Source organism: Atractosteus spatula, chromosome 19 (genome assembly GCF_055471065.1).
Source record: "Atractosteus spatula isolate fAtrSpa1 chromosome 19, fAtrSpa1.hap1, whole genome shotgun sequence".
In the NCBI taxonomy this organism is placed as follows: Eukaryota; Metazoa; Chordata; class Actinopteri; order Semionotiformes; family Lepisosteidae; genus Atractosteus; species Atractosteus spatula.
The window spans coordinates 12599833-12744011 of record NC_142724.1 but is presented as its reverse complement, the minus strand read 5'-3'; the positions used below and the strand labels follow the sequence as shown (position 1 = coordinate 12744011).

General features: G+C 40.7%; 4 protein-coding genes across 4 annotated transcripts; 2 read left to right on the top strand and 2 right to left on the bottom strand.

Moving 5' to 3' along the window:
* Positions 1 to 7321: 7321 nt before the first annotated feature.
* On the bottom strand, positions 7322 to 12426 carry r3hdml (R3H domain containing-like). The gene is made up of 6 exons (XM_088937249.1): positions 12421 to 12426; positions 11354 to 11668; positions 10020 to 10138; positions 8943 to 9075; positions 8096 to 8211; positions 7322 to 7454 (listed from the first exon to the last, which is right to left on the bottom strand). Exons 1-6 carry the CDS (start codon positions 12424 to 12426, stop codon positions 7322 to 7324), a joined length of 822 nt encoding a protein of 273 aa, XP_088793375.1.
* A 20263-nt stretch (positions 12427 to 32689) lies between these two features.
* Positions 32690 to 36646, top strand: fitm2 (fat storage inducing transmembrane protein 2). The gene is made up of 2 exons (XM_088937832.1): positions 32690 to 32866; positions 35254 to 36646. The coding sequence occupies exons 1-2, from the start codon at positions 32700 to 32702 to the stop codon at positions 35870 to 35872; spliced, it is 786 nt and encodes a 261-aa protein (XP_088793958.1). The 5' UTR covers positions 32690 to 32699; the 3' UTR covers positions 35873 to 36646.
* Positions 36647 to 41715: 5069 nt separating this feature from the next.
* On the bottom strand, positions 41716 to 64191 carry gdap1l1 (ganglioside induced differentiation associated protein 1-like 1). Its single transcript, XM_088937490.1, has 6 exons — positions 63672 to 64191; positions 53373 to 53565; positions 46609 to 46782; positions 43834 to 43928; positions 42864 to 42978; positions 41716 to 42169 (listed from the first exon to the last, which is right to left on the bottom strand). The coding sequence occupies exons 1-6, from the start codon at positions 63849 to 63851 to the stop codon at positions 41826 to 41828; spliced, it is 1101 nt and encodes a 366-aa protein (XP_088793616.1). The 5' UTR covers positions 63852 to 64191; the 3' UTR covers positions 41716 to 41825.
* A 3273-nt stretch (positions 64192 to 67464) lies between these two features.
* On the top strand, positions 67465 to 112345 carry jph2 (junctophilin 2). The gene is made up of 6 exons (XM_088937556.1): positions 67465 to 68483; positions 78311 to 79121; positions 95772 to 95890; positions 100446 to 101443; positions 106795 to 106890; positions 108989 to 112345. Exons 1-5 carry the CDS (start codon positions 68105 to 68107, stop codon positions 106873 to 106875), a joined length of 2388 nt encoding a protein of 795 aa, XP_088793682.1. The 5' UTR covers positions 67465 to 68104; the 3' UTR covers positions 106876 to 106890; positions 108989 to 112345.
* The last annotated feature ends 31834 nt before the right edge of the window (positions 112346 to 144179 follow it).

Below are 144179 nucleotides of genomic sequence, written 5' to 3'. Positions count from 1 at the left end.
GAAGTGGAACTGTAAGGGAAAATATGTCTTTCCGTTCCAGATCCAGTCCATTCCAGTTCTAGCTGAGCACAGGGGGAGCATGACCGTCTGGATGACCCCTGTCATCAATCAGCACAAAGAGCTAAGGTCCCCCACTTCCCCCACCAGCCTCTCTTATCAGGTAAGCAGCACTGACTGGCTCCAGGAATGCCAATTGTCTCTCTTGATTGAGGACAGTGAGTTTAAATTATAGTGAAGTAGTGTTAACAAACAGAATAATACCAAAATATACTACAGTACAGTAATGGGTAACTGAAAATAAGAATGAAAATGAAATATATTATAGGACAGATTTTATCCTTAATATGTGATAAAAATGTATTCTTATGATACAGTTGAGTACCTAAGTAACAATATAAATTTACTAACGTCTTCATGGACTTTTTACATGTTGCAGCTTTAAAATGTCATCACATCTGGGTATCACATGTTCAGAGGGCAGTCCTTTGGTCAGTGAATGTTATTAAGTGCTGGGGATTTTCTCTTTTTGTGGAATCTCCAATACAGTAACAAATAACCACAAAGAATAACAAACCTGTAAATACCAGAGTACCGTTTTAAAACTTAGTGGTGATCGTTTTGTAAGAAATCATCACAGAGTCTCATCTTAATGAAGACCACACAACGAAAGCATTTTTTGTATTCTACACATGAAAAAAAACACTGCAGACTGTGCACTGTAAATCTCAGATGAGTTTAACACAGTGCTATTATACGTTAACAAAGCAGAATTTGGGGTGAAGCCACTTGATTTCTGCAAAAGATCATTTTCACTGAAATAAAGTGGTTTTGCCCCAAATTCTCCTTTATTTGTTTAGCTTTGTTTAGCTGTCTTCATGTATGCACATTAAAGTGAGCTTGATATTAAAACACAAAAAATCTGATTTTCTTTAAAAAATAAACCAAAAAACTGTAATGATCAAGCTGTACACTATTACTGTGTATGTGAAGGAAGCTGAATGTCATCAAAACCTACAAATGTACAGTACAAAGTGAAATTTACCTGTTGCACAAGTACTCATCCCCTCGGTTTGTATCTGGTGAAAAATATCGTCAGAAATGTGGTGGAAGCGCTGCTCTTAGAATTAAGACTATTCCTGGACAGGTTTCTACCAGCTTTACACAGTGGGATGCTCTAATAATGTCCATTCTTACTGTCAGACGTGCTTTAGTTCTGACCCGCTCATTGGGGACAGCTGATGGACTGCAATTTTCAAGTATTGTCATAAATGTTCTATTGGATTCAAGACAGGACTCCGACTGGTCCACTTGTCTCTTCTCCCGGTCACTGTCCTGCTAAAACGTGAGTTTTAGGATGGCTCAGGCAGGTTGGCCTCCTGGATACGCCTGTCCTTTGCACCTCTCGTTTTTCTCTCAAGCCTGACGAGCCGCAGGCGAAGCTCGCAGACACGATGCTGCCGCCACCGTGCTCGGCAGTTAGGAATGTTTCATCTGATGATGGGATTTGCACCTGACGCGGGGCTTTGGATGTCGACTAAAAAAGTTCAATTTGTGCCTCGTCTGACTATAAAACCTTCTGGGTCTTTGTCTGTTTTCTCCCCCCATTATTCCATACAGGTCAGCTTTGTGTGGGATCAGAATATTGTCAATATATGAACAATTACTCCAGTCTCAGACACAGAATATTGCAAAGCTTTCAACCTCACTGTTGGAAAGGCTGTGGCATCCCTAACCAGTTCTTTGCCTTCCCTGCTGCTCAATTTGGAGGGACAGTCTGATTTAAGGATGGTCTGAGTTGTTGGATGCATTTTCTGTTTCTTAATGACAGTCTTTACGGCACTTAGAAGGAAAGTAAGCATCTGATCTGTTTGTCTCTTAGTCTTCAAGGTCCATTTCCTGTATGACTATGTGACCCGACATTATTGTGGCTTGAAATTCAATATCTGTCGGAGGGAAATTACAAAGCAAAAGTATGTACTCTACAGTCAAGGAAAACCTCTTTGACAGTTACACTCATTTTGAAACCTTTTAATCTATTCTTTTGTAGCTAAACTGATTTAAAGTTGTATCAGCAAAGAGGCTGAATTCTTTAGAATTAATCATCTTCTAATGTTCGATCTTATTTACATACCATCAGCATTTTTATCTTTATCAGTCCGGAATAGATTGTAGATGAACTATTACAATCATATTTCAGAATGTCACGATTTCAGGACTGAACAGGAACAAACTGTGATCACGTTTCAAAGGGGTCAATACTTCTATAAGGCTCTGCATTTGCACATTTATACTGAATGTGTGTGCATGCATGTCTGACCTGCAACACTAAAAAAGGCTCTTAAACAGCAGTAGTCAGAGCAACTATTTTGTTACATTTTCAGAAAACACATCTGTGCTTGGCTTCACGTATAGAGAAAACAGGTCAGCTGTGTATGTGTCATAAGTTTGTGCAGTGGTGTCATAAATCTAAACTGATTTTGAATGTGAAATTAACTAAAGAAATGGTGTTCAATCCCAAAGCTGCTGGTGACTAATGTAGTGATTTACAAGGAACTTATCACCCGGTTAATTAATATAAATATTTAGGAATATACAAAGAAAGCAACCAGAGCTGGACAACTCAGGTTGAGAGTTTTTATTTCAGATTTTTAGCAGTGTTTGTATTTATTTATGAAGATAAAGGCTGTTTAAAATAAAAAAAAGAATACTTTTACCATGCTGTAAATGAGAGCGTTCTGAGAAATGGTGTCAGTGTAGTGTCAGTAAATTATCGGTCCAATTATGATCAGATATCACCCGTTCTTGTCCAAACAGCAGTGGTTATGGGAGCGAAACAGCGCTCCTCACTGCAGACAATCCTTGAACAATACATGATCAGACAGGTGGGAAAAAATATATCAGATCCTTTTCATATTCTTAATTATGAATATCAACTTCTTTTCTCTGGCAAAAAAAATTTAGGGTTCCAAAATGTAGATCAAATAGATATAAATATTCATTTATTACCTTATTTCTTAAAGTAATTAATACAAATAAATGGAAAAGGTAAATGTAATTGTAAAGAGATTATGCCGTAACAAACTACATTATGTGGAATATGTCCTGAATATGTTGTAATGAGTAATGAGTGTGATGTGTAACGTTTTTCCGATGGATTCATACAGTATGTACATAAGCGCTGTGTCTCCATCAAAAAAAGTCAGCTAGGGAACAATAAAGTTGATCTTATCCTCAATCTTAACATTAACATAATATTCTTATAGCCAAGCACGGCATTAAAAGAGTTACAGCCCACATTTTAATCTTCCAGAAATATAAAAAATAAAAATAATTTTGATAAGATGTGTTATTTCCAAGTGACTTATTTCCCAGAATCAAGAATTCTCTCCCCTGAAAAACACAATATATTTTCATGGAAATTGATGTGTATACATATACTGTATGCAAGTTATAAAGCATTTAGAAACCGAACACACAGCAATAAAGTCCATTGGCAGACTGAGAAAACAACATAGTTTGATTTGCTGCAAACACTGCTCTCTCTGTTCTTTATCACTTTAAAAGCCATTTGGTAAGAGATGGGTTTATGAGACAAATGTCCTGGTGAGCACCACACAGATTGGAGACTCCAGAATATTGGTGAGGTGGCTAAAGACATCCAGCTTGCCATCAAGTTACCATCTAGTCCTTCAAGCACAAAGTAAGCTCGGTGGCAGCCCAGGTTAATACATTTGTTTTAATAGAACTATCTTGCGATCAGGAAAAACATCATGCACACTGACCGAAGCTCATTTTCTGTCTTCAAAGAATTTTTCAAATACAAAGAGCTTCGCAGCTATCATTTATTTTGTGCTTTCCTGCTGCTGTTTTAGCGCTCTTCCGTTTTAGTGTTTCTGGCCAGGTTAGAGCAAGTGTTCTTGATTCAAGTTGTCTGGGGCATTGTCACAAAGCAAAAGACTACAGACATCTTTTATTGCTTTTTTCTGCGTCTCTGCTCAGTAGCTGACGAAGTGCCTCTCTGGGCCATTTTTCAACTGCAGACCAGCTGGCAGCCAGCACATTGTTATCGCAAAGCTATTCTATGCTTCCTCCACAGGCTGGGACTTGAAGAAATCACACTGAGAGAAAGCACCACCAACAAAAAGTAGCAACCCAAGTCACAGTCACAATAAAGAGCAAAATGGAAGGAAAATGAAAATGAAATAATTGCTGAACGACTCCGTTTATTCTATTGTTGCCAGACAGTGCCTGAGGATTGTTGGCCACACAGCTCATATATCCGTTTGTGTACTGTATATGGTGGGAAATTAACGTACTCTTCTATGCAACCCAAATAAATCATTGTCAGATATAACAAAAAAGAGCAAAGCGTGAATTCGTGGACTTCAAGGAACGAATCAGACAGGTTCTTTAGCCTTGAACACTGAGAGCAACAGGGAACTTGGGGCAACAGGGAAACATTTAAAACCCTGAAAGGGATTAACAAGGGAGTAACAAGACTATCTCAGCACCAACAGTGAAACTAGGACTAGGATAAGATATTGAAGGTAAATCAGGTGCACTTAGGCTCCTGGAGGGGTTGGGAACAAATGTACAAGCATGTTCTTGGAACAGATTCACTGGAATCCTTCAAGAAACAGCTGGATATAAAAGGGCCTCATCTTTATTGTAAAATGTCTAATGTTTACCACTGTCTCACATTAACCAGGCATTCTCTCTTGAAAGCTTTTGTAGCCCTGCTCTTTTGTACTGATTATCTCACATCTGCCTGGCAGATGGAAGAGGGGCAGGACTAATTGGCAGGACTAGTTACAGTCGCAGTGAGGGAGTAATTCTGTGATTCTTGAACCAATGTGAATGGAGGACAGTGAGAATTCAGAATAAGGGCTCCGTCGTGGCTAAAACACCAGTGGCTAAGCCCAGGGATCATCGCTTTGCCATGCAACAGAGCATCATGGGATCGGAAGTCTGTTTGTGAGCACGGAATGAGTTGGCTGGAAGAGCCTCTCTACTCTTCCACTTGATGTTCTCTCCACGGGTAGGGTGGAATGAGGTGCTTTACAACTGACAATTCCTGATTGTGATATTATCAAAGAACCAGAGACAAGAAATCTACACATCTAAAACAAATACAAATATATAAATAAGAATTTATTAACTTTTCCCTCTTCTATCCATCAGTGTTCAAAGACATTCGCAGAACGACAGCTCGACAGCTCGACACTTTGTGCACCCTCCATAGAAGCTATCCACATCTCAGTGAGAACCTATCATCTGTTGAAGCTGGGCATAGTGAGTACTTCCACTATACGAAAACAGTAAATTGCACTTAAAAAGTATGAAAGAATGATCCTTTTGTGCGGGTTTCTTCCAAGAACACTCTGGTTTCCTCCCATAGTCCAAAAACATACTGGTAGGTTAACAGGCTTCTTCGAATAGGAAAACTTTGCCCTGGTGTGTGTGCGTGCGTGCGTGCGTGTGTGTATCTTTTTGGTCTGTGATGGACTGGCGTCCCGTGCCTGTAACCTGTTGCATGCTGGGATAGACTCTGGCTCCCCCTCAACCCAGAACTGGATAAAGCAGTTAGAAAATGGATAGATGATCCTTTTACACTATCAAATATACTGCGTGTTCTTTCAACAATTATGACAAGTGAAATCTGGCTGGAAAATGAAGAAAATATGTTTTATTTTTAAAAAGAATACCAATTAAAAAACCTAAACAGTGCAACTTTTAACAACTGGTTAACCAGTTATATAACGGCATTAAGATACAAAACAACACATACACTTCAAATTGAAATACAAACATAATAAAACAAAACTATGCATTTCTGACAACTAGCAATAAATAGCAATGACTAAGAAGTTACTGAAAATCAAAGAAGCACAGACCAAAATCCTGATTTTCCATCTAAATCTGTTTTTCTAGATATATTGGATATTCTCACCTGCAAAAAATATAAATCAGAATAATTCGTTTTCTGCGTTATATACTCTACACCAGTAGCGGTGCAATGTAAGGAATTCTCTATTGTAGTACAGCTACTTTTCACATGGTGAAAAGGATAGTTTATATTACTTGTGCAGTTTTACTGAATTTCTGCACATTTGGCGTTTATTTACAGTGATATATCTCCCTTCAAAAAGGCACTTAGAAATCCTTGCCTCTATATAGGATCTCAAAGTAGCAAATCTAATTCATTGCCCTTAGGGTCTAGCAATTTTTTTTCTGATTAACCATCATTATATTAAATACTGGAGTTGTGATTACTGTACATCCAGAAATCTCCATTCTGGTGAAAATAATATTCTATGGATTTCTCATTCCAATATATGGGATAGGTGGAGAAAGAAATAATGTGCAACACATATAATTAACTAGTAAATTTGCAGGACTGGAATAAAGGACTGAAAGAGTTAAATGGATTTCTGGGATTAGCAATCAACGTCACCAATAATCTGTGTTTGAGGGACTGATGAAGCTAAACACTCAGTGGCTGAGATGTTAAGTGAAAAGCAGCTTGTTTTATTTCATAATTAGCCATTTTTTTTTGCTTTTTTCAACTATGAAACAGAAACTGGCAAAGGTAAGTTTAAAGGGCTGTCATGTGACAAACACTGAAAACACAACACTATTCAAATTTCTGTGTGGGCATGCTAGAATATGTCATTGTTTTATGTAGGAAGCTATTACTAAGTTGTTACAGAACAAATGATTGCTTCTGCTGAGAGTCTCACAAGGAAATGTAATGGGAAAACAAATGTGTGTTGAACCGTTCTCTGAAGCCTGTCTTAAGATTCATACAGTAGATCCCCCAACATTATTATACTTCCCACAATCCCCTCCGCTCAGTGGTGTTGTTTATTCTGTGTTTTTAGATAAACTGAAGAATAAGCAGGAACACCTACAGAAATGCAGAAACATGTAATATGAAATAAGTATCAAAATACAAAAAGCACTGCCCCATTAAAACTGTTGTTTTAAGACTGAATTAAGGCCAGCAGATGGAGCTAAACATTAAACCTTCAGCATATTTTAGTGGTATTACAGAACTGTATTGAAATGTGCTGTGAATGAACATTTTAGGTTGTTTTTAAGATCCTACTGAACACTGTTCTGTATATTTGTCATCTTGCTTTCATTAAAAAAACCTGATTACATATCCCTGCAGCTGCTTTCCTTTCCAAATTTCCACTGTCCTCAGCTGCTTTCACAAACCGATCATTGAATCAAACTCTTTCTGCTCTCCCGATGGATTCCTAAACCTCTCAAACCTGTTCCTAAGTATTTTTGTTAACTGTTTCTTTTTTATATCACCCTAAAACCAGTTGACTTTGTTGGATTTCAAACCCGAGAAACAGAGGTTGTTGCTACAGGAGCCGCCATAGCTGGGTGGACAGGCGGAGCAGGGCCGGCCCATCTTGTAGGGAGCCTCTCCAATCCAGTTACCCCTGTGGAGACGACAAGGGGCAGCCTGTCAACAAAATGTCTGCAGAACGCCACCAGTTGGAGTACTTACTGCTGAAACCTAATGCGCCGCTCTGACAGTGCACAGCCAGTTGCCTGCTTCTGGTGGGGGAAGCCATCTGACAGTCGGACACAACTCAGACTGCAATGAGAGATCTCCGGACTACAGGGACCCAACCTGCAATCCCCATACAAAGACTTTTCCTAACCCATGACTTTGCCCTTTAGGCTTCATTTATGCGTACAAGGGCAGTGCAGTGGCACAGTAGTTAGCATTGCTATCTCACAGCACTGGGGTCCTGGGTTCAGTTCGGGACCTGGGGGTGCTCTCTGTGTTGAGTTTGTATTTTCTTCTCTTGTTTGTTTGTGCGGATTTCCTCCCACAGTCCAAAGACATACTGGTAGGTAGGGTAAATATCAGCCCTGGTGTGAGAGTGTTGTGCGCGTGTCTGTGTGGGCCCCCGAGATGGACTGGCATCCCATTCAGGGTCGTATCCCGCCTTGTGCCTGCTGCTGCCACTGGTCTCTGGCGTCCCTCCAGTGACCCTGCCCTGGATAAGCACCGAGACAACGAATGGATAGGAGTACATCTTTGCTGCTGTGGGCCGACACGTCCGTGACTCACTTGATGGAGTAGTTGCACACCAGAAAGACAGCCTGGCGCCACATGCTTCCCCACACGTTCATGTTGGAGCACCTGTTGATGGCGCACCCTATTCTGTTGGTGCTGGCCCACACCATCTGCAATAGGAGAGCACTCATGTGAGTCAGCCTCAGAGGCAGGCTACCCTACCAATCCAAGGGCAAGAACAAGCTGTGGAAAATGGTGCCAGTATTATTGTAAGAGCAGGCTGAAAAAAAACATGAGGTCCAGGTTCATGTGTGAGGGTTTCTTGATCTATTTCTTTCCTCTGACTAGGACTTGAGCTTATCATCCACGAACAGCTCCCAAAATATGGGCAAACTCTGAGGTACAGAACAAAAAAGGGAAAGTTACATCACGTGATCTCCTGCATTCAGATTTAAATAGGATAAATACTCCAGTCTTGACAGGCAAGTAGGTCTTTGGGTGTGCAGATTGAGCATGGATGTTATCCAATTCTGATTGTCAGTGTCAGTGGGCAGTACTGTAAATATGTGTTGGTTAACAATGAAGGAAACTGTGAATAACTTTATTCACACATTGTTTTCAAGTGATGTATGCCACCTTAAAGCACAATAAAAGCAGATTAATTTAAAAATGTGAATATTTGTGCATGATTTCTGTGCATGGTTACATGCAGACAAGAGAGTCCCAACTCCGTGTCACACAAAGGCTATCCTCTACACCCAAGTACCTAGTAAGACATGATAATTTGAAGAAATAACATGTGTCCTTCAGTTACCTATCCTATACTTTTGCCAATATCAAGCCCAAAATGTAGAACATCACACGATCTCTGCTACAATGTGCAAATAATGTTAGAACTCACCTGTGTGTAGTGGGAACAGACTGACCCACTGCATTTGTTGGGACAGCTTGGGTTGCATTCCTGAGGGTAGGGGAAGGAGTAGAATTGTTTCTCATCGTACCATGACCTCACCAGCTCAATGACTGACCGATACCTGGAAAACAATATGAGGCAATTCATGAGATTCAATTTAACAGAAAGGAAGAATTCAGGCATTTCAGATAGGACTTCCAAATCCTCATGCTCACCTATAAGGCTCTGCATGGTTTGGCACCTTAGTACCTGTCTGAGCTATTATCACCCTATTCCCCATCTCGCAACCTTTGCTCCTCTAATTCTGGTCTCCTATCTGTCCCCCAAGCCCGTCTACACTCTATGGGCGACAGGGCCTTCTTCTGTAATTCCCCTAAGCTCTGGAACTCTCTCCCCAAGTATATCAGAGAGTCACCTCCTCTAAACTCCTTCAAATCCAGACTCAAAACCTTCTTCTTTAGAAAAGCCTTTACTTAACTGATTCCATTATTTACTTCTCTGCTCCTACTGTATTTAGTACCACCATCTACTATCTCCTCTGCGTATACTGATCGTGTTTATCTTTTTTTTATTGTGTATTTTTAATTGTGGTTGTTGCTGTTGTCATTCTGTAGAGCGCTTTGAGAAGCCACCTTTAAAGGCACTATATAAAATAAAGTTTATTATTATTATAGGACACTGCAGTTCCCGAATAGCTAAAGCTATAGTTAAAGAAGTTTAAGTTCTGGGAGGCTTTCAATCAACCTTGATTCAGCTTTAAATCTGAAACATTGCAGAACTCTGCAACAATGCATGTAGTTGCTAGCAACCTTTGTAATTCATTTATTCTTATTAATCTAGGAAATAGACGCCTGTCATCTTAATACTGTGAGTGAAAACGGCAACAGAAAAGACACAACACAGCTCTTTAGCACCTGTCACCCATTAAAAAAAAAACAACTTTGAGATTTGAAATCCTGCCCTAAATGTGGAAATCTCTCATAAGCTCAGACAGGATGATCAAAGATCAGAACTTCAAACAGTCCCAGCTCTCCCTGGGAAAAGTATGAGACAGTCCTGTTTCACCTCCCAGTGTGGATGGACAGATTCTGGCCCATGAAGCGCATGAGCTGAGACGGCCCGTGGTCCCACACACACTGTGCTGCCCACGCCTCAGCGGTCTTGGCCAGTCGCTCGTCCCACACCTGAAAGGTAGAGGCAGAGAGGCAGTTTTGAAACAGGTCTGCATGACCACGTAGTGTGTCCCTCTCACAGCTCCTCAGATTTCACTTTGCGGAGATTGTGGGCATGACTTTACCTCTCAGGTTTCTGTCCCCAGACTGCACAAACAACTATTAGTCTTAAGGCTGTTGTCCCAGCTGCTCCTGGATTGATTAGATGGGGTTTACCCAGTGTGCCTACAGAGCACTGAATACGCGCTGAAAAAACGCTTTAATTTTTTCACATATGCACTCCGAATTCCTGCAAGTGCAGGAAAACAGTCACATTCATACCCATGTGAAAGAAATCAAATGCCACCTATTCCAATAGGGGGATAACTACTCCACTAGCAGTATTGAAAATATCAGTGAGCTGCCAAAATATATGAAGTTCAAAACTTTGACAAAGAAAACACTTTTACTTTTTTGACTTTTCAGTCTTAACATTATGTATACAGTACATGGTGTTTCAGGCTGCAGAGTACTGTCTCTTTGCTTGTGTTGAGCATGCATGCAAAGTCACATTTCAAAGGAAAGCAAAACTTGCTTATTGAAAAACAAATAAAACTATATTGTCATGGGGACTTCTCTGATAACAGCCTTGGGAGAGGGCTTTCCTATGGAGTTAAACAGTCTTGATAAAGATACAGTATGTTACCATTGTGCAAATTGCCACTGAGTAATCAGCAAGTGTATCTTCAACACTGAGATAATTATCTAATAAATGAGAAACCAATAACATGCAGCCTTATTAAAATGTGCAAAAGGAAAAAAATGCCCATAAATAACTAACTCAATATACCTTTAGATAGACACTAACGTTTTTCACAAAATGGAAAAAAACCGAAAGTTTGTCTTTAGTTGACCATTTAATGCTACAAACGTACAGTATCATCGCATTCTGAAACTCTTTTGCTTGGAAAAAAAAATGGTTTCATAATTGAGTATTAGGGCTTCCACTAACTTGACGAAGAGGGTAGCCAAAAGTACTAGAGCACTCTTTAAAAAAAAAACACTCAGAGTTTTAAACGAATCTGGTTAGATTGATGTTCTAGCACGAAAATGCTCTTTGTGCCAGCAAACTCCGTGACGCCGGTCTGTAACACGAGTACTGGAACGAAACGGCGTTCGTTTGTCTCGCCGAGGCGCATCGGCGGTGGTGCGCCGGTACTGCAGGCCCCCCTGTTAGAATGTGCTTACCATGTATTCCATATTAGCTGCAGGTGGAAAGACCTGCGAGCGCACACGGTTGTGGTAATCCAGCAGGGCGCTCATGTCTCTGGAGGAGATGAACCGCTTGCGCCGGCTGCGGGGGACGCTGGTGCTGAGCACGTCCTTGAAATCTAACTCCGCGTCCGGGAGGACCGCTGAGTTGAGCAAGTCGGTCCCGTTTGGCAGCAGAGAAGCTCCGGTGTACGGTGTGACCCACAGCCAGAGGGCGGCGAAACACAGCTGAGCGCTGGCGGCCATCTCTCTCTTCTGCAGGACTCCGGAGAACTGCGTGACCCGAAAGGGCTTAAAAGACGATCGCAAAACAAGTGCATCATGACATCTTGCTAAACTTTGAGATGTTTTAATTATGGATAGTAATTACCAGTGGCCTTTAAAGCTCAGAAGTAACGCAACAAAGACAAACCAACACCTTCAGTACGTCAGTCCAAGGAGCACATCTACTGAGCCAGCTGTGGCCAGTCCAATCACGTATGCAAAATCCAACCTCACATACACTTAACGGGTAAGCAGATCCCTGTATTCTACATAACTTTAGATGATCATACAGAAATGAAACCTGGTGTGTACGTCTCGTTTTACTTGCACTTTGTTCTGCTTGGTTTTATTCATACAGCAAAATATTCAGCCCCAAGTGTTCCTACTGAAAATATCAAATGTATAAAGTTTTTAACATTGCATTTGCAGTATGCATAATTCCAAGCTCATCTCCAAAGGCAAAAGATCATATTTGTTTCTGCCTTGGCTATTGGTACTTAGAAAAAGTTTGTCAGAGTAAGAATATCATCCTAAACAGAACACATTTGACTTGATTTAGACTGTGTACGCCCTTACATAATACAGTGGAAAATAATAGCACTCTCAGGATTCCTCTGAAGCCACAATCAACGGATAAAAACTCTGCCCTTGACGTCTTCACACACATCAATAATATTGCCACACTAAGCATTGGTACCAGAAAACGTGTAGTTTTAAATTAAGACAGACTGAAATGAGGGGAGCAAAGCTGGCTGCGCTGTTTCTCACAAAGTACATACCTTCATCTTTCATCTGTAATTCCAGTGCGGAGAAGCAGAGAGAGAGTAGGAGAGAGGGAGAGATCCAGACTTAAAGACTGGCCTCCGCAAACAGCCCTTTCTGACATGTGTGTCAGAGAAATTTAACCTAGCCAGCGTCTTCAGCCCTTTGAGGGTGTCTGACGCAGAAAGCTCCCACCCATCTCTCCCCTTGGGGATTTTCCTGGAGGTTAGAGAACACATTGATAAGTGATGTAACCTCATTGGATGCACTGTGCATGCCTCCCTGCCTTCTCTGGCACAAACCTCAAACATACTATTTCAAACAGAAGAAGCAAGGCACCTTATTCTGTGCTACAGGATACCTGCAGCTGCATCTCACAATTTTAAGCTTTGTTAACAATAATTTGCACCATAAGGTTAATGTGTTACTATAAAAGAATTATAGAACAAGGAAAGAATATATATTTCCAATATTACAGCTGGTTTGTTTTTAAATAAGTGAAGACAGCAGCTTGAACAAGATATTTGTTCTAAACAGATTCCAATCCGGTCATAAGCAATTGCAGCAATCATATTGCTGTTCCCCCTAAGAGATTCCAGAGGTGCCCAGCTACAGATAAAAGTAGTCTCTATGCTTGTAGCAATGGATACAAGGCAGGTTACACCCTGGATGGGATGCATCCATCACAGGGCAGACACGCAGATACAAACGCTCACACTCACACTACAAACAATTTTCCCAGAAGCCAATTAACCTTCCAGTATGCCTACAGACTGTAGGGAGAAACCTGAGCATCCAGAGGAAATCCATGCAAACATGGGGAAAACGTGCTAACTCCACACATACAGCACCCCAGTTTGTCCACTGTTTAGGATTTAAAGAGACGCAGAAAACCTACTGGGTTCTGGCCCTCTAAGACTGGAGTTGCACGGCCACGTTTTTGAACGATAAACAGGAAACCTGTAAATTTAGATGGATTATGATGCTGAAATCTAATACCCCACACCTCTGAAAAGTAAAGAAACGTCTTTACTCAACATGATTAAATTCGAGTAGTCAAGTAGTTATAAAATATCAAGTTTTCAATTGATGGATCGATCAATCAATCAACCAACCAAACAAAATATTATCAGTTTCAATTTGTTTGCCTCTTATACCTAATGTTTCCTGTTTTATTTTCTCAGACAATAGATATCAGTGGTTGAAGGTGAGCTCAGAAAAAAAAAATCACAGTAGCACTTAAAGAAATAAGAAATGGAAACTGAAGTGACAGTGGTAAAACTGTTGCAGTTGTAACTGACTGGCTATTGTTCAGCACCCTTGGCCGAACCAACAGGAGACAGCCCCATATGGAATAATTCACATGGTGTGGAACTCAAAACAGTGACCAAACACTGAAAACAAGCACAAGTTCTCAAGCAGTGATGGCAAAGTTCTAGTTAAAAGCAAAAGACCTGGAATAGAGGTGAAAGAAGCAAATCAGTTTTCAAGCATGAATAAAATTCCCATCTTGATTTAACACAGGGGTTGTCCCAAGTACACAAGAATGAGCTTGCTCAGAAAAGAATGTTTGGAATAACAACAACAAACATTTGTACACCTAATGCTATTAACACTAAGCAGGAGATATGATTTCAAAAATTGCATGTTGTAACCCATAAAACAACTGATCTTTGCAAAACGACTTTCAAACAACTCAAAAGTCAGCGTGGCCCATTTTCCTTGTAATTTGCAAGTTGCAAACAGCTGCTCTCTCTTCGTTTTCTTGAAAGATTGGAATAACGTACGACCGATGTACGATTCCAGTTTACTAAGCTCTGGAAATTCATTGTGGGGAAGAAGGTTTTAGTGTAAACCTGAATCTAGACCTTGCATATACTGTACAACCATAGCCTGTGAAGGAGAGTAACTTTTAACAAACGACACAGACACAGAAGCATGTAATACTGTCAATAGTGATATTCAAGGGCACTTTACAAACCGTCCCCTTTGATAGTACGGGCAAAAGCAGTCCCTAGAGAAAAACAAACAAAACAGGTGGATTCAGACAAAACACAGCCTGGATCCTTCCAGTGGTTGGACTTGCTCATACCACTGACCCTACCCTAAAAGTCAAGGGCTGAAGGCACTAAAAAGGGAATTATAATGCAGACATCTGCTAAGAACAGCAGACGTTGATGAAGTGACTGTGGTGGCGCGCTTCAGGATTTGTGTTCTGGAAGCAGCGATTGTGAACAGAAGCCACAGCCTTGTGGCGACTGAAACAGCTGGCGCCCCCACAAAGCAGCGCCATAAAACGGCAAAATAAGCAGTCAGAAACGCGGATGAAAAGGAGCTGTTAGAAAATGCATGCTCCTGGAGTTCGGTTCCTCAGGCCTAAATTTAAAGTCACTGCTGAATCAGCAACTGTTCCCAGCTGCCCCGGAATTCCAGGAAAGTTTTAAGTTCTGTGTCTTTGCCATGTGTAATATACTGTACTTCTAGACTGCGGGGAGAGCCAAAGTACACGGCTCACACTGGCAAAACCCCTGCAACCCAGGGTCAAGGAGAACAGACAGACATTGGCACTGCCTTCTGCAGCAGAGCCAGCTGCCCAGGGGTATATACTGCCAGGACAATGTCTCTCCCTTGGGCTTTGCATTATTACCATATTAGGTTATACCTACTAATATGAATAATATACATATATACTCATTACTTCTGACTTCCTCAGACAGGATCATTGATATCAGTTCTTAATGCTAATTCATTTGATCTGCTCTGAATCCAACTTGATGTTCAGGTGAAGAAGCAGAATAAAACACTGAGAGGGGCTAAGGATCTGCGCCTGTGCCTGGAAGGTTGCCGGTTCGTATCCCGCGGCTGGCAGAGGAATCCTACTCTGTTGGGCCCCTGAGCAAGGCCCTTAACCCCAACTGCTCCAGGGGCGCTGTATAAATGGCTGACCCTGTGCTCTGACCCCAAGCTTCTCTCCCTGCCTGTGTGTCTCATGGAGAGCAAGTTGGGGGATGTGAAAAGACCAATTCCTAATACAAGAAATTGTATATGGCCAATAAAGTGATCTTAACTTATTAAATAACCTTTAAGTATCTGGTTGAGAGGCTGCAGTTGCTAACATCGCTGCAGTGGCTGCAGTTGCTGGTCATGAATAATGGCAAAACGTTGACAGCACTCACTTTCCCCTCACTTGTCAAGCGATTTTTTAATGAATTTTCAAAACTGTGCAATGGATCTTTTTGGCTCTTCATTTGTAAATGTTTCTGGCCATCTCTGCATTTACAGTGTCTTTATTATTTGTAAACAGATACAATCTACTAATCCTGACCAGGGGTAAAAAAGATTTAAAGATGGTTTAAACCTTCTTTCATAGCAGGATGTCTTGAATTTACATTTTAGTTTATGCAAAACATCAATCTAGTCTAGCTGTATTTTTTTTTTACTTTTTGATTGTATTAAAGTTATTGTCTTATCAACTTTTTATTGGCTAATAACTTGGTGTTTTTTTGTTCCTAAGTCTTTATATAAATCAATATTATAGTTACAGAAACACATTTTAGTTCTTTCCTTCAAAGGGCTTTATTTTTCTCAGGTCTTTGATCTCTAAATTAATCACCTCTTGGCAAATCATCAATGATGTAAAATGAGGAGTTTGGACCACCAGCCCCCCCCTTTCTCTCTCTGCCTTAAGGACAAAATTTGGTGTGAAAAAAAATCAGGCATAAAACATCTCTATAATACCACAGAACTACCCTCAAAAATTAGTCCAATTAAGTGTAGCTTCCTGTACTTCTTGCCTCTCTTAAAAGAAGGACACACCTGTAACTCCCATACAAGAGAGAGACTCTTTTAATTCTTGTACAAGAGAGACTCTTGCAGCTCCAGTACAAGAGAGAGAGCTCCCCTACAAGAAAGAAACACTTGTAACACCTGTACAAGAGGGTTACTCTTGTACCTGTCCAGAGGGCTGTTCTTTTTAAGTATTCATTTATTTTTAATATAATTCATATTTATTTGGGCTTGTTTCTTCTTAAAGTGATATAGGAGGTATTTTTTTGTGCATTAAAAATATACCTCCCTGGACTATTTTTACTGCATAAGCAATTTTTCTCATCTGCAAACGAAGGAAACTTTACATGCTCCCCACCATTGCAGACCACTAGTTTATTTCGAAATGATAGAGTTTCATTCAGGTTCGGTCTCAGAAACTCATTCCAAGGTACATGAACCAGACCCAAAGCCAATTAGCTGTTTGGCGATATTTCTGGCTTCCCCAGTAGTTTTGATTCAAGAAGACCAAACTACATTTCATCAGAATGGGAAAAATGTGACAGGCATATGAAAACAAGAATCCGCCAGACCATGAAGCTTTCGGGAAGAAAAAAAAAAAAGGTGTAGGCAAAAATATAAAATAAACCTCACACATTTTCTCTATGGCTGATTCATGCTGTCGAGGTACATTTTTAAATTTTAATCATCTTGCCGAAAAAGCAGCCACACAGTTAGTAGTAGAGGAAAAGTGCAAATGTAAATAAAGTGTGGAATAGAAAACTGAATTTTACAACCCAAGACATTAAAAGCGGTGTGAAGGTGAGTCATTTTCCAGTTGTGGATGCGTTTGGAAAACAAAGAGAAAAAAAATTCCACAGATTGAACTGGGAGTAAAGTCCAGAATCGAATTAGTGGCCAATAAAACCTCAGCTTGCGTAATTATGTTAATATTTCTTCAGCTTTCTTTTTTTCATCACAAACCCATCTGAAAGTTCGAATTTTTAGCATGTTTCTTGAAAAACGCTGGGCTGTCAGTTTCAGAAACCCGACTAGCTTGTTCCGGACTCCAACAACACGTGTAAACAAGTGCCTGTTCTCAGTTTTTAATTTAATTTACAGCAACATTAAAACTGAGAACATTTCGTTTTAATTGAAAGTAAATTCAATTTAAATCACACTTCCTTTTACCCTCTGGTTCTTGTTTCAATATTTATTTTAAAGAAGTGCAATGTCATGAATTGGCTCTTCTCTCTTCAAGACTTAATAAATTAAGAAGTTTTAACCTGTCAGAGCAGGACATTCCATCCTATGGGTCTTGTTGCTATTCTCTGGACTGATTCTGGAGCAGCAATATCTTTTACCTTGGTAATCAAAAATACACCCAGCATTCAAAACGAGGTCTTTCATTTGTAGTGATTTAATTCTTTTAGCTACATACCCTAATATTCTGTTTGTCTTTTTACTGCTTTCCCATAGATATCCCCAAGACTTCCTCATTAGGAGCCTCCTCAAGGTAGTGTTTCCCATTTTATATACATAGTTTAGTTTTTTTTTCTTCCTGCATGCAACAGCCTGGTCTTCTCTGTATTAAATGTGATCAACTAGGTATTTTCCCTTGGTGTTTTTGAATGTCTTTTGCAGCTTCTACAGCATTTCCTAACCTATTCCTAACAATTGATCATTCTGCTGAAAGATACTATATTACTATTATGAATAATAATAATAATAATAATAATAATAATAATAATAATAATAAAAACAGTGCTTTATCTCTGTTTGCTTTCTCCCCCTTCAACCAGGCTGTTTAAAAGTGATTCCTGTAGGATTCACACATCCCTCTGAAATACAGATCATCTCAAATACATCTGAAGAATGTATGAAAGGGAGGAAATATTTGTTCTTTCTTTGACTGCACTCATCCCTAACCATGTTCTCTGCTTTGAAATCACAGTCCATGCGGACAAATATACAGATCAAAAACCTGGTCGTATCTTTACAGTTCCACTCTTTCCTTTTTCGGAGACGGGCGAGATGACCTTTGGAAACTGAAACAGGAGGTTACTTTCACGTACCTTCAGGGGTAGCACCCTATAACCCATCTGAAGAGTAGAGTACTTCAAAGAACTCGGACGTGTGAGAGGGTGGTCTGTGAGAGCGCTGACAGACCCTGTGATGGAGTGCTCACAGTCATGGGTGATCTCCTTCAAAGAGGCTGCAACAGTGAACCAACAAGCAGGCCCTTCACCTTTTCATGTCTGGGCTCAAACACAGCTGAGGTCGCGACTGTGTGGTGGTCTCCCCGCACGGACCGTGCTCTTTCAGGGCGTCCCATGGCGTCCTTCATTAATGAAATCCCTCGAGGTAACTCTTGCTGGAGGCCTCAAGCTGGAACCGCAGCTATCAAAAGGGGTGACGCCTGAGGAGAGTTTCCAGAAAAGGAGCAGCTCTAAAGATGGTGATCTTCCTTCCTTGATCTCACTGAACTGAGAAATAAGCTGAGAAGAAAAATTGGACGTGAACAACTAATGGAGACAGAGGTTTACTTACACAAGGGGACCTACTCCATCCGCCACTGAAATGCAGCCCTCTCCTGGGCACCAGCATCCCCACTACACTGCAAATCAGGCAGAGAAGATACATATTGGTTCATCAATTGAATTCAATAAGACCTTTAGGTAGCCCTGGTGCAGTGGTTAGGATTGCTGCCTCTGGTTCATTTCTGCACCTGGGATGCTACTGTATCTTGTATGTTCACCCCATTTTTGAGGGGGGGTTTCCTCTGGATGATCTGGTTTCCTCCCACATTGTAAAGACATATTAGTAGGTTAATTGGTTGCTGGCAAAATGGGCGCTGGCGTGAATGTGTGTCCTCTGATGGACACCCATCCAGTGCAGGGTGTCTCCTTCCTTGCTCCTGTCACTTGCTGGGATAGGCTCCGTCTCCTCCATAATCCTGAATCGGATAAAGCTTAACTTATCTCTTAAACGGTTTTTCCAGCCAACCTCAGATCTTTATCACTGAATATAAGAAAATTGGCTTTTATATCCGCGTTCTCTTTGGTAGGCCATGTTGGGCTGTTGCTCATTGCTTATCTTCAATGGTGTAGGTGGGCTGAGTGGTGTCCTCTCGTTTTCTCAGTTACTTGCTGTTGAGAGGCAAGGTGGCGCTGTGGTGTGGAGGTCAGGACTGCTGCCTGACAGCTCCAGAGTCAGGGGTTCAGCCCTGGCTTTGGGCCAAAGGGGCCATAATTAAAAAGCTTAATTTAAAAGATACTTCTTGTTCTAATTGCTATGTCTTTTATTCATCAAGGGCATCGCACAAGATTGTAATATTTTAGCTAGGTCATTTACGTGTGCATTAATATCCATATCTGCTTAAGCAGATCAAGGCAGAACAGCTGCTTACAAGCTATTACATTAAGGTTTAGGATGGCACAACTACTATTTAGTATTGTCACGTGGAGAAAAAGGTGAAAAACTGAAATTCTATTTAACCCTGTATCTAACATCATTCCCAACATTTATGTCTGCTGCAAAATACCCCAGCAACACTACAGTGACAATGAGCCCTTTGGAAAGGCAGGCATTAAATTTAGGGACAGGCACGCCAGTGCAAATTCTATCATGTAGTTAATACTTCTGTCACTACACATGAAAGCAGTGAAAAAATGTTGAACGGCACTATAAGAGGGATTCATCAGAAATGAAGGACAGGGAAATGCACAGGAGTGGGAAGGGGTGAGCTTTAGAGTCAGAATTCATTGGATTTAAAAACCTGATCAGGGATTACCTGATTTTTCTGTAAAGAAAAACTGCAATACTGTTTCCAAGATAGAAGATATATTAACTCCACAGGATTGTGGATATGCATTTGGGGGCTGGCCATTTCATCCAGTCTAGCCCCTTCATCTTTCGGAGATCGACAGTGAGGAGTAAAACAAGCATCTATTGTGCAAGGGACAGGAGAGAAAAGAGAAGGCACACAGCTGCTTAGAGTCAACATCTCCTCCTCTGCCCAGGAAACAGGGAAGCAACGCCTATCTCGACCCGAAGCACGTCACACAGCATAAATCCAGGACTCTGGCTCCTGCTGTTGCCATGTAATGACACATTCTTCGTGTCAGCCAGGGCAGTTACTTTGTTTTGGCAAGCCGAAAACAAATTTGCCTTGCCATGTAGCCCCTTCACAGTGAGATATATAATGGTGATGCTGACAATAGGGTTGTTCCATAGGACATTGCTAGGAATACAAAGAATTGTAATGTTTGTTGAGAAAAGCATGGTTTATATATTCCATCTTTGCAGTCATCTGTTCCTGACATTGCACCTTACTCAGAAATCATATGGGACAAAAAGTAATTAACTTCCAAGAATCTACTGAAACCCTTGCAAGCTCATGAATCCGGGACGTTGTACCGCAGCACCTGATTAGGTTAGCGGTGCTGTCTTACCATCAAACCAAGGGCTTGATTCCCAGATGATGCACCAGTAGGGTTTTATTGCAACTCAGATAGATCATCTCATCACTGGCTTAATTAGAAAGGCCTGGCCCCTTCTCACAGCTCATCCCATGATGCTCCTGTGAAGAGATCTAGAGAACTTGCAGGCACACCAGTCCTCCAGGGCGAGGATTGGACACATTTGCTATACAGCATCCATAAGACCTTAGTTTTTCTGTGGAGAAAGTCTGTGTCTAAACATCGGTTCATCCTTGCATAAAACTCAAATACACTGGAGGTTTATTTTAAAAAATCTTCCAAATAATGCCAGTACTCTACAGATAATGGAAGAACTGCTGATAAATGTATGACCCTTTCTGTTCAAATTACCTAAGACAGGACTATTCTGTATATAACAGAGTTGCCCATATGCACTGACTATTAAAGATTCCCCAGTAGCTCCGTTTTTCTGTTACAGAATATGTTCTGCAATTAAGAAACTTATGTGGAAAGACAGAACTATAAAAAGCTGTCATTTGTAGCATGCATGTTTGGACAAATAGTTCTTTAAAAGTCTTACAGACACATTTACAAACATTGTTTCAATTTCTTCCTCAACAGCAACCTCAGACGATTTCAGAGTCTAGGTTATTTTGTGCTTATTTATGAGGCACGTATTCCGATGGTTTATAAAGAAGAAAAATTCAAACTATGTATGTCATTGGCTTGAGTCTTATTGGTAAGTCCTCAGACACTTGGAGGTGATGGAGTTTGCTCCAAACACAAAGTTTAGGCTTGTACAGTAAAGCCCATACAAGCAGCAAACACACCCAACTGTGCCAAAACCCTGTCTCCCACCACAGAGACCAGCGGCGCTTGGGGGGAGGGTGATGTCAGCACCACAGACTCATTCTAGCCTCAGCAAAGCTGTTTTATATACAGGCCATGTCTAAAATTTCTAGAATGTTTCAGAATGCTGGAAATTCACAGATGTCTTACACGTTAGACATTACTAATGATATTTAAACACTCTTACAAGCTTTCCATTTCATAACAATTTTCTTGTTTCAAGGCTGGTTTTATAAAAGAAAATTGTTTATACTTCTAAAACTGTTCAAACTATTTTAACAAATAATACCATTTATAATTTTCTTAATTACATCAGTTAACTTGATCAAAGATATTCAAAAACAGAGTGATGTGCTCATCAGTTTTGTTGGCAGAATTCACTCTTCCCATCTGGTATTTGTGTTAGATATACAAAACAAATATGGATTTTTATTGAAAATCTTAAAATCTCTTAAGGCTGAGAGAAAGGTTAGGGCATTACATTTCTTTGTATTTTTTATGTGGCTTTCAGGCATTAAAATGCAACACTTTAGAACCCTGAGACAACCTCTGAGATCCTTGAAACTGATCAACACTTTAAAACTATTCGATCAATGGATTGATAATGCCCTAAAAAGTGACTCAACATTGCTTTCAAAGGATACACCCCAGACTCTAAGGACAGCAGCACTTTGTGACATCACTGCTTCAAGTCTAGACACTGTGCGCACGGATTCACTCCCTCTATCCTGTAGCGCAATGTTAGCAAGAAACCTTCTACACAGCTCCAAACGGCTTTTAAGTTCTCATTCGGGGAACATAAAATAAACCTTGCTCAGGACCTGTTTGAAGTTTCCACCGCAGTGCTGCAATGTTAGCCTGACCTAGTTCCAAAGCCTCTTTGTGCGTTCAGAGGAAGACAGTAGTTTGGCAGTGGAAACGGCCATGGCTGGCGAGCTCCACCTACGTGTGTTGCACTGGCAGACACTCTTCAAAGATTCTCTATGTGCCTTTTACAGTTCCTGACGGTCTGCAGGCTCAGCTCTTACTCCTGGATGCCACTGTAGGTCTTCGGGCCAAAGGCAACAAGGCAGTAAATTGCTGAATGCCGTTTATATTGGACTGTGTTCTGAAATAGGGGGTGCCTTGTGGAAGATTATTGGATGGAAATCCACCATTCCATGAAAATTATCTACTTCTGTTCCAGAAAACATTCTATTCTCCTTCAGAATTTTAGAATGTCTGCATTTTTGCACAGGTAACTGTGTAACGCTTGTGTGAAGAGTAACATTAACAAAGTATGTTAATTATTGTATGTATTATTATTGTATTAAAGTAAATTACAAGTACTTATCATTCCACAAATTCTGGAATGAAAGTTTACCACTGTGAATTGCCAGAGTATGTTTGCAGTTGTCCCCAACATTTACTAGGTATTTACTTTGCTATGTTTTTTGTCAGTCCTTATATAGTTCTTCACTATGTTACCATACTTTCACCATGTTAGTGTACATTTAACGTCTTTAAAGGATCTCAGCATATGAGTGTTGCAGTTATGTAGTAGAACCTTTTTTGTGGGTTATTCTTTTGTGCACATTTACCAGTTCTCTCTGTTAATTTTGACCATTTGGTCAGTCGGATTTCTGTTTTCATTTTCATTTCCATAACTCAGCTTGCATTCGTATATGTCATGAAATGTCTAAGTCAAATTGTACACCTACTGTACAAGACAGGGCTGAATAAGTTTTGAAATTTTCACTGCAATATTTTAGCCAAATAACCCTTTTAACTCTTTCTTGTAGCACGTAACAAGTTACAAACTAGAGCTCCCACCGTTAGATTTTCATTTTTGAAGCTAACATAGTATTCACGGGTCATTTTAAATCGATGTTGGTTTCTCTCCATTTTTCCTGCACTCTTTATAAAGTCACAAATTTGTTTCTTAGGTATCTTCAGTCCCAACAGGTTTTCTCCATTGTTCAAAGACCTGTCCACGAAAAAAGTGGTTTTATACTCAAGCTAAGGAGAAGACTTGAGATTAGTGTAAGATTGCACTTTTTGGAAAGTATGATCTGTGCTGGAGGCACTCAGCCTGTAATATCTCTAGATGTTGCGGATGCTAGATGTCCCGGCTGATTCAAAGGATACGCAGGCTTTCTGAAACAGGAGTTTGAGTTAGAAACTAATTAGTAACTAATAAATTCAGAGCCTCTGGTCAGCTCCAGGCAAGCATCACTGTTCCAGCTCTGCAGACATCTTTTCCAAGTACTGCTGAGCTTTTACAGTTTTAGAATTCATGCCTGTTACACCTAGCCCTTAGCAAACACACAAATGCTTTTTTTGATTATTTCCATTCACTGGAGGGAGTTCCTGCAGAGATTGAAGGGACACTGACTTGTTTCTCAAAAGGTTTTCAGCTCTGATCTTTGATCAAAAGAAATGTGTAACGACTAGACTTGTAGTATATGGGCAAAACATTGGCAGATCTACAAATGTGTCCAAGACATCTGACCCTGCACCCACACTATACAGTAACACTGAATACTGCAGTTCAGATTGAATGTAAGCTAATTTTTGACCAACATAAAGAAGGGTATTATAAATGTGCATGAACTAACATCTGGGGAGCGGATGTGTTTGCTTCTCTGAGGCAATGTTAGTAATAAAAAGTAATCCTGAGGTGTGCAGTACTCCACCTCCAAACTCCTGCTCAAGTGAAGCACCAGGCGTAGGACATTCTGCAATGAAAACAGCAACTGGATTTTTATAATACTGCTATATAATAAGATGATATCGCTTTTGCCTCGGTTTAGAAAACAATGCTACACTTTCTCCTGTTTTTAGGAAACAAAATCATTCAACAATCAAAAATCACAGCCCAGTGCCATCTGCTGTTTGGCATTCTGCTTGTTAGATATGCTGGAAGCATCTGCAATCGATTGCAAGTTCGGACGAAGAGAAATGACTATTTTCTGTGATGATTTGTCCCACTTGCAAAAACGAAGGCAAGTCTAACAAAAATCGCTGGCTTTTTTTAATAATACAGAGGACTTGTCTGTGCTCTTGAGAGCTGCAGGGATTTTGAACTTTTAATTTCCACCTTGTGCACATTCTTTGTGGAATTAAGTAAAATGGTACCGCTTGTCCTATGAAACATTTTCATTTAGATCATCTTCATTAATCATTTATGTAACAGGGTGCTTGTTAAAAGACGCGTTCTGAAAAAATAAGTTAGTACCTTACTTTTAAGCATAAGAAAATTGTTGAAATTTTCTTGAATGCAAACAGTTCTTTGGGTTGGTACCTGGTCACATTTGTAAGTCTTAAGAACTGGCTGCATACCCTGGGTTTACAATCTTCTCAACATGCCCTAATCAGGCAAGCAGGCATAGTGGAAATCTGCTCAATGTTCATCATTCCAACTTCCTGACCTTTCAGTGCATGCGTGGATGTGTACATACAGTAGTGGCCAAAACTATTGGCACCCTTGCACATAACTTGCAATTTTCTCTAATAATATTTTTTCTGTAAACATGGAGATGGTGTGCTTTTCCAAAAAGCCCGACTGCAATTTGCCAAAACATACTGTACCTGAACATGCCAAAATCCTTCTTGTCCTGTGGACAGATGCGACCAGAGTTTTTTGGTAAAGCATACCCTCTCTATGTTTACAGAAAACAAAATGAAGCCTTCAAAGAAAAGAACACCTTCCCTACAGTGAAACATGGAGGAGGTTCAGTGATGTTTTGGGGTTGCTTTGCTGCCACTGGCACTGGGTGCCTTGAACGTGTGCATGGCATCATGAACTCAGGCGAACACAAAGGCATTTTGGGAGCGCAATGTCATACCCAGTGTCAGAAAGCTGGGTCTCCGTCAAAGGTCATGGGTCTTCCAGCACGACAATGGCCCCAAACACACTTCAAAAACGGCCCAGGAATGGTTCAAAACAAAACACTGGACTGTTCTGAAGTGACCAGCGATGAGTCCAGATCGAAATCCCATTGAAAACCTGTGGAGAGATCTGAAAACAGCAGCTGGGAGAAGGCACCCTTCAAATCTGGAAGAACAGCAGCAGTTTGCACAAGAAGAGTGGGCCAAACTGCCAGTACAGAGGTGCAGGAAGCTCATCGATGGCTATAGGAAGCACTTCATTGCAGTTATTTTGACCAAAGGCTGTGCCACCACATATTGAGTCTGGGGTGTCAATAATTTCGTCCATGCCAATTCTTTTAATTTTCTGTTTTAAAAGGATATACTAAGATCTGAACCAAAAACAAAGGTTCTGTAATATTAACAGTGAAATAAAGAATTGTGGAGACCAAATACTTTGGTCAATTTCAACTTATTTTTAGGGAAAATTGTGAGTTATTTGCAAAAAGTGCAAGGGTGCCAATATGTTTGGCCATGACTGTACATATGTGTGTCCACTCATCCATCCATCCGAAAAGCAGAAACATGGGGTACAAAGCAAGCAGGTGATTGCAGGACCATGGAAGAAGAAGCATTTTAGAACAGTCAATCAAGCCTAGTAAGCAAAAAAAACCCACACACAACCACGGAGAGCATGCAGACTCCATACACACAGACACTCAATACTGGAAAGAAACAAAGCTGTGAGAAAAACAGCACTAACTACCACACCATCATACCACTCTCAGTGCTGAGATAAAGGTATAAAATGGAACAAAACCTAGATTTAAACAACAAGCAATTGGCTAGGGCTACGATTAGATCAAACCTGACTCACCAGTGGTCAACTGTAAGTAAAATCTCTGACAGCGGGTTTCCATCCACTCTTGTAAATCTCTGTCTAGCGGCAGGAAGGCAACAAGTACTTATTGTGTCTATAGGGTGGGTTGAAGTTTGGATTTAAAAATGAAATAATCTAAATTTGGATTCTAGTAAATAAACAAAAAAAAACTATTTACAATATAGTTGAGTATTCCTTATTTGGATGGAGACATTTACAGACATCCATCACCTGTAAAGCCTGGTCTGACTGACAACCACCGTGACTCATCTGAGGCAGACACACAAATAAAATGCTCTTTAACACACACAAAAATAAACAAATGTGGCTTCCAACCCACGCAAAATATAAGAAACTGCAGTATTCTGGGCCATAAACCACTTTCAGATGAAAACCAAGAAGAAAGCTAAGTCAGCAAACAAGACAGAGCGCATGGTCATGAAGACATATTTCATTTCAACCCACTGTATCGTCAGCCCAGTTACCCATCTGATGTTTTTAAGTCATAGACCTGAATGTAAACAAATGCCCAGAAGATATAGACTTGTAATTTCAAAAAGAAATAATTTAATGCCATTACAAACTCTTATAAAACTAGAGCCTGTCTCTATACTGATAACGCCTACTGGATTTTGATCGACGAGGACAGTGGGGACAGTGAACGAGAATAATGTCAACTGGGCTGCCACTGGAAAATGCAGAAGACAGTTAAAATATTGCTGAAATAAAATCTAAAAGCGTATTTCACATTATTAACATTCAATTGTTACTTTTCTATTTTTGTGCCCCTCTATCAGTGCCTCATGGGGTTTTACATTTGCATTATTGCATTGGAAATAAGTATCCAAAGAGAGACAATTTTCTAATTAAGTATAATATTGTCTGTTAAACTAAACTTTTTTGTTAATGTTAATTGGAACAAACATTCATCACAGAAAATATCAGTTATGTCAGTCTGATTACTTTAAAATACAGGGTGCCAATATATACTGTATGCTCACAACTCTATATTATAATAATAACTAATAATAATTGCTTACACTTATATAGCGCTTTTCTGGACGCTTCACTCAAAGTGCTTTACAGGTAATGGGGATCCCCTCCACCACCACCAGTGTGCAGCCCCACCTGGATGATGCGACAGCAGCCATAGTGCACCAGTACACTCACCACACACCAGATATCAGTGGGGAGGAGAGCAGAGTGATGAAGCCAGTTCAGAGATGGGGATTATTAGGAGGGGTGTGGGAAATGTGAAAATGGGAAATGTGGCCAGGACACCGGGGTTACACCCCTACTCTTTTCGAGATAGGCCCTGGGAGTTTTAATGACCGCAGAGAGTCAGGACCTCGGTTTTACATCTCATCCGAAGGACAGCGCCTGTTTACAGCATAGTGTCCCCGTCACTATACTGGGGCATTAGGACCCACATAGACCGCAGGGTGAGCGTCCCCTGCTGGCTCCACTAACACATCTTCCAGCAGCAACCTTAGTTTTTCCCAGGAGGTCTCCCATCCAGGTACTGACAAGGCTCACACCTGCTGAGCTCCAATGGGTTGCCAGTCATGAGCTGCAGAGTGATATGGCTGCTGGCAATTATTTTGGTTATTCATTCCAACAATGCTGAAGTACAGTAATTGGTCTTATTAGAACTTTTCCCAGTAAACTAGCTAGCTATTAAAGCTTAGACAAACAGGCACAAGCAACATCGCTGAGTTACTGACAATCCACAGCATCAGCCACTGTTCAACCTGCAGCATCAAGTAGGTCTGTAATTAGTTTGGCTTCTTAACTCTTTAAACCCCAACACAGCCCAAGAGACTTGAATTATTCCTAAACTACAGTAAAACTACTGCACTGATACTGGAAACCATTGATGGCTCATTCAGAACTGCAGTATTTCACTTCACTGCAGACAGTACTGTATAGTCAGCCAGGATTAGTGGAAACTGAGTTTTGAGAGGAGCAGCCAAATTGGAAGATGACTTTGAACAAATTTGGTTTCAGATGAAATATAAGCACCAATGGCCATTCTACTGTTTTCCAGATTGAAGAGCGGAGGCAGGGCATTGATATCATTTTTGTAAGGCCGGAGAACTATTGGGAAGGACAGAGAATTGGCCCGTCCAATGTGTTTACAATGCTGTCTACCAAATACAGTATATGTGTAATTTCAGGTGGGGCCTTTAAGAGAGACTATTTTGTAATAACTGATGCCTAAGGAGATCTTAAATAACTAAATTAGTTTTGACTGCTTTCTCCCCTTTGGTGTCAGAAATGATTTGCTTCAGCTGTACTGTTGACAAGACATTTAGCAAACTGACAAGTAAAGGTTTATTCCAGGCTGACAAGAGAAGAAAAGCTGTGACTCCACAGCTGAAACATTGTGTTTCTTTTCTTCTCTTGTCAGCCTGGAATAAACCTTTACTGGTTCCTTTGCAGCCTACGCATGCTGACGCAGCTACCTACTTGAACTATTTAGCAAACTGGTTGGTCTGTCCTCAACTAAACGAACACAGTGTTGCTCTCCTTGAACTGTTTAAACCACTTCACCATTCATTCAATCACTTTTATAATAAGCACTGTTAATACTGCATGAGGGTCGTATGGTGGCATTGTGTTTAGCACTGCGACCTTGCATTGCTGGGACCCTGGGTTCAATGCCAGACCTGGGGTGCGATCTGTATGGAGTATGTTCTCCCTGTTTTCCCATTGGTATCCGTAGGGTGCTCCAATTTCATCCATCAGTCCCTAAACATACTCATAGATTTACTGTGAGTGTGTGCAAAGTCTGTGTCTGTGTGTGCCCTGTGATGGACTGGTATCCCATCTAGGATGGACCCTCCTTCACACCCATTGCTAGACTCTGTCTCTCCAGTGACTCTGAACTGGATGAAGCACTTGAAACATGAAACATGGAAATGTAAATTTCAGATACATAGTCACTGAAACAACCTTCAATAATAAGGAGGGCAAGGAAAGTCAGCAGCTCCGAAGGAGATCTTGCTGATTTCTCATTCTCAGATGCCTTGTTTAAACGTACAGGATTTCAGACCAACGGCGCAGTTAAAGGACTTCACTGATTCAGAGGTCAGATAGGTCTGGTCAAAGACCAGAGGACGACCAGCACAAAAAAAATTAAACAAAACACCGGTTTAAAGGGAAGCTTTTGTTGTGTTTTCCCACTGCCCAGGTCTTTGTGTATGGAACCATAGTGGATCTATCTTCATTGTTTTATCTGAAATGAACATAAAAATGATTCCCGAAGAGATCTTTCACAGCAGAAGTATAATACATGAGGGATGGGGGTGAAAGTCAGCACAAGGCAGGTATCGGTTCAGAATTCCTCGCCAAGCAGCACGTGAAGCCTATCTACACTTGAGGCATAATACTTTTATCTGTACAAACACTTTCAATACACGTTCCTCTTACTTCTTGACCTGCATGATGACCATTTACTAAATGAAACTAAATGAAACTAAACTGTTAAGAAAGTTCTAAGAGCTCCCATTTTAATAACAGAGCCACTGTGGTGTGAGCACAGTCCCCAGGGTTCGATAGCAACTGAATATAGAAATTGGTGACAATGTACTGTTTACTGAGTCTTATCAAGCTCCACGTTGTGAGTGCCACTTTAATAAAGCCAATGGAGGCACGAAGTTAAAGAAAATTTCCCTAGTAAAATTAATAAATTAACCCAAGGTGTCCAATATTGTGAATAGAACATAAGATGTTTGATCCTTTACTAACAGAGACCATCCACTGTCAGTAAAGGTCCTGCACTTGTGAAAGAGCAGGGGAGTGTGAGATTTCCTGGGCCACTGTAGTACTTCTTACATGCAAATCTCTGTTGCAGAACCAAGTGCACAGGAAAACAACAAAACGGAAAGAAGAAAGACGGCATTTCAAGGAACACAACACTTCTCTTTAAATTCACAAGGTCTTGAGGTAAAAGTGAGCACAAAGAAACCAATTTACCACAATGAAATATGTCCAAATACATCAGCTAATGCAATAACAAACATGATCTGAATAATAAAAGATGTTAATGTTAACAAAAGGCACAAATGGTGACCCCCAATTCATTTGTTTGTGTGAAGCTAAATATGTTTATTCTCCTTCCTGCTTGTAGGTGTACTGTTACACAGTGCCACAGCAGAGGGGAGCTCACAGCGACTGCCATCTTTGTCCCACAGCTTAGAGTGCCACCTGCTGGAGCTGTCACACATGGCACCTGACAGCACTGATCAGTCAACCCCCAGCCTGGTATTCTGTTCCAATGGGCTTTACCCTTTATATACATCAAACCCGTCTTTGAGGCAAAACAAATTGGTTGACAATAACAAAGAATATGAAAGTGAATTATGTTTGACACATGTCAGCAAAATACTGCAGCTGGGAAGCAGGCCTGCATTTTTTCAGTGCAAAGCAGTTCCATTAGAGGGTTAGAATACTGATTTGCCAGACAGGTACTTCACATTTTATTTTCAACACTCCAGTTTTTTGGATCTAGTGCTCAAAGTTACAATGGGCGTTTGTACCACTTTATTGCGAACTCGAATTCATCCTTGTAGGGCTCAGAGTCCTAAGGAACTTAGAAAAGAGCCCAATCGACCACTTTATTCCCTCCAACATACACAGTCAATTGCGCAGTCTGTTGGAGAGGGATATACTTTAATACAGGCCCAACCTTTTCAAAGTGCAGCTCTGACAATGCACATGCAATATTCCCATAGCATATTTTTTATCATAAAAATCAAATGACCCATGAGCGCCTATTTTATAATAAAGACCAAGTCACAATTAATCCTACTGAAGAATGAAGTTTCCTTCATTGAGGGTTAGAGTTAGCTCTGTTCTGTTTATAGATTTTAGCCTCCATGATTAAACCAACAGCCAGGATGCACAAACATGCTACATCAAAGAAATCCAAACTGTTTTTAAAGAACTTTTTCCTTCCTGTTACATTTTGAATACTCAGACACATTGCCCAGTTAAGACAGAATCCCACTATTTGGTTTCTGATAATCCTTATATACTGTATAGAGGATATATAGGATAATCCTTAAATACAGAGTATTTATACAAAAGCGTATCCAATCTGGTCATTTCCCCCAGAGCACAGGGGCTGAGGCTCCACTGTCCTGAGGAAACGGGGAATAAGGTTCACACCAGCGGAACACTAAACAAACCGCTGCATCTGAACCAGAGGAAATGTTATGTAACTCCATATCTCCAACAGCAGGTCGAATTCAATTCCACAAAACCAGAGCACTGGAACTACAGAATCTCTCTTGCATTCTGCTCAAGTTTTGTTCTCAGACAAAAAGCCAGAATCAACCAAGCCTACAGCACAAACAGATGTACAGTATATGGGGACAAATGTTCTTTTAGAGCTCTACCACATTATAAATACAATAGCTTGAGATATAGTAAGTAACCTCTCCCAGTAAAGGCCAGAGTACAGGATATTTTACAAGTGTCATTAATTCAGGAATGAATAAAGACCTTGTGTAACAATATTAACTTTGATGGGTGAAGAAAACATCCCTAGAAACCCCAAAGATCACCTCAGGTAAAGCAACTCTCATCAACAACAGAGTGCCTCAGAAAAAAAGACATCTTTACTTTAAAAAGTACATTTATTTTAAAAAGTACAGGGATATCAAGGTACATTTCACTTTTAATCTGTTTGAAAGCCAATCCTGTGAGCCTGCACACCTCTGTCTACACTTCTGTGCTCTGTGGTCAATCGTGGTCAATCACCTAATTGATCAATGAGCCTGTGGCTTTGCAGCTAGCTGTTTAGATGCAAGACACATCCTTAACAGCTAACTGCAGTGCCTCAGACTCAGTGATCGTCTACACTCTGCACTTTTTGCATGGTCTGCGTTTTTTTTCCTCACTGCTACATATTTATTGGTCTCAACAACATATTTGTTGTTCCTGTTGTTAATATTATGTTTGTAATGTTCTGTCTACATTGTGTAGTGTTGTCTGCTGTACCGGATATGCTGGTACAGCTGGGCACTCTCACTGCACCGTGTTTTAAACAGCGCTCTTACGCAACCCCCAAACGAAGGTTACCGGTAAATTATTTTCAGATACATTAACATGAGTTTTCCTATCTCCTTTTAAAACACAAGTGCTTTTTGCTTTAGAAACCACGAACACCGTCTGCGTGCAATGCAACAACAGTGCCTCGTTAAGGCCTATGGTGCTTCATAGTGAAATACACTATATATTTTAGAAAGAGATTAAACATGACAGTTATAGCCGCCAGAGCCGGTTGCTCGGACTAGCACCAACAGTCCCATGCCACCCTTCGCACAAAACCATTTTCCGCAGCTGAAGCTCGTGTGTAAATGAAGCTCGTATCACGTGTCAGATGCGCGTCTTTGATTGGCCAGCCAGAAAAGCTGATGTATTTTGCAGCCAATCAACGTGCAGAACCTTTAGCACCACCCTCCTGCCACACTTTCCCCGTTAATGTACACTACAGTCGGCAAAAATGGCAGCTCTGGGCGATTGCGTGGACCGGCTTGTTAGACTGTGGGGAAAAGCTCATCATTATTTATGTTACATGTTCATACTGATTTCGTTCACAGGGTCCTTGATAAAGGAGATGCAAGTGCTCCCGGATGGGTTTTTCAATGACAGACGAAATTTCCTGAACGTGTAAGTAAGTCAGTGCAAAGTGTGCACCCAAAATATATAGTACTCTGCGTGATCTACATCAGACTGACATTCATTCACTATTTATTCCAGTTGTCTCAAGTTTTGAATTAGACGCTGTTGTGGACAAGGAACGGGCGTTACTCCCTGAAAGGTCCGTCGGGATTATATGTTCTTCTGTTGTCTTTAATGTGTTAGGATATGACCAGTCAAAAAGTTAAAACGTCCACAACATTGGATGGGTTTAAATCCTATGCTGTTGAAAAAGTATAAGCGATTTTTTTTTTAAATAGGAAATACTTTTTAAGCGATTCGATTTAGTTTATTTTTATTTTATTCATTTATATGTCATGGTACCCGTGTGACACTCGGGACAGTGAGATGGGACACAGTGAGACTGTGTAAAGCCTAATTTCTGAAAATGCGCTGTGAAGAAACGCAACTAGTCCATGGATTGCTGAAATGGGTGTTCGTTGGCTACTGTAAAAGTTGTTTCATCTCGTACTCTAACTAAAGCCACGGTAACTATTGCATCAATTTGCTGCCTTTAGTAGGGCGAATGTCGCCACCCCGTTGTTAGACAAACTCATTTTATGTATTTAAGTGTGCAGTATTATTATTTGTAGTGTACAATATAAACATTTCAGTAAAATCCTTTCAATAATAATCTGCAGGTAGCACAGCGACCTCGGCTGGCGAAGTAAAAACATAATTCAATGTGCAGTATTGATCTTCATCCAAAGTCCAGCCGATATGATTACCTTCGAAATAATCTATGATCAGTTCGCAAATACTGTACTTCCAAGCTAACCGGTCATATATTAAACCGCAAAAACGAAAGAAGACACCTTGTACAATGGACAAACACACACCAAGGGCAAACAGGGCACGGTTATTTCTGCGCGGACGACTCTGTCGTTTCTAAAAATAAAGTTGCAAAATCCGGCCTCTTTATCCAGCAGTAGCTGGTATGCAAAGGCTGTTTTAGTTCTCAGTCGGTGGTGGAGGCGAGTACAGGGTAATGAAAACCAGACAATTGGGAATGCACATTCTGGGTTTACAGTCTGAAGAGCAGTGTATGAACAGGGCTCTCGTAATTTGACATATTAAGACAATCTATCCTTCCGTTTTCTAACCACTTCATCCAGTTCATGGGAGCCGGAGCCTATCCACGACAAACAACAAACAGGAGACGAGATACACTGGACAGGACACCACTCCATGGCAGGGCACACACAAACACAGACAAGCTCACACCACGGCCAGTTTTCCCAGAATCCGGTTAACCTACCAGTGTGTATTGAGACAGTGGGAAGAAACAGGAGCAACCAGAGGAAACGCAGGGAGAGCATACAGTCTCCACCCAGGGCCAGAGTTGAACCCAGGGCTGCAAGGCAGCCATGCCGACTAGGTTTTCAGTATAGCAACCGAACTGGAAGAATCCGTCAAGATTGGGAAGCTGAACCTGTGTGAAAATGACATTGTTGCAGCATGAATACAACCCCTGTTCAAGTCAGTTTAGATGCAAAAACTGGAAACCGTTATTTTTTTTCCATCACGATCAAAAAGATAGCAACGTCCTTTTAAGATCATTAGAATTGTACACAGGAAACCTGTCCGTGTTGTAAGAAAATCATGTTATATTGCTCCTAGATACTGGGCCTTTATACATTATATTTCCTCTTGCCGATCATAGCTAATAATGTTCTAAGAAGAACATTTCAGACGGCAATATCTTTTTAGCAAACTGCCAGTGATAAGTTCTAATAATAATAATAATAATTGCTTACACTTATATAGCGCTTTTATGGACACTCCATTCACAGCGCTTTACAGGTAATGGGGATCCCCTCCACCACCACCAATGTGCAGCATCCACCTGGATGATGCGACGGCAGCCATAGTGCACCAGTACGCTCCCCACACACCAACTCTCAGTGGGGAGGAGAACAGAGTGGTGTAGCCAATTTATAGATGGGGATTTTTGAGAAACGCCCTGGGATTTTTAATGACTGCTGAGAGTCAGGACCTCGGTTTTACGTCTCATCCGAAGGACGGCGCCTTTTTACGGTATAGTATCCCCATCACTATACTGGGGCTTTAGGACCTACATGGACCGTAGGGTGGCCCCACTAACACCTCTTCCAACAGCAACCTTAGTGTTTCCCAGGTACTGACCAGACTCACACCTGCTGAGCTTCAGTGGGCTGCCAGTTGTGAGTTGCAGGGTGATATGGCTGCTGGCCATAATATAATGTATCCTGTGTATAGTAGTTTGTACACTGATGGAATAGAATGTGAATTTGGTTGTCTGGTATCTAAGGAAATTATGAATTTAATTTAAGTTACTAATTAGAATTAATTTTCTGCTGGCGTTTGGCTTTCCGCAGGTACTTTGTCAAATTTGCCTGGGGGTGGACCTTGTTTCCTCTGCTGCCCTTCATTGCCATCTCCAACTACTGCTGCACCAGGGATGTGAGCTTCGCGCTGCGGCGGCTGGGCGCGCTCGCGGTGGGGACGGCGGTCTGGTACACGTGCACCCGCGCCTTCCTCTACATCGAGGACCTGACGGGCGCCTGCTACGAGCCGCGGCCCGGGGGGGCCCTGCGCAGCGCCCACGCGTCCAGGCCCGCCTGCCGCGGGGCTGGCCACCACTGGGCCGGCTTCGATATCTCTGGCCACTCCTTCCTGCTGGCCTACTCGGCGCTGCTGATCGGGGAGGAGATGGTTCCGATGGGGCACGTGAGGAGCGTCCGGGCGAGTGTCCCCCAGCTCTGTGGCGTACTCCTCAGCGTGCTGTACCTCGGCTTGAACGTCCTAGTCGGCGTCTGGGTGCTGATGTTCGCGTGCACGTCGGTGTACTTCCACGACGCGGCTCAGAAGCTCCTGGGAACCGCGGTCGGCCTGCTGGCGTGGTACCTGACGTATAAACTGTGGTATCGGCAGCCATTTTCTCCGCGGCTCCCTCCACAGCCGAGAGAACGCAGAGCGAAGGTTGGAGCAGAGTGACACCGAGGCACCAGGGCAGTCAGGGCCTCGCGGGGTCTTTGTGTAACACTACGCACATCGGAAACGTTGCCTTTTTTTTTCATAACCGGGTCCAGAACAAAGAGCCTTTATTTATTTTATGCTGTAGAATTATGCAAATGTATCATGGACAATTGTGGAGATGAGAATATTTGCAGTTTACTGCATTATATAAAAAAGATAGCTAACTGCCTAAAAAGGGTGAAGAGCACTGTTTTAATAAGTACTGAGCATTGCTCCAGCTGCCTCACAATTACTGGTTTTAACTAAAAATGTATTTTAATGTCATTGGGTCCCATATATCCAGTACTGAAACAGAGGGGTAAGCTATGTTTCCAAATTGGGAGTATAAAGTTAAACACTTTACTCTTTTGAAAAATACTCTACATATTAAACCATTGACATTGTATCAGTGTCGAAAGTGGCAGATTGGAGGTGTCTTTTCCATAAGAGAGTGTTGTTTTCGGGAGCAGTTGTTTCCCAGCTGTCTAACGTGAGAACGACCTGGGTAAACGTTTTATCTTGCCAACCAAAATAAAGAGTGTTTTGTATTCTTTTATTTTTTAAATGCAGTAGAGGATTAAGAGAGAGTAATTTGCCTTGTTCTTGTAAATAGTGATAGGATTCTTAAGTATGTCAAGTGCAAATGCCAGTATGAGGCAGTGTTCCAAAATGAAATGGGAACAAGATTAAATTGTAAAGTGCCGAATGGAAAAAATAAAGTCTGTGCGGTTATCAATTTTTAAAAGTTTGAAATGTGAACTTGTTTTTTTTACTTTTCTATCCTAATACACACGTGGGAATTGCACCAGTACACTATGTCAACAGACAGTACAGTATCTAGAATGTCCATGGTTGGAACATACTGTAGGAGAAAACCCATGCAGACGTGTGAACGTTTTACCCTTCCACAGCGATGTTAAATCGCCTCTTGAAACACGTCTAGGTTATGAAATGATGGAAAGCCTGGATATTTAAATTTGATAGCAGATGTGGTGAAAACCTGCAAGTACCAAGTTGCAAATAATATGAATTTATTCTGCTGCCACTTACAGTTATGTGAAGCAGAGCGCTGAATACCTAAGAATTTCAAACTAGGGTGCTGCAGTCGGCTCCAATTTATTTATAGCCTTGATACAATGTTCCTGATAGCTGGTTTGAAAAGTGTGGATTTGATATCTGTTCCAAAAGTATACAGAAGCTTTCTAAAATAATTGCAGATGTATTTCTAAATATATATTCCATGTTATACATGGAGAATATCTCTGGCTTCTGATACTATGTCTCCTGCTTTCTTTAGTTCACACCCTAAAATGTCCTATTAGATTGAGGTGTGGAGAGTGATATGGACAAACAATAACAGTGATTTTATGCTCCTTTAACCGTTTGACAGTAGAATTGAAGGTGTGCTTGAGACTGTTAACCTTATGAAAAGTCTTTGCAGGCTAAGCTTTAGCTTCTTAGCAGGGAACCGGGATTCTGGATAAAAGATCTCAGTAGACTTCGGAATCCATCCATCTTTCAATATTGAAAAGAGGACCGGGCTTACAGGTGCAGCAGGAAAACTGTTATACCTCCATACTTTACAGAAAGGATGAAGAAAGGGCTTTTTTTTTTTAACATGAACCTTACCTTTCCGTGTAAATTGTTCCACCCTGAGGCTGCCGAAAAACTCAATTCCTATTTCATCCAACTACTATTATTTGGTCCCATTTGCCTTAGGTTCTGAGCCAATTACTTGCATTTGTAGATTAAACCTTTTCCTTTTATGTCGCCATGGAAATCTGTTGCACACACCAAAAGGTCAACTACAAAAGGTAGTCTTAGAGATATTGTATCCTAATTATACCAATGTTTTATTGTGAACAATTTTATATTCCCAGACAAACCATCCTTATATTTATATTTTCTTACCACTTTGCCAGCAGTGGGCGCAAGGCAGGATCCATTCCGCCATTCCATTGCAGGGTAAACACACAGACACTCACACCAGGGCCGATTTCCCCAAGAGGCAATTGAATTACCATCACGTCTTTGGACTGTGGGAGGAAACTGGAGCACCCAGAGGAAACCCACATGAACATATGGAGAACGTACAAACTCCACACAGATAGCACCCAGGGCTAAAAACACGTAATAAAATACAATTCAAAAACAACAATATCCATTTCTCATTCCACCTGATCTCCCTCATTATCTCAGGACCTCTGAAAGATTTCGGTGATTTTTGAAAGTTCCCAATAGCTGTCCATGAGTGTGAGCCAGGCTCACAAACCGCTTTTCAGCAGTTCGGTCAAACTAGTAAGGGCAGACAAGGCATAGTGAGGATAATTGGGGTGACTCACCTGGATGAGGAGAAAGACAGTCCAGCTGTAAGGATGGAGGTGCTGGTCCCCCCACCCCCTAAATGAGGGATAAACCAGTCAGATGATACAAGCATGAAGCCTGCGAACGAGTAAAAGCAAGAAGCGTGATGTTTTTACATACTGTAGGCAGGTAGAAGTGAGTAAGATCAGGGCTTGACCTCCACCTGAACCTTTGTTTAAAACTCCATTTCCCATCAAGCTTCAGTAAAACATTCATACTTCCTCTTCTTTATGGGATAGCAACCACCCATTCCTCTTGAGTGTCCGGATGATGGGGACACCTTAGTCAAAACTAGGATATCTTATGGCTATGGATCTCATATTTGTAATTGTCACAAGTGTCACAGAGATTGATAATCATCTATGTCAGATCTCTGAACAATCCTTTGACTCCCCCTGTGATGTTGTCTTTCTGAGTGTTTTGCGTCTTTGTTCAACTTCCTGGAATACCCCATGGTAATCAAGATAACTATCCAGTATTGATAGCCTTACAAATGATCATATGTCCAATTATGTATGCAATAAATACTGCACATACAGTTGTATTTCTATTTAAAACCAATAAATGGAAATTTCAGTTCAGTTTCTTTGAATCAAGGGCAAGAATACATTTGGAGCCAAATGTATGCTATGTACTGTAAGTACAAAGTCAAAATGGAAATGGGAATTGTTTTGATTTAAATGGTATTATATTATACTGTCATATTATATTGATGACTACACTTGGCAAACTGTGTAATATGTAAGGTTCAGTAACACTCAAGATATTACTGCTCCTTCTAACTCTTTGTGCAGTGATTTTGACCATCTGGACATACAAAAATCAGATGGACGGTTTAGAAGCTGAACTTCAAGGGAACCTGTTTCATCGAAAGATCATTCCCCTCTGAATAGAAGAGCTTTGATGAATATTTTATATTTTGCTTCGGATTCAAGATGAGATGCAGCTTCTCATCACAGATATCACAATGTTAGGAAGCAGATTTTATCATTTGTTTTGAAGCATGAACTTCTAATATGGAAAAAAAAAAGATCTGTTCCCATCCACCATGTAAAGTAAAATAAAAGAAACTGTTTGGAAGAAACACATCCAGATAAAAATCAGTGTAACCACCCAGTTTCAGTAAAACACAACGTTTTAATTCTAGTTTAAAATCCATAGATGATCCAACTTTCTGAATTGTCAGAAGTTTCTGAATCTTCTGTTGAAAATAACTGGGAAACTCAAGTTACATTCCTACAGGAGAGCTTCACTTCTGAGCTGTAAAATTTAAATCTAAGATTACTGTAGGATCAATAGTTTCCATTACATCAATAGACAACTAACCATCAGTATTACACTGCTTTTCTTGTCAAGGAAAAAATAACAAGGGATTGGACCTAACATATTAAATTTATAAGTCACATCAATAGGTACAATACAATCTCAAAGAACTTGTACACATGGCAATTCCTCATTTCTGGCTTCACTAGCTGAAAACAACAAAACAGATCATCCCAATCAATGTGAGGATTTTTTAAAATCTTAGCCTTGGCTTTTCATGAACATTTCTCAGTTGGAGAAATGTCCCCGTATGACTTGTGATAAACCCAGCATTCCTTTAAGATGATGATCCATCATCAATGACCCTGTACCGGGTGGGGTAAATCAAGTCACAATAATGTTGGTTAGAATGCTGCAGAGGTTTAATCTCATAATTTTAAATTATGTTTTATTTTGAAATGTTCCTGAATGAGCACAGGCAGAAGGCGTTAGGTGTGACCCAAAACAACAGATCTTCATCCAGCTGTGCAACAACATATGATGAAGGACTTAGTGTTCGTTTGGGCACAGGGCCATTGAAAATACCGTTTTTCAGCAAAAATGATGCCTAATCCTTGGCACATGCCAGTTAAAAGTTGTAGCACAGTGAATCGGAGATTTCTGCTACCTACCATAAGCTCCCTATTCCAGATGATTCCAGGGATGTGACGTGACGTTCTTATCGGACAAAAAAAATAATGGCTATAATCCATACTTTCTCCTGCAGCGTTAAAAAAACCCTGGTTGTCTCTTTCCTGAACCCATCACATTGCGAAAATAAGCAGACATTGTACTGGCATTCAACCAAGTGACCTATTTCTTACTTGTGTATGTTACCTTTAGTTGTATGCTCAGTATGCTTTTTTTATTTTTGCTTTCTGCTCTATTCCTTTTCAAAAGATGAGTATGACAAGGGAAAGAACACATGATAGTGAAGAACTGGTAAAGAGGGCAACACCTGACGACTGGGCCATAGAATTGTTTACTCATGCCCACTGTCCTTCTCGGCACTTCTTATACATGAGTAACAAAGTTCACCTGGAAACTAGAAACGTCCACTCCACTAAAATAACTGCAACACTTTCAGGAGAATCTGTTCTACAGGCTAGTTGACGAGTTAGAGGAACAGAAGTACTGAGAGATCACCCCTGGGGTTTATTTCACACTGAGACCATGATAGGGTTTCATCTGACCACACTGCCTATTTAGATTTTTAATTTCAAGACTGCACCAAGGCTTTAATACCTGTCTGTACAATTAATAATCATTCACTGCAATGACTACAGTGCTTCCCAAGTCTGCAATGTGCTGCACAAGGCCTGCTGCTTAATTTGTTTTAGATCCTCCCAAGAACACAAATCATCATTTCTGAGTAATAAGTCACATTAGTCAGCTTATGGAACAGTGCCTCCCCCAAGCTACTGCTCCCAAAGACAAAAGCACTATACCTGAAGGACTGCACTTCCATAAATGATTTGTATAAACAAAAGGAAAAGAATACAAAACGCGTGAAACTGTTCATGGTTTTACATTCTGTACCAGGACATGTCAAATTGTACAATTGGTACCTACAGTGTGGGACTTTTGCATGTCCTTGTTGATTTAAAGAACCTACCTACTGTATCTCACAGTGCTCAGCTAAGTGCGTCATGACAATATGTCACCTGGCAAAAATAGACCAAACGTGAAACAAGAAACCAAAGACGAATCAGATTCTAGTTAACAGACTTCAATGGAAAACCTGAGTGAACCATATTATTTTCAAGGAGAGGGATGTGTCGGGGAAAGTCGCATGTGCCTTAAAAATAAACAAAATCAAGGAGGGATAAAACCAGCATTGAGTGATATGTTCTGTGAGGCCCACTTTGGAACACCCAGAAACTGGCTAAAAACACCCTTCCTTTCAATTCCAAACTCGGACTATCCCACGCCCCCCCACCTGTGAACCACAGAGAACTAAAGAGAACGTGGCTAACTCACTGCGTTTCTCAAGAAACCACAAAATAAGTGTCTGAATCTTAAAGAAACAGGTTTGTCACAACAACAGAAGGCATTAATCATCAGAAAAGCATGTGCTGTAGAGAATTCCATGTAATGGAATATACTTTTTTTTTTGGCGTTGATGTGTTTCTTATCCCAGATAAATATGACTATTATTTATTTACGTTTTTTTTATTTTTTGTCGCCGTCGCCAGACATCGTTACAGTTATTAGGCTTGAGACGTCACACAAGTACACAGACTCTAAACACAACAGGAAGCATTTACTACATGTATTTCTTTTTTAAATACCAATAGGCAAAATATCCCATTCCGCCCAGGGAGCCCATGAGGAAGGAAGCCCCGAAGAAGGAAGGGGGCTTTCTCTTCACCATCCGGAAAGCGTTGGGCAGGACGGCCGACAGCAGGGTGGTGTGGATGTCTCCCAGGACCTTGCGGAAAGCGTAGCGTTTCTGCACGCGCTCAAAGAAAGACTGGAGATTGGGCCGGCTCCCATCCTCCCAGTATTTCTTTGAAAGTCCCAGGAATTTGAGGCGGTGCAGTGTGGAACCCAGTGAGATATCGGCTAGGGTAAAATGTGGCCCACAGAGCCACAGCTCGCACTTTTGACCTGCGGGGGAAAATGAAGCACATTGCTCTTATTTGTCTCCCCACATTCCTAAGCGTGTTCTCAGTTGTGTCGTATCAGGCCAGTTAAGATTCCACACCCGAGGAGCAATGTAAAGAAGACGAGCAGGAAAGCGAAAAGAGGGATGAGGGACATTATCCAGTATCAGGATATCAGGTGGTCAGACTGACAGTGTCTTCGTTTAGTTCAACAGAGTGACAGACAGACACACGTCCCTGAAGTCCCACAAGGAATCCTGTGTGATTCTCTGACACATGTGAAGAACACATCGGTGAGGCGCACACTTTTCTTCTCATCTCAAACACAGAGATGAGTTTCCTTATTAGATAAAGACACTAGGACACTAAAAGACAACAAAGATGGACACCTGGACATAAAATAACCACTGTTATTCGCTGCTTTTGCTGATGTTATTATATAAAGCAATTTACAGGTGTTTCAGATACCTATTTTCTGTGCATACAAATATTAATGCTAATTTTAACAGCTGGGTTCGCTGGAGCATTGTGGGTAAGGTACCTTGCTCATTGAGCCAGTAGCAGTATCCCCACCTGGGATTTTAATCCTCGACTCTAACCCCTACTCCACAGCACGGACAGAGAAGTACAGACAGACATGAAGCCAGACACAGGCAGTTGAAAAACTACAATAACAAACACTTCGATTAGTAACCAACCTTGATATTCTAGTTTCCTCTTCTCCAGTTCGGCTTCTACTTGATCAAGCACCATGGCGAGCTCACTGAGGATTTTCTTCAGGTAGTTCACGTTGTCATGGTCAAGAATCTTAGCCTAGACACAAAGACAGGAATAAGGGGCAGCCCTGCAATTGCACCTATCACTCCTAGATACTGTCATGCCAGCTCTCAGGGAAAATGCTTGTTTGTTTGAGCTAACAATTCATTTTAAGAAAGGCAGGGAAGTAATGCAAAATTCGGCCTTGTACAATGTCTGCTGTTGTAGAGAAAAGCTTTCCTTTCACGATCAATCTAGTTTTTAATTTCTAATCTTTAATGTCTGCATCAGAGTTCAAAGAAAATAAAGTCCCGAGGGTCTACAGTATATTTTATGTTTTCAAGAACTTTCACCAGCCTATAGTAATAAAAACACAATTCTGACCCTTTTTGTGGTCAAGACAGTGAAACGTCTACCACAATTAATTACTGATGCCTTGTATCTCTCTTTCCTTTAAAGAATCTCTTTATAGTTACTGTGCAGTATGGTCATATTCAATCCAACAGCCTGTGATCATATAAGACACTGATTGTTCTGGCTTTTCCCAAGATCCAACAGTTGCTGCACAATTAAGAAGTGCTGCCTTACACACTGCAAAACCCATCAAAATGTCCCCTTTTCGCAGCTCTTATAGAGCAAATTGAATTTTTTATAACAGAATTCAATTAACTTCCAATGGATAACAAATTCCATCTTAATTAGAGCACAAAAGGGAGTGCTTTGAATTTAAAAGGAAAAGGTGTTTGAATTTATGAGACTCTCCAAAATTGCACAGAAGCAACAAGAGTTTTCCTCAAACTTAATAGCTTGAATCATGTGGGTACAACTGGATGGGCATCTGTGTATTGGTGCCAGCTGCTGCTGTGAAGACTCTACCACATGTCTACGATGGCGGATGAACCATTCCCTTACCATGAGTTTTTTTTGCTTGGATAGATATGGCTCTGTCAACTGAGGCTCCTCGTGGTCCAGCTTCATCAGTTCTGAGGCAGCGTTGGCCAGGTGTCCTGAGCAGAGACAGGGAAACCACTGTGACAAGGATCATGCCCACCTGTTCCTCAGAACACCTGGCTTGCCCTTTCAGAAGCCCCCCTCTTTCCCTGCGGGGGGCTTTGATCAAATACGACAATAATAATAATAACGAATAATAATTGCTTACACTTATATAGCGCTTTTCTGGACACTCCACTCAAAGCGCTTTACAGGTAAGGGGGATCCCCTCCACCACCACCAATGTGCAGCCCCACCTGGATGATGCGACGGAAGCCATAGTGCTCCAGAACGCTCACCACACACCAGCTATGAGTGGGCTGCAGAGCTGAGTAATGAAGCCAATTCATAGAGGGGGATTATTAGGAAGCCATAATTGGTGAGGGCCAATGGGAAATTTGGCCAGGATGCCGGGGTAACACCCCTACTCTTTTCGAGAAATGCCCTGGGATTGTTAATGACCACAGAGAGTCAGGACCTCGGTTTTACGTCTCATCCGAAGGACGGCGCCTGTTTACAGTACAGTGTCCCCGTCACTATACTGGGGGCATTAAGATCCCCTGCTGGCCCCTCCCACCTCTAAAGCCATTTCTCCTGTCAGCAAGCCCTGAAAAAGTCATGGGACAGAGAAAGAGGACCTGAGTGTAACAATGAGAGAAATAAGTGTGGAAGCACATCTGCTGTAAATGAAGAGCTTTGGAAATGATGAAAAATATATTAGATACACAGAACACTTGAAGGCAGTTGCAGAGAAATCTGAATTGCACTGGCAGAGCATAATTCGGCTTTTTTGGAGCCTTATTATTATTTTATTTGTTATCGTCCAGAGCTAAGTCCCTGGGAAATGCAAAAGACTTGGCCAGGATCACACTGAAACTGAATTGATCAAGAAACCTGGGTTTCCTGATCATTTCTTTCTATGGAAATTGATAACATTTGTTTAAGGAACACCTCAATTAGACACACCAAGTAGATTTTGCCATGAAGTTACAAAACATACTGCCAACTTTGCATTCTCTTGGCAGGGAAAATTGAAGAAGAAACCATTGCACAGCATTTTTTCTGAGGCTGAGCACAAGTAATACATTTTGTATTTTGCACAAGTGCTTGATGGCAGTGAGTGGGTGGTGGGCTCGGTTGACAATTCTGAAGTTGTATATTTTTGCTTTAATCCAGTGTATGCTTCATTTGTCGTTGATCAATTAGAAAAAATGAAATTAGTATGTAACTCAGTCTCTAGCACCAAATAAATTCTAAATAAATAAAAAAGAGACAAGCATATATTGTGTAGTACCACATCTTGTCTTGGTGCCTGCTGTCAGACATCTAACTGCAGTAAACAATTGCAGGATTTGGGCATGAGAAGGATATAGAATAATTCATTTAATAAGGAAACAACCTCCATGCACTTAACGTCACGATTTGGTACTGTCTGGTAGGTCAAATACATGTACAGTAGATATCTCATAGTGTGTCACTGTGTTATCCTTCGGCAGAGGAGGGTGAATTACGATATACTACTTGCCTTCACGATACGATACAGCAGATCCTCAGACTGCTGTGAGAACTGTTCTAACTGCTTCTTCCAGTGCAGGGTTGTGGGGCAGCCAGACACAAACACACCAACACCTACAGTAGGACTCATTTTTCCAGAAACCAATTAACCTACCAGTATGTCTCTGGCCTGTGGGAGAACATGGGGTAGACATATAAACTCCACACAGCAGCCCGAGTCCAGACTTGAACCCAGGGTTCTGCACAGTGAGGCAGCAATACTACTCACTGCACCATGGTGCAGCCCTAGCCTTTAAAAACTGCCAGACTTCACATGTAGCTCACAACTACTTTTAGCAGAAAGCCCAGATAGGCAAACGAGTTAACCACAGTAGAGAATTGAACATGTACATGAAAAAGTGTCATTGCGAGTCACTGTGTTCTCCGAAATATGATATGCCACTGGAAAAATAAATTAAAGTAAAAAATGTGTTCCTGTCTTATTTTTCATACAATATTATATTTCATCTAGAGTATTTATGGTGGTCGCTGGGAATTCAAAGTAAATGACCCGTCAAAGGTAGATAAATACAACCTAAACATGATTAGTTGAAGGATTTTACCCCTACAATTCCTTGTTTGAGCAGGTTTGGATGTCCAATTGCCATTTATTCTTTTGCACTTTCAAAGCAATGAACTGGTGCCACAAATGCCACTGTTTTCTGAATAGTGTATAGTGCATAAACATACCTTTTCCATTTAGGAAAAAAAGGACAACCCTGAGCCACCACAAAAGACTCCGTCGTAAACGACATGCCTTGCGTGCACATTGTGATCGCGCTGCCTACCCAGCCTGCTGACAAGTTTGCAGACTGCTATGGAGTTGTCATAGGAACACAAGACGTGTTGCAACTGAGAGAAGGCCAATGCAGAAGCTCTTCCAGCTTTTGAAATGCACCACGGTGTGGGCTGCACAGCTTGGCAGGAAAATCCAGACCAACGAGTGTAAAGAACTGAAAGTAGGTGAATTTTGAAAAACTGGTTTAACTCTCCGAGATTCCTTTGTGACTGGGAATTGACGTGGTCGCTCTTCTTTGAGCTTTTCGCCCGGGCGGCAGTGCCTGTTTTTCCACAGGTCGGTCAACACTGAATAGAAGCTTCGCAATCGGAAGGCACTGAAGTCTGCAAACTGGCATCACTTACGACGTATTTCAGCAGTGGCGTACTTTGGGATCATGGAGTCGGTGGTCAGCTCTGGGTGCAGGATGCAGCCGTGTGTGTAGGCGTCCATGGGCAGGGTGTCCAGGAGCTCGCGGTACTGCAGGACTCGGGCATGGAGAGGAGATCCAGGCTCGGGAATCAGCTGGGGGACGTTCTCTGAAACCGAAAACAGACACACATACAGTCACGGGATGCACGACAAAGTAATTTCCACTTCAGAACAAATACACTGTTTATTTAAAAGATCAAGCAGGTCTAAATAGTTCTTGTGGTTTTACTTCTTAAATTGTTTGTATGTAGTATCTGCACCTTCATCAGCATGAAACCAGATGGTGATGTCCAGCACTGCCACTGGAAGATCACAGCTACTGGCACTTCCCAGGCTCAAGCTGGAGATGTCTGGGCTACAGGCTTCAGACTGCGCTCTGTAAGCGGTCCTCTGCAGCTTGAGCCATTCAGGAGTCCCTCACTTGTTCCTCTTTTACACCTGTAACCCACACCTCACTTCATGCCAATTTCAGCTGCAAATGAAGCTGCTCGGCTTGCCGGTGTGTGCAGGGGAGACTAGAAAAAATGACTTCCTATTTCTCTTCACTGCTGTGGCAATGATGGGATATTTTCTGGTGGCTCACCTAGTAGACTCCTGCCTGCTGTAACCCACACCGTCTCTCACTCAACAGTAGTGGCCATATCTGTGCCACAGAAGGAGCTCCAGCAGTATAGAGACGTCCGAACGTCTACACAGACACCCTTGTCTTAATGCTGAGCAGCAGCTCGTGAGAGACTAGTCAACTTAGAGGGTGCAGCGATGTCAACTGTGGCTGGCAATTGCCTGGCACTTCAACTTCACTGTGTTGAAAGACACCATTTCCCAGTCATCTGTGAATGATTCACTGCTTATATTCTCATCCACCCCTTTTAGAATATATTCACTTACACTCTTGGAGGAGCTTACTAGATCCCATGTATATAAAATACGAGAGCATTTACTTCCTTTATACCTAAAAGCATTCAATTGTTGAACAATGGAAAAAAAGTGTTTGCAGGCAGGGATCTTCATATTATTGATTTAGACTCTTTACAAGCACATTGTTTTTATTAATCTTATGGCCCTGGAAGAGTTCTGATTGAGTGATGTTGTTGAATGTTGTTTTGTATTATGGTAGCGTACCGTGGTTTGTACTGTATTGTTGTCGTACATGTTATATGTTTATGAGCTCTTGATGTGCAAGACAAAATCCCTTAGGGGCAATAAAGGTTAATTCAATTCAATAATTCAATTGTCTTTAGAAGTCGAATGGCAAGGGGGGCATTATGGTGATGTAGGCTGACAAACAATAAGCAGATCTGATTCTGGCAGACAAAAGGTGATGAGTCAGAAATAAAGCATTTAAAAAAAAGAGCATGTTTTGCCTGTCAAATCTCTTTACTCAATAAAATAATAAGTGAGATAATTATGTAAGTTAAAAAAAGAAATAAGTAGAAATTAGAATTCTTCCTTGAGGTCTGCTTTTCAGTAGTATTTAAGGGTTAACTAATATCAAATAATCTTGGTTGTGTACCTTAGTAAAACAATTTGTATGTAAAAATAATTGTATAAGTCAATTTGGATAAAAGTTTCTGACTTCTAAAGTGATAATGAATTCATAATAAAGTTGTTTACCAGCTAGAATCAACACTTAATCAACACACCCTACACATGCTGACATATATGGTGTTGCACCCATATGGCTGATTTGTGATTAAAAAACAGTGGACATTTCTCATACACTTTACTTTTTTTAACATTGTGAAGCTATAAGATAAATGTTTCAGAAACTAAAAAATAATTTGAGGTGTGCTGCAAAATGACTTGCAGTATGAGTCACATCCCAAAACCGACTCTGGTCTTCTGCCTTCCTCCAGCTTCCACAAGTGATCTGTGTTTCTGGCAGGAAGGCCCTCATACTCCTTCATTCACCTCTAGCAGAAGACCAGAGTCACAGATGGACACCTACTTCCTTAGGAACCAGGTGTTTTCAGATTGACAAACCTCCAGATTTTCAAATGTACCAGCTCCACAAAATCGATAGTCTGTAGGTCCTGACACCTGCAGAACGATATCTGAAGTAGGGTTTTGGAAATTGCATTTCAAAATATTTGCCAAATAAATTAAACCAACATAATACGCTTTATGTGCTCAAAAAAACTCAGACCCTCTTCATAATAAATGAAACCTTGCAGATCTGATCAAATCTACTAAAGACAGAACACAGATCTTTAAGTAGGGATCTTTAGCTCCTTTTATCATCACTTAATGCTAATGGATGCAATTCAGGTATTTCCCAGCCGTATTAGAAATGCAGTTAGGATCCTATAAGTAGATAATGCACAGTCAGTTGAGCAATCAGCAGGGACTGCATTTAAGTGTAGTCTCCTGAGTTCAGGTCCATATGTCTTTACAGCTTTGAAAATCATGAGCACAAAATAATATGAAGATTTTTTGTATATAAATGAAAGACCTTTTCCTGAGATTTGTTTCCTGCTCATGTTAATCAAACGTACAGCCGATAAGAATGAAGATGGTTGGTGACTTTCAGATGCTATCCTTAGCCAAGAGTTTAGTTAAAAATTGCTAGGCATCAAGGAGGACACTATCATACTCAACGGAAATGGATTATTGTTCATCCCTGGGTGAAACACACTACATTTCCGTAGGGCCAAATGATTCATCCATCCAACGATTATCACAACACTGCTTATTCCTGATTTGGGTCTCAGCAAACAAGAGGCTATCCCAGAAGCACTGGGTGCAAACAGGATTAAACCTGGCAGAGACGCTGGGTTTCGGCATCTCAGACGAAAGACATGTAAAGGAACACACATACAGTAAGCACAGAGACAGCAATTATCCCAGCGAGCACAGTCTTTGTAAGGTAGGAGGAAACATGACAATCGGGCAGCACACAAAACCCAAAGAGACCATGCAAACTCCACACAGAAGGCTCCCCAGTCTGGAACTGAACCCTGGACACTAGAGCTGAGAAGCAGCAGTTGACTTTTATGAAACCATGTTGGCCTACAATGATGTTCAGCTGACTCTTATGAAAATATTTTGTTTTGTATTCCTTCACAATCATTGGTTTTCAAGTGTGTTCAGAAATTACAGTGATTAGAACACTGCCAAATATTAGCAGCATTTTATCAATGCCAGCTCCCTGATCTGCTGTGTCAGCTCTCTCTAATCTTACTGATTACAAGTTATTATCCATTCTTAATTTGCTCACTGATGGATTGATGAGGCGTAATAATTCAGACGCAGTCTGCGCTTAGATGGATGGTGAAGACAGACATCATCAAAATGCATTATTCAAAGCTGGCAAAAGGACGTGACTTCTTCTAAATGTCTACAGTAAAAATAGTCCTATATGGTCCTCTCCAGAACTTCACATAAAGTTACTGAACTTTTCTCTTGTTTCTATGCCCTCCCAGTGTAGAAGTACCATCTGTGAATTAATCTGTGTTATTCCTACAGCCTCTGTACCAAGATGGAGGGATCAATGCACATAGAAGCATCTTCCTAGCAGGAGAGTCCACCTGGACTAAGGAGCGATACTGCTCTCACAGTAAGCTCTGCTGCATGTGACTGATGGGTCACAGGGGTCTCTGGCTTGGGGCAGAGCCAGTATCTATCCTCTTGCACTCCCAGGGGTCTCCAGTCAAGTGTGCACCCAGTAACGCTCAGACCACTGGTGTTCTGGACTGCAGACAGGAGCTACAGACATGGGCCTCTACTCATTGAGCCATTTGGGACCACTTAGTACATTTTCTTTGGAATTAGTAATTTTTTTTTATTTTTTATAAATATTTTTATTACATACCCACTCAATTTGTTTAATAGTTGGCTCTCAAGCTATGAGTCCTGTAACTGCAGTCAGAACACAAGACTGGATGTGAATGAGAAGAGACCATTCAGCCTGTCTAGAATGTCTGGTAATTAACAGCTACAGTAATTGAGCTAACAGCCTCCTGTTCTTGGTTGGAAACACATTCCACAGAGCTTCCACCCGTGTCCCGTGTTCAGTGTTTCACATCTCATTCAGAACGCAAACTTGTTCACCCACCTACCAGAACTATTCGTCTTGGATGGTTGAGTATGAGGATCTGGAGGAGAGGTGCGTCTCTCCCGGTGGGCAACCAGCAAGTCACAGGAGTTGCAGTTGGCCTAAAAATCCAGAACATACTAGCCACGTGGCATCCATCCCATCATATTTCAGCACCTCAGCCAACTGTGTGCTTTTATTGGGGATTCTCTGTCAGCTTATGTCATGACCCTGGCTTGACTCACCAATATCCAGGCCACTGAGAGTTCACGCGGCGCTCAGAGTGAACACTTTTCCTGTATGAGATACTCAGGAGCTAATTTTGTAATGTTCAATATTTTATCCCATGACGCTAGAACCTACTAACGTGGGCCAGAATAAAAATCAGGAATGAAGCAACTGGAAACCACATCTTTTAATGTATCACTAGCCCATGCTAACACACTGTATATCTGGGCTTACCCCTTCCTGGCATTTTTATTTCAGATCTGCATGAAATACTATATCACGTCAATGGGCTTTTCTTTCAAATCCATCTATCCATTTTCTAACCACTGTATCCACTACAGGGTCGCAGGAGAGCCGGAGTCTATCCCGGCAAGCAATGGACGCAAGGCGGGTCCCTGGACGGGACCCCTGTCCATCAGGGGAAAGAAACAGACACAAACACACACACTCACACCAGGGCCAATTTGTTTCAGAAGCCAATTAACCTACCTATGTCTTTGGACTGTGGGAGGATCCTGGAGCATCTGGAGGAATCCCACGTGAACATGGGGAGAACATACAAACTCCACACAGATAACAGCCTAGGACCCCAGCACCATGAGGCAGCAATGCAAACCCTTATATCTCAATCTTGCACTCAAAAAATCCCTACCAATTGAATTTATCAGTAGACCATAAATAAGAGTATTACAATTCTTGGGTCTCTTATATAAAGAATACCTCTTGTGTAGTATATGGGGCTGGCAATAACTAGCACAAAAGCATGTGGATTTATAACAGACAGGTTAAGGGTTCGAGTCCTTGCTGCAGACACTACTCTAAGGATCAGAGTTGCTGGGAGCAATCCATGGACTGGTGGTGGACTGGCGTCCCATCTGGGGTGAGATCACATGCTTTCATTATGCTTAAAGCTAACCAGACAACCTGGATGAGCTCTGTTCCAGTGAGCCACTGTGATCTGGTGCTGACTTTGTCTTCACCTTTGCCTACATAACGTAATATCTGAAAGACTGCAAATATGCCCAAATTATCAATGATCCTGGGTTTACCATTCAATCCATTTAATGTAAGAAATAAAATGAAATGTTAATCAACAGGGGTTGATTACAATAAATAGTTATTCTCCCCATGCAATGGTCACACCAATAACAATTATTAGAGTTGACAAAACAATTACCTTTAAAGGTAATATGCATGCTTAATATGCACGAGCATTTCAAAATCCAGCTCAGAGTAAAATTCTTTTGTGCCTGCAGGCACAATGATTTTGTAATCTTGGTAAAGAGAATAACTTCAGAAACCCTTAATCCCCAAAGACTTTGTTTAATATACTGGATGTTCAAATCAAATTGGGACAGAAACAAGCCTTTGACCAGGTTTTCCGTATCGCTTAAAACATCAAATCTGGAAATCTGAAGCTAACCTCTACTGAAATCAAAACAATTCAAAGAGTTTGGCTGTTACTACAAATTGCCCTTTTCAGCTGGGCTTACTTCACCTGAAATGACTATAGAATAGTAACAAAGGACAGGAATACTAAGGCATGCTTAAGTTACAAACCAAAACCTCTGAGTTCTTCTATAATAGAATACATAGTGTGCCAACACAACAGCAGGCTTGTGATATCACCGTGTAATTTTGTTGACTGTCGACTTGCCTCAAGGACATCTTTCAATGTCTTAAGCATTAGGGTTTTTAAGTTGAAAATAATCATTGCAAAGACTCCTAATTCAAGGTAATTTCTTGGTGTATTATTGTCCTTTCGAGTGTAGATGGTCAGGGGATACTTAGAGAGCTGTCTCATTTCTTTTCCTCACTCACATATAACAAAAAGAAATGAAAGGGGCTTTTGAATATCTAGGAACACATAAAAGTCAATTGTGAATAGTTGTAATAGTTGAAATGAGATCTGCGTTACCCTGCCCAGTCATGAAGTTCTAGTTTGTATTGCAAAGCTGTTAAAGCAGAGCTACCTCTCTCCAGTCAGTTCTTATCATGACTTACTTCTTCTACAAGAGGTTCATTAGGCCTGGAAGTGTGTTGGAACATTTTAAGTCAAAAAAGATCAATGTTTCCCCCTATATTTTAGTTTTATGAACAATATCCGCTACACAACACGAATGATTATCTGCAAGGAAAATGAAATTAATCAATAATAATGAATAAAGTCAAATTCAGCACAAGCATTACATTTAAAATAAAAAAAAAACAATACTTAAGTATGAAAATACATCAACAGTTCCTTCTCTGATTCTGCAAAATTGCTATTCAGGAAAGATACTTTTCCAAGTCGACCACATTAAGGCCTGTAAATTACTGATTACTCTTGCCAAGCATAAAACAGTGGTGCTGAAGAACAGATTGCATATACTCATACAAAATGCAGAGAGAAAAAAAAAAGAAACGGTAAGACTTTGTTATTTTGAATTTAAATACCTCCCACAAAGTTTTTCTCTAAGTAATCAATAATCTGGTTGTAGTCACTGACAATGGTGTCGCCGTGGATCAAGACGGGCACCTCCTCGCCCAGGTTGAGCCGCATGAACCAGGGCTCCTTGTGCTCGGTCAGGGGCAGGCTCACGTCGCGCTCGTCACACAACAAGCCCTTCTCGTTGATCACCAGACGCACCTGGGGCACAGGGACAAGAGCAGAGTCAACCCGGAGGCCAGAGCACAGACCCAGTAGCGCTCGGAAACCCAGAATCACCACACCTGAACTCCTCGAAACCACCTCCTTTTGCCTTGTGTACAAAAACGCTTCTGACGGGATTAGAATTGGCCCCCGCTGTCTTGAAGACAGTCATCATCTACTCCTTCCAGTTACCAGAAGCTCTACAGCCCGGTTGTCTACTTTTCTACAAAGTGACTTACAGCGTGTATGCTATGCAATACGATGCCAACATTGTATAGAGGAGAGCATCACTGCAAAGGCAGAGCAGAAAGAGGTTCAGTGCTTCTCTCGTGGTGATGCAGTGAGTCAAGACGAAGGCATAGAAAGGGAAATTGTACAGTGGCGTGGGCATTAATCATGTCAAAAGAAATGTTTTAATCTACTTTTATCCGAGGAGCAGTCACAGTGGCCATATACACAGTCACCCTTTCGTTCTAGCTGGAGTAGAGGGAAGATACTCTTTATTGGCCATATACAATTTCTTGCATTAGGAGTTGGTCTTTTCACATACCCCAACTTGCTCTCCATGAGACACACAGACAAGGGGGGAGACGCTTGGGGTCAGAGCGCAGGGTCAGCCATTTATACAGCGCTCCTGGAGCTGTTGGGGGTTAAGGGCCTTGCTCAGGGGCCCAACGGAGTAGGATTCCTCTGCCGGCTGCAGGATACAAACCGGCAACCTTCCAGCCACAGACACAGATCCTGAGCCACAGAGCCACCGCACCGCCCCAAGAGCACAAAGAAGCATAAAGGAGATCAGGTGATGACTTGGCAACGATACTGCTGGACACCTTCTACACTTTTTGGTTGAGATGAGACGCTGACGGACGATGGCAGATGAGAGCCAGCACTGGAAGGTGGTCAGGGACTGGGCAGTTCTGATTTCTGTACTGTTACAATTCAGCTCCAGCAGGATACAAGTACACAACAGCCCAAAACGTACTAACAAAGTCAACTCAGCAGATTACCCCAGAAGACAAGAGCACAAAGGAGTGCAATCAGGATTAGGAACAGGAGACACTTTTTTACATATAAGGTCCTGGGTACGTGGAATAAGATGCCAAGCCATGTTATTGAAGTAGGGTCCTGGGGATCTTCATGAAAAGGTGGATAAGATCCTCGGTAAATGGCCTCCTTTATTTGTATCCTTCACATGTACTTTGTTGCCAACAGAAAACAGGTGTGTTGAAAAACCTATAATTGTATTTAAACCTTCTTTGAAACTGTGGTCATCCAAATTAAGGCAGGCAGAATACAAGGTTACAATTTCATGTGAGGTGAGCAGGTGCCCTCAGAAGCCGACCTCATTTAAAAACACACCACTGCAGTCGAGTACCAGATTATGGATTATTAAGTCATTAAAAATTGAATTGACAGTTCCTATGAGCAGCGGGGTTTTCCACAAGAACTAAATAATTAACCAGCAACAAAAAGATCACATATTTTTGACCTGCTTAAGGTTCATTTTACAGACCATCCTAAAATGTAGTCCAAACTGATAAAGTTCGTACACTGCAGGAAGATTTCAAGAGCAATTTGAACTAGAATTTCCTCTTGTATCTATAAGGAGTACCTACTGCACCTCTACGTCCATCCATTTTCAAGCTGCTGTATCCAATACAAGCTCACAAGACAACCAGAGCCTACCGCGGCAGCTCAGGGGCACAAGGCAGAATGTAACCTCCCAGTATGTCTTTGGACTGTGGGAGAAAACTGGAGCACCTGAAGGAAACTGTCACGGATGTTGGAAGGGACGAACCGTGGAATGACAGGAGAGCGAAAAAGACTCTATGCGAGGCAGCGGAACAGGGACTAAACCCGGGCTCAGCAGTGCCGTATCGAAACCTATGCCCTCAGGCCAAGGACGGAGCGGTGACCTGGTGCTAGGCGGGTCTCAGGACATCCAAACGTCAATGCTTGAGCGAAGCAGAATAAGTGACCCGGAAATATATAGCCCCAAACAGAGAGACACCGGAAGGACAACAAAGCACAGGAAACTAGGGACAGGACAGAGAAGGTGAGCCCTCTGGCTGCAGAGGGCGTGACAGAAACCCACCCGAACAAATTCAATCACCTCCGAAACCATTTGCACCTTTGATAAAGATGATCAAAAAAGGCATTATAACATAAACAACACAGGTACTGAGCTGTATTGTATGCCGGGAAATATGGAAAAACTACATTTTTCATATTGAGATACAATTGCTTGGAGAAAAAAAAAGTTTTTGTTAATACGTTTTATGCTCAAAAACATAGGCTTTTATTTATTTATATTTATAGTCATATTGTGCAATGCAACTTTTTTGTATACTGTTCTGTTCTGGTTTGTTCTGTTCTTTGTGTGTTCTGGACTGTAACTCTTCTTAGTGCACTTCTCACTGTACTGATTGTATTGTATGTATTGTATTATTATTATTGTATCATTCGTTACACTGTGTCTGTGTTGTCTGTGTTAAGCTGCTGTTGCACTGCAATTTCCCTCACGGGATCAATAAAGTATCTATCTATCTCTCTCTATCTATCAAGACATTTAAAATCACTGCAACAGTTGTAAACATGCCTGGTAGAGGATACAAATGTATCTTACCCCTCTGCACAGTGTCACTTGGGAGGCAAAACAATCCAAGGGCCACATGCTGCTGAGTTAACTGGATTGTGGGTAAACTGGCCCTGGTGTAAGTGTGTGATTGTGTCTGTGTGTGCCCTGTGATGGACTGGTGGCCCATTCAGGGTGCCTTGGATAAAGTACTCAGAACATGGATGAATGTGTATATAGGTATAAAACAATAACTATTTTTATATTCAAATGCTAATATGCCAGGGATCGTTAAAATTTAAATGTTGACAATCTAGGCAGCTTATCTCCAAATGGGTTAATGAAAGCATTAATCATTTCCCTAACACTCAGAAAATGAGGGAACTCAATCGATTTTCAGGACACATCAAAATCGTATGGAATTCCAAGCCATTAAACTGTGCTTGTGCCTTCATCTTCATAGTAATCTTTCCCTTTGCTGGATTGGCATGTTGTGTCAGATCATGTAAATACAGTAGGCATCAGTTAGTCTCTGGGGAGACCTGTCTTTAAGCTGAAAAGCACTCTGAGCTCTATTTCAACAACACAAAATCAGGCCTTGACAGAATTTACTACTAAACATTTAATCTTGTGGAGTACGACAGAGCAAACCTGAATGAGTCTGAAAGATTTAGAAGTCCTTCCTGCAACTATGCCATTATTTATTAGAAATAACACAGTTTAAAAACGTCTCTGTTTTTGCTTCAAAAGACAGATCCTTTTTTCTCCTGAAGGTTTTAAGAAGGAATGGTTTTTCTCAATTTCTGGCATAACAATTTACTTTTTAGTGTTTGTCTTTTTGCATAAACCATCAAATGAATTTACAATTCAGTGCCCTGGGTGTATATTCCTTGAATAATACTTTATATTGTGATGACATTTATTTAAAATGTGCTTTTTGAGAGAGTGTGTGTCTTTATTATTATATTGTTATCAGCAGGTCTTTAATAAGAGGGACCTGACATTTAGCTTTAAATTTCTGTTTCTCTTCCATTTGATGATTTTATTAATGCCAGCAATTACAGTAGGAGCACACCCCCACGGGGGATCTGAGACTGGAATTACCATCATCTCCAAGGTTTTATGTACAAGTGGGAGGTGCAACCAAAACGAACAAGCTCAGCAACAGCCGTTTCATGTATGTAACGGCAAAACAGAATCATGTGCTTGGAGTTGAAAACTCTATGGGAATAGGAATCAGGAACCGGAATGACATGATATGTTCAACCCAACAGCAAGACAGATCACAACAATCATGTCAAAAAGAAATCTGAAACTGTGTGTCCTGGGGTGCGTGAAGGCAAGGCAGTGCAGAACACAACCTTGGGATTCTCTAGCACAGTAGCTACTGACAATATTTTGGGTCCCGAAACACTTTGAAATCAGTCCAAACACAATTAAACAAATTACTTATAATCATATTAATTGTGCATGTTAAAAAAAAAACATTCTGAATGCAAAACTACAATGCCCCATTGTCATTATCATTATCCTCTGCACTAAGACACAAGCTGATAAAACAGATTGCAGCCTGAATCATGTTTGAAGCCTGAATTCAATACAGTAAATATGGAAGGGCAGACAGTAATTAAATTACATCTGATTTAACCAGTCAGGCGCTATTGTTAGGAATTCCCAGAATGGTACAGTACATTAGCATGGCTGGCACTGAACCTAAGATCACAAAAGAGGGTTTTAACAGAGGTATCCAGTACCATGATGGAAACAGTTTTAGCAGAGACAGAAGAACCACAACTCTCTCAGCTCCCAGACAGATGTCCATGTTTACAACTGTGTGTACAATTATGCTCACTGAGACACGAGAAAGATATTGCTGCTCTGGAATCAACCCAGAGAACAGCAACCAGCTTCAATCCTTATCAAAGGAAGGTCCCATATTGAATCTTTTTAGTCCCGAACGGAGAAAAGCCTGAGAACCTGGTTCAAGGATGCATAATCCTCAAACGCATTTTCAAAGTCAGTAACAAAACTCAAACCAGGAGGAAGAAGTTAAATTTACATGGAATTATACTGTTTTAGAAAAAACCCCAAAGGTATGTGAGTCTATGTTGCTGGAGATGAAACCCTGGCTTCTTTCAAGAAATGGCTGTACTGTATAAGATACTTAGATCAATGAGCCAAACCAAACCAAAAAGCCAATGAGGTAAATGGACTGAACAACCTTTATTTCTTTGCACCTATTCTTAGGTGTTTATGTCCCTATACTTCATCTGATTCACAACAGACAGTTCAGTATACACTGTAAAGACCAAATGCTCTTTTTATTAGTTTGTTTGATGGTTAAAGCATACTTATTTGAAGTAGTGTCTTGGAATGAAGTAAAATGCATGTACGGTATGATACTTGTACTTTTTGCCTCAGTTTTAATCAAAGTCCATGAAAATACTTTTTGGAGAACACAGGGACAGAATAATTTGAAAGGTTTAGATGTTCATGTTTACACTCTACAGTACCTGACCATGTTGATCTATTTCAGATTACCTACAAAGGCAGTTTAATGCTATAACACACTATAACCACTGCTTGTAAAACCCACAGGCTGAATGAATATGTCTGAATTGACATGTTAGCCTATTCTACTGTTGCCATCAGTGATGCACTTGAAGGAAATGGACCAAAAACCTTATCTTCTTCCGAGGTCACCTACAGTATATTCGCCTCCTTGTCCACAGCACAGCACACTTAAGAAAAGTATGATCTGCCATGACTAAGATAGTCTTCAGGGACATACTAATTGGCAGGCCACATCCTCTGCTTTGGTCACAAATATGGAACATATTCTCCAATAATAATAATAGAAGAGCACTGTTTAACTAACAATTAGAAGAATAGGTGATTGTTTCATTCAGGTAAAGGGCTTTTCACTGGGAGATTTCCTAATAACTACGTGTGTGTAGCGGAGCTAGTGTGGTCACGTCGGCGCCCTCACTGCGTGTAGCAGGGTCCTCAGCTGCCTGGGCTGAGGGAGGTCTCCTTTAGCTCACGCGGTTGGTGCCCTGTTGCGTTACGCCGGAGACCCGTGTTCGTGCCCCAGGTGTGGGGGCCGGAACGGGCGGCGGGGGGCACGACCCCGCGTGGAACCGTGACTGTCGCATGTGGTTGATATGCAGCTCACTTTGGATTAAAGGGTCTATTTTAAGTAACAAAGAGCTCTGTATCTTCTGTATAACACTGCGTTGTTCTGCAGTCAAGACCTCGAAACGATTAGAAGATCCCCAAAGATGATGAGATGCAACTCCTTAAAAAGGAATGTAGTTACAAAGATAAATACTTCAATGTCCTTCAGCGCCTACCATTGTTTCAGATTTTTTTTTATCATGGGCTCGCCACTAAAGGTTTGACGGAAGTTTGGACAAGATTAATATTCCCCATTTTACAGAACGATTCTTTGAGTTGTGATTTTTGGGGGTTCCAACAGTCAGAGCCGTTGCAAAGGGAAGACTTCTCCCACCTAGAGTTATAGACAGTGTGCTGAGGCAAGGGGGACCTTCTGCTTCTCATACGGTTAAGATCTCACAGCTACGATCACATCCAGTGCACGAGGATTTTAATTTTTGTTTTAAGCCCGAGGAGTTAAGCTTCCTCCCCCGTTAAAACAAAATGAAATTCTACGCCATTAATCTCGAAATGATGACAGACTGACTCACACTCCAGTAAGTAAGCTATGGATTTTTAATGGAACATAAAAAAAAAAAACATCTAGTCACCACAGTCAGAGTCACACTCAGGTGGTTGTAATTAAAGAATAATTCTCACAGCTCACCTGTTTTGTTGCCTACGATTTGGCATTTTTAAAACTATGCGCTACTGGCAAGCTATTGTACTCATTATCTATTGAAAACATTTGCCCACTTTGTAACCTATAGATTACTGCATGTCATTAATTCAGAGGATTCTTTGAAAGCAGCCTTAAAGAATAGATACAAAATAGATATAAATAAATCTTTTAATTTCATTGACCTCTTTGGATTGTTTCACTCCTTCTTGATGAATAACTTATTAGTATGATTGACTGCTGTTCCTCCTGTCTAGATCAAACACCTCAACCTTATTCATGAAAAAGATTTGGGATTTCTGCAACATTTTACTTTTTTAGTCTGAAGACGTACTTACTGTACATTGAGTAAGATTTATATTGAGTAAGATTTATATTACGCAATGTTCTTACAACTATTAGTAAAGACTTTTACACCCCCTCAGCTCATATCCTTTTATCCTATATAGCTGCTGCTACCTACAGATTGAAGCCAAGTACTGTAACTGCAGCTTTCAGACATCAAGCTCCATTCACAACTACCCCTTTCTACTCCGTATTTCCTATTCCTCCATATTTAAGCAACCCAGAGAAGATCAGACAACATTTTTGTCAACCCATCAAGGGGAACCGAATTTTGTGTGGTTTAAAATCATGACAAGAACAGTCTGTCATCCACTGGTGTCTCCTACTTTCAATTGCTCAAATCGCCAGTTTTAAATGGACAGAAAAAGATGAGCGTAGTCTCACAGTCTCAAATCCGAGCACCAGCCCAGCACACAGGACAGGGAGCCAAAGACAGAGCAGCCAGATTCACCAAAACAGAGCCTGCCGAGCTCCTGCTGCTGGTTAAAACAACAGCCCGTGATCTTAGTCATGTGCAGGGTGTAAAATAGGACAGTAGAGAAAATTGAGATCTTCCAACACTCTTCATGGATCCCATCTCTTTAGACATGAGGTTTTGGTACCAGTCTTTGGGTGAACACTGAATTTCTACATTGCTGTTCTCTTATTAGCTTTGGGGTGGTGTTAGTTCAGCACCACTAACACTGTAGTTAAAGTTATAGCAAATGCAACAGTTAAATGATCAAGATCCGCCTTGTTCTGTTTGTTCTTATGTTACCTTCATTTTACATGCTGGAAATGGTAGTAGTTTGGAACCAAGGCACTAATATAACACGTGTATTTAACATAATTGGAGATTTTTTTTAATATTCATCTTTTTGTACGGCCTTATATTTTACTTAATGTTTTGGCCTCAGTATTAGCTAAGAAACTGAACTTACATTGATTTGTGGTTGAGATGAGCATGCATTTGTAATTGTGTTGACATTCTCTTGTCCACTTAAACTAGGTGAACTGGGAACTAAATGGAGTGTTTAGTTCTCAGAATGTCTGTATTACAAGAACATAAGGTTATAAATTGGCTCATCTAGCTCATTTGGTTGCCAGCAGTGGAGCAATCCAGGAATCTCATCACTTCTTGAAAGAAGCCAGGCTACCAGCTTCAACAACATGGCTGGCTGGTTTGTTCCACACCCCCACATCCCTTTGTGTAAAGAACCACCACCTGTTTTCAGTGTCAAATGGACTTCCCAGTGGCTTCCACCTTTGTCCTCTTATTGGTTTATGAACTTTAAACATGAATTAGAAGATAGAATGCTTTGTGCTTTTCTTTTAAAGGTCATAATAATGCAACCTTTAGTCACTAGTGTAAGTGTTTGATTGGCTGGCAATAACTGCAGAAATTCTTTCCATAAAATCCATCCATTTTCAAGTGCTTTATCCAATACAGGGTTGCAGGGGAGCAGGAGCCTATCCCAGCAAGCAATGGGTGCAAGGCAGGGTACACCCTGGATGGGACACCAGTCCATCACAGAGCAAGACACACAAACACATACAGTACACACACACACTCACACAGGGATAATTTCCCAGAAGCCTATTAATCTACCAGTAAGCCTTTGGACTGTGGGAGGAAACACTCACAGACATGGGAAAAAGAACATGCAAACTCCACACAGATAGCACCTCAGAAATTGAACCCAGTCCCTCAGTGGCGCAAGGCACCAATGCTAACCACTGTGCCAACATGCTGCCCTCTTTCCTTTCGATGAACATTAAATTGACCTATAGATGGTTACATTTAGAAAAATAAGAAGTATTACGGTATATTATGCAGAGCTTGTTTCAGATTGTCTACAGCTTGAGATGAAAAAGGAAATAGATAACATTCCATGCCAAGTCATGTCTGTGCCTTGTGGCAAAGAGAAGGAACTGTATATTTATGACAAACGATAATTTTAGACAGAAATGTCTACATTTTCAAACAGCCTGCAGTGGAGAAATTTAATATCCTTACAGGAACTGTAGACGGTCGGTAACTGCAATCCCTCCCCAGGTCCAGGTACTGTAATATTAAATCATGTGATATCTGCCACAATGAAAGACTCACTCTTCAGCAGCAGTGATACTAATTAAAAATGTTTGTCTTATGACAAAGGCAAACAACCACTTAAAACACTCTTATCTTCTGTCAAGTCCCCACAATTTACACCAAAGTACCTCCTGGATAAAGTGGTAGAGTAAGTCCTTTGATTCAAAGCTTGAACAGTTTATGAAACTTAAAAATCTTAACTTGAAAACAGGGGGTATAAACACATTCTTTGTGCTGGAATTAATAAAGTACCATGTACAGTACCTGCGACTGAGCAGGTTGTCAGGATTCCAGGAATCCAACACAAGCTCTTAGCGTTTGGACGAACATTACAAAGCTGCATTTCTTGAAAGTTGGACCAGACCTAACTGCCTTGTGCTGAAATTATCGTCTGTTTGAGCTGGCTGGTTAATAAGGTTCAAAATGCTGCATCTATTTGTTACGTATAGTACAACACGATTACAAACACACAACAAAGGACACGTCGAAATACAGCATAAGCAAGACGTATCTGTGACATTTAGCCGGTCCTGCAGATGACGAAAAATATGACGGGGGACTTCCATTCATCGCTATCTTTTAAAATGTTCAGGTAAAAAAAAGCGTTTCTTTGACAGTCACTTGTAGGGGTTTGCCGGTGACAAAAAGCCGGCTTCAGGTTGCAAGCCGAGCAACAATTAGGAAGCGCTCGCCATGCTTTCCCTTTTCAGTGGCCAAGTTTGAAGTGGTCTGATTATCTGTGCTCATACTGTATGCTAGTCTTACCGATACAGATTAATGCAATTTTAATGAAAAGCAACCATTGGTCGCGGCTGTTCTGCGATGTAACGGTGCTTCAGATACGGATGCAGCACGGGTCGCTAGCTACTCCACGTACCTATTCCCAATGAATTATTTATGCTATAAAGTCATGTTTGAGGAGCAGTACAAAATGAACATCTAGGGCGTAGTTCCTTCGGGAATAAACAGTGCAGGATTTGCAAACACAATGAAGAATGCATTCCAGTGTTTGAATCCTTGAGATGCCTTTGGAATATCTGGAACAATATTGATCACGACCTTAGAGCTACGGATATTTTATACACATGCTGCAGTGATCAGCGCATCTACAGATCAACGGATGCCGGCAGAATGACGTTACCAGGTGTGCCGTAATTGTACGCCTTCGGTAAAATGAAACACACACATGTGAAAACTGGTCATCCCAGTTTCCATGACTGCCTAGTTGGAAATTTCCATGGCAAACACGAAAACACAACAATGCCACACGGCTTTACCTTTTGCGAGTTGAAAGACTGCGTCCAGTGGTACAAAACGAGCCTGTTTTTCGAGGTGGGCTTGCAGTCTAACGCTGCTTCCTGACTTTCCTCACCATCCGCGATCTTGCCGTCTTCGTCTATGGCTGAAATTGGCCACCAGCTACAGTTAGTAGGGGTAACATTGTTGGAAGACGCCATGACAGAGTGTTCGTGTGGATGTGTGGGGAGCGTAGGAGAGAGAAAAGAGCGAGAGAGAGAGGGGGGAGACAAGAGACGGAGACAGAGAGGGAGAGAGAAAGAGAGAGCAGGGAACTTCAGCACCACGAACAGAGCATCATCGAGTCGGCTGGCCGGCTGGGGACAGCAGCATCGCAGGAAGCCGAGCAAGTTCAGCGAGGCTGTACCGCGTCAACGTCCCGAAAGCCGTGAAAACGATCAGCGTCACATCCCTGCCAAAGCCCAGGTTCGCCACAGCACCGTGGAAAACATCAAATCAATTCTCTGTGTATTACATCACAGCGACCCCGCACAGTGCATGCGCAGAGAAACCCCTCCTTTTGTCGACATGCTGTGGGCTGTACCTTGGCGGAGGGGACAAGGTCATCCTTCGTAGAAAGGAGTCTCTGCTCTCCAGTCATGTTAAGGCATAAGCGTATGTTGTCTAACCGTTGGCAGATTATTTATGCTTAAAAATAACCCACGTATCATACATCATATACAGTAGTGACAAACACTATGTCCGATCCATATACACAAGAAATACACACATGCACACGAACGTCATACTCCGTTATCCAAGATATGTTGCCAGGGGCTTCTAAATACGGGTTGCATTTTCTATCGGTATATGTGCTGCACAAAACGTAAAGCCCTTCAGAACAAACTGTATGGGACTTGGGGAGACGGACTGGCGACCTCTGCCTTTCACTCCTCTCTCTCTCCTCCCTAAGTTTCAGTAATCTTCGCCTCCCTGTCTCTCTTGGCTGTCTGCTTCGGCCCATCGTATCAGTCAGCTCAAAACAGGGCGCTGAGTGACGGCTGTGTCAGCCAGACCGCACAAGGAGGCACGGAGCCAAACCCCAGACGGGTTTCTCTCGTTTGGTTTGTGAGATCCAGTCTGGACTCCAGCACCAGATCTACATCTCAACAAAAGGATTTCTTCTTCAAGGAAGAAGCAAGGCTGTAGACACTGGGATCCTCATGCACATGTCTGTGACAGCATCTAGCAGAACAGAAGGTTGTGAGATCTTCTGTTCTCTGAGAAGGTGCATCTGAGAACAGAAGGTTCATCTTCACACAAAGGGCTGCGGGAGTGTGCGACAAGCTTCCCGGACATGGTGTCGAATCAGATACCCTGACGTTTTTCAAGAAATGGCTGGATGAGATCTTTGGGTCACTTGACAGTACATTTCCATCATTTTAATGGGAGTGTATATTTTAAAATGACAGACCATCACATTATTTTCCACAACAATTTGATTACTTTTAGACAGTTATACAAAAGATGGGGTTGACTGTTATCTGCATTTTTCTTGTTTAAAATGGGGAAAAAGACCGGATCTACATATTTTAGGATTTTGTTTCCCATTTTGGGGATCCGAGTCCTAAAGGAATCTAGTTATGTAGGATTTGCAGCTTATAACTTACATTTTTCTCACAGAATTACCTTTTCAATATGGAAGCACGTAATTAGTTCCAGAAAATAGTGAAGTTGTATGATGGAATCCAAAATCTGAGATTAAAAAATATCCTGTTGTTGTAAATTATTCCATGACAGATAACCCTCTGTGAGCAGCATTAGTTAATGTGTTGATATTCTGTAAATGCAACAGGTGTGATGAGTGTATTTAAAAAAAAAACATGCAGTCAGTAATTAGTAAGAGCAATCGTAATGCAAGCCCGTCCATTATGACTTTCATCTCTTCAACTGGGAAACATTGTTTTACTTTGATGCTGTAAAACTAGTCATAGTTATAATGTTTTAACTATAATAAATATCTGCATGGGATGTTACAACCCATGACTCTTACAACCCACTTGAGTGCAATATGTTTTGTGATGTGTTATAAATGTTACATGTTGTTATCTGTTATACCGTACATGTGCATTAGAGTGATGTGCAATGTTTTTCTTATTTTTTGTAATAGAATAATGTGCAATGTTTTTCTTTTCTTCTTTTTGTTTTGTTTGCATTCTATTTAAATGTACAGGGGTGCTGGGTGTCCATAACGCAATTTCCCTCAGGGGTCAATAAATCTGATCTTATCTTACAACCCTGGTTTTCTAAATTTAAATTTTATTGTATGGTTCATTGTACATGAACGAACCTTTTCCTTTTAGCGACCTTGCACTATATTTATAGTTCTATTCTTTGTCAAACAGTAGTAAAGGAGATACAGAATATTTAATTTTAGGTTTAATTACTGCTCAGCCGCACACCTGAGACATTCTTAATGTAAAGATAACCTTTTACCACTAGAGGGGGCCATCCGGTGTGCATTCCAAAATAATAAAGAGGATCACATTTAATAATTGAAACACAGCACTGGGAAAAAATAAAATTTTCAGTGGATGTGATAAAATCTGAAAGTAAAGAGCAAGTTTTAAAGGCATTTACAAACACTAAAGGCATTATCAATGAATAATCGGAAATTTCAACTACAGAGTTCTGCAATTACAATTTAACTACCGATACTAATTATACTAATTCGGGAACTCCCCCTCTATGAACACGCAATCAATTCTCTCCATGCCACGATTTCTCTCTGTGCAGTAGTTATATTACGATCTTAAAGATGGTCTTTGTCTAGGCTTCAGGCCAAAAAACAACGGAAGGAATGTAGATTACGTTGGAGCTGCAGAGCATCAAATTATTGAACGGTGACCAAACAGCCTCTCCACTTTTTTTTTTAACCACCAAGGGGCAGTTAGGAGAAGCACTGCAGCCCCTCCTGAAATTTACCTGGCCTGCTGGGGGGTCTTTTTCTGCCTCTCCTCTGTCAGTGAACATCACATGACGGCACACGAACTCACAGGAAAACTGTGTCTCTCTCTTCTCATCTCTTTAAAAACTGCTTGCGACGAAAGAAGACAAAATTCTATTTTCAAGGTCTTAATTTCTTATCACATTCCCCGTGTAATGCCTTGGATAAAGTAATCACCTGTAAATAATGCAAATATGTGTTTTGAGCTGCTGCACTATCATAATAACGGCAATATCAGTAGCCTCAGTATCAGTGACCTACAGTAACTCAAGTATCAAGACCAGAAGATTACCGTTGAATGCATTCCGGTAAATTGTGCTTCCTTTGATAAAGAAACTATGTACATGTATTGTAACTCTCTCTTCATAGAGAAGAAGAAATAAGAACGGAGTTTTCCGAATTCGACAGTACTTCTTAACCACATTTCGCTGCTCGATTCAGCTACAAAACCCAGGCAAGGCGATAAAGAGATTAAAAGGGATGATTTGCGACCAGTATTACTGAGAATGGACCACTTCATCACAATTCTTCGACACTCCGATCGTCTTTACCTTTTAAAACAAGATCTTTTTGTCAGGATTTTTAGATTTATACTCCGTTCAGTGCGATACCTGCAAAACTACAATAGCATACTTTGCCATATGGGGAAAGAAAATGACGCACTTCTCCGCATAACGTGAGATGAACTGGAGAAAAACGCTGAAGGTACAGTACAATTACTACAGCAGCGATCTTGAAATGGGCACATCCGTGCCCAGCCCCTTCGTGACAAGCGTTCTGGCCCTCGCTTTAATAAGAGCCACGCAGCGGAGAAAGGATTGGGCATTATTTTTGGAACAGCGCGGGTAGCCGATAGCCTTGTTAGGTCTGAGTTAGGACGTTTCCAACATCCCTGTCGGGGAGCGGAGAGAGCGACAGGGGGAGAGGAGGCAGGGAGAGAGGGCAGAGGGGCTTTTCTCAGCTTCTCCTTCAAAAAGATAATAATAATGCCCTCCAAATCGACCGAGAGATTAAAAACGGATCTCTGGAAAACCATGTAGCCGAGGTGGGGGGGAAAAAAAGTTGTTTTTACCTTTCGCAACAGAGATCGTCTCAAAACAAGAGTGGAAGCCTGCATCTTTCTTCAAGAGGCATGTTGTGTTCTCGACTGGCGAGCGACAACCGAGATGTGCTGAAGTTTTGCAGAACTTTGCAGCTGAAGAGCTAGCAATTAGAAAAGTGGAGAAGAAGAACAAAACGCGCTCAAAACGGGCAGGTTTGGAAGAAGTCGAGCTAATCTGTACACGATGGTATCCGAATACTTTGCTTTAGTTAAAAAATCTGATACTGTGCATCGCAAATGACTAAAGGTGTTTCAATAGTGCTGCAAGCGGATTCTATATACTGTATCTTTTAATCACGCCGCATGTAAGTTTGCACATAAATGAATAACTGATTTAAATCACCGCAGTCAAACGTTTGGAAAGCATGAGCGGGGGTCGCTTTGAGTTCGACGACGGTGGAGCCTATTGCGGAGGCTGGGAAGGAGGCAAAGCTCACGGTCACGGTATCTGCACGGGTCCCAAAGGACAAGGGGAGTTCTCCGGCTCCTGGAACTACGGCTTCGAGGTGGTGGGCGTCTACACCTGGCCCAGTGGAAACACGTACGAGGGGTACTGGTCCCAGGGAAAGCGTCACGGCTTGGGCGTCGAAACCAAAGGGCGCTGGGTTTACAAAGGAGAGTGGACTCACGGTTTCAAAGGGCGGTACGGAACACGCCTGAGCCAGGGCAGCGGCGCAAAGTACGAGGGGACCTGGAATAACGGCCTGCAAGACGGATACGGGACGGAGACCTACGCTGATGGAGGTAAGATCGCTTTTCTGATTCCGGTGCTAAATGCTACAACTGTTTGCTTTTATAGCAAAACCACATTTATTTTTCTGGTCATTGAGTAGGTAAGGTCCTCCATTTATGGTGACACCTGTAGTGAGACTTCCCTGCAACACAGCAAGAGGCCCTTTTCACCTTTTTCAGATTGGCCAGTACCGCACAGTAACTTACAGTACGTTACAACAGCAGAGTGGAAAACCACCTGAGTAAATGTGGATGCTCTTTAATGACTCTTCTTAGTTGGAATTCATCATAGAGCTCACAAGTGCCCTGCTGGTGCCTAGCTGACACATTGTTGAAGATCTGCTTAACCACCAGAACCTGTTCACACTGTACACATGTGAGTAGATTGGAAGCAGTTAATCAAGTGTTATCAGGTGAGCGAATACGAGACATGAGAGGTCTATTGTTAAAGTTTCACATCACTCCACTTTCAAAAGATACTGAGAAAAAAAAAACATCTACAGTATTTCCATTTGTTTTGATGTTGTTTCCCATGTTGACTGAGCCTTTTCAGATGTTTCAAAAATTAATCGCTTCCTCCAGGTCAGGGTTGTGGTGGAGCTAGAGTCTATCCCAGCAACCAACGGGCGCAAGGCTGGATACAACCTGGGCAGGATGCCAGTCCATTGCAGGGCACACAATGACACAACAACACACACACACTTAGACCAATGTTCCCAGAATCCAATTAACCTACCGTATGTTTTAAAACTTTGGTCTTTCTTTTTGGGAGAACATGCAAACATAGGGAGAACATACAGACTCCACACAGATAGCACCCCAGGTTCAGAATTGAACCCAGGACCTTAGTACTGCAAGGCAGCAATACCAACCTCTAACCAGTGCACCACAGGGCCACCCTTCTGCTGTTTCTACCGGTTTAAAATAGCATTGAGATCTGGAGATTTTGACTGGGGAAGGTAAAGGAAGTCATTTTGACTATGGTTCCTAACATTCTGACAACAGGTGTACAGTACTTCTGTAACAGCACATCAAAACTAATCAGCAACACTCAAAGTGGACATTTGCATCACCTGTACAGTATTATCAAACAACCTTTCATCTGCCCTTCATAAGAAGAAATCAGTCAGTCAAAAAGGTGAAAATAATATATTCATATTCCTTTTGTTCATAACTCTTTAGAATTCATACAGGTGATATCCAATGGATGTCATTAGCAATTATATTGGATATGCAGGGAAACATGAGCCAGTTGTTCTTTATTATACGATATCAATGTTTTAGGATTTAGTATGAAGGGAGATTAAATAATTCTATGGAAACATCCATGCACTGTCTGTGAGCATATTTCAGAATCTCCCCGGTGATAGTGTGTGGCACAGGATAGAGTTTCAACGACATTAATTCATCCCCCTTGTCAGGAGGAATTTCTCAGCTTCCCTTGTTTCCATTTCAAGGTCTTTCTGATATTTCTGGTTGTGTACAAAGTCTAATCGATAGCAGGACTGATGGCCTCTCAAAGTTCAGATTACTCACTGCCCCATGTGGACTGCTGGTTTATACTGTTGACATGAATCTGAAAACTTAGGTAAAGTGCTTGTGAATAACAAGAGAAAGACTTTTTTTGTGTGTGATTTAAGCTGACGAACAGGAGAAAGGAAAAATAAACCCAGGGAAACTAAAAGGAGTTATAGCGTGAACAAATACAGAACAAGCAACAGTGACAACAGTTTTTCCAGAATATGCCTCTGCCTCCATTTTGTCAAATATGACTTTCGATTTCCATTCATATGTGTACGATTTTGACTCTTTGATGCTCTTTCATGTTTCCTTGTGACTTCTTTCCCTTTCACAGCTTTGGAAAACACAAGACCAGCACCAAAGGCAACAGAGGGCTTTATTGCTGAATTATTTATGCTTTGTGAGTGATTCTGTACTGGAGGGCCAGAATGACTACACAGCTAACACAACTTTGAAAGAATGTAATAGCGACCGCTCATTTAACTCATGTTGGTGCTTGTGCTCTGCTAGGGAAGTCTCTTTTTAAGACAAATCTGCACATTTTTGAGGGAGTTGAGGAGGCTCAGGCTGCACTACTTGTTTACTACTGGTTTCCAAAAGAATCATTAATACACAAATGTCATCTTAACTTTTTTCACAGGACCCTGGTGACTTGGGAGTTACTGAAAGGCTCGGAAAAATGTTCCATGTCTTTCAAAAGGACTTCCTGTCTTGGGTCTTCAGTTTGTCATCTCAGGTTTTCACTTACAGTTAAAAGTTTTCCCTTTTGCTAAAGTTAAAAACAAAACCCAGTTCGGAAAAACACTGATTGTAACTTGAAAAAATAAAATCATTGATAAACTGCGTGAAATAGCTTTTAATGTGTACTCAAGTCTTGTCTTGAAAGCTGAAATTAAAGGTTGAGATTTGAGTTTTTCAGATTTTTTTAAGGGTTGCATCAAATTTGCAGTATTCTTTCACCAATGAACACGGTGTTCTATCAATTTATTGTCATTTCTTTTTTAAAAAAGAGGAAAAGTCATTTTAAAAAAAAACCCAAAGAAATACTAACTTTAATTGAAAACCAGAGATGCAAATCTTGATTTCTAGAAACCTCTTGGAGACCTACCGACAATCTGGGAAATCTGGGAAAGAAACATTCACAATTTATCCTTTTATGTCCAAAAGGTGACTTAAGCTTGAAATAATGAGACATGTATCTCCACATGTTGCTGCAGATGGTCACTGGGATTTTGCCCATTGCTAGGGCAACAAACTGGCCAAAGAATAGCAGAGGGGGTAGGCATGTTAGAAGTGACAATGATTAGTATTCTCTGTGAACTACAGCTTTGAATAGACTGTACTCATTGTGCCACACAAATCACCAGTGTGCTTTAAATACCCTGTTTCCCAAAGTTCAAGTGGTGTAGACTTTTTTTTATTTTGCGTACTTTTCCTCTTCCATTTTAACGCAGATCTTTCAGGATACAATACAGTTTATGCTTCTTTTATTGTTTTTTCTTTTAGTGTATATTTATTTGAGCCTCTTCTCTCTAACCCTAACAACCACGAATGTGATCTTTTAGACGTTTGTACATTTCTAAGGTTACATGGCTTACTGAAAGGTACTGCAAGAAAATCTCAGTTGAGCACCTCCAATACTAAGTCTTCTGCTAAGTAAGAATTTTTTTTACTTGACTACTTTCTTTACTAATTTGGAAAATTAGTCATTGTTGGTAGTGGTGGCAGTTCTATGTCAATTCAATATTTTTTTGAGCTAGAAAAAGTAGCAGTGCTGCAGACATTTCCAACTTGTGTTGAAATGATTCAACTGAAAGAAGAGATGAGGTATTAAAATAATGAATACACAATCTGAAATCAGTCTCTAAGGATAAATAAAGAAGAGTAAAAAAAACTGGTTAAAGATTCTAACGAGATGCTAAGACGTGCTTTTGAACGATGTGCACTTTCTGACACAAGTTCGCTCGTTGCCAAAATCATCTTAGCTACCTTTTGCTAAGATAAATACATCTTCAATAAACCTAAAAGAGATATCTTTCAAAATTAAGTGTACTATAGTAACCAGTATGTGCTGAAATGAATACATCAGCCTATGACTTTGTTTCAAATGTGGGAACCTAGTGCTCACTTATGCAATCTTATAAGAACTACAGTAAGATAAAAACTTTCACTTCATTACATAAATATACAAACGAAAAACTGCTTCCACACATGATTAGTTCCAGCCAGCACTGTTCAGATAATAGGGAATCCTCCAATGCTGAATACAAGCGTTTGCAGTATTGTGTATTCTAAAGCCGTATCAATGTGCAATCGATGTCTGTGGCACTGTGACTTGACCGCCAGGCCAGTGCATTGCTAGTGTATCTTTCCAGTGTTACTGGAGACGCTAAACACAGAAAATTTCCACTGTCTCGCATAGCAGGGATAGTATTAATGTGCATAAAACCAACTGTAGCTAAACACTTTTTTACGTTTACTTAGCTGGGAAAGCCCTTGGAGACAACATATCTAATTTCCAGCCCGGATGCTTCTTGGAAGAATTTCAGTGCCAGGTCTCACTGAGACACCAGAAGGTCAAACTCTGTGCCAAAGATCATGCAGGGAGATCTGTTTCTGAACAGGAGTTACTTTGCAATGAGGAACTTACAGAAGAGTAGATGGGTGAATGCCATATTTGCATTTTATGGAGAGTAGAAACTAGTGGAAAAAGGACAGTGGCGCTGTACATATGGCTATAGAAACGCGAGAGTGGATCTTCAAGAATTAAAGAGAAAATTATTTACATTTCCAAAAGATGTATCTTTAAGATCCTTTCTAATCTTGATATTTATTCATGCATTAGTCTTAACTGTCAGCCTTAATATGTAAACATAAGTTTGATATAGATGTGTCCTGATGTACCAAGGTTGATAGTATCCTTTTTAGAATCAATATATTTCTACATCTCCCAGTGTATATTAAACATTTCTGAAGACACTTTCCAACTGTTAAACACAGTACAAAATGTTAATCTAATCTAATTCTAGGCGAATTATAATCTAATTATAATCTAAATCAAAGAAAAATGCTTTAATTTTGTCTTAAAGGGAATAGATACTCATGATTTTCTTAATTTCTGGTAAGAGGATTCAATGCTTTTGAAGTGAGAGGAAACACCACAGAATAAATAATTGCAAAATATATTCTTGAGCTACTTTGTGGATGCTTTTTTATATTGTTTAAATTCTTTCTTTCTGTCTACAGAATGTACTTCACAGAGGTCTTCTGAGCTGCAGAAAGCACTAGGGATAATTGTATAGCAGGCGATGTTAACCTGTCCTGCTTAACTTGGATCTGGAGAGCTGGACATCAGGCTCATATGTGCCTTAAGCCTAACCATCAACTACACAGCAACCATTTTGAGTTATAGGAATCAGTTCATGCTGCCTCCAGAAATACAGTATGTCATTACACACTAGTCATGTGTATTGTTCCTAAATTACACCAGCAATAAAGCTGGAGGATTAGAATGTTCACAGCAATATCCTGCTAATTATGGAACAGAATAGACTGTATAGTATAGTTTAACATACTTCTGAATGGTGAAAATGTTTACATTTGTTATCCTTTTTAAGACTTTAACAAAAAAAAAGATATACTGTATACAACTTCTGTCTTTGAATCTTGCCAGGGGAGACATTCAACTTTTAATGGAGAAAAAATATAACTCATTTATCATTTAAGGTAGCATTTGGTCATAATGAGGATTCTCTAAGCTTTTAAAATATTTGTACTTATAAAATAATATTGCAGAAAACTGCCCAGATAAAAATATAACCCATCTGACAGTCACTAATTCTAAACCCATATTTGATGCTAGATTCATAAAATCAGGCCAAGGGTCTTGTGAATCCCTGGTTTCACAAAACCAGGCTTACTGCCTACAGTTCCACACCACACACACACCTTACTGCCTACAGTTCCACACCACACACACCTTACTGCCTACAGTTCCACACCACACACACACCTTACTGCCTAAAGTTCCACACCACACACACACCTTACTGCCTAAAGTTCCACACCACACACCACACACACACCTTACTGCCTACAGCTCCACACCACACACCACACACACACCTTACTGCCTACAGTTCCACACCACACACACACACCTTAGTGCCTACAGTTCCACACAACACACACACCTTAGTGCCTACAGTTTCACACCACACACACACCTTACTGCCTACAGTTCCACACCACAAACACTCACCTTACTGCCTACAGTTCCACACCACACACACACAGCTTACTTCCTTCATCTGTGGATGAATTTCTGAATTTATATTTATATTGAAAAACCTGGAGGTGATATTTGATCCAGGCTTGACATTGAACCCACATGTGTAAAATATTGTAAGTTCATCATTCTTCTCTGAAATATCAGCAGACTCTGTCCTATGTTGTCTCTGACAGTAGCTGAAAATCCGGTCAACATATTTGACTTCTCTGGAAGTCCTATTCATTGGGCTACCTCAATCCATGCTGAACAAACTTCTGTACGTCTAGAATTTGGCCACCAGAATCCTGTTCAGATCATGTGTGAGTGATGGCATTACTCCTGTCCTGGAGTCCTTGCACTGGTTTCCTGTCAGGTTTTGTATTGACTTCAAAATCCTCATGCTCCCTTACTGTATATGGATGGGCACCTCACTACCTGTCTTACTTATCTTCTTACTCTTCATCTCGCGACCTTTGTTCCTCTGACTCTGGTCTCCTGTTTGTCCCCCATGTTCATCTACGTACTTTAGGTGACAGGGTCTTCTCCTGTTATGCCCCAAAGCTCTGGAATTCCTGCTGCCAAGGATATCAGAGGGTCACCTATCACGATTGCCTTCAAATCCAGACTCAAAATCCTCTTCTTCAGAAAGGCTTTAATTTAATTGATGTCTGTGTCTGCTCCATTGTCTCTTCTACTACATTCTAAACACTTCTGTTTCTTTGTGCTAATTTTGTTATCTCCTGTCTTTGGTACAGTTTTTCATTGTTTTAACTGTTTTGTTTTACTCTTCCTGTAAAGTGCTTTGAGAAGATGCTTTTTAAATACAGCAAATATTAAATACGATTTTATATTCATATAATAATATATTATAAGTGCAGGGTTTCCAGGAAAGTCCCTTGACAATCACATGTACTGAGATCTACATACTGTATTATGATTGGGGTCACACTAATTTAAAGGTACATTTCCTCCTCCTTAATGAGAACTAATATAGAACTCTATAACTTGTTTGAACAGCAATGAAAAAGGATGAAATGTGGTTAATTCACAATAGAACACAGATATTCCTCACAGCACACAGGAATTACTGTATGTTCCATGTTTTCTGCTGTCAAGGGTTAGAGGAGCTGAATCAGCAGTTTTCAGGGCTGGTAGATGATCGAAATGTTGCAGCACCATATGTCAGGAAATAATAATAGAACTTATTCTGTTCCTTTGACCCCCAGCATCTCAGTGGGTTGATGGAATTCAGACATGTGTGCACCCCAGCAATGATAACCCCTGGCATGCATTAGAGGGTATAAATAGTTCTGGATATTTTCTCCTGAAGACATATAAAATTTCATTTATTAATCCTGTGAAACAAACTCAGGAATAGATCTTTGTCAAACGTCATGACATCATGAATAGGGAGTCGTACTCTCTAGCCTACTGTACTTTATCCACTTCAGAAAAGCAATATCTTAATGTGTGTGGTTTTATAAAGCAGTTTTCATCTCTGATTTGTATAGGACATATTTCTTTTCTGATGAACATCCTCTGTGAATTAGTTCGTCCTTTTAGCATGATTCGCAGAAAGGGAATTCAGGAAAGCTACTTCAAGTAACTGATCTAATGAAGTAACTATATACAGTAAAGCACTACCTTAAAATTTTCCCAGAAGCAGGATAAAAATGCTCTTCGAAATAATTTTATTGCTGGTGTATTGGATGGCAGCACAGTGGCAAGGCAGAAATGCTAACCACTGTGCAGAACTAGGGCTCCAGGTTGAATTCTGGGCGTGTGGTGCTATCTGTGTGGAGTCTGTATGTTCTCCCCGTTTTTGTGTTTAGTTTCCTCTGGGTGCTCCGGCTTCCACAGTCCAAAGACATACTAGTAAGTTAATTGGCTTCTCTTCAAATTGGCCCTGGTGTGAGTATCTGTGTGTGCCCTGCGATAGACTGGCATTTAGTCCAGGGTGTATTCTGCCTTGCACCCATTGCTTGTCAGAATATTCTCCGGCTCCCCCTTGACCCCATACTGGATAATGCAGTTAGGAAACAGATGTTGTGTCATGAATTTGATTTTAGGAATTAAATAAAATAGTAACATACTGTAATGGATGGACGGTCTATTACACTCTTTTAGATTTTGCTTGGAGCAAATCTCTAGCCGTTAGCATAGAATAAGATAAGAGGATTGTTTTTTCTTTCCCAAAACTCTCAGAACAGTGAAACTTAAGGAAACTTGCAGGATTGTTTTGTTTTTGCTTTTTTTGGTGCCAACCGTGAAATCCATTTTCTCTGTGTCGGTCACGGCACAGATCATATCAGTGTTTTTATCATTTTTGCTATGGTGACAATGGCTTAAAAGATATATCAACAATGAAAAATAAAAACAAAAACACAATAATTCCTGGAAAGCTACAGTACGTTCTGCTTTCAGTTCCAGTTGAAAATACCAGAGCCCTTAAAATTGCTGTAGTGACTGTCTTTACTTTGTTCCAGGTTCTGTTAGTCAAAAAATTGTTTAATGTTTTGAAAGGTTATAAGGGTTTCTTGACAACGTTGTGTGAAGCTATGAAGGTCAAATTGTCCTATACAGTAAGTCCCAATATTGAAAACAGGTAAATATCTAGTTTGTTGTTTACCTGAGTACAGTCCTGTACCAATGTGCTGTTATCCCTCTTTATAATGCTCCCTGCTCACACTGATTTAAAGATGAGATGTGTTAATATAGATTGTATTTGTAAAACAATTACAGTACGTATACTGCATTGGAGACCTTGTGGGCATGCAGCATACAGTACATCTAATTACAGGCTATAAAATGGCTCTCTTGTGTTATTAGTTTTGTACTTTGATGTTTTATGATCTCAAAATGGGTCTTAGGGGGTTTGTAGTGATCCACAAGCCTGCAGGCGTTGTAGCCAACTTGTAATCATCAGATTCCCATAACTTTGAGAAGTATGCTGTCCAATTAACTGTGGGTTATAGAAAGTCTAGCTCAAGGTGGAGAAGTTTTCCTTCTAACTGATCTTGAAAGGAGAGAGTTATTTGAGATGAAAGTACTTCTTGTCTCCAGAAATGGATGCATTTCCTAAATTAAATAAAATAATTAAGCTAAATATTTCTTGAGCTCCTCTGGGGTAGATATGAGGTTCTTTTTAATAGTTGGGGACAGTCAGGCAATACTCTGCTCTCCTCCCCACTGATAGCTGATGTGTGGTGAGCGTTCTGGCGCACTATGGCTGCCATCGCATCATCCAGGTGGATGCTGCACATTGGTGGTGGTGGTGGGGAGTCCCCATTACCTGTAAAGTGCTTTGAGTGGAGTGTCCAGAAAGTGTAAGCAATTATTATTATTATTATTAATAATAATATCATTAGGATCTGCTAAATTTGCTGTTTCACAATTAATGGAGCATTTTTGTGCCATAGTTTATATAGCCTCTGAGATGTACCAGCTTAAATAATTGATGTGATGGCACTATTTTTGTTTGAGTATTAGGTCAAACCGCAATTTGCATTTTGTCCCTTTGGTGTACTAACATTAAATAGGCCATAATAGTGTATTTCTTCATTTGATAAAGTCCACATCTTGGAGGCTGCTTTCTTACTCAGGGGATCTCTAGAAACAATACTTTTGCAAATGGGAACAATGGCATTTCGCTTTATCACGAGTCGTGCCACAACATCTTTGCCCTTGTTCATTTCAAAAGGAGAAGTCACATTCTGAGGCAAGGTGGTGCCTTCTCTTTTTCATGTTACACATGGTCTTGGCTCTGTTCTTGCGTTGCTGCCAAGAACTTGGAAGATTCATACGAGTCTGGGGACTTTTACTCTTGTGACCGACGTCATTGACAAAGAAATCCGCAGTCCTTTGTGCTGTAGGTATTTCAGTGTAAATCACTGCCATGTACCAGCATGGCTGGAATTTATCACACAGTAAATTACTGCAATGAACTCAAGTCCAGATTCTTAGCTGTGATATCTGTATAGACTGTAACTGATACCTGTCACTCTGCACGCATGTGCAATGCCATTATATTCCTCTGGGTCTCTTTCAGGCACTTACCAAGGACAGTTCACGGGCGGCATGCGCCACGGTTACGGGGTGCGCCAGAGTGTCCCCTACGGGATGGCGGCGGTGGTGCGCTCTCCCCTGCGCACCTCCCTCACCTCCCTGCGCAGCGAGCACAGCAACGGCACCCTGCTGCAGCAGGACATCCCGCTCATCACCGCCACCAACGCGGCCGGCCAGGAGACGCCCCTGAGCCCGCCCTCGGCCAACCCCACCCGGGGCGGCTTCGCCCTGACGCTCCACGTGGACCCCGAGGCCCCCAAGCCCAAGAAGAAGGGCCTGTTCCGCCGGGGCTCCCTGCTGGGCAAGCTGAAGAAGTCGGAGTCGCGCGCCTCCCTGTCCAGCCAGAAGAGCAAGGTGAGCTTCCTCAAGAGCGAGTCGGGCCTGAGCTCGGCGGCCAGCGACGCCAACTCCACCCTCAGCCTGGGGGAGGAGACGGAGGGGGGCGAGGACTTCCCACCGGTGGAGTCCGACATCGACGCCACCACCACCGAGACGTACATGGGCGAGTGGAAGAACGACAAGCGCTCGGGCTACGGCGTGAGCGAGCGCTCCAGCGGCCTGAAGTACGAGGGCGAGTGGCTGGACAACCAGCGGCACGGCTACGGCTGCACCACCTTCCCCGAGGGCCGGAAGGAGGAGGGCAAGTACAGGAACAACATGCTGGTGAAGGGCATGAAGAAGCGGGTGATCCCCCTCAAGAGCAGCAAGATCCGGCAGAAAGTGGACCGCAGCGTGGAGGGCGCGCAGAGGGCGGCCGCTATCGCCAAGCAGAAGGCGGAGATCGCCGCCTCCAGGTGAGTGGGGCCTCGAGAAGCCGGGGGAGGGGGGGGGGCGGTGGTTGAGGGCAGGAATGTGAGCTTGGCTCGGCTCCAGGGTTTCCGTGCAGCGGAGCAGCAGATTTCTGGGACAAAGGATTTTGTGTGACGCTGGAGAGGAGGACGGAGCTCCAGAACAACGATCGCTTGATGGAAGTCTCTAGCTCCCGGCCTACAGGCACGGACGCCAGTTGCTCTGGCGACGCGCAGAGCCATAGAAACAAGGGGAACCACGGAGAAATCCGGGACCGAGGTGATCCCTTGAACCTGCGGTGCAGCAGCCAGACTGTAAATATACCGCATGGACTGAAACAAAGTGTTTCTTTATTGAACGTGCTGGCAAAGTCCGAACAGTAGCTGCTCTCACATGTTTGGAACAACACCGTTCTTTATCCTGACTCCTTGGCGTCCTGTCATACATAAATATCCAGTTCTGTTTATTCCAATTTCAGCCTTCTGCTAACTCATACATAGTCCAGGTCGACCCCATATTTAGAGTTAGCTTGAACATGCATCCTGAGTGATGGGTCAGTATACTGGAAGCAGAAGTTTCCTAGTGAACAGAATTTGATCCATCTATATGAATATTAATTCGTTTCGACCAACATTGGACTGACATTTGACAATGCTAGAAAACTAAACAAACCTCTAATTCTGCTTTGTGTATATAAGTGCAAAATCAGCAGCCATGGGCTCATCAGTGTGTTTAGCTGTTCCTTGACCAAAGAAATGGGCTTATATACTGTATGTACCTTTCAGATGTTTTTTTTATCAGATACTGCTCTCCCAGAAAAATAGTAGAATATGATTAATTTAAATTATTTGTCGTAATACATTTTAATAGCATTAACATATCGACTCTGCAGCCACTGTGGGGTGAGGTGCACCAAGATGACTGGCTTCATCTGCACAATGCAAACCAAAGGGAAAAACAACAAAATCAATAACTTCCTTAGGTAGAACAGAGAAAAAAAAACATGCTAATAATTAGTCCCTTTCTTAAACGAAGCAGACATTTTCAGTTGACTAGTTCATTCAAAGTGCTGTGTATGGAGACAGCCCCTGCCTGGTAATCACAATACAGGTCTTGCTTACAATTCTGGCTCATGGTAATGAAATTTCACTTTGATTAATCAGATAACGAAATATTTTTTTTCTGTCAGAAAATAAGGCCAACCATAAACAAAACTGGTTAGAAATGAACTTGCAAGATCACTTATTTCTAAATAAAGCTAAATAATAATTAATAACTACGTATTAAATATTAACCATGGTATTAGATTATACAATTTTCTTCTAATCTCCAGTTTCCTGAATAACCCCCTGGGTGTAGAGTAGGCGAGTGTCTCAAGTTTTAGGTATCTGTGCTCTTTTCTGTCTGTTGGCTGACCTTGTTCTTGCTTGAGAGCAGCACCAGACCTGTGTAGAATCCAGGGATCACTTAGCCCCACTGCTACACACAGCACCTATTGCTTACGGACTGAGTATTCGCAGGATTAACTGCGTCTTTGTGTTCACATCCTCACAGGCTGGTTGTAGAATTAGTCCACTCACCCTCTGTCCTTAATACCCCTGATTGACAGCTTCTACAGTGTATATGACGATGTGGTCACATCTGTAAAGTGGAAGCTGTTTGATCTGTTGAGTTCAGTCGTTATTGTGAAAGAAAAGTATTGGTTTGACTTTTGATTCCCTATACTGTATACACTTAAGAAGTTTTGTGTCCCCCCACTGCATGTCCCTCTTAAATAACAGCTTTTCAGAAAATTAAACTAATGCTAATTTCAATATTTTATATGGCTGCAGCACTGAAGGAAATTTCCTCTCTTGGTAATGGAAACTAAGTATTATTCCAGACTGACTACACCACCTTGCAAAGAGAGTTTAATTCATAGCAGATTCAAGTCAGTTAGGAACTGGAAAATATGACTTTTATAGACTTTACACTTCTTCCATTGTTTTATTTTTTTCCCCTGATCAACGTGGCCATGAAAAACTGCTGAAACATAAAGACCACAAAATAGTAGATCTATGCCAAAAGCACAGGCACCCTGAATTGTGCAAGAAGATGCAGCAGTTTTAAGACAGATAATATCACTTCAATGGCCATATACAATTTCTTGTATTAGGAATTGGTCTTTTCGCATACCCCAGCTTGCTCTCCATGAGACACACAGACAGGGAGAGAAGCTTGGGGTCAGAGCGCAGGGTCAGCCATTTATATGGGGTTCCTGGAGCAGTTGGAGTTAAGGGCCTTGCTCAGGGGCCCAATGGAGTAGGATTCCTCTGCCGGCCGCAGGACACGAACCAGCAACCTTCCAGCCACAGGCACAGATCCTGAGCCACAGAGCCACCTAACGGCCATACAGGAATACTGTAGATATGTTCAGCACTTAATAACAGTGATGAATATATTCTACAGCAGGTCTAATATTTCTGTACCATTTTACTTTTTTTATTTTCCAGGTACTTACAGTACCCGATACACACAAAGCAATATCTGTCACAAATCTTCATTTTACTAATTCATTTCGGGCCGCAGTGGTTAGCACTGCTTCCTCACAGCGCTGGGACCCTGGGCTCAATTTCTGGGGTGCTATCCATGTGAAGTTAATATGTTCCCCCCATGTTTGCACGGGTTTCCTCCAGATGATCTGGTTTCCCCTCTCAGTCCAAATACATGCTGGCAGGTTAATTGGGCTTCTGTAAAATTTGCCCTGGTATGAGTGTGTGTTTGTCTCTATCCCTATGTCTGTGTCCCATCCCTAATGCCTAATGTTTCCCAGGATAGGCTCTGGGCCAGGGCCGGATTTTGGTGATCGTAGGTCCTAGGCACTTTCACTCCGAAATGTGCAAAAAGAGGGGTAAACGCCAATTGAATGACGTCGATTGACACGACGCACTTTAAACTATTCTAATGCTAAACCACGTGATTGATGGAGCGAGTCGAGCGACCATCACTTCGATACTCCTAGTTTCTAGAACAGCTGCAAGATAGAGTATGATTATTGATTTTGAGCACCTAGAGTCGATCGCAAGCATGTTGTTTCAGCTCATTTTTCGATAGTCACTAGTGTTTCCCTCCTTCGTAGGCCCTAAAAATTTCATAGGCCCTAGGCACTGTGCCTGCAGTGACTAATGGGAAATCCAGCACTGCTATGGGCCACTATGGTCTTGAATTGGGATAAGTGGTTCTTGAATGTGATGTTTTCATGCTGCACCCCACTTTTACACACTAGACAACTATTATTTACAACATGATTTATAAAAAAAACTCGGCAAAAACTACATTCGGTTTATAAACTTGAAAAATAGAGTAGATAACATGGATTATCGGCAACAGCAAGGCAGACTAAGATGTTAACAAGTACAGAATTCAGGTTCCCTTTGCACTTTGAATTTTACTATTGAATTGAGAAACATGATAGATGTCAAAAGAACCATTGTGCAAGCGAGACCGTTATAAGGTAGCTGGTAGGAATTATTGATGTATACTTTAAATCTCTAAAGCTTTAGTGCAACAGTAGTGTGCAGAATTTAAAAAGAAAACAGACCACGAGGGCATGAACCTCACCTCGCAAGCAATGAACAGTGGCAGAGAGTCCTGGGTTCACAGTCAACAGCAGGAGGATTTTTATACTCCAAAATTCTAAAGGCTGAAAAAATGTCCCTTAAGAAAGATGTAAGTCTCTTCTAATTCTGCTCTCCTTACTGTCCCCCAAGCCCGTCTACATTGTATAATAATAATAATTGCTTACACTTATATAGTGCTTTTCTGGACACTCCACTCAAAGCGCTTTACAGGTAATGGGGACTCCCCTCCACCACCACCAGTGTGCAGCCCCACCTGGATAATGTGACGGCAGTCATAGTGTGCCAGAACGCTCCACACACATCAGCTATCAGTGGGGAGGAGAGCAGAGTAATGAAGCCAATTCATAGATGGGGATTATTAGGAGGCCATGATTGGTAAGGGCCAATGGGAAATGTGGCCAGGACACTGGGGTTACAACCCCGTATGTATGGGTGACAGGGCCTTCTCCTGTTATGCCCCCAAGCTGTGGAACTCTCTCCCCAAGGATATCAGAGAGTCACCTTCTCTAAACTCCTTCAAATCCAGACTCAAAACCCTCTTCTTCAGAAAAGCCTTTACTGAACTGGTTCCATTCTTCACCCCTCTGCTCTTCTTAGTACCACCATCCACAGTCTCCTCTATATATTGAAATTGTGTTTTATCTTGTGTATTCTTCTTATTTATTGTTGTTGTCATCCTGTAAAGCGCTTTGAGAAGCCACCTTTAAAGGCGCTATATAAAATAAAGTTTATTATTATTATAAGTATAGGAAAATGTTGCCTAAATTGTTTAATGGGGAGATGTGGGAAAAATCAGTAGGAAGAGAATGTTTATAGCATATAGCATATAGTATACTGAGCTATGGGCACAGCTGATATAGTAAACTAGTAGAACTGAACAGAACAGCTAACAGACAGCAAGCAGCAAAAACATGCAGCTCAACAAGGGGATTTATTTATAGCTCCCAGCTAGAATATTTCAGCTGTCACTAAAAATGGCAGTAGTACTCACAAATGGAAGAGTTGCAAATCTAACACCAATTCATAAAAGGGAGACAGAACTGAACCACGAAACTGCAGACCAATCAGTATTCTTGCTAACATACAGTAACTGGCAAAAACGGTTCTGACTAAAATATGAAAACTTACAAAATAATGACCTTTAAAGAGGCACTCATCTCTGGATAAGTGTTTTTAGAAAGGGCAAGGTCTGTTTAACTAATTTAGTAGAGTTCTTCAAACAAGTGACAAGAACAGTTGATAAGACTAAAGCTTTCTAGAAACCCTTTGATAAAGTCTCTCATAAAAAAGGGGTTTAATTCTTAGATCAGAAGTTATAGAAACCCAAGGTAATGTATGCATATGCATAGAGATCTGGTTAATGAACAAGTAATAACATTTATACTTCAGGGGCACAACCACAAACTAGGCCGATGTAAACCATGGTGTACGGATTAATTCTTGACTCATCAGTCTTTCCGATCTGTATCAGTGATTTAGATTCTGGCATAACTGGCAAACTAGTCATGATACACAGAAGAGGGGAGTGTCAAAAACAGGACTAATAACATGGGGATTACAAAAGGGCTTGATAGTTGCAATCCATACAGGAAGCAGGAATGTACGCTGTGCAAATGAGACGTGTGAATCTTAGCTGCAGGAGGCCACACGTGACAGAGATTTGAGAGTTTACATAGATCCTTCAAGATATATAAATATGTGGGGAAGAAATAAAACAATAACGAATGCTTATTTAGCAAAATGTGTAAAAACATGAGCATGACATGAAACAATTCAATTAAATCAATGTTTTCTCAGCCTTAAAGAAATGGCCCAAACAACAAAAACAGTGGGAAAAAAATGTTTCTAAGATTTCAGTTACTTCCCTGATTTTCTGGCACACTGGGTGCTTTGTAATTGAACCCTGATTTAGGTTTTTCAATCCATCTGTAAAGTCTTTACATGAATACATCTAGAACTAAGAACCGACTGTAGGCAGTAGGTCTTTTTAAGTGTATCCACTTTCCATTTTTTCGTGTATCTCCATACAAGGAAGAAATTCTTCATTAGACAAGCAGCCACCGAAATTAGCATGCAATTTATAACCTCGGGAAAATTGATGATGATTCCCAGAACATGTCTCGGTCATCTTAAAATATAAACATTGTACGGTTGAAGCAAATGGTATTACCAAGTCATAAGCTCTCTTACATCATCTGTGAAGCCAAGCAGCAGACTGAAGACTCCATTAAAAGGCATTAAAGTATCGTCCAAGTGTCTGTTTACATCTGCTGAACCCAAACAGGCAGACAGGAGGCTCTGTTTTATTATGTGCAGTTAGGTGGTCTTCACCCCGCACACAGCGAAGGCAAGTCTACTTCACAGAATCACTGAGAAATCTGGCAGAAATTTCACTTTTGGACTGTTAGGCAATGGGTTAATCAGTACCAATCATATTGTGTGGTCTCTTCAGGGCTGAGATAAGGACATTCTATAAAAGACACATATCCATTACAAAATACTACTTTATTTTTATAGTACTTTAAGCTAAAGTACTATATTCTTGTGAAACTGTTAATTCAACATTTTTGTGCTGTTATATATAACTGTTTAAGTTATATATAAATATTAAAAAGCAAGTATGTTTGCACTTTTCCTGTATAAAAATCCTACAAGGATTTGTCATTTGATTTCTTCAAAGTAAAGTGTGGCAAGCTCAGGGGAGCTTTAGGATTAAGGCTGCTTAGCAGCTATCTTCAATAAACATGTAGTTAAGTGAAAATGTTCAGTTTTAGAAACTGTTGAATGGCCTCATTTAATCTGAAGCCTTTCTCATATTCTTAGTAAAGGGCATAGACATTCTGGTAGGTTATTAAATCAAACACAAAGAATTTCACATATGGGTTGTTTTCTAACAGGAATTTCGGTACTTTTAGGTGAAAGACTTTTGAGGAGGAAAAATGCCTAATGTCTAAGATAGCCTAGGCTGGAGCCATTATTCTCTAGACTTCACTCACAACAGTACCTGTACTTTCTGCGATGCTTCAAGAAATGTGGTGTGGGGAAGCAGCTGTTCATTAACTTTTACCGCAGCACCATAAAAAGTGTCCTCACCAGTGGCATCACTGTGTGGTACAGCAATACTACCATGCATGACAAAGATGCTCTGCAGAGGGTTATGGTAACGGCACAGAGGATTATGGGATGTGACTTACCATCAATCGGTGAGATTTCTGTCGCTATAAAGCCCAATCCATCATTCAGGATCCCATCCATCCTGGCCACAAACTGTTCTCCCCCCTGCACTCTGGTAAGCAGTACCGAGTGTTAAAGCAAGGACCACTAGACTCGAGGACAGCTTCTACCCTACTGCAGCTAACTTCAATGCCTCAGACTCAATGCATGTCTGCACTACACACTTTTTGCATGGTTACCCATGTACTACAGTACTACATATTTATTGTTGTGTTGTTATGTGTTCTGTTTGTAATGTACTGTCTACATTGTGCGGTATTGTCCGTTGTACTGTGTCGTCTGCTGGACTGTGATTGTCTTGAGAGAGCAAAGCGAATAAAGATTCCAATGTACTTATACATATGGCAATAAAGTCTACTGCTGACGACACTGGTTTAGGTCCTGACCTGCTCTCTGAGCTCAGGACTTTAATGGTTAAACCACAGCAGTCCTCCCACTAATGTAGAACTTTTATGAACTGTACAGTATGAGTACTGAGAAGGAATTATTGATATTACAAAAAGGAACTAAAACAGTACACCCCTAATCCATACTATGAGGTGTGTTTAAGGTATCATCTTATGCATTTTACTTTCAAGATGTACAAAATCAAACTGAATTAATATTTAAATCATTAATTTTACATTTTGTGCTTTATTACACGCTGTAGCAGCCTCAATTCTACGCTGCAAGCTCCATCATCACACTGGATTTAGAACAGAAAAAAACCCACTTCTAACACTTCAACTGTGCCGGTCAATGCGGTTCACATGATGACATGGATTGACGTCCAACCCAGGGCTTACCAGAGCAAAGCAATGACAAAACACTTGGGTTACACTCAAACTGATCCATGTAGGTCAGTAGAAAATGCCGCAGCATGACCTTCCCAGCAGTAGCTCAGCAGCAATACGTCTATGCACTGTGCTCTCAGAGCGCGTCTGTACTGAAGGGACTACAGAGTATCAGACTCCTCTCTCAGGTCTGCAGGAACCCTCATCTAAAAGGTCACAGAAGGCAGACGTCCCTTCTGCTGCTTTTTTCCTTTGTTGTTTTGGCTGCATCATGGGACAGCCTGTTTTAGAAATAGTAAAAATTCAAAATCCTTCTTCATTTGGAGATATTACATTATTGTCAGTGGCGCCCAATGCCATAACATGTTTTGGTTGTTTGAAAAGTCGCACTGCAGGTTCAACAGTGCAGGTGACTCCAGTGGAGTCAATTTATCTTCACCTATCAATTGTAAAGGTATTCATTTCCTTACGTATCTCACGTGAATCTGAAAGATGGACTGTGACGTGAGTTACCTGTATTTGTCGAGTCTAAGGGGAAGACTGTCAAAAACCAAAAGAACAAAATTATTGTTCCAAAGCAAATTGATATGTGGGGTAAAAATCCAACTTTTGAGTCTGAAGTGAAAATCTTAGGAAGAAAGATCCATACTACTTGTGGCTGATTGAGAAACCCAGAGAGTAAATGTCATGGTGTGAGAGATTAGACTTTACAGAAGTGGGGCCAGTATCGAAGAACAAGGTTGCTTCAGCAGTCTGTGTGCCTGTGATGAAACCAGGCTGGGGTGAAACATGCTGGTGACAGGCTGCCTGGAATGCCAGCGCAGCAAGGACAACTGTGGTGAAGTCAGTGATTTATAAATACTTTCTGCCCATTCAGTACTCAATCGAGCATTAGCTAGCAGTTCCTGTTGACGCTCAGGATTCGGAGTCACTCTTTCCCGGTAGAGGAATGAGAGACTCCTCCGAGGCCGAGAGCTGGGTGTGAATGACTCACAGAGGCCCTGGTGAGGCCTGGTGTCAGAAAAGAGGCCTGACCAAATAAGGAAAGGCACAGGCCTCCTGCGTCACAATCGCAGGGGAATGCACAACAGCTGATAGCCCTCGTCCTCACATGCCAATCTGAGCACCAGCACACAGGCAGACGTGTTGGTTGCCACTGTGGTCCGTCAGGCTGTATGAAGAAGGCTAGGAGGTCCAAAAAGCCTGACCAAATCTAAACACAATGTGTCAGTGTTTACTGTCTGCTCCTTTCCCTAATCCATTAAAAACATTCAGTGGGTCATTACTTATTTAAGGGATGTGTTAGGTTGAGCCTGCATAAACTTATGAGATATCTTTCACTCAAAAGCAGACAAACACTCTTCATTTATTATTTGCAGGTTCATATGCTGTACAACCTCATTTTCCATAAATGTATATGGTCAGATCCTTCATTAAATGAAAACAAGGTTTGATTTGTTATTGTAAATGCTTGTGTGCTGTATATAATAGAGAAAACAGACTGTAGCAAAGAAAATGTCTCTGTAGCGCTCAAGTGAATCGTAATAAGCAGAAAAAAAAATCTTTTGTCGTCTGATCCCTTGGAGTGCCATGTCCTTAAATTGTCTGATGCATTGAAAATGGTTGAAAATGGTTGTTTTTTCTAATAAGAAACGTTCTCTGGACCACAAGGCCAGCAATGTGCAAGCATTTCAAAAACAGATGATCAGACCTGCTGTAATGTGGCTGGTACATACAGCCACAGCCTTAGGCCTTCTGTTTTTTTTTTAGGAGTAGTGCTTTGTTGTGACAACACTCCCGTTAGGATTAGTCCTGCTAAGTGACACCCAGTGCTACATAGAAGAGGGATTAGTGTTGCGTCAGCAGACTTGTCAAACAGATCCGTATGTACCCCATATAAAAGGCCAAGAGGATACTTTAGAAAGGAGCTAATACGATGTCTGGCAGTAACTTTGTTTGTAGAGACTGGCAGTGTATTTGTTCGGTGTTATTGTGTTCTGTGTCGCTGGCATGTCATATAAAGTGCCCTCCGGATCTATTCATATCTCCTCTCGTATACTGTACATCCTGCTGAAGGATATAAACATGGGATCTTAATGGTCTTGTGTGGTTCAATATCATATCCATCCATCCATTTTCTCACTGCTTCATCTGGTTTAGGGGCGTGAGGGAGCCAGAGCCTATGTTGGCAAGCAAGGGGCACAAGGGGGAACACCAGTCCATCGCAGGATGCCCACAGACACAGACATGCACAAACGTGCACCAGGGACAATTCTGTCTTTGGACTGTAGGAGGACACCCACAGGAATATAGGGAGAACATGCAAACTCCACGCAGATAGCACCCTAGGTCTGGAATCGAACCCAGAGCCCAGCTGTACCACCACACAGCCCTCTAAGTCAGATCTTTCAAAATAATTTCAGTGCAGAAAACAGGAAGGTTATAATTATTCACACCCCTGTAGCTAGTATTTTGAAAATTCTCCTCTCACAGGGGTTACACAGGCAGGACATCACCTGTAGTGTGCTATACATTTCTGGCACTATTGACAATTTTTGACACGTTCTGCAGGCAGAATTGTTCTAGGTCTCTTGGACTCTTTGGAAACTGCCTTCTTTGAGTTTGAAACTCAAACGTAGGTCTGCAAGTTGAAAAGAACTGTCACCTATCAAGACTTATACTTGCGTGCATCCAGGAAGGGACGCCAGTCCATCACAGGGCACACACACATGCAGACATAAGCACACACAAACTCAGACTATGTTTACCAGAAAGCCAATTAACCTACTAGTATGTTTTCTGGGTTGCGGGAGGAAACCGGAGCACCCAGAAGAAACACACACAAACTCAGGGAGAGCATACAAACTCCACACAGATAGCACCTCAGGTTCAGAATTGGCAGAGTTAGCAGTAATATTAACCTCTGCACCTCCATACTGCCCATTTTCTATAACGCTTTTGTAAAACTGTCATTTAGACAAGGCATCTGCTGTTGTTAACCAAATGGCTTCAGGAAAGCAAATTAGCTGGGACTGCATCAAAAAAACCAAAACTCACCCTTTGCATTTCTCTTATAACTTTAGAATCGGCCGTTCTTTTTGTTTTTCAGCTAGTAGGTACAGACCTCACAAACACACACACTGTAGGTTTTCCCATACGTATGCTCCACTCGTGTCATGGTAATAAGAAGCTTGTTAAGAATATTGCCCACCAACCAAGAAGGTTTGTGAAATTATGGTTATTTGCCCTGTTAAGTACAGAGTCTACAATGCAATACAATTTTTGGCATAACAAACATCATGCTGAAGTGTCTCAGAGCCTTTACAAAAATAAAGCAGAAGATAGTACCTCAGCAACCTACATTTATGAGGTACACCAAACCAAGACTTTGCATTTACTTACAACTGAATCCTAATGTCACCTCTGCTAATGTTGACTGGAAAGGATGCACAGTTGAGGAGCAAGAAGCTGAATGCTCTACTTCCAACTCCATTGTAAGCAAGTCGCAAATCCTGAGGCAGGCAGAACCTTAACGCTGAAATCCCTCATCTTTCGGACTCCTGCTGATACAGTACGTGCTCAGACGGTGCATGTATGACCCAGCCGTGAAAGCACACTCCATTGGAAAGTGAGTGCGATGTTTAGGGTGAGAGATAAGTCCTAGAATCAAAAGGACAAACTTACTGCTTGTTCGATAAGAAGCAGAGTCGTGCACCCTGCATGTCTGACAAGGGCTTCAGAATCAGCGTGCTGTAACCAGATGCATACGCTTAGGCTTCACCATTCGAACAGTATCCCTACTGACCATTCACCAAGACTCACCCTGGGAGGACTGCTGAAAAACAGGCCCCTGGAAACCTCCACTTGCAGCTGGGCCAAGACAGATTATGTGTTGCCTGTTGCCTTCTTAGCGGCATAATATGACTAAACACAGACAGTCTTCTGCAGCCAAAAAGCCCAGAGACTGTCAAAACTGCCTCAGAACTGTGTGAGTCAGCCATGTAAGGCAAAGGCTGCCCCCATTGTGATAAAAAAACACTATTAATTTATTAGGTTGATGCTTTTGTACTTGTAATTTCAGCTGGGCATTATAGTGGAGCAAAATGAGAGCAGTACAGTGCTCATGTGCATGTCAGCAGTGTCCAAACAAAAATCTCTGCCCACAACCTTCCTATTGTAAGCCCAGAACCAGCTGCGGCCTTGTTTAAGGTTAGTGCCTAGATATAGGATCATGTAGTTAATACCCTCTTTCATTTTGAATACAACAGTCAGAATGCATATATTTTTATAACTTATAGTTTAATTGCCCTAAAATCAATAGGCACTAGGGGCAGCTAATATTTCATAGCTACCTCCCATTACTAACCCCCTCCCACTTTTAGTAGTACTGTATGTGACTGGAGTATTGACTGCTTTAACACTGAAAATACTCAAGTCTTGTAGCCCATGACTTGTGTTCCAGTCTAGGTTAAGCCATTAACTGCCATTAAGCACCTGTGAGCTTTCAATACCAAATGTAACAGGCAAACGTCACCTCTAAATCTGTGCTCACTCTCCCAAGAGAGATTCCACACCAAATCGTAGTGAAACAACCAAGAACTACAATTCTTAAAGCCGTAACAGGATTGTAATCAGTAGGGCACATCCGCTGGGTTTTTAGACACTGATGACAGCAGCCCTGGGACATGCTCAGGTCAGAGGTCAGATTATCATACATTGACAAACAGCCACAATGAAACGGCCTCTCTAGCTTTACAATTCTGCTTAAAAACTGGCAGAACTGAGCTGTACTACTGTAACCTGCGTCAGTGCTGTTGCAGGTTGGCTGTCGAAGTGCCATCTGGTGTAAGCTTCACCTCCCTCTGACTGGCAGTGGGAGACTGAAGTGGCCTGTAAACATATCACAACAAGACCAGCGAAGTATACCATACAGGAAACACTCATGTGAGGCTTGGCCTTTTTTCAGAACACAGTTTTTACAAATCACAGCTTTGCTTCCAACATCTGCTTAAGACTTGCCGGTAGAGGAGATGTGACTGAGGTGAGGAAAAAAAGGATGTGCTTTCTGTTTCTTACATCAGTTAATCTGCTGTGCTTTATTAGAACACCTAGGCATTATCATCGTCACAATTTCTTTAATTGTACCTTAATTTATGCACAAAATTGTCTGTCATTTATGTAATTGGCCTGTCAAATAATTGAGGATTAGTCAGAAATACAGGCCTATAAAAGAACAAAATGTGGCCAGTTCTTGCTCTTGAACTAGCTTGAACTAGCTTGGATGAACAAAAATTCCTTAGAAAGAAATGCGTATAATTCAAAAAAACATTTATTTCGCTTAACAAATCTTGTTTCAAATACAGACCACTCATGTGTACATACAGTATGCAATGGATTTACAAATCATGTAAGCAACTTTTATCCCTAAACTATTAAACAGGATTTACTGGAACTACAGGGTTTGACCTTTAATCAAAGCTCAGTCTGATTGCTTTAATTAATAATTGTTACCAGCTGGCACAATCAAATTGAGTTCACAGAACATACACTGCGAAATTTCCAGTCATACAGTACATAACCAGTGACGGCAATATTGATCCTGTGTATTGTGTCCTTCTTAATTTGATATTGTTGGGCTGGGCCCAACAAGGTGTTGAAATGGGCTCGGTGGAAATTAGAGTCGATGAGCCAGGATATGCAGCAATTAAGGTTATTTATTTGAAGACTGAAGACTGAAGACTACTGAGAAATACTTCTGTGGAACTAAAACTGAGACAAACTCAAGGCAGGGTTAGTGACTCAATGTCTGAGCCCTGAGGAATGATTCCTCAGGGCTTAAATACTGTGCGAGGTTCCCTAATTGGCCTGATAGGCCCGGCCTGATCTCGTTGAGGATGGCCCCAATGAGTCTCCAGCATGTGCAGAATGCCCATTGGCAATTGGTGGAGCTAATGTAGCAGTGCTGGAGCTCGTTGGGGCATAACAAATTAAAGGTCTGATTTCCTTTCTGCTTAAAGCTCTGATTTCTAGAGTAGGACATGGAATGAGAAATAATTGTGGTGGACTGTCAGCACCATTTTCCTATAGGCCCCAGAAGAAAAAACGCGCCGATGACACTAAAGTGTATTACTGCACTTGTATAGCATTGAAAAATACAGGGAATATAGAAAAGCAAATCCATCCAGGGTAGTTGTGTGATGGGCCCGTAGGCATTCCTTTTTACTTTCAGCTGTCCATTGTTCCCCAGATTCTAAATCCTAAATATTATCAAGACTGTGCTCTTCCATCTTGGAGTGCCGTGCCGTTTAAGTCTTGATAGAAAACACGATGATTTGTAACAGCCTGCTGCCCATCTATCTGATGGAGAGATTAGTGTCTCTCTAATTGTTCCATGGGGAAGTGTCTTTCCCTTCACAGACATCAAGTGGGAGTAGCTATTTCGGGACGAGTGTAATGTTACAGCATTTAAAGTATTCATGGAGTAATCACAATCGGTAATACTCCCAGCGTGACAGAGATATTGGTAATGCTGAACTTTACTTCCAAATCCGCAGAGAAACCTATAATTACACATCAGACAGCTGCTGTAAAGACAATGATTTTTTTTTTAAAGGGGGAAAGCCATATAAGCATTAGCAATTTAAAAACATGGAACAGAATGCCAACAACTGCCTTGGCCCCAAATGAGTGTAGCTGGTAGGGAAATAAAGTTTAAATGGATTGTATGCTTATAAACAGAGAAAACTTGTCAATTTAAAGAAGAGGAAGATAAATGTATCTCATCTGACATTTGAAAATGTCTTTTCAAAGTTTGCTGCAGACACAAATGTTTTTTTCCCCACAAGCAGTAGACAGCAGACTAATAACCACGTCTTTTGTTAAACCTCAGAGACGGGCTACGCTTGAATCGTGTCAGTGTGGCAGGATCAGCAACAAAAACAAGTTCAGTGTTTGCTGCAGCAATGGTGTCTGGTATAATCTTAAATCAAACACTGAGTTAAGACAGCAAGGGCATTAATCCGAGTCAGCTATAATTAATCGCCTCACTGCATCAGAACAATTCTACTTTTCACCTGTGCCTGTCTTGCTTTCATATAAACACCAGATGTCATTTGCTTCTCCTTGGATTTTGCACCTGCTTTGCTCCTGGGCTTCCCAGGGTGTTACTCAATGGATAGAGTCTTCCCTTCTTCAAAATTAGAAATACATCATGCAGATTCCCATGAATTATGGACGGTTTGCCACAAAGATGGGCGAAAGGGTTATTTATGACCACTCAGCAATACGAATTACTGTCGAGACTGGGGTGTTCAAAATGCCTTTTGTTTCAGACTGGTTGAAAAAGGACATCCATTTCTGTCAATATTAATGAGCCACGTGAACAGCAGTTGGCCATGGAAAAGAAGAGATATTAAAAATATGTTCCCCATATGATCTATTTTTCTGACTCCGTGTCAGAGTCCTTGCAGGTATGAGGTACTGTATATAGTGCACTGCAGCGGGTGAACTTTATACTGCAGGCCATCAAGGGCCTGTTTACAGCGCTGAGTTCAGATGGCCTGACATTCAATACAGCCGAGATCTGGCGAAGGCAGGGCTCCTGAGGTGATGGGAATGTCCTTATTTCTTTTTATAGTCCGGAAAAGTGCCGAATTGCCCCTCCTAATACAGGACCAAGGAATTCCTGAGGGATGTTTGGCTTGAGAATATTTAACAGGAGCGATAATAGAAATGGGCGTGTGGAATTCTCCAGGAAAGATGATCACTGTAGGATTACAACTTCAATGTATTTTTTAGAATAATTATAAAATGCAGTCAATTTGTTCTGCAATGTGTCCTGTCTAATATTAGTTTACCACATTATACTATAATTTCACTTGGTTTAGTACATTTAACTGTGATTTTGTCTTTAGTTTAAACATGCTGAACCATAGTAAAGCTGTGAAAAACAGGCACAGTGTCTGCTTGGATGATGTCATTCACATATGAAAGATGTATCTTATTATATAGTATCATTATTCGACATTAGGAATAAATTAACTCGTGAATTTGCCTGGACTGTAAGTGCATGTGCAATCTGCTTCTTGAACATTCCAAAACAGGTTCCAGTGGATCATTTTCTGACCCATGCAGTTTTTTCGGACATTTACAGCTCCTTTATAAACCTGCTTACCCGACGCCCGACCAACAAGAGACATCTGTCGGCCAGTTGTCTCAATACTTTTACTTCTTCAGAACAAAGATGTCCAAAATGATCAATCTGACTCATTTCCCCCCAAGAGGCCGAAGCTGAATTTATTTATTAAATGTATTAACTTAATTAAATAAAATTGTAAACTCTCAATACTTTTACTTCTTCAGAACAAAGATGTCCAAAATGATCAATCTGACTTGTTTCCCCCCCAAGAGGCTAAAACTGAATTTATTTATTAAATGTATTAGCTTAATTAAATTAAATTGTAAACTTACACATTTACCACAGAAACCTCTGCTGCACTGGCTTGGTGTTCTGATTGAGTTCTCCCCTTTATGGTCAGTGGAGCAGGAAAAGATATCAACCACTTTGCAACACTCTTGACACAGCTCTCCCTGCACAAACACTCCGCTTTGTAGAAGCTCCTGTATTCCTGCATTCCGAGACAATTACTTAAACATTTACGTCTTTGCAGTGTGGAGTGTATAGGCCAAGCAGCCCAGCGGTGAAACTTCAAACAAAGACTGTAATTCATTACACATCTGACGTGTGGGAGAAGGGGGTATAAAATAAACATTTTTGCAAAGATGTGAGCTACTAAAAGTGCCAAGTGCCAAAAGACCGAACCGCTCTGCTTTGATAACCAGAACAACAGGCTCTTTCATAAACACTGTTGCTGCATGAATGCTATGTCCTGAGTACTGTAGTACAGCACACAGCGCAGTTTGGAAGGTGCCTTTCCAAGCGCTTTACAGTATGTCTTCTCATACGGGTGATCTCTTTTCAGAGCTTATTGGTGTTTAGACACTTGACCTATGGACTGTCTCCCCGCAGGACGGCGCACGCCAAAGCCAAGTCCGAAGCAGCAGACCAGGCCTCTCAGGCGGCGAACAACGAGTCCAGCATCGCCAGGGTGGTCGCCAGGGAGCTGTCACCTTCCTTTTACCAGCCAGGTACCCAATCCGTGATGGCAAAAGGCCGGGCACTGCCAAGCTCCTCTCTGCCACTACGAATAAAGGTCCCGCAGCGATACAGTCATCAGGAAGGGTGCAGTCATGCAGCTGTGAGATTTCTGGCCTAGAGGATCCATACACAGGGGTCAGTGCTGCCGCGAAAACACACTGTCATGTTATCTGCGTGAAGCCTTTCCTGTACAGCATGTGCTTCCATTGGCTTTGAACTCCGTAGATAAAAAATTATGAATGACCAAGGTGACAGACTACATGCTTTACTACATGTGGAGAAAAAATAAACTCCAAATACAAAATGGAGCAGATGTGAACCCTTTGAAACTGGTAGCTTGGAGTCTTGCAGAATAATCACACATACAATATGGATAGACAAAAGTGGGACTGTAAAAACTGACAGTTCAAGCACTTTTGAGAGTGCTTCCTCAATATGGAAGTTGTGTCCTGTTTAGCCTTTTTCAAGAAAATGTGAAAATACGTACATATAATGTACATGATTTGGGAGGTTACATTTGAAAAGCGGGGTATTAGTTATAAGTTGTGTAAGGAATTTGTCAGATGTCCGTCTTGTGGCAATACTTGCACAACAGAAGCCCAAATTAATTCATTTCAATTCCACAAGGTGGTACTATTAAATAAAAACAAACAAAGCAAAACATCAAATGAAACCTAACTCTCTTTGGAGTCTTATCTACAGTACGCTTTAGGTTGGGTCTTCCGGCCTGTTATAAGGCAGGCAAAATCCTGTTTCCCCACAAACCACAACACAAAGCTTCATTGTGGATTGTCTACCTTTTCCATTGAAACTCATCACCCTCAGCCTCAGCTTCCCTTGTCTTCACCAAAAAGACACCCCTGTCTGGCTATACGGGTTTTATGTACTTCAGCCGGGCCTTGATTATCCCTGCCAGCATCTACGCTCAATTAGTGAGCCATCAGTAGCCATTTTGGCTCAGTGACTACTCCCCGCCCACACAAGAGCCAAAATGGCCACCTGTCATTAAGGCCAGCCAGGGACATCACAGCAGAATCTTCCATTCATGGATATACTGTAGACTCTTGCACAATTATTTTTTTTAAATGAATAAGTTTGTGGAAAAACTTTTAATACTTGACAATGATCTCTAGTACTGCATAGGAACTATATGAATTAGCACACTCGAAATAAAATCACTCAACCTTTTAATTATTGATAAAGTAGTATCTAATAAAAAGTAATTAACTTGCTACTGTAATGTATGACTTTTAGAGGTAAATTTCCCCTGTTCGTATTATGTAGTAACAAGTCCTTTGACTTCTTTCTTACTGTAATCATATGTAAGCATGAAATCTGATACACTGACTGTACACCACACAACTGTTCTGTGTTAGCAATCCCTGGACAGGTTATTAAAGACAATTAAACAATTTCTGAGGTTTTATGGATTAATGAAGTATCCACACAAATTATGAATCAGAGTTCTGTAGCTTTAGATATTGGCATTAAACTTTTCTTGTAAAATGTATGTAGGGAGCACAAATTGTTTATAATACACTTTGCTTCTGCAAACAAACATTTCAAATCATGGTGACTGTCGAGTAAAAAGGAGTTCCCCTCCAGTACTGGAAGAAATACAAAAAATAATCTGTAAAGCAGAAAAAAATAGTTTATATACTGTAGTTACACTGCTTATTACAACACCCCCAAATCTTTGTGTGAGCTTCTGTTTTTACTGGCATTTGCTGTATCATGAATGATGAATTTCGAAAGACAAAATGTTCAGGATCTCCCACTCCTCTGTCTTTTTCCAATATTAACTTCTTTCTTCAGTTGAGGTGAATGAAAAGAGGGTTGAAATCCTTCACCAGATGCAGCTGCCGGGGGCTCAGAATGTTTAAATTGAGAACATCTTGTTTCACCAATTTGTTATACAGTATTGTCCTGATAAAAGCTACCAAATCAACTACCACACTTGAAGCTAGTACAGTACATAACAAATAAATAGCCTCAAATAATGTTTGGAGGTGTTATTGTTAGTTGGTATACTTGCATATTATAAAATGTTTAGTAAAAAAACAGTATTTAGACTGCACATCACACACGCTTGTGCAACATTGTGCAGGGAAAACTGTGTAAAACGGCCACAGATGTGATTTAATTTAGAATGTCTGAAGATGGTGTATAAATTCCAGATCTCTATGTGGAAAAAAAAGACTTTGTGCCAGTTTTCAGTATAACATTTTTCAGGGGAAACAAGGAAATAACAAAACTGAGGGTTAGTTAAGGGTAAACCACCGCTCTATCAAAATGATTGTTTTGAAAATGTTCCTAAAACATAGCACATATATTTGTCGCGTGGAGGGACGATTTGAGATAGATTTTGAGATATTGAGAATTGACAATAATATTTCAAATAGACTTAAAGGTATGTTCATTTTAAATGGTCGTCTACCTTCTCAGGATTCCTCAGACATTGTACCTTCTGATCTACACATGCTCCAAACACAACCCTGGTGTCATTTTAAAGCTCTTTACAAACCTCTCTAGTTTGTCCATTTCAAGGCTCATTAGATCTTGATGAATATTAAGATATATCTTTTCAGGAACAATTTTGTCTTCTGAAACAATTCACCCAATATTCCTAATTCTATTTTAGCACCTACAGTAGCACTAGAGCTCTAAGACACTGTTCTGATGAAAAGAATAACCATAAAACGAATGAATAATTAACTAAGATACCTTGTGCGTGACCTCCATTTTATTTTTCATTGAAGATATTCATATGGAATTTGTCCTGGGAGTGAAAAGCTACTTGAGAAAATGTTAGAGCACGCCGACAATAGACAGACTGACTCCTGGGTTTTCATTCTGATGCAAATATAGTTTAGAAATCAACAAGGTGACACCTCTTAATCCATCTCCATCAAAGAATACTTTCACACAGGCCTAGAAATCTCATGTAAAGTATTTGATAACTTTAATAAAGATCAGTGCAACAGATAATGTTCCATGGTAGAAGTTATTTTTGGGATGAACATACTGTACAGGGAAGGTCAAGCAGTTGGTAAAGATTTATTTTTATAAATACTGATTTAGACCACAGCTGTACCACATTCTCATTTTAAGATGCTAATGTACGAGGCGGGGATCTGACGATATATACAACTGCAGACCATGACTACTGTAACCTTGTATCCTAAATTTACTGGGACCATATTAAATAACAGGCAGCCTGGTAGCAGAGAGGTTAGCATTGCTAACCCAGAGGCCCTGGGTTCAATTCTGGGCTGCTGCCTGAGGAGTTCATATGTTCTCCCTACAGTATGTGCATATGCTAGGTGCTGAAGTTTCCTCCACAAAGATACTGTACACTGGTTAATTGGTTAATTGGCTTCTGGGAAAAAACTGGCCCTGGTGTGAGTGTGTGCACAGTATGTCTGTATGTGTCCTATGATGGACTGGCATCCTGTCTAGGGTGTATAATACCTTGTGCCTCTTGCTTGACAGGATTGGCTCCAGCTCCCCTTTAACTTGTATTGATAGAGTATTAAAAATAAGTACTATTTAAAACATCTCTCTACAAAGCACCATTTCATCTAGATGGTGCCGATCCCACATCTGTGATGTTTTATATTAAGTAATGCCTGGTATCTCGATACAAGGTATTCTACTTCTAATTCAGAATGTCCTTTTTAATTTTTAATTAACAGACTACATCATCAAGACAACAACTAATGTCTGTTTACAAATTTGACTCCAGTCAGTTGTCTGTGCTTTTTTTGTTTGTCTTTTGTTGAGGAAAACAAAAAGATAATTCCATGGTAGCCAGGGGTGAATCAGCTTCTTGTATTTAGATGTTTGATTGGATTGAGGTTTGGAGGTTTGTTTCTTGGAGTCAACATGTTTTTCGATTTGTATGATGTTCTTGATCATTGTCATGATGGAGTGTCTATTTTTGGCCAAGATTGATCTTCTTGGCTGGGGGAATCAGGTGTTTTTTTTTGTTCCAAAATGTCTTAGTACTCTAGTGTTGGAGATGAATACATATACTGTATGCAGCTCTTGTGTTTCCTGGAATTCAGTGAATTATTTATGACAAATATGTTCTAAATTCCCTCTTCTAGATGATGTTTTTTGTTTCCGTCTCAGGGGGAGTAGGAATAAATTTGGTGGGCACTGTATAGATATCTTTCAGATATCCATCCATCTTCTCCCAGTTCAGGGTCGGGGGATAGCCAGAGCCGAACCTAGCAAACAACAGGCGCGAGGCAGGGTACACCCTGGACAAACACACACACACTCATACCAGGGCCGATTTTCCCAGAAGCCAATTAACCTATCAGTATGTCTTTGTATGTGGGAGGAAACCAGAGCACCTGGAGCAAACCCACACAAACCCAGGGAGAACATGCAAACTCCACACAGACAGCACCCCAGCTCCAGAATTGAACCCAAGCGCTGTGAGGCTACCGACCGCTAACCACTGTGCCATTAGGCTGCCCTCGGATATAAAAGCTAAAAAAAAACACAGTTTCAAGTATGCTTTGCTTTTCGTCGTAGGCCCAGAGTACCTGAAGAGACGAATGCTGCAGGAGATCACCGAGAGCAACGAGAATGCAGACAACGCCGAGCAGGAAGCGCCGTCTACAGAGGAGCCGCCTCCCACTCCCCCCGAGAGCCCCCAGCTGCACGAGAAAGACAGCGTGGGGCGAGAATCGTCTCCTGCCCGCACCCCCTCGTCCAGCCCGTCGGGGACCCCCCCGGAGGGCCGCCGATCCAAGCAGGGCGCGCGCCGGGAGGACCCCAACCGGCTCAGCCCGGGCAGCTGGAACGGCGACCAGGGCAGCAGAGGCGGAAGCCGGGGCAGCAGTCGCCCAGGCAGCCGGCCAAACACCCCGTCCAACGCGCATGTCTCGCCGGGGGACGAGAGGACGGCCCCTGGCAGCCGCCCCCACTCCCGCCCCTCCAGCAGGCAGAGCAACAGGGGCGACCCGAACGGCGGCTACGAGCTGGAGATCAAGCCCCTGCAGAAGATCGAGGCGCCCGAGCTGAGCCCCGCCGACGTGCATCGGAGCTTTCACAGCTACCCCGTGAGGACCACCATCATCTATCCCCAGGAGGAGGAAGTAGCTGTCCACGTCTCCAAAGTGCCTTCCACACCTGCCGCCCCTGAGCCTGCGGCAGAGGTCAAGCCCAGAGAGACCCAGCCAGAGCCCCCTCCCCAGCGGCTGTCCACGCTGGGCCCCTACAAGGAACCCGAGCCCAGGGCGGTGGTGAAGGAAGAGCGGAAGGCGGCACCTCCCAAAACGGAGCCCAAGCCCGCTTTGAAAGCCGAACCCTCTCTCCCGGCCAAACCAGAACCGAAACCCCCTGCCAAGCCGGAGCTCAGAGCCTCAGTGGTGAAGCAGGAGGCTAAGCAAGTGACTAAAGTGGAGCCTAAGGCTGTGGCCAGGCCTGCTGCCAAGGCAGCCTCCAAGACAGAGTCTAGAGCTGAGGCCAGACCAAAGGCAGGCACCAAGTCCCGTGCTGAGGTGAAGGACACGTCTGCAGATGAAGAGGTTTGTCTGAGAATACCGAGAATCAGAAACAGGTTTACAGTATGGGAGATGTGCTGTTAAACGCAGAGTCTCTACTAACCTTTTTTTCCCCACCCAGGGTGATTACTGTCCTCTCATTTCTGGGAGCCCCTGTAAAGTTGTACACCTAAAGTAACCAGTCAAAACGTCGTACGTCTTGTGTGTGTGGGTCTTGTGTTCTCCGTTCTGTCCCAGTGACAGGGCAGGGATAGACTCCAGAGGCAGAGGATTCCTTTGTGCGTCAAAGGGAAAAAAAAGAAGGTCTTCTGCGTGCCAGTGGTGACAGAACAGTATGTTTCCTCAAATACCGAGCACTTTCAAAGCCATTCTGTAGACAAAGCTTTAGTCTCACAGAGCTCTGGTTTCTGTGTGCTACTTGAACTTCTCTAACCATCCAGTAAAGCACATCTCATTTCTGTGATTGTCTTGTATGTTTACATCATGAAAGACGACTTCCTGATTCCTTCCCATTTCCTTCAGACATGGCGGCACAAACAAACTGTTCAGGAAATCAGTCCTGTGTGTCTCTATACCAAGAAATAAAATCAGGCAATAGAAAGTAGCTGTTATAAAAATACGGGGGAGGTTTTTTTTTCTCCCAGGTGTATTCAGTGTTTTGTACAGTCTCTACATGTCCCCTGAAGCAGAGTTAATTTTGGACTGAAACAACAGTGTCTTTTCTTTCTTATTTCCACCTGTAACACCGTGAACTAGTGAACTATCAGATATTGTAAAAAAAAAAATCCTGATATGAAGAGCTTATTTTGGCTGCGTAAAGGGATTTAGGAAAAAAACAACATACTGTTTGTTTAAAGCTGAGAACACTCACTTAGGCTTACTTCACACTTATTTCAGAAATAATATTCACTCCTTCATTAAGTATAACACTTACTGAGTTTAAAACTGAGGTTAATTTTTACTTAATAATCTTGATTAACCATTTTACCATTAACCATAGAAGCTAATCAAGGCTAGAACTGGTCGATACTTGGAGGGGAACTCTAGGAAAAGTCTTGTTGCTACTGTAAGAAGTGTTGTTGACCAGTAGGTGGTGCTCTTCCCTTGACCATAATTACTAAAGCAATGTCCCAGTATGGTGACTGTGCTGTAGTGGGAACTATTCTGAAACAGTAGTGTAGAATTCGTGTATAGTTTACAGTACATACTGTATGATGCACACACAATAATAGATCTGGTAACATTTTTACAAAACAGTTTCCAGTACTTACATAATAGTTTTTAAAATTGAAGGTTCCTCTGTTCGGTATGCATGTACAATGCCACTCACCACAAAGAGGTGAAAACTGAATATCATTCCTCCGCAATTAGGTACCATAATGAAGGCCAGCGAGTGCTCGCTGCATCTGCAGGCACTGTGGTGTTGGGAGAGGTCAGTTTGAGCAAACATCATGTGGCATCACTGTGAATGCAGGCAGGTGATTTTCTATGAACCTGCTTTCCTACGCAAGATTAGTGTTTTTCAAGACAACTGCTTGGTCCCTACAAGTCTTTTCCTTAATTATTTACCTGGTGGATTGCTGTCTGAAATTTGTTTTCACTCAAATTAATCGGAAGGGCTGTTCCCAGTCACAGGGGAAATAGCTTCTATATGAATTGTAGACTGATGGGAAAGAAGGGAAAGTGACTCCGAGGTCCGGTGGCAAAGTTCTGTCCAGGGACAGACAAAATCATCACACCCCCCCTCATTTGGACAGTAGCTCAGTAGATATTGGAGGAATGCAGCCCTAGATAAGCACTGGATTGTCTGCATTCTCTGGGATTAGTTAGCTGCCTGCAGCCAAATGAGGTAGATGACTCAAACAGTTATCTCTAGTTTGTTACCTTTCCCATGTTCTTATGATGAGGATCCACATACAGTACTGAAGAACGAGGCTATCGCTGACCATTCCAGATCATTTGTAAGGAGGTCCCAGTTCCATGTGTTCAATACAGGAGAGCATGTTGTTGTCCTGAGTATTGGATTGAGCCTTCTACGTCTGTGGACATCTACGGAGGTGCACTAACACACCCTACCAAAATGTTTTTTTTTTTCTTGTTGAAGTGAAGGTTTCCCTACTGCTTTGCAGGGAACATGTGCCCAGATACCTGGCATTCATCCTCCATCAATTTTCTAACCACTTCATCCAATTCAGGGTCACAGGGGAGACCGAGCCTATCCCAGCAAGCCACGGGGCGCAAGGCAGGATACACCCTGCCTGACGGGACGCCTCTACTGTATATCTCTGGGCAAACATACAGTAGACACACACCCACACTAGGGCCATTTCCCAGAAGCCAGTTAACAGGGCAGTTGTATGTTCTTCCAGTATTTGTGTGGGTTTGCTCTGGATGCTCCAATTTCCGCCCACAGCTCAAAGACATACTGGTGGGTTAATTGGCTTCTGGGTATGTGTGCGCCCTGTGAGGGACTGGCATCCCATCCAGGGAATACCCTGTCTTGCACCCATTGCTTGCTGGGATAGGTCCTGAGCTCCAAAATTACATATTGGGGGGAGGTGATCCTCTTCACCCACTGCTGACATGCCACAGTCACCTGGGTATCTCACATTACACATCTATAGCTACACTACACAGTAGATCAGGAAGAGAAGTGAGCAATTCCTTCACCAATTCAATTAAGGGGAGAATTTGAGCAAGATGCGTTGAGCCCAGAGTGGAATTTAGCCAGGACACTGGGGTTAACAATCCTGCTCTTTCAAACGCCACGTGGAGCAATAATTTAAAAAGCACAGGACAGTTATTTCAAATTCAGTTCCTGAAGCCATGTCAGGGGTTTTGCGGATAATAAATTGGAAGCACACCAAAAGCCATGAAAATCGATATCTGTACGAGGAAATCCCATACTAAAAAAAGTGTATTCCAACACAGTCGAATTTTTAAACTTTCAAAGGATTAAAGGTGTATAAAAAAATCATTTGCTGCAGTTCTAAGTTGGTGAAGGGTGGGGGGGTGGGGGGGGGAACACAGAGCTCCAACGTTTTACATCTATTGCTTTCTCCCAGAAACCTCAGCGTAATACAAGGACACATCTGTGATCTCAGAATCCAACGTGTTCAATTTTATTTTCATTGAAGCATCACTTTCCGTTTTTGTTATCTGCTTGTAGATTAACAGCCACACGGCACTGCCACAATGAAAAACTGCCGACATTTCTGCAGTGCAGTTATTTTGTTAAGGTTCTCTCTCAGGCACCCTTGCAATGCAGTAAGCAGAAGACTTGATCTGAGCAGCAGGACTCCTCGTTAAAATAGCAGCCTGTCTTCCACTCAGTTAACTTTGTACCAGCTGCCAGTTTTTCCTTCACAGTTAAAAAGACTTTTAATAGAAACAAGAAAAACATCAGTCTGAGTGCTATGGTGGGAGTTTTGGCAAGGGATGAACTGCCTCACAAAAGCTTTCTTCCAGTCACAATGGCACGTTACCAGTGATCCTTGAATCTAAAATTATACCATCACACAATGAACTGAAGACTTTAGATAATTTCTGAGAGTCAGGCCTTCTTAAATGAAAGAGGCAAATGATACATTAGTATTTTACAATGGGCTTAATTGTAACAGGTTTGCCTTCCTGAAAACTTTTATTTCCTCCATACTTATTACTGGATATGAGGATGGGCATATTAAACTGAAAGCTCCAGCAGAGCAAGGGTTTTGTGTAATAATGTGTAATAATTTGTGTTTCATGTGTTCCTGCTACTAATGAAACCCATTCATTTCAGCCACCTGGATCTGCATGTGGCATGAGGTGGGATCTGCCATCTGGTTGCCAGGATAGTTCCCTGAGATAGGGTCTCTTTCTCTTGCCAGGGGAGTTGCATTGTGGAGTCTCTGATGTGCGGGTAGGACAGGCAGATAAGTGGGATTTCAAGTCCGGGACTAAAGCATCTCCATTGAGTCTCAACTCTTCCTTACCCATTTCCTATTAGCCCTTAGTAAAGGGGTCCAGGCCAGAGGTCCCAACTTTCATACCTGTCTCATTTGCTTTTGTGTTTTGGAGATTCTCATAGAAGGTGTACTAAATGTTTGCGAGGAGAAAGGATATAAATGCCAGGCATCCAGCTCTGATGGCCTGTATGAAACTTTGACATGAAACTCAGGGAAGTCCCTGTTACGTATCCTGAGACGAGCTAGCCCTGGGATGACCTCTGCTGGACAAGAGTATCTGCTGTCACAGGTGCAATCAAAGCAGCGCATTATGGTGGTCTTTACAGCAGTCATTTACTCAAGTCTGGGCAAGGCCCACCAGAGCATTTTTCTACAGGATGACAGCACTTCCAGAGAGCACCAAGCCTTCAACCATATCACCTTATTGCCAGCAGCAATATCACCCGGCAGCTCAAAACTGGCAGCCCACTGAAGTTCAGCAGGTGTGAGCCTGGTCAGTACCTGAATGGGAGACTTTCTGGGAAAAACTAAGGTTGCTGCTGGAAGAGGTGTTAGTAGGGCCAGCAGGGGGTGATCACCCTGTGGTCTAATGCCCCAGTATAGTGACAGGAGACACTATACTGTAAAAAAAGGCAGCATCCTTCAGATGAGACATAAAACTGAGGTCCTGTGTTCATTAAAAATCCCAGGGTGTTTCTCAAAATGTGTAGGGGTGTTACCCCAGTGTCCTGGTCAAATTGCCCCCTGGCCTTTACCAATCATGGCCTCCTAATAATCCCCATCTATAAACTGGCTTCATTAGTCTTTTCTCCTCCCCCACTGAGAGCTGGTGTGTGGTGAGTGTACTGGTGCACTCTGGCTGCCTTCGCATCATCCAGGTGGGGGTGCACACTGGTGGTGTAGGAGGGGATCCCCATTACCTGTAAAGGGCTTTGAGTGGAGTGTTCTATAAGTGTAAGGAATTATTATTCTTCAATCGGTCTCTCACAGACTGCCAAGCAGCCACAGACTAGACTATCACTTTTACCACATCACCAATTTTTCCTTTTTTAAACCACAAGAGGGCTCTGTCACCACACCGTGACAGACTAAAAAGCAAGACAGCAGTCATGTTGAATGCACATTGTGAAGTTGTAGAGTGATTTTGCCCTAAGTGAGTTTTGGTTAAGATTGATCCATATTAAGTGGTGTAATGGGTGATGTTAGAATATAAGTAGTGGTATTAGCATTCAAAATATTGAACGCCGGCACAAATAAGGTTTGGTAAATATAAGAAGAAAATGAATAAGGGGAAGATACTGTGAAACTTGAGTTCTTGAATTTTCAAACCGTGAACTTATATCTGTAATCAGAATCCTCTATTGATGTCAAAACTGTTAGAAAGGTTGAAGGTTAAAGGTTAAGTACCTCTTCTCCTCTTTCCCCAAGGGACCGAACACAATCATGATCTGCATGGTAATCCTGCTGAACATTGGCCTGGCCATCATCTTTGTCCACATTCTATCGTGAGAGACCGAGATTCAGGTGAGACAACCTTCCTCCCACACACCCAGTGTTCCACAGCACAAGTAAGCAGAAGCCTTGCAGTTTCTAGCAGGTGTACAACAAAATTCAAAGGGATAAACCAGCAGGGTTTGTTTTACAGAAAACAGCAGTTCTGCAGGGTGACTGCAAGAATCCATAAAGATTTTCTCAGTACCCTGTGTATCTACAAGGAATAACTTTACATTTAAATGTACGGTGAAAAGCCAAATCTGTTGCACACTCACTGCATAAACTACTGCTTTATGCGGTGTAGAGGCACATTTCACAAGAAAGGCTTCAGAACGCTCCTTTCTGCCTTGCATTTTCTGCTTTTATGTCTAATACAACAATATCCTTTTATCTTTAACAATATCCTATCATGACATATCCTTTGTCTTGCATACAACCTTCCATCTCATGTTTGTGCAAGACAGTAAAAATATCAGAAGAGCCGTTTCACAGGGATTTTATTGTCTTACTGATAAAACAAAATAGCAAGAAATGGAAGCATTGATTTTTCCAAAGAGAATGATCCTACTGGTGTAGTGTTGAAGAAACGTTTCCTTTCTTACGTACAATGAATTTTCCTGCCTTAGGTTTTATCTGGTTAGGTTGGACCAGGCCTTCTGATATTTTCCAGTTTTAAGATCCATGCCAAGACATGTGGTTTACACACGCATTAAGCTGTCATTATTTTTTCTTGCCCTCCAAGAAAGGTGTTATGTGTTTATTGTTTGGCTCAGACTAAGTTCTGTCCCATTCAATACCCTACCTGCCGGTCCATTTAAGGCAGTGCAGGCATTCAGCACATTCATTTTCCTTTCTCCCAGAATGGCTGTGTCGCTAAGTTACAGTTGTTTATATGTAAATTCTGTCGGCTGAGCACAGACTACCTTGGGAAATGTCAGAGCTGTCACTAGAATCCTCTTGCAGCTATTACAGTAATGGCTTTCAATTATGGAATGTCTCCTTCAGGCTTTTATAAACTTCAAGGGATGTTTAATGATTATTTATCCTATACACACTAGTGTGCAGATTTATTAGAATGACTCCACATTTGTTGATTACTGGGCTGTGCGTACAGAAGCACGCAGCAATAATTCATTGTGGAAATTAATAATTATTTTTTGCGGAGTCATCTTACATTACACTAATTCAAATACAAAACACACAGTTTGAACATTTGGTTTGCAAGTTTGTAGGTGGTCATTATCGTCTCGGAATATGAAAATCTTATAAAATCATACAGTCTGTTTTTTTTTCCCCCCAACATGACTAAAATACCAGCATGTTGACCTGTGACTCCATCGTAGGTAAAGATTTCAGTTACAGTATATGTGACTCCATCATAGGTAAAAATTACAGTTAAGTAAAGATGACGATAAACAGTACATTTCAAAAAGCTTCAAGTATATTCGACAATGGGTGTTCCCTTTCTATTACTGACTTAAGTTAATCACATGTGTGATTAAACAATTAAATGTTTTATTAGTACATATTAAAATTACCACAAAACAATCAAGAACTGGCCAATTTTAACACTTTTTCAATATCATCCGGTCCATGCGAGCTTTAATTAATTTAGCAAATAATGTAGCAGCCTTAATCTAAAGTGCATTACATCCAATTATTGAACACATTATACAATATTATAATTCTGTACACGATAACAATGCAATGAGAGATACAGTAATTGAAGATGTATATTACCTATTAAAAAAAAAGAAATGTGGCACGTTACAGAATGAATAATGGTGTAATGGACGAGTAAGAGGCGTGCAATGTAAAAACTAAATGGGCGTCTGTAGCCGATATCAGGCAACAAAGTGCTGAAGAGGAACAACAGGTTTTCAAACTGTGCAGACGAATCACAGGTTCTGTATGAAAAGATGAGATTTGAAAATGTCCCAAAAGTTAGACGAACTGATACTGAGACAAACAAGGAAGGTGCTTAATGGTATAGTAAATACTCTGTAGAACAGCTCTCTATATTTGAAATGTGACAGTTTTAAGAGCTTGGACCATGGCTGTAATTTTATGCTACAAGAACGATGCCAAATCACATCCCGAATGAGGGTTTTTCTTGTTTTCCTGGCAGGGGGATGAATGACAGTACTCGCAGCAGTACTCAGAAAAGATGGCTTCCTTCTGGTCTCAGTCCCAGACGAGAAACACCACCTGTGGATGCCAGCAGCCATGTTGCCACAGGACAGGACTACAAGCTCGCGGCTTGTAGAATGGCATTTTGTTTATGCATGTGTGGAGTTCACAAAATACAAAGTATGCCCTGAGCTCCTTTGTTCAAACAACAATGGAGAGGAAAAAAGCCAGGAGGTGAATTTGGACAACTGCTGTGGTTATTACATATGAAGGACTGCCTTACCAATCATTGTAACCAAAGATTTTGAGCCACATTCAGCCAATGTGACCAGATGGATTTAATGCATGAGTAGCTACAATTGTACTAGAAAGCCTTCCTTTTGCTTCACTGAATCAAAAAACACAATTATAAGTCCTGCAACAGAATTTATTTTTAAAGACTGTAAGAGTAACCTTTGCTCAGAGAACACTGGCTTTACTGAAGGTGAAAGCATTACTCCATGAAGCAAAAAAAATCCCAATGTACATCTAAAACTAACAGTTTAACTAAAATACATCCAAAACCTTTAAGGATTTTGTTATCAATACAGTATAGATATTTAAATGATTTAACAAAAAAGTTCAAACTTCAGAATGGGAAAGAGTTTTTTTTATATTTGGTCCTTCTGCACTGAGAGTGGAATCTGAGACAAGTTTCCTCAGGGGTTTTGTCACTTCAGAGGCTGTGAAGAGGTTTGATTGGTTTGAATTCTACAGAGTTCTTTGGCAGAGAAGGTTGAAAGTCAGGTGTTCTTTCAGTAGAGATGGCGCGGAATGGAGAAAGAAAAGGATTATTTAGTAAATGATGTACAGAAGGAAAGAAGGTAAGAATTAATTTCTTCCCAACAGAATGATAATTCAGAGAGTGAGGATAAGTCATAACTCCCATTCATTTTCCCCACTAAGATTGCTTTTCAATATTCAGACATGTTCCTTGGGTTAAAACCAATGTGACGCAAGTTGCCAATAGATGCAGATGTTTGTCCAGAAGCAAGGAACTATGGGAACCATCGAGGATGGCTTCGTTTTCCAAATGGACAGATTTTTTTTTTTTAAGAAGAAAGGCACCAAAATGTCCATGGCAGAAGAGAACCAGATATTCCCAGATTGGGACCTTGTTTGTGATGTTCATTAGCTAGCAATATTTTCTATAGCCTTTTAAGTAAAATACTGTATGTAAAATGGTACTGAAGGATAAAATACAAAATCCATAGTATGCACAGATTGTTTGAATCTAGAATATTGCCATTTTGCTGAAGTCAAATGACAAACCTCTCACTGAAACAATACATAACATAATATATAAGTGCTCAGTTTTAAATCTAACATGAAGAACAATAATACAGATGCTGTTGGATTGTGAGATATATGTAAAAGTAATATGTTAGCAATGCAAACAGCATAAGTCTGGGTTTTTTATAACTGGTGTTTTTCAATATACATTTGATATGTAATATTTTAAAAATGGTTTCCTAGTCCAAGTGAGAACACACTACAAGTCAGCTTTTGTAAAAATTTTAGTCATGTGTAAAACCCCTTACTGGGAGCCCTTGACATTGAAGATACGCAGAGCAGCTGTGCTCAATTTGCAAGACCACAACAGAGACAGAGTTCAAACTGGCCTTATTAATGAAAGGTCATTCAAAGAGCTGAATGTTCAAAAGTGTTCTAGGGCACTTGGAGTGAAATCCAGGTACAGCAGGAACAAAACATCAGACATAACTTATTCTTTTTGAACCTGGGCACTTCAGAATACACTGAATAGTGCAGATATCAGCATAACCAACAGAAAGTGGTGCCACACACCATGTACATTAGGAATTATTGAATATTTTCTAATCATTTTTCCAGAAAGAAATCCATAATTGCTTCTCTGAAAATTTCTCGTTTTTGAGACAGTCTGCAGGGTTGTGGATTATCTAAGCATAGGTATACAGTATTTGTGCTGTATGCATTTTGAGGTTTTTAATGCATTCTGAACGTTAGTCATCTTGGTTGTGAGCACAATGGCTCGTCCTCTTTTTTTAATCATAGGACCTGTACAGGCAGTTATTGAGGAACGAATTGGGCAATCGCTGTTTTTATGTTAATCCATCTACTGTATTTTCTGATTGTGCATTCAATACAGTGTTATAAGGGAGCTGGAGCCTGTCCCAACAAGCAATGGGTGCAAAGCAGTACACACCTTGGATGAGACACCAGTCTATGGCAGGGCACATACAGACCCAGACACACACAACCGCACACACGCACACGAGGGCCAATTTTCCCAGAAGCTAATTAGCCTACCAGTATGTCTTTCGACTGTGGAAGGAAACGGGAGTACCTGGAGGAAACCCACGCAAACACAGGGAGAACATGCAAACTCCACACAGATAACACCCCAGGTCTGGAATTGAACCCAGGGCTCTAGTACTGCAGGGCCACCATGCTGCCCTTTTTATGTTAATATCAATACTATTTCCATAAAGGGTTTAATGTACTTAAATTAAGGCTGCCTAATCAGGATCTTCCCAAATTAACATATATACATGTATTATTGCACAATAAAAACTGAGCTGTGTTAAAACACCTTTTACTTTTTAAACTGTAATGGAAAAAAAAGATCCTACACATGATCATTTTTAACAGATTGATCATTGTGTTTTAAGAATGATATTTAAATAAACATGTTTTTTTACCGTTTGCTATGCAAAGGTTTAAGGAAAAATAGTAGACTGTGCTTTGTTAATAGTTTTTAGCTTCTGTTGGTCTGTTTATTGTGGAGATGCAAACTTTTAAAAGAACCATAAATAATTGTTCTAACCTTTATTGACTTTCTGTACCAAAACTAACCAAGCTGGCTTTCCTCTCAAATTTTGTATGCATGCAGGCACTTTTATAGAGTGTTTTTATACCCCCTAAAAGCTTTTACCCTTTCTTTTACAAAACTCCCAAAATCCTGGCTTCGTTTAAGTGAATGACATCTATTATTATCAACTAGTAGTATCCTTTCCCTTATAGAATGTATAACATTACCTCAGGCTTGAAAGATGACAGAATATGTCGTATGTTCTTTTTTTAACTCCAGGTCTTATGAGATGCATTGAATTCGCAAACCACTCAAGGAAATACTGAAGTCACTGTATGTGCCAAAGAACTAGGGAATTACAGTATGTCATCAAATAAAAAAACAAACACAAAAAGCAACTGGCAAATGATGTTCTTTGGATAGAATAAATAATTAATATTTCAGGACTGCCACTATGTATAAAAAACCTTAAATGATTAATAAATATACAATTGTTTCAAATAAAGATTGTAATTTTACAACTTTTACAATTTTTCTCTCTTTATTCAAATAAAGCCAGCATTCTTTTTCAAAGAAATAAAACATGCAGTAATTAAGCTATTGAATTTGCTTGGCGTCTTCTGTGCATAGAGGTCAACAGAACAAGTTTCCAGAAGAGCAGTGTTAGGTTTCTCAAACTCATCACACTTGACAGGATGATGCTGTATACTGTGCTGTATGTCTGTTAGAAATACAGATGTATGAATTTTGGAGCCTGGAATATTACTGCTACTGCACATTATTACCATCAACTGAGAGGACACTGTGAGATCAGATACAGAAAGTCCATCTGTGAGGGGGCTGAACAGCATGAGAGAGACCTCTGCCATTTTGCAGAGGACATACAGTAACAGCAGAAGAAGAAACCAAATACTGTACCACTGTCCACTATCGCCGCCCACACCTCAGCACAAACAGGACACGTGTCTATCTCCCGGAAGACACTAAATGTTTGCACAGAATGACTTTCTGTCTGGGCCACTGGAAACTTTACTTTCTCCGAATATCTTGGCTCCTTGACTGCTTTCAATTGCCGCAACTATCATTTGTTTGGATGCCAGATCAATTCTCCCATGTTTTTTCGGAAACTTCATCCATTTGTATCGTTATTAGTATAACAAAAATACTGCATTGTTTATTGGACAGGTTCATAAATACAGTAAAAAGCAAAGCTATAGAGTATATGTCTGTGCATATATTCTTATATATAATGCATATACCTACAGTATAGATATTCAATACCATACTACAGGTAAAAAGAAACTATACAGCACTGTATGTTTTTAAAAATCCATTTTGAATATTGTTAAAATGTTTTTGTTGTTCATTTGATCAATTGATCACTCTTGACTGACCGTGATATACAGTAGTTGGCTTTGCTGGCTGCATGAGCGCTTGGTCACCCTGTTAACGAGAGAGTTGAAATTGCACAGGTGATCAGGTGATCTAACCTGCTACATATCAAGAGAGGAACCATTTCATATCAACAGAACAATGTCTGATTGATGTTAAAGGAACGACTCAGCAGTACACATTTATTGGGTTGGATGTGTTTACATTTATCAATTTCGAACCTAAAATGTAAAATCATCATTGACAAATCATGACACCTCAACACAATCAGCTCATCATTATAATCTATCATTGGGATTGTTTTATCTTCGCCAGTTTTACTGTATCAGACATGCCTCTTCCAGCAGCAACCTTAGCTTTCCCATGAGGTCTCCCATCCAGGTACTGACCAGGCTCACACTGCTGAGCTTGAGTGGGTTACCAGTTGTGAGTTTCAGGGTGATATGCCTGCTGGATGAGAAATATGCAAACAAATACTTGTACTGTGTATGGAAAATAATGTTCCCCACTCTGATCTGTGTACACAAATAGTGAATATTGTTTGATACTGTATGTTTTGATTAAATACTAAAGCAATCTAGGTAACTAGGTTCAGATAAGAATTAAAATGCTAAAAAGAGGAGTTAAAAATTACTCAAAACCAGATTTTCGCAGATGTTAGTTCTACTATCCAAATCAAAAAGCTCATCTGATCCAACCTCAGTTCTCTACTTGTATCGTTTTCCTTTAACGTGTCGCTGTTTGGCAGAGGTCCTGGCAACACCTCACAACCGACATTTTCTTACCACTTGCCCATGCTGTTAAGCCCTTGAAAATGGAATTTTATATTTTGTGAAGCAGGTTTTCAAAGCAAGCACTATTCAACTCACACCCCATGTTCTGCTCCACCGGTGGACTGGTGTACTTTGAGATGTGCTAGAAACTGATGTCGCCTTGCCGATATCACCTTCAGAGTTGAAAATCGTCACCAAACAGCATCAGTATTGACTATGAAGAGCAAGAGAAAGGCTACAAAGAGGAAGAGGCCATTCGACACAGTAAGCCCAGTTGGTAGTTATTACTGAATTGGTCCAAGGATTTCAGCCAGGCTTTTCCTGATGGTATCAACTTCAACCACATTCTCCACCTATTATTTTTTTGCATCTTCCAAGCTTACTGTACTTACTGTAAGTGAGGGAGACATATTGTTAGTAAAAATCAAAATGACAGTACACCAATCTGCTTTAAAACAACCGTTTTCCTGTTTCCCTAGTGTTCTGGTCCACCTCCTAAACTACTACAACTAATAGGACTAATAGTAATGAGCCTGCTGGAGAAATGTCATTCTTCTATGCTCCCATGAGTATCCCTGTGTCATCAGGGCCTTTCGTTGGAACAGGTGCGAGCCTTGTTTAGGCTGCAAGGATGGTGTACTGAGAATTCTACCTCAGATGGTAGCTGGAATGTGGGGTGCAACTGTATATTCTATACTGGAAGCCTGACCTGGGTCCAGTAGAACAGATTTCAGACCAGTGCTACTGTAGATTGCAATACCCCATCTGGAGCCAAACTCTTAACCCTTTAATTGCTGGAGGGCACTGGCAAATCTGATAATAAGTTCCTTCCTCCTTCAACGGGAGGTAATGATGATGGTATTGTAAGTTATTCTGCAGCTCCCTTGCAAAGTTCCATGTAAATTAGGATATTCATGTACTGTGTGAAAGTGCATTTCAGAATGTCAGAAATTAGACAAGGACCTGAAATCTAAAACTTCAGAGGCAGTGGACGAGTCAGTAATGACAATTGGCGTTTCATGAAGCTAAATCTGAGATACAGGAAAGAGCAAATTCAATACTGTAAGTTCTGGTCGCACATCTCACTTCTGAACTTATAATCACTTCACATTTCTCCTGGTGCTCTGCAAAACAAGACTGGAGATTCAGATATAAAAGCAGTACTGCCACTGTAGTAAGACTGAGTTGAATAATTCTCAGTACAAAAACAAACCTCAGGGCATTAGTGGAAATTCAGAGGAGGTGTGTTTACGATGGACGACAGCAGGCATACAAAAAGTCTTGTGGTCAGTCGTGGTACTGGAATTGTCTCTCTCTGGGAAGTAGATTTTATTACATACTTGTAGAGTACTTGGTGGGTGACAGTGGTGTGGAAGCTACAGTAGCTCTGCTCCTATAGAAGTTTCAGGTCCTGGGTTTGATTTGAAATTCCTTCTGTGTGGAGTTTGTATGCGCTCTCCATGCTCATGTGGATTTTCTTCTGGTGTTCCATTCTTCACACACCTTCCAAAGCCAGGCTGGTGTCTCTGCAGTTTATTGTCCTGGTGCACTTGTCTGTATTTGCCCTATAACCCATCCTGGCTGCAGTCTGGTCTTGGGTCCTGTGCTTTCAGGATAGTCTCTTGGTTGCCATGACACTTGCCAGGAATAAGTAGCTTCCTCATGATGGATTGGTGGACTGGTGGGTGAGCAATGCTTTACAATGACAACAAGTCAAAATTCAGTCACAGTAAACAAACTCTTGCTGCATTCATCCTTTAAGCTCTCTCCTCCTCTGAACCAGCGATGGGAACTGAAAAGCAGTGCTGTCAATGCTGGCAACCCAGATCAACAGCTGCTGCCATTGAAACAGACCAGACAGGGATGGTGATCTTCTTCTCATTTGTAACCTTTTCTTAAATGATATTAAATAATACTTTTAAAGACAATGAAAATAATGAATAACTAAAAAAAATAATTGAATGAAATTGCTTATGGAAGAATTACGTTTTATATACATCCACCCATCCATTTTCCAACTGCATCCTTTGGTCAAGAGTTGTGGAGGGAGCTGGAGCCTATCCCAGCAAGCAATGGGCAGAAGGCGGGGTACACCCTGGACAAGACGCCAGCCAATCACAGGGCACGCACAGACAGACACACTCACACCAGGGCCAGTTTTCCCAGAATCCAAATTAACTTACCACGACTGTGTCTTTGGACAGGGGGAGAAAAACAGAGCACCTGTAGGAAAACCATGCAAACATGGGGAGAACAGGCAGTACAAATTACAGGTAGCACGCTGGGTCCAGAATTGAACACAGGGCCCCAGCGCTGCAAGGCAGAAATCTTAACCACTGCGCCACAGTGCCGCCAGTTTTATGTATATATTATGTTTATTCAGATCTACCCATATATTGGATTATTTATATTGATCTGAGGGTAAAAAACAGCTGAATAAAAATAAAAACTGGCTCAATGTCGATTTGCTCATTGTTCTTGAACAGTGCTCAAGCACTGTGTCTTTGAAGAACGGTGAGCAATGAGCATGAGTGGAATAAAGGAAGAGTCCATGCTTGTTTTTAGATCTGTTGTAATAAGGCAACAGGGGGTAGCAACAAAGGCAGTATTTTTAAACCACACCTGTCTGCTGCTTTGATAGATCCCTGCATGACACAGCACACGTTGCCAAGCCCCATTTTAGACCTGAGTTACAAACAGGGCTTGCAATATGCCTTTCAGTTTTTTTTAACGCAGAATGTATAATTCAAACACAGTAACCTATTTACCGTTATAGCTGGGTAGGAGAGCATTAACCAGATTATTTTGTGCAGAATCCTGGTGTGGCTACACATTCTGAAACCAAGTCCTATCTTGATATTTTTCATGACATATCTGAACAGAAATCAGAAAGGTCTGGTATTAATGTAGCCAAAGCTTTTCTGTACAAAAGAAAAAAATCGAATTAACATCGTTGATGCAATTATGTTTTTCCTTTGTTCTCAGAAAAATACTATTAAAAGGTTCACATCTCAAAATTATGTCTTGAATAAAAAGGGTTATATATCTAGCAGACAGTATATAATATTGCAATGACCTACCCTGCTATTTTGAAATTTTATATTAAATGCTTCATGGCATATTTCTATCTGCAAGAATCATCTTATATTTGCCTTTTGAAGTACGGGGCTAGGTAATTTGTATAACCTTGTGGGCTGCAATTTTTATATAATCAGCCATTGAGTCTCATCTATTTAATATTAATTGCATTTTGAGAAAACGCTATTAACACAGCTGCTTTACAAAACATTGAGAAATCACTGACTTCAATATACACCCAGAAGCATTTAAAATCTCTCCACAAGCTGTCACTGTTTTAATCTCTGGCAGTGAAGACAGAAAGTGATCTGCAGTAGTGTATTGGGGAAAAAAGGGTTTTCAGAAAATATTCAAACATACATTTCATTCCTATTATTCTCAACCTAATAGAAATCATGAAGCCATACAATATAGTTTGCTAGTGTTAGCTTAGTCATTTAACAGATAACTGGCAGGAGTTACACACACACCTGGCCTCTCATAAGGAGACATTTTCCAGCCTGCTGCTTGTAGGGGAGTTTTCATGTGAAAGCAGTGAGCATTTCACAGCTCCTAGCAGTACAGTACTTGCAAACGTGTCACCAGTCAATGACATTCCACAAAAACATCAACACCATTTTGTAACAAAGGGATTAGTACTGTATACTTTATATGATTACAAACTGTTAATTAACAAACGGGTTAAGACAGTAAATACAATAGAGGAGACAGTAGTTTGTGCTTTTGTTTGCCTAATTGTTTAATTTTTTAGCAGAAACCTAAAAATTGGGTGGTAGTTTTTGTTTATGATATACAAACATTTACATACAACATTTTCTTCAATGTTCTTATCTTCTAGTGTCGTATTTAGAAATACTGTAGCTCTATTCTTGGAGTTACCATTAAACACTCCTTTTCCTACACATAAATATTTGTATGCAGTCAGCATTACACTGTTGATGAATATGAAGTAAATGCTGCTCAGATTCAAGGTTTTCAAGATTTATGGGGATTTAAGTCCAGGCAAGTCTACGACTGACACACAGAACAGAAATGGACCAGACCCAACGTATCTGGCAGTTCAGCAACACTTATGCAGCTATAAACGTTTTTTCATGTCTTGCTATTTTCCAAAACTATTTATAATCATGAGCATACTCTTAAACGTTTGCATTTGACTGAATATTTTTTTTCTCCCACAATGAGAATTGTTAAAATCCAGAGCCTGTGTGCTTTGAGTGATCTTAATACAATCCGTTATATCAGAGGTCTCTCAAAGCCGGTCTGAAGAGCTGTAGTCCAGCAGGTTTTATAGATCGGTAGTAGCAAATAATCAATTTCTAGAGCACAGGAACAATTTAACCGAGAACCTTTAAATGGGCGGCACGTTCAATAAAGTAACTGAGAGATCATCTGGAACGGATAGCTGGAAGCCCTTCTAACCTCAGAGAGAATCCTCTGGAGCATATGGAGTCATTGAATAGACAGAAAAAAAGCTGCAGAAATGGAGACAGCTGAATTGACAACTGCAATGCAAGGTGAGGTGTCTTTGCAACTGGAAGCATTTTAGAAAAAGAAAGGGAGCTGCAATTAAAGTGCTGAAAAAATGAAATCAACCATAAGCCAAAAGCCCTAAATACAGTTTACAAAGTACTAATTCCTCCCACGGATTAACTCTTCACATTCCAGGTGAATTAACTGCGTTTGTGTTCAGACAGACGGTGTCAGTGCGTCCTCAACACAATTTCATTAGTAGTGGTATTTGCCCACAGACACGTCAGTGCTTCACAAAGTTTAACATAAACTGTTGTTTCAAGACAGGGCTCGTGTAGTTTATGAGTTTAAATAACGGAAATAAAAAGGGTTTAGATTACCCGTTGTGGTTTTGTTTCAAGGGGTGCTTTGGTTGATTCTCGCCACCAGGGGGACCTCCAGTCTTTTGGATGTTTTTTCATGCGCTTCAGCTTGGTTAAATTCAGTGTTCTGTCTCCCCCTAGAGGAAAAGCAGCACATCACCACCTCAGAAGGAACAGGTCGCAAGTACAAAAGGCTTTCAGCGAAAAGCTTGACATTTTTGTGCTCCATTTCTGAATAGCTGCAAACAAAGAGGACCAAACAGCCTTTATATTTAAATCTGAACTGGATTCCCTGTAATACAACAAAGAGTGTTCTGCTCCTCCACTGGAGCAAGCAAGTGGATTTTTTTGTCAGGTCAGAGCACAGCCCCTTTATGCAGATGAAAGGACCTGAGAGAGCCTCGATCAGTAGCAGAAATATAGACTAATTGACTCCATATCTGATCAATGAGGATCTAGCTGTGCTTCTGTCTTCGGTTTTGGTCCAGAAGAACAGACACATGTCAACTTTGCAGGATGTCTGCACTACATGACTAACGGTTTCTTTTACCCAGTGAAGAAAATGTTTTTAAATGTATTCAATGCAGAACTCCTCCAACATTTTATTAAAATCTTCCAATTTTTCCCAAAGGCACTTACCTACCCAATACTTACTGTACATTGCATTTATCCCCTGATAGCCTAATCCTCAAGATCAGTCTAAGCAACATGTTAATGATACTTGTCTTGGCCTCAGACTGCAGGGATAAATGCTTGTGATGGCACTACACATGAAACTTGTTACACACCTGAAAAGGGCATTTTGCTTAAGAGGTAAGGCAAAACAGTCCTCTAAATCATTGACAGCCCGGTGGATCTCATTAGTTGAATCATCCACTGAACTAGAGGTCAGAAGTGGAAACTGTGTGGATGTGGATATAAAATTAAGAACAGGAAGGGCATCCTTACACAAAAAGATGTTGGAGTATGGAACAAGCTACCTAACCATGCTGTTGAAGTTCTTACTCAGACGTCTTTCGAGAAATGGCTGAAGGAGGTTCTTGGATCAATTGCCTACTACCTGCCAAATGGGCTAGATGGATCCATCATTTAATACCCCTTATCAATCAAATGTAAAAGTTCCGAAGGCACATCTCTCACATGAAAAACAACCCCAAAAAAAAAAAGGCCAAAAAGATAAAAAATTCAAGTGTTTTGTTTGCCTCTCTGAAACATTAACATTGAAAGTTTGCCAGAAGGCAATATTTGATATGAACTCAATGAATCTCTCTCTTCTGGGCCTATGAAAAGCCAGCAGATACTGTACGCCACAGACATTTTACCAGGGCACCATTTCAGAGATTAGAAGGCTGAAGATGCCATTCTGTCCATGAAGATCTTTTGTGGGTCAAACCATTCACTACTGTCCTTAGATGTGTGATTGACATGATAAGAAAAATCATTTTTGAACATGAAAATAGAAAGAGGCAAAGAATAGGCAGGACACATTCTAAACAAAAGACAAGCAAAGTCAGGTGCTTGTAATTCCTGGCTTTTGTGTTCATTAAACTACTAAACTAGAAAAAAAAAGAAATTATTCTTTGCTGATACAAAATATAAGTGAATTATCTTCACTGAATATTTTTGTACAGAATAATTTAATGTTCAGTACTAAAATTTGCCATTTCTGTTGGTGTCTCCTTGGTCATCGTACTGCGAAGGGCGTTCTTGATTAATTTGAGCGCTTCTGACAATTTTCTTTTAGGCTCCTGTTCTCTCTCCTTATTTTAATGCTTTTAAGAACCACTCAAATAATACATTTTGCTTGCTGTAAAACTCTGGCTTTACATCAAGCAATAAAAACTGAAAACTGCTGCTCATCTTTTGAATTTCTCCCTCATAACATTCACCCCACTGAAGCCGATTGGTTTAGATTGAGGAAATTACTGGGGAAAAGCTGTAGGCTATACTTCAGAAATATGACCCTTATCTGGGAATTTCATTAGCCTATATCCTCATATATACTGTAGGTTTACAGTTTTTCACAAGGATGAATCTTTTCTAGCATGTGTCACAGTCCATAATCCTAACCGCCACACTGTAATGGAATATTTCACATGCTGTAATGAGTGGTTTGGGAGACCGCATGTCAGTTTATTCAGTGCCACCGATCTATAAATAATGACCAATCTGGGTCATGAATTGCAGGTCCTGGTGCTTTTTAAAATGCCCTCTCCCACAACACTCAGTTATTTATCATTTACTTTTAAAATTAAAAACTATGAGGCGACTGCTAGTTAAAACAATCTGTCTTAAAAACCAGTCTGAGAACATCTGCATCTTCTTTTTAAAATAACCAGGGAAAAGATGCCTCTGGCTTGCAACAGCAAACAGAAGACGGGTGCTGAAATATTACCCTGACATCTGATTGCTATTGTTTTTATGGTGATGTATCATATCTCAAGGGGTGATTTTGTGGTTAATTGGCGAGATAGCTTTTTGAAGGTTCCTTTTGAGAGGAACACTATTTACAGTGTAGATACTGCCTTATTCTTTCTTTGCATAAAGTAAAACAAACAATAATTCCATTTTTGGTTCATATGCTGTTTGAAAGTTTAGAGTACTTTAGTACTAGAGTTTATAGTATAAATCAGGCGTACCGTCTGACTTTAGATCAGCATTATCTAAGGAGAGGAGACAAAGCTGTTCAGCTGCTTCAATCCAGCCAACAAAGAGATCTTTAAGAACTGGATGGAAAAGCTGCATAATGGTGTTCTTAATATTTAAATCTTTGCTAGTGGCTGTTGGGGCATGACACAGTATATTTAGATTTGATCAGTTTTCAAATGCATGCAGGGCTCTCACACAGCTGTTCATCTTTTAACCTGTCTGGTTCTGGAAGTTTATTTTGCACTTGCTACAAAGATGTTTGACCAGGAACGCCAGAGAAAGGTTGGTCTGGAGTTCTGTTCCTAACATTGAAATTGTTTATACAGTAGTGTAAGATGGGCTAGCACACACACAGTATATATTGCAGATATTTCCAAAATTCTGTAAGAAAGAATTAAATTAAACAAATCAGAAAACAAACATTCTTTCAGATGAAGACTGCAAATGCAGTATGTGCAGTACTGCAAATACGGTATTCAGTAAGTCCAATCCCTAAAAAACTAGAGTTATAACCCAATAAAGCTTAAAGATAAATGCCACCATGTTAAAAATATTGTAAATAAAGCCTATATACTGTATATTCGGTGATTTAAATATTGGAACAGTATATGTTAGATTTAAGTTACAAAATGGATATAAATGCAGAGTGCTTGTTAAACATTTTCAGCTTTCTAAAACATATCCAAAAGCTTAAATTAGATTTAAACTCATGTTTTCCCTTGAGATATATGTACTGTATTCAGTTCAATCAGACAAAACAGCTTCTCAGTTATATTTGATAAATAAGGCAATTTAAGGTAAATGCTGAAGTTTCCAATTCAGAGATCGAGAAAGGTCCTTGAAATTGGCTGTTGGAATTATTTGTATTGTATATATTGTTCAGGTGTCAAAAGTAAACCTTCCACTAAGCTGGAGATTTTGCCAGCACTGCTACACAGTGTTTGGCTCATTGACAAACGCCGCTTGCCAAATGAAACAGCTGGCGAGCTACTGACCAGAGCAATCCACTGTAGAGTAAAAAAAAAATGATTTAGTTTCAAGAAATGCTGCCATGATCTTGTATGAGTGAGAAGTATGGACACATTACTAGAGAACTATGTCCCTTGTAGCTGTAGGCTGATGAAGCAAGATAACTCATTCTGGTTGCCTCAGCAAGTCAACTGTGATAACAGCCTAACCTATGATCAACTATCACCTCACCCAGAGGGAGTTTTACTGGGAGTCCACTACAGAAACCCGGATGTCCTTGGTCCTGTGGACTGGTGGTGAAAGAGTTTAACCACAGGCAGCACCAGATGACCACTGTAAACTTCAGCTCAGGTTTGGAGCAGCAGAAGTCATTGCAATTCAAGAAGGATCACGCAACATGTGTTGTTCACTGAGGGCCCCAGACAGCTTAATGGCCTGCTGGTGTAATAAAGGAGGAAACAGAGGTTTACTGGTTTATTCTACAGTACCCGGTACTCTGATTTTCTGTTTTCCAGTGATACCAGCTGTACGAGAACTTTATTCAAACATGCAGCCACTTTCTCAAAGCAATCGAGAATATAAGAAACAAGGAAACTGAATTTATTAGTGGTATGTTCTTAAGGGGGAGTATTTCATCCTTTGTCCCAGTGAAGTTACTGTAAGTGGCCGCTCACAGGCTTTCCTGACACACGGACAACACCCTGGACAGTGCCAGTCAAGGGTGTTTCATGGAATCGAAAATGTAAAGAACCAGATTTTAAGGTAATAATTAATATTGAAACATCTTACTCACTTACTCAATGGTCTTACAGGTTTGTTTTTCAGGTTCATGGGCTTGGAAAATGATGTTATTTGAAAAACTGCGATACTTGAACAGATGAAAGCGGGTGTAATGTATAACGTGTTAAAACAATTTACTACGTGGAATTTGACATATGAATTGACAATAGTCTCCCAGTGAGCAGCACACACAGCATACAAAACAAATTGCATATGTACACAAAAGGGGAAATAATATCTAAAAAACTGGACAACAACGGACAACAAAAAAACAATAATTTAACTGATGTTTAAAATGAAGACAATTTGCTTATTAAGATGCTGTCACATAGCCTAAGACATACAGTACAGTTCAATGGGACCATCACACAGGTGGCTCTCTGATCTATGTTCTGAGCTTTCTTGTGGAAAATGGATCAACTCTATGTTGAAAAATCAACTAATTGTAGCCAAAAGATCTGAAGCATCTCGAAACAGATTTAGAAACAGTATTATTATTATTGGCGCAATGTCAATATTGTGATCACAGAAAGCAAGGTCAAGATAATCATATCAAAAGATAATGTTTAGATAAGGTTTCCACAGAGACTAAGCTCTAACAGAAACTGCACATTCTTTCGTCTTTTACCTTTGTCACTTTGTTAGGTTATGCTGCTTGGAAAAAAAAGTCAAGATATGTGTCTGGAAGTTTCTGCATTGTGAATAAATGTTAATTTGCTTGCTTTCATATTGGACCTGATTTTCCAAAGCTGGTAATGACTTTACTCTTGCTAAGTAAGCACATCACAGTTTGAAATGAAAGTGAAACATTTTTTAAAAATCTGTCAGGACCTGCAGGTGTGCAGAAAAAAAAACGGTCATAAAAGAAAGGTATGATTAAATATAGAATACATTTTTAATTAAAAAAAAGCAAAGAGTAAAGAAATTTACTCCAAACCGTTTTTACTCGTTTGTACAGTAAGCCTTTTGCCAGATTTTGACCATCTGGGCCATTGTGTATATCCTCTTTTATATAGGAAATTTTAATAAGATTTTACATCAAGGTCACAAGAATAAAATTACTTGCAGACCATTTTAAACCTTTGTCCTCTTTAAAATTCTCCTCTAGCAGTTTTAAGGTACAGTGTTTCTTTTGTTATGCTTGAGAAATGTATATTTCACCGATGGGGCATGGTGCTTTCATTTACATTCAGTAGGAATCCCTAATCACATTTCCATATGACTTTGTGGGTATTTTTCATTCCTCTAATATCGTTTAGGAGTTCCACAGATGCATTATCTGATCCACGAAAAATTGTTTCTATAACTAAGTCTTTAAATACTACGAGCTTAACTCTGAAAGGAAAAGAATAATATCTGAAAGTTTCACTTTGGAATGAATCTCTCTTAGAAAACATGGATACCAATATTAGGCATAATTAGGAAATGAGGTTTTATAATGGTAATGGAAGTTGTACAGACAGGGAACACACTGTGGTTAGACTAAAACCATTAAAATGTTTTTATTTTCTCATTTAATTGTGGAGATAGGCCTCTGAGTGGAGAGCCTAACTGAGTCTATCTTGTGGTAATAATAGACGCCCTCAGTTTAATTTAATTTATTTTGACAGAGCATTTTATTTTACTGGTACTGTTGTTTCCATATTAATCCCTTCACTAAACACACCGTCTTTAATGTACTTCTGCACCTGTATTTGAAAATATGAAAAAATATGAAAATGTGGAAGCTTTTCCTTATAAATTTTTGTTGCTGGAGCAAAAGAGTAATAGGACACAGGAGCCCTTTGGGTACAAAATACTACAAAGTTAGCTGAAAGAATAAATTGTAGCCAAAACTGGGAAAAATGAAAGGAAAAGACTTGTGATAAACTTGACTGTAATTGGCCTTTTCTATAATCCTTATTTTGCAGATTGTCTCCTTTACGATTACAAGTTTAACTCATTTTAAAAGACACTTTGAAGGCCAACAGTCAGTTACAAAAGTAGTTTACGATTCCAAAACTTGTTTTTCTCCAAGTTGGTTTGACACCCACTGTATGTGTACACGTTCAAAAGCAATTCACAAGTGGCTCAAAGGCTCACAGCCAGAGCCTTTTCTGGAATGGAGTAGTCCTTTCTGTCTTTATTTCTGTTATAGTTTAATCTTAATCTGCATGATGCTTTAAAGTTCTTTGCTGGGTCCTGACATTTTTGAACTGGGAAGGTTGCATCTAGCAGAATCTTTTGTCAAACCTGAGTCACAACAGAGCTAACATTCTGGTTGCTATTTCTGTCATACATTAGATAAAAAAAAGTTCTTTTAGCATTCCTTCCTGACTGCAAGAGCAGATACAGACTTTCAAAATAGCTGTCACTGCCCAGGACTTCAGACGGCAGTTTCTGAAAAGCAAGCTGTGGTACAGAAAGGGCAGCGATATTCTGATTCTACGGTAATCTGCTCTACACATTCCTTTCACAATGAGCTGAAACACTTCTCCCAGAGGTATTTGGACAGCACGATGCCTGCTGGAAGGCTTAAAATAAACTCATTAACACCATCCAAAATTCAGGACTTAGTCTCATACTGTACCAACGGATTCAGCTGGGATTTGGTAAACTCAAATGATTAGAGCATTACAACAATTTCTCTTTGAAAAAAGAGTGCTTTGAAATCACTAAACATTTGCAGTGTCTTGAAAAAGAAAAAAAAATAGTTTTAAATATCTCAAATGCCACATGGGTAAATATACACTTACTGTAAATGGAGTGAAGTTTTCCAGCTCAGTTGTTATACAGTAGCTTTTCTTACAATGTTGAGTTCCTTAGGGTTGTGTACCACGTAATTTGCCTATAGTACATGAGGCTAGGTTTTTCTCATGTAATTCTTAAAATGTAAATCCTCATGCTTGCTTTCTGTAATCAGGTTTGGGGAATTTATTTAAAAAAGCTTCTTCTTTTAACATTGATTCATCAATACTATTAAAATAATCAGGACAGGCTGATTCCTTCATTGTGGTCTCCAGGTAGAAATGCCTCTGCTACTCTTTAAGCCCATACAGTACAAATGTGAGAGATTTTGCTTCCAAAAAACACCAATAAGGGGTCTTAACACATTTGTAAAACATATAACCTACGGTATCTAGTAATAGGTTCAGGAATTCTCAGTTACATTACTGGGCCTAAAGTATTTAATCCAAAAAGTACAAGGCATTGCTTTGTTATGGAGATGTACTGTATCTGACAGCAACAAGCTCTACTTTCAATAATGTACTTGTATCCAGAATGGCGAAACTATAGAGTTGTTACAGTTTATTTGTTAAAAGTTAAAAGTGACATTTTCATTTTGCTGTAAAAATATGATAATGCTATTATATCATGATATGATATTATCAAATTAATTTACAGTAAGTTTTGGATATCACAGTCGTATTACATTTCTTCATATTTCATTTATAAAAAATGTTTAACTGCCTACTTAATTTACCAGATTAAGAAGTTCAATTTAAGTATTTTCTTTTCCCTATCAGGTGCTAAACAATTACAGTAGACAGTAGTCAAACTGGATAATAATTACTGTATTTCTATGTATCATAAAACTAAAACTTAATCAATAAATATTTTTTTTTAAATGTTGGTTACTAATCAATCAACCAAAGTTTATTTATCAAGTGCACAATACAGTGTGCTGCAGTAGTTGCTTTTCTGCTAATGAGATTTTAAGTAGTTTAAGATCCAGATAATGCAGCTTTATACTGATATTTCTGACCCACAAAACCAGTTAACAAGAAGGCGTTTGGAAAAGAAAACAATGCAAAACATAATGCAGATAATTAATTTGAATGTTGATTTTTTCAAAAGTACTTTTTTTAGAAGGGAACCATGCACAACAGTCTTAAGAAATCAATCAATAACTAAAAAATCTCTCAGCCTCTGCATCCGATTCACTGCCTGAAGAAAAATGAAGCAATGGTTTCCATATAGAATTCTTCTGTACTTTTCCCATAAGGCTTTGTGCTTTTAGTCTTTCCATTTCGTCAGCATCATGGTTGAAATGTTTCAAAAATTACATTCCCAGCATACAAAGTAGGTCTGCTGTGTAATCAGTAAGAGTCTATTTTGTATTTTTGCTGCTGACACTGATGCAAAAGCAGATCAGGTCTCAAAGAAGAGAGAGTTAAGTTACACATCTATGAAATCTTTCCATGTTGTGTTGTTGTTCGCAGACGAAGCTGAGCTTTATTTGAAGAGATTCTTTTCAGAACAGAACACTATGTTCCAAAGCGGATCACCACTGTGTAACTGGTCCAGAGAAGAGGAAACATTCCCAGTCTCACAGACATATCCTACAATGACAGGCTAAACGAACTGAATATCTTGAGTCTTGAATAGTGAAGAAACCTGGGAACACAAAGTAGAAACTAACGGCACTTTCTCACAAAGAACGGCGAGAGTCTAGACAAGCTAACCAACCACGTTGTCGAAGCTGATATCCTGGCTGCTTCAAGAAAAGGCATCGTTCGATCCTTCGATCAATCAGCGACTAGTAAACATTGAGTTAGTTGAGCCTTGCCTTGTTTGTAACCTTTCTAATGTCCTTGAATTCTTATGCTGAGAAAGACACTCTAGGGCAAGATTCAGGCTGCAGTGGTCTTTTGGGACACAGGGTAATTATGCTCAGAGCACTATCTTGGCTGGAAGTGGCTCAATGACAGAGCACCAGGTCAGTGACAGATCAGGGTTTATATATCCTGAGCTTGATGGAATTGACACCCATTAATTGGAGGCAGGAGGTTGGGACAACGTACAGAGCTCAGGGAGGTATTCAGCTCCGTGTACAAATATGCCTGGTTCCCAAGGGCTGTGAGCTCTGGCTCATCCGAGCAGAACACTTAACAGGTGTTAAATGCGTATCAGATTGCACTCACGGGATTAAAGATATCGAACCATATATCAAAAAATCATTAAGATGTCCTCAATATAAAGACAAAATATCCAAGGTCTCAATGAGCCACCAGGCATAATGTTCATTTAACAAGGATAAATCCTGATGGTTTGTTGACTGTGTCAAATATTAATATGCGTAGGGGAAGTGTTATTGTATTAATAATGTACATTAGTAATACAGTTTAAGTAATAATCATATAATAGTCATATACAGTATTAGTCAGTTCTGGCACTGGCTTGAATTCTAAATGTTAATGAGCTCATTCTAAATGTTAATTGGTCTGGAAATTCGAGTCCAGAGGGAAGAGCACCAGTTACTGTTCCATCAACACCACTTAAACATTAGCCAGGTTTTCGTCAGAGGTTCCTTATACAAGGCACAACCTTGATTAGGTTCTGAGATCTGATTGTGTGTATGGTTTTGCGTTCTTGTTCTGTCAGTAAATGGTTGGTTTAAGTCCCTTTCCTACGCGAACCACTGCTTGGCTTGAGTTCTGACGATCACTTCTCCAAGCACAACTCACCAGCACGGAGAGAGAGGTACATACTAGAAGCTAAACTGCAAGCAACAGCACAACAGACAAGGCAACAGCATCCCAGACAAAATGGTGCCAAATGACCATAAAGAGCAACAAAAGACACCTTACACTTTTTTTTAATTTTTTAGTTGAAAGAAAAATATCAGAGGAATGGCACAGATACAGGTTGACAATGGTCAGGAGTCACAAGGAGCACCAGAGCACTGAACTGAAATGATATAGAAGGCAACAGAAGTTAAATAGAACTGTCAGGCTGCATTAAGAGATTACCGAGCACAAAGAGTGAGAACACAAAAAGTTCACAACTTCTTCCTTCAGCTGGGCCTAAGCATGTGTTGCCTCAGTAGCAATAAATCAAGTGGGAACATTGTGTATGACAGCATACAGAAGAAAATTATGGACAAACCTCTCAGGCTGTTTTAAAAAAAAAAGCAATGAAAAGGTTTTCATCTCAGCTAGAACTTTGGAACTTTGATTGGAGGCTTTTATAGAGATTCTCTCTCTCATCAAAGAGAACTGGATTGAGCCAGCAAATCCACAGACAGATTTCATAGAATGGGGACACATGGCATATTTATTGGAAAAAAGGCTAATTACAGAAAGGTACAGCTCATCTCTTAAATTAAGTTAAAGGCTAGTGAGATCCTATTCGCATTTTGAAAGCAAGCCATTATCTATGTACTAAAGCAGAGTAGGTCTTACTAATACCAAGACACCATCGCATAATTATTTAAAATCAGTAAGACATTACAAAATCCAAAAGGTGCACTTAAATGTGTGCCTTCAGGTACATTAAACAGCATCAAAAGCACATTTGAGATTTACATATCTAATCTGAAGGAAAAGCTCTTTGAAAATACAACATTAAGGTAGTTTTCTTAAATAAAAAGAGACTTAAAATTGCCATGTTCAATTTATCATAATTACTTTCAAGATTTCAAGATACTTTCTCAAATGTGCAGCAGTTTGATATATTTATAATGAGTACCTGTATATCGTGTAATAAGCAATATATAATTCATTAAGAAGTTTCAATTTTAATTAGATCAATTTTTCTAGGCTCAATTAATGATTATATAAATCCTATTAATCTGATTTAGACATTGTTCATAATGAATACTATCATAGTGAACTGATTAAAGGTAAGATGAGGCATGAAAAAAAAGGACATTTTATTAGTATAAAGTAAAGGCTGTGTCTGTGGATTTCTCTATGGGTTTCCCGAGCCACTCAACTTTCATTTAAATTGTATTAGTACTTCAATGTCCAGAGTACAGAGTTTTCATAATGACCACAACTATTGTATGTGTGACTCAATTTGTGTGACTAGAAAACTGTATTAAACCAGATGGAACTGCTTATTTCAGGAGTAGCAGAACAATATGCTAAGAGTGTAAGAGAAATGTCTTCCTTGGACACCCCTGGTGGCGACCATATCCTTATTTCCAAAACGTGCATTTTTTTAGCTTCTCGGCACACACCTAACTAGGACACAAGAATTATTTTTTTGCTGAAACATTATACATTGAATGTGCTTTACAATGGTTTATCTGCCCCAGATGTGTTCTGATTGTGTGAAACTATAGCAGGGGTGGCCAATCCTGGTCTTAAAGCTGAAACACCCAAAGGGTGGGCAGAAAAAGTAGTCAATAATCTGCTGGTGTAGCTTGTGAAGAGTTGAGCTTGCATGAAGACCTGCAGTGACATTACCCCTCCAGGATCAGGTTTGGACAGCCCTCAACCAAATCGATTCAAACAAGGCCTCGAGGAAAATGAATAATGTCAGACAGAGGCCAAGGCTGGTGTAGTTTTTTTTAAGATAGGGATCGGAACAAGTGTTCGAGAAAATGAGAGAATTACAAAATGAATGTGTTTTTTTTAAGGGCTAAACATTTAGAAACCTGAATGAACTTTGCATGCTGCACAATACATGGCAAAATCATAAACATGGTTAACAGCAGGTTGTCAAAAACTGTTGTTCTCTGAATACAATAATAAAATAATAATAATAATAGCTTACACTTATATAGCACTTTTCTGGACACTCCACTCAAAGCGCTTTACAGGTAAAGCACCACCAATGTGCAGCATCCACCTGGATGATGTGACGGCAGCCATAGTGCACCAGAACGCTCACCACCCATCAGCTATCAGTGGGGGAGAGAGCAGAGTAATAAAGCCAATTCATAGATTATTTGGAGGCCATAAGTGGCAAGAGCCAATGGGAAATTTGGCCAGGACACCAGGGTTACACCCCTACTCTCATCTTAACGACAGCGCCTATTTAGAGTATAGTGTCCCTGTCACTATACTGGGGCATTAGGACCCACATGGACTGCAGGATGAGCGCCCCCTGCTGGACCCATTAACACCTCTTCCAGCAGCAACCTTAGTTTTTCCCAGGAGGTCTCCCAACCAGGTACTGACCAGGCTCACACCTGCTGAGCTTCAGTGGGGCTGCCAGTTGTGAGTTGCAGGGTGATCTGGCTGCTGGCTAGCCACAGACTAAGAGCTACAGTATGCAGGACATAACTCTTAGGCCTCTGGCTTTGATGTTTCAACACCAGTGATTTTGCACTCACTGTTAAAAATCAAGGGGTTCATTGAAGCATTTGTGATAATTGGTCCCATGTTTTTAAATGCGCTTTTAATAAATATATTGGGAAGATGTGTTTTATTGAAAGGGAACACAAAATCACGTTAATAAATCTGTTCAAACATGCATGAGACCAAACTGCCGTGGAACTAGAAAACTGGTAATCTGTTTTCTGAAAAACAAAAACAACAGAAAACAGCAGATTGTGCGGGAAGGGTACTTTGCACATTCAGTATTTGGTACAAGGAAGTCTGTTATAAATCTACACTTTATTTAGAACAGCTTTCCCAATCAAGTGTCTCATGAATAATGTTCTAAAATATAGTTTGAAAGCACAGCACGCTCATACAGTGCTGGAGTTCAAGCCTCCCCCGTCTCTTACTCTATCTTGCTAATTTCTTCTGGGACCCTTGTAAATGAAGTCCAAAACAATGACGATTGACCTGTAAATTTAATTCACCGGTCTTCCTGCTGAGCAGAAATTGATGTTGATTAGAAAAGAAAAATCAATGTGGAGAGGTATGTTACTGTTATTTAATTGCATAATTATGTAAGATGTTTTTAATCTCGAGGCATTTATTTTGTGAGTAACATTCCAATTTAAACTGCTTATGCATTGGTCACGGGGAGGTAGAACTCTTGTACTGGTTTGAGCCCGTTAATGCCAGTTTGTCATTCCTTTGTAATTGAAAAGACAGAACCACAACTACAAGGTGCTGAATGCTATCCAAAGCCCGACTCTCCTGCCAACTAAACAGATTATGTCTTTTGCAGCTCGATCTGGTTTGCTAGGAGGAAGCAAGATGTAGGTGACAGGACAGAGCATATTCATTGATTTCCTTGTGCACCAGTGCCCTGCTGATTCCAATTATGCAATTAAATTAAGATAATTGCATAATTAAATCTGACATTTGGTTAAGACCAATATATTAAACCTGAAAATGAGAGTAATGCTTTTTTGAATACCTTTCCTTTACAGACAGGAAAGTCCCTTTCTCTCCTTTCTCGACACAGAGTGCAGGTGAATCGAAACAGATCTTGATCCACTTCAAATGCTAAAAGCTTTATGCAGTGTCACTGCAACCTTATTCCTAGATAACACAAAGGGAGCGAGAGAATTTTCACTTTGTGCAAATCTAATATTGGAAATCCAGGAGGCTCGGGCTCAAGACTTCAAGAAGTAGATTGCCACACATTGTTGAAAACAATTGTGAAAACTCTTGGATGACGAAGAAAGAATACAGTACATTGAGGTCACTGCTCATGTCACAAAGACTTGGCTGGGCAAGAAGACGTATTCAAAAATATAGTCAATATTAACTTGGCTCTGTCGATTGAAAATGCAATTTGCAATTTTAAAGAGCTCAGGATACAATTTTACATTTACACAGCGATTGCCCTAAGAAGACTTTTTTTCATTTCATTTTGGGCAAATTCTTATCATCTGTGTCCAGAATTACTTTATCCCTGTAGCTGTCTTTGGCAGAATGCAGTGCACAGTCAATACTGCTGCAGAAAGATACAAAATATTTAAAGTTTCATTATATCTGGATAGAAAAGATCCTTTTTTGTAGTGTTTGTCAAAAGTCAAGAGCCGAGATTCATTTTTCTATGAAAAAGTACTGCAGTAAATTTTGAGGGTTTTACCATTTTCCAAGGGCTTCACCACAAGAGCTTCTCTTAACTTCTAATCTGGTTCTGTACTGTCCACTTCTTCTGTAATTTCCATTTCTTATTTCTTTGATGCCGCCTTGTGTCTGTAGCATCTCACCATGAGATCAATAACTAATTCAAAAATGTTATTGAGCCAAGAACATTGTGCAACCCTGAGAAACTTCACAATTTGGCATTATTCTCCACATGTTGTGGAGGTGGAATATTCCACAAGCGCCCTTTAAAAATGAATCTGCAAGAGATGTCCACTTCAGTATTTTAGCGGGTTAAATCCAAAGCATTGAAAATGTGAAGCGCGACGCAAGTGATAATGTGAATCCCAAGAATTACAAGACACTTATGTAATTAAAAACGTGAAAGTGATTATACAAATTACATTAAGTCTTAAATTAACAGAAGCCATGCAGTGCATTAAAAAGTGAATATCTGATGAAGAATAAATTTGACAGAGAAGAAGCAGATCAAAAGGGATGAACAGAAAAAAGTACAAAGAGCTGTTTACATAGAAAGATGAAACAGTAATTGTAGACATACTGTAGGCCCACAAAACCCCCTTCCTCATCTTTGAAATAGCACTTTGGTATGGGCTGATGAAACTTGCTTTGCTATTAATCTTTACTGTGGCTTCCTTACCATTAGGAGTGATGTGGAATTCACAGTTGCAGACAAAAGTATTTGGGAAATTTAACTATTTCTCCTGATCCTGAAATGCAGATTTATTAAATACTCTATATAAATATAGGCAGGCTGTAAGATCAGTGTGCACTAATCAATTGTGAGAAAATAAGGAAAACCGCATTTTCCTGTTGCCGTCTTATGAGCTTTAGCAACCAATGTCATTAAGAGAAGAGGCATCCTTTCCTTTTCTTAAAAACCCCCAATACCTTAAAACCTGGCATACAGTAATCTCAGATAAAAAGATCTCAAAGCAAGTTATCATTTTTAAATATTTCTATCACTGGGAATATTCAAACTCTTGACAAGCGAAAGCACCACATCTTCAAACTGCTGTTCAAACCCTGTTTCTTCTCACCTCGGTGTGGCAACAGAAGCAATCCGGCAGCTCAGCCAGTGTCGTCTCTGTGAAGGTTTTTACAAGTTCTGCAGTTCCTAGATCCCCAACACCTCTCAAAATCGAGGACAAAAAATGGTTTGAGCTGCAGGTAATACAGTGTGATCAAGGTCATCAGGTCATTATTGAAGAAATATTGACCTTCTGAATGCTGACTGGAAAAGAAGCATAAAGATGCTTTCTAAGCTTAAAAAAAGTAACTCGCGTCCCCATATGATATACAGTTCACAAACAACACCTCTGCAGGCTCTTAGATAAATGGAAAAAAACATGATGCATCATTTCCCTCAAATTCCTTTTGGGTATGAGTTTGCTAGATGCAGCTTTAATCCTTCAGAGCAAGAACCAAAAAAAATAACTGAATAGTAAACTTTCATCCCCTATCCCCCAAAGCCAGTTTCTTTTAACACTCAAAAGTCTGAAAGTGGATGTAACATATGAAATGCTCTAAATTTTAGAGCCAGTATAGTAGGGGATTTTTTCTCCTAGAGCAGACCAGGCAATATTAGACTTTTCTGTGGTTTTTTGACTGGTTGTATCAGGATTGCCCAAATTATTAAGATCACCTTGCTTGTTTTTTTCTATGCAATTCTTCACTTTAACTGATTGCTCACTTAATCACTTGGCCTCCAGGACCAGAAGTGGGGAACTACTGATTTAATTGGCCGCAGATACCTCTAGGGTTCGGCGATCTAAGACCACACTTTGAGCACCATTTGTGTGGCCGGATGTCTAGGTTTGCAAATGTCTCAACAAATTTAAATGATGTTTAAGCCTCAAAAGGTGTTAAAAATCAGGGCTGTGACATGTGTTGTTCGTGAGAGAAGAATGACCATGCTTCTCTTTTTCTATGCAGCTTTCAAATACTTAATTATAACTGACGGCTCCATGGATTCATGGGTTCCCAGTCCTTGTGCTAAGGATCTACGCCTGTGGCTGGAAGGTTGCCGGTTCGTATCCCACAGCTGGCAGAGAAATCCTACTCCGTTGAGCCCCTGAGCAAGGCCCTTAACCCCAACTGCTCCTGGGGCGCCAGATAAATGGCTGTGCTCTAGGGTCTCATGGAGAGCAAGTTGGTGTTTAAGAAAAGACAAATTCCTAATACAAGAAATTGTATATGGCCAATAAAGTGATCTGATCTTATTGAAGTCCTAATTGAAATAACAAGGTGTTTGATTGGAATATTTGGAAGCTTTTTTTCCCCTCCTCAGAGGTAGCATAATTTCCTTATGAAACCCTGTTATTAATTAATTAGGGGTTCATTTGAGTAACTGAGAGCTTGGCTGAAATTAAAACCAAGCTGGGTGTGGGGGTCTCTGGAATTCGGATTAGGAACCAATTCTCCATAACACAGCCTGTTTCTAATCTCTTTCCCAAAAAATTCCTTATCTAAGCCCGTGGTGGTCATTTCCTGGCTTCAAAGCTGAACATGACCCTGGTCGTGTCTCACTCTCAGAAGGCCACGGTGGTCTTTTGAACTTCAACCCCAAAGACTGGACATAAGGGATTTCGGGCCTTTCAAGAACGCAGGTTAGTGATGTCATCCTAACAAGCTTGTTATGGGTTATGCTATAAGTCTATAAACATCTGAATAAACTGAGGGCATAAAGCACAGTTCCTTTGTCAGTGCCGAGAACACGTAGTTCTGAGATTGCACTGGCCAAGTGTGTTTTTCGATTTCACTGTCCTGTTTCTCTTTTGCTTTTGATATCCTCATTTATGCAGGAGTAACGGATGAATGTCAAAGGCATCTGCTGTGAGGTATTAAATTTATAGTTGCCTCTGCACAGCTGAGAGGCAGCAGTATGGCTGTCACTCTGGCGAGAGATGCTTTCTTAAGAAGGGTCAGGGAGAGATGGCAGGACAGGCACAAACAGCTGATTAAAGCCATCAGAGATGGAGTGCTCTCTGCTGCATTCATTACCCTTCCATCTGATGAGTTTAGGTTGGGATAATAAAGAAATTCAATAAGCGTAAAGCAGGAATATCTGTGAGAAAATGAGATACAGGCTACTATCCTTGCATTTTTTTTTGCAAGAAATGTTTTTTTCTTCCAATTTGATTCAACACAGATATGACAAACCTTGTTATTTACCTGACGCACGAGCAAAATTGCATGAGGCCTCAGCTGGATATATTTCAGGACTATTCTCAATCTGCATAAACAAGAACAACAGGAGGGCTCATAAAGGCCACGATTCCCTGTATTTTCCTTTGTAGAGTGAAGCGTTTTCCAGGATGCTGGACTTAAATTTGGGTCTGTCTGTGTGGAGTGTGCATGTTCCCCTCACATCACCGTGGTCAGGTGCCCCGGTTTCCACCCACAGGCCAAACACATGCCATCCAGGTTGTCTCCTCTAAATTTCCCCTGGTGTGCATGTGTGCATAAATGTGTGTGTCTTTGTGGCCTGTGAAAGACTGGCATTCATTCCAGGATGTAGGCTCCAGATCAGTGTGAACTTCTAAGGATATAGAGGTCAGTGATATGGGGTGGGGGGGGGGCATGGAAATGGACTGTTATTAGTCACTAGACTCAGGGCGGTATCTTTCACTAGTTGCCACAGCTGATGAACTGTAAAAAAAAAAGACAGAAGATGTTGTTAGATTTACTGATGTGCTGCAGGCTTGTGAATGATCACTGTGGTATATCAGGTTAATCTCAGAGTAATGGATGGACGGTGGATGCTGCACACTGCTGGTGGTGGAGGAGAGTCCCCATTACCTGTAAAGCGCTTTGAGTGGAGTGTCCAGAAAAGCGCTATATAAGTGTAAGCAATTATTATTATTATTATTATTAATGTGCAGAAAGGCACAGATACCCTGGTGAGGTCAATGCAAAATACTGCAAAGCAAAAGTATGGCTAAACCAGATGCACTTTTCACCAAAAATATATTAAAAGAGTGAAAACTGGCCATGTTTAACTCCGAGGGAGAATTAAAAAATTCCATGGGATCAGCCAAGGAAGAAATAATGTATCTGGAAAAAGGAAGACAATAGACACTTCCTGCATTTTACTTCATGATAAAAAATAAAGGTCCAACAAACACAGAGGGCTGAATTTGTTGCCATAGCACCTGTTTATAATGTACAGTATCTTTCCCTCGGAAGCGAGACCTTTCATTTATGAGTAAAACAAGTAGTTTTGATTTTAGTGCTAGACCCTGCAGGTCTCTGCCCCCTGTTGATTAAGTCCTGCCTATTGTTTGCCTCCATAGCAGCAGTATTGCCACCATTTCAGTAACAGTTGCCATGAATGACTCGGTGCTCAAAATTAAAATGAGGTCTCTCCTCATTTTGCTTTTCAAGTCATCAGTATTAGGACGAGACACTGAGAAAAAACACAAGACACCACCCCCCACAGTCTCTATCATAATACAAAAAGGAAACACTGTGAAGTTCTATAATAAGATGTTTTGTGGTGACAAGTCAATAGACTAAAAGCTCATAATCATGATTAAATAATTTGTTAGACTTTACAGCACCTAATCCCAGACCAATAGCATGCTTATAGCAGACAATGTCCTGATGAGAAAAAAGAAGCAGAATGCTTTTAATATTTTTTTCTTGTCTTTTGCAACTATCCACAGCCCCATCCCCTCCCTAGATGCTATTGCCTATAAACAGTAGGTTATATATATATTTATTTTATAAACATTGTAAACAGAATTGATCGTTTTTGATTCCCCTGCACAGGAACTATTTCTCCAAGCAGACTTTGATCCTATGCAGAATAATTCCTTTAAAGACTTCAGTCCACTGGCTGTTCTTTAAAAAGCAAGCCTCTGACTAGTCTGGACCAGGGGCTAGAAATGACAGGCTATCTGCTGTCCAAAGACCAGGTTTAACAGTGGATGTATTGAAGCTGCTTAAAGACATGCATTGGCAGATGTCTAAACTGCTTTTGACTCCCACAAAGGTTGTTGCCTTGTCCTTTAAAACTTCTTGTGCTGGGCTGTTCAAAAGATAGCTCAGGTCTTTATCAGAAAGAAAGAATGGATGGATTGCTAGAGGAGTAAGTAGAACTTTGTGGTAGGACAGAAATAAAGATGTGCCTGTGTTAATTACTCCCATAGCACAACCACTGCACTCCTCACAGATGGTCAGTCATTTCAAGTGTGAAATAAGTTGGAAACACACTTCTCTGTGGTGAGACATTTCTTTTTTCTGGCTGCAGGTATTTTTTTACTTACAATGTTGTCTTGACAACATTTGATTAAATATGAAACAAGTATCCCAATGCCTAAAAAATGTTGAATTTGCTTCAGTCAGGTTTGTTATTAACTGCCTTGTGATTCACCACCGCAGGCCTGTTTCTCTTTTGTACAGCGTATGGTTGAGACTGTCCATCCATCCATTTTCTAAATTTCCAATTCAGTGCTGCAGGGGAGCCAGAGCCTATCCTGCAAAGCAAAAGGCACAAGGCACCCTGGATGGGATGCCAGTCCTTTGTAGGGTACACACACTCATGCCAGCATCAAATTTCACAGAAGTCCATTAACCCACTAGTAGAGAATGTCTTTGGACTGTGGGATGCAACCGGAGCACCTGGAAGAAACTCTTGCAAACATGGGGAGAAATACAAACTCCATGCACATTGTACCCCCAAAATTGAACCTAGGGCCCCAGCACTGAAAAGCACCACTGTACTGCCCTGTTTGAGACTAACAGTCTTCAAAAGGTGGTGTAATTCAGTTTTTAGTGGAGATTCACCGCAAGATGTGATGAAAATGTTATGTAGAATTAGTTTTCACAAGAATCATGATGCACAACAGAGCCCCAGGCAGTACAATAACCCCACAGTCTCATAGAGAGTACCAGCTCTTTGATTAAGGAATTGGAAGGTATCAGAGGCATAAACAGTACTGTGCCTGTGCCTTACAATAAGCGAAAACATCTTGTTATGCAATAAACCTAATTTTACAGCTCAAGCCTATTTGGTATCATAACCCTTTGTGGTTTTGTAAAGCTCTCTGAAATATTCCCAGTGATCATTATTAGATTGTTTATTATTGCAAAATACAACTTCATCCCCCAGTCCTTTCGATTTCTACTCCCTGAGACTTTCCCGCAGGCCCTTCGAGAAATATCAAACTGGATAATTTCCTATTGACTCCAGGACTTCCGTCACACTGCCTGATTTGCAGTCCCTGACACATCAGACCCCTTCAGAGAGCTGCTTTCTCGGCTTGCGGCATCAGAGCAAATTAGCTGTGAATAGGTTTTTGGAACTGGGGGAAATGGAGAGAACAGGGTTTGATTTCTGTCTCCCTTGTCTTATCTCTGCTCAATTGATTTCCAGTTTTCTCTGACCCTCTCGACTTATAAACTATAATACCAGGGAAAACACTCTTCTTTCTCACAGAGCATCACAATAAGAGACTGCGAAAGTACTTATAATAATAACCTAGGTTACTTATAAGAAGTAACCTAAGAATAATAATGGCAACAATGTAACTCACCACCAGTCTTATTTTGGTGTAAATACCATGTTTCCTGTATCCTCCTACAGTACAATATCAGTTTCCACCTTTCCTAATAAAAATAAGTACTCTGGTAAATTAACGGTGATGAAGTTGCTAGCAATGAGCTCCAACTCAGAATGCACAAGCCAGATTCTGCGAAGTCCTCATCAAACACCCTGATCATCTGCAAACTGCACACTTGCAGAGAAGGCTTCTGAGGACAAATCAGTGGGATCTACATTATCAGCATAATCAACAGTGCTCCACAGCGAATATATTGAAGTATAACATCACTTGTCACACAACTGGTGATGGCATTCTCTTTCCTCAACCGACACTGCTCCCGTTTTGTTGTGATCTTTGCGACCACAAATAAATCAACTTTATATTTATTTGCAGTGGCAACAGTGTTGAAATTAAAAGAGACAGATGTAAGGGAAAACAATTTTTCAGTCTTTTTCCTGTCAGGTTCTGCCATGTTTTGTCATGCCCCAGGTGCATTTCTCTGAGTGATTAGAAATGGCGTTTCTAAAGGGAATGAAAAATCAATGTATAAACTTATAAAAAAGCTATTCACTTCAGAATGTCATCCCGATGTTAGAGATTAACACACGTATTTCTTGCTCTTGTCATTAATTAATTCTGTGTGTGGACAAACGTATCAAGAAAACGTTAAACCTTAATTATCATTGTGGAAAAGGCCAGCTTCCATCCTACTGTAGTATTTTGGCCTTAACATTGTCATGCCACTCTGCTTCGGCTCTTCATTTTATTGCAGTGAAAATTAGGTGATAAAACGTGCCTTTTGTGTGGTCTACCCTGGAATCCAGTCACATTCAACCAGATATGAAGCAATGAACAAAAAAGTCCATTCTTGAGAAGCAGTGGCATTTTCCAGTCACTTCAATTTTTCTTTTCCTTTTTCTACCTCATTTGGATAATTCAACACTGACCTTCTGAAACTCACCTTTTTGGCTGAACCACGTGGCTCACCCGATTCTCGCAAAAGAAGCTTTCTGTCTCTGCGGTATCTTCTTTGTGTGTAAGCTATTGGTCCTAGTATTGTACTACAGGTGTTTGTTATGAAATAACTTATGAAAGAATTGAAAACACTTTCAATTTCATTAATTTAAAAAAGAGGCAACATAGATAACAGTCCATTTGAAATCAGTAGCCATACTGACAAGGTCATTACCTTTACAACTTTTGCAGAAATGTCCTCACTAAATCAATTCTCAGTCTTGAGAATATACTGGGAAGAACTGCCTGTGATATTTTATTCATGCGTTACTTTTTCACAGCCTATAAAGGATAAATAAATCTCATGAGATAAAGAATGAGTTGTAAGCAGGACATGAAATGTCCAAAAAAGGCAAATCAGAAGCTAATCTTGTAAAAAAATTCTCACAAAAATCCTACAGAATAAATCCAATTGTTTTGTTAGTCACAGTGTACTAATCACACAGTAAAATCTAATCACACTGCTGTTAGTTTGAAAGCCACAAATTACAACATGTTGAAAGCTGACACACTTTTTGCCAAAACTGGTAAATGTAGAGGATTTTGTTAGTGTTGTTTAATGGTTTCATAGCAGCAAAATAACAGCGTGATGATAATGCAAGTAGTTTATTTGAATAAATTGCTGCTTAGAACACCCTATATTATCTCAGCAATATCTCAGTAATTTATGCCTTCTTGAAGAATTGCTTTACAACATGTGGTAAATTACAATTCACTGAAGTTATGTATAAAAAAAATAAAGTCTGAAATTTACAGGACAGACTTTCCAGTTATTTGTTTACTCATACGCTCTTTTACACAATGTACCTAAAACCTTTACACAGTGTTAATTTTACAGTCCATTTTTTAAATTTAAACATGAAACCCCAAAATGTTACCAAATGAAGGTAAATGACTATACAAAATTGTATATACAAAATGGAAAATAGAAGTGACAAAAATTTGATTCTGAAAGATGTGTGCAACTTCCCAGCTCTTTTTGTGTTGTTTTCGTGGAAGATAAAGACAGGTTTTGATTTAGCGTGATGGTAAATGTTCTATAAATACACAACAGAGTGTCTGCTTATCATTTTCCCAGACTCCTCGAGTACAGGTCATGAGAATGTTCTAGTGCTGCAGGTGTGAAGTAGCACAGGATAGAGGCCCTGAAGTAACTTTACAGTATAAACAGAGTCTCAACCTGTGGTGATTACTGAGGGAAAACCAGGAGGGTGAACCACATATCTGAGTTTTTTTGTTCCATTTAATGACATGGTCTCTCACCTTGCCATTTCAATTATCAGCCAAACGCAGGACCATCTGCAAGGCTCTTTGCCGAGATTTAGTATCATGTCTTAAAAATCACGTCTGGAACCTTTTTAATAAGATTCAGTCAAGTCAGTTCTTTTGTCTGAAGATCAAAGGCTCCCTTCCTGTAGGCAGAACAGAAATTTCAGAGAGTCTTACTGCTTTATTTTAAAGAGCACATCTGGCAGGTGTCAAAGCAAAACTGTCTACTGTACTTTCTGATTGAATTCCGCCAGCCTGCACTACCAGGCCAGTGACGATATGAGTGGCGTACCATGATGTCTTCAGAGAAAGTGGGTATAGGCTTTTGAAGCGTAACACTGAAGCTTCTCAAGTGCAGAGGCTTGTAATACAAAGGCAGAGATATACAGTATATGAGGGACCCACTTCTTCCACCAAAGAAATATATCTTATCCACCTGGGTGCTCTGTGACAGCCGTTATGTACCAGCTGCCCCACTACACAGCAGATCAGGAGGATAAGGGAGAAACTGCTTCACCAAGGAAATTAAGGAATTAAGGAAAGGAGTTTAGAGAGGCCAGATATTACTGGCCAATCCCAGAGTATGATATAGCTGAGTCTGGGTTTGACAGCCCTACTTGTATGGTGATCCAATGGGATCTTTAATACCCAAGTAGTCAGAGACTAGGTTTAACATCTCATCTGAAGGACATTACCACTGACAATAGACAATCCCAAACAAAGAGTGCTGGAGGAGCAGTGAGCCTTGGTGAGAGAGGAAAAACAATTGCTGTCCCACAGATCCAATCTCAGAAATAGATCAGAGACTCACAAAGACGGAGTCAGCTTCTGAGATCCCATACCTGCTTGGAAATACTGTCTAAAACACAGATTTGATCTACAGTATACAGTATATGCACCCTGCTCTTTTGATTCAGTAAAACCATTATGATATTCCAACACTACTGGCCAAACTGTAAAAGATACAAAGCAACATACAAAAAAAATGACCTTTGTCAACTCATCCCTGAGCTTCTCCATTTACCAGGCATCAATCTGTGCCAATTACAATGAATTCTGCACACATCACAGACACAATTTGTTTTAAGTAAAAGTAAAATACCAGGGTGAAGTTGGAATAAGTCACAGTTTATAGATTTTATTGAACAGAAAGTAATTTGATGGCTCATGTTGTGGTTTATTGCATTAGGAGAAAAAACAAAACCAAGAGAAACAGCATTTGTGGGGAACAGTTAAGTTTGGCTCTATACTTAAATGTTGAATCCAACAATTTCAGGATGAGTGAGCAGAGTGTTCACACCTTCACTTAGCACAAGAAATGATCATGACAATTCCTGGCTTCTCGGAGAAATATGCAGCTGATGGTTAATTTATGGCTATATCACTCACCAAATGAATTCTATATAATGCAATTTAGGCTTATTTAAGACATCTTGTGCTTTGATGTAGCGTCAACATACAAAGTTATAGAAATCAGCACTGTAATGTACAATACTGTACTTAAGAAAATAAACATTTAAATGAACTTTTGTGCCACTGCTGTATCTTAGAAACACCCAATCTCTAAGTACTGTACGTTTAAAACTCTTTCCAGAAGTAACCCTTCCATCTCCTTTGAGGTGAGCCACTGAAGCACATCCTTCACTTCATTTCAGCTTCACTTCCAGCAAAGTTTTCAAAGAGTCCTTTTATCTCTTATTAGGGGAGAAATTGTCGGCGCTTCACCATTAAAAAATGACAGCGTTTCAGTATTTCAGAGGGATCGTTTTTACTGCTTATCTAACCTTTAAAGTACAAAATTAAGCCTCTTCTTTACATTCTGATCACAGTATGCAGGAAATTAACATTCAGTACAATATTACATTTCTAGGTTAGTCTAGAGTTTAGTCTACAGCGTCTTTCACACTCATATATACAGTCTTAAGGAGATGTCATTCCTTGTGTATGTTGATACACAGGGCAAGCAGAATATTGCTGCTGTGGGCCTCCTAAGTGACTCAACTGGCTACAGAGCTTCCCCGATTGCAGATTGAGCACTACAATCAAGGGAGTTATGGGTTATGAGTTATGGATAACACTGCTGGCTGACCATCCGATTGTGAACAGAGATTCCCTAGGCGGCACCTCCGAAGGTAGGTTGTGGTTTGTTGTCCAGGCCTCCCTCAGCTCTCAGAGCCACAGTGACCCCTGCTACCTCCTGAAGGCTTGCGGGCATGTGGTGCCGTCAGTGAGGGACATGCCCCCCCCCCGCGGGACTGTGCTGCCTGTACCATGTGAATAGACGAATGGTCTGAGGGCGAGAGGTTCCGTGTCCTCCCCCTTTTTGA

Excerpts from the sequence above, each read along its gene's own strand:
- r3hdml (XM_088937249.1), bottom strand. Across the intron at positions 8,212-8,942 it reads TCTGTTCCCACTACACACAG|ATGGTGTGGGCCAGCACCAA; the intron begins GTGAGTTCTAAC and ends CTCCTATTGCAG. Across the intron at positions 7,455-8,095 it reads GTGTGCAACTACTCCATCAA|GGGTAACTGGATTGGAGAGG; the intron begins GTGAGTCACGGA and ends TCGTCTCCACAG.
- fitm2 (XM_088937832.1), top strand. The coding sequence starts at position 32,700 with ATGGCAGCTCTGGGCGATTGCGTGGACCGGCTTGTTAGACTGTGGGGA. Across the intron at positions 32,867-35,253 it reads AGACGAAATTTCCTGAACGT|GTACTTTGTCAAATTTGCCT; the intron begins GTAAGTAAGTCA and ends GGCTTTCCGCAG.
- gdap1l1 (XM_088937490.1), bottom strand. The coding sequence starts at position 63,851 with ATGGCGTCTTCCAACAATGTTACCCCTACTAACTGTAGCTGGTGGCCA. Across the intron at positions 43,929-46,608 it reads CGCCACTGCTGAAATACGTC|GACACCTGGCCAACGCTGCC; the intron begins GTAAGTGATGCC and ends GTCTCTGCTCAG. Across the intron at positions 42,170-42,863 it reads GAGGAAACTAGAATATCAAG|GTCAAAAGTGCGAGCTGTGG; the intron begins GTTGGTTACTAA and ends TTTCCCCCGCAG.
- jph2 (XM_088937556.1), top strand. The coding sequence starts at position 68,105 with ATGAGCGGGGGTCGCTTTGAGTTCGACGACGGTGGAGCCTATTGCGGA. Across the intron at positions 79,122-95,771 it reads GCGGAGATCGCCGCCTCCAG|GACGGCGCACGCCAAAGCCA; the intron begins GTGAGTGGGGCC and ends GTCTCCCCGCAG. Across the intron at positions 101,444-106,794 it reads ACACGTCTGCAGATGAAGAG|GGACCGAACACAATCATGAT; the intron begins GTTTGTCTGAGA and ends TCTTTCCCCAAG.